General features: G+C 38.0%; 7 protein-coding genes across 8 annotated transcripts; all 7 read right to left on the reverse strand.

Moving 5' to 3' along the window:
* Positions 1–8195: 8195 nt before the first annotated feature.
* Positions 8196–55405, reverse strand: LOC140163602 (methyltransferase-like protein 27). Its single transcript, XM_072186917.1, has 4 exons — positions 55294–55405; positions 10905–11036; positions 8475–8597; positions 8196–8360 (listed from the first exon to the last, which is right to left on the reverse strand). Exons 2-4 carry the CDS (start codon positions 11010–11012, stop codon positions 8196–8198), a joined length of 396 nt encoding a protein of 131 aa, XP_072043018.1. The 5' UTR covers positions 11013–11036; positions 55294–55405.
* LOC140164649 (monocarboxylate transporter 13-like) lies at positions 19084–46874 on the reverse strand. Its single transcript, XM_072187995.1, has 5 exons — positions 46623–46874; positions 25063–25293; positions 22181–22321; positions 20036–20833; positions 19084–19429 (listed from the first exon to the last, which is right to left on the reverse strand). The coding sequence occupies exons 2-5, from the start codon at positions 25226–25228 to the stop codon at positions 19290–19292; spliced, it is 1245 nt and encodes a 414-aa protein (XP_072044096.1). The 5' UTR covers positions 25229–25293; positions 46623–46874; the 3' UTR covers positions 19084–19289.
* Positions 55406–60804: 5399 nt separating the features above from the next.
* Positions 60805–66549, reverse strand: LOC140163603 (mitochondrial ubiquitin ligase activator of NFKB 1-like). Its single transcript, XM_072186918.1, has 4 exons — positions 66531–66549; positions 65300–65487; positions 63574–63782; positions 60805–61582 (listed from the first exon to the last, which is right to left on the reverse strand). The coding sequence occupies exons 1-4, from the start codon at positions 66547–66549 to the stop codon at positions 60805–60807; spliced, it is 1194 nt and encodes a 397-aa protein (XP_072043019.1).
* Positions 66550–73870: 7321 nt separating this feature from the next.
* LOC140164651 (mitochondrial ubiquitin ligase activator of NFKB 1-like) lies at positions 73871–80613 on the reverse strand. The gene is made up of 3 exons (XM_072187996.1): positions 80402–80613; positions 79160–79368; positions 73871–74971 (listed from the first exon to the last, which is right to left on the reverse strand). Exons 1-3 carry the CDS (start codon positions 80450–80452, stop codon positions 74059–74061), a joined length of 1173 nt encoding a protein of 390 aa, XP_072044097.1. The 5' UTR covers positions 80453–80613; the 3' UTR covers positions 73871–74058.
* A 13647-nt stretch (positions 80614–94260) lies between these two features.
* On the reverse strand, positions 94261–102779 carry LOC140164648 (mitochondrial ubiquitin ligase activator of NFKB 1-like). 2 transcript variants are annotated; one of them, XM_072187994.1, is made up of 5 exons: positions 102570–102779; positions 101571–101685; positions 97651–97832; positions 96697–96905; positions 94261–95947 (listed from the first exon to the last, which is right to left on the reverse strand). In XM_072187994.1, exons 2-5 carry the CDS (start codon positions 101587–101589, stop codon positions 95035–95037), a joined length of 1323 nt encoding a protein of 440 aa, XP_072044095.1. In that variant the 5' UTR covers positions 101590–101685; positions 102570–102779; the 3' UTR covers positions 94261–95034. The 2 variants fall into 2 exon arrangements, with proteins under 2 accessions (XP_072044095.1, XP_072044094.1); XM_072187993.1 differs by having other exon boundaries at positions 101571–101690.
* Positions 102780–117053: 14274 nt separating this feature from the next.
* Positions 117054–118007, reverse strand: LOC140163604 (uncharacterized). The gene has a single exon (XM_072186919.1). The coding sequence runs from the start codon at positions 118005–118007 to the stop codon at positions 117054–117056; it is 954 nt and encodes a 317-aa protein (XP_072043020.1).
* Positions 118008–118018: 11 nt separating this feature from the next.
* Positions 118019–119913, reverse strand: LOC140163605 (uncharacterized). Its single transcript, XM_072186920.1, has 2 exons — positions 119698–119913; positions 118019–119650 (listed from the first exon to the last, which is right to left on the reverse strand). The coding sequence occupies exons 1-2, from the start codon at positions 119911–119913 to the stop codon at positions 118019–118021; spliced, it is 1848 nt and encodes a 615-aa protein (XP_072043021.1).
* Between the last annotated feature and the right edge of the window lie 15087 nt (positions 119914–135000).

Consider the following 135000-nt stretch of genomic DNA (forward strand, 5'->3'; position numbering starts at 1 on the left):
ACCCTAGGTCAATCTGTAAAACGGGACCCTAAAACGGGGGACCCCAAAATGTGTGTATATTGGACAATTATATAAGAAGTGCTTACTACTTTCATAAATTACATTTGTAATATTAGTATATCCATGGTGAATATTTTGTCGAGATTTGGAGACTCATCAGTCCTAAAATAGAGTGAAAAAATAGGGGTCCTCGTTTTGGGGTCCCCGTTTTACAGATTACCCTGGGTCAATCTGTAAAACGGGGACCCCAAAACGGGGACCCCTAAAATTTGTCAGAAGCTTTATGGGGTGATTTAGGGGTCCCCCAGTTTGGGGTCCCCGTTTTACAGATTACCCTAGGTCAATCTGTAAAACGGGGACCCTAAAACGGGGACCCCAAAATTTTGTATATTGGACAATTATATAAGAAGTGCTTACTACTTTCATAAATTACATTTGTAATATTAGTATATCCATGGTGAATATTTTGTCGAGATTTGGAGACTCATCAGTCCTAAAATAGAGTGAAAAAATAGGGGTCCCCGTTTTTGGGGTCCCCGTTTTCAGATTACCCTGGGTCAATCTGTAAAACGGGACCCCAAAAACGGGGACCCCTAAAAATTTGTCAGAAGCTTTATGGGTGATTTAAGGGGTCCCCGTTTTGGGGTCCCTGTTTTACAGATTACCCTAGGTCAATCTGTAAAACGGGGACCCCAAAACGGGGACCCCAAAACTGCAGATATTGCACAATTATATAAGAAGTGCTTACTACTTTCATAAATTACATTTGTAATATTAGTATATCCATGGTGAATATTTTGTCGAGATTTGGAGACTCATCAGTCCTAAAATAGAGTGAAAAAATAGGGGTCCCCGTTTTTGGGGTCCCCGTTTTACAAATTACCCTGGGTCAATCTGTAAAACGGGGACCCCAAAAACGGGGACCCCAAAATTTGTCAGAAGCTTTATGGGGTGGTTTTAAGGGGTCCCCGTTTTTGGGGTCCCCGTTTTACAGATTACCCTAGGTCAATCTGTAAAACGGGGACCCTAAAAACGGGGACCCTAAAATGTGTGTATATTGGACAATTATATAAGAAGTGCTTACTACTTTCATAAATTACATTTGTAATATTAGTATATCCATGGTGAATATTTTGTCGAGATTTGGAGACTCATCAGTCCTAAAATAGAGTGAAAAATAGGGTCCTCCGTTTTTGGGGTCCCTGTTTTACAGATTACCCTGGGTCAATCTGTAAAACGGGGACCCCAAAAACGGGGACCCCTAAAAATTTGTCAGAAGCTTTATGGGGTGATTTTAGGGGTCCCCAGTTTTTTGGGGTCCCTGTTTTACAGATTACCCTAGGTCAATCTGTAAAACGGGGACCCTAAAACGGGGACCCCAAAATTTTGTATATTGGACAATTATATAAGAAGTGCTTACTACTTTCATAAATTACATTTGTAATATTAGTATATCCATGGTGAATATTTTGTCGAGATTTGGAGACTCATCAGTCCTAAAATAGAGTGAAAAAAAATAGGGGTCCCCGTTTTGGGGTCCCGTTTTACAGATTACCCTGGGTCAATCTGTAAAACGGGGACCCCAAAAACGGGGACCCCTAAAAATTTGTCAGAAGCTTTATGGGGTGATTTATGGGGTGGTTTTACAGATTACCCTAGGTCAATCTGTAAAACGGGGACCCTAAAAACGGGGACCCCAATATTTTGTATATTGGACAATTATATAAGAAGTGCTTACTACTTTCATAAATTACATTTGTAATATTAGTATATCCATGGTGAATATTTTGTCGAGATTTGGAGACTCATCAGTCCTAAAATAGAGTGAAAAAATAGGGGTCCCCGTTTTTTGGGTCCCCGTTTTACAGATTACCCTGGGTCAATCTGTAAAACGGGGACCCCAAAAACGGGGACCCCCTAGAAATTTGTCAGAAGCTTTATGGGGTGGTTTTAAGGGGTCCCCGTTTTTGGGGTCCCCGTTTTACAGATTACCCTAGGTCAATCTGTAAAACGGGGACCCTAAAACGGGGACCCAAAATTGTGTATATTGGACAATTATATAAGAAGTGCTTACTACTTTCATAAATTACATTTGTAATATTAGTATATCCATGGTGAATATTTTGTCGAGATTTGGAGACTCATCTGTCCTAAAATAGAGTGAAAAAAATAGGGGTCCCCGTTTTTGGGGTCCCCGTTTTACAGATTACCCTGGGTCAATCTGTAAAACGGGGACCCCAAAACGGGGACCCCCAAAAGGACCTTTGTCAGAAGCTTTATGGGGTGATTTAGGGTCCCCGTTTTTGGGGTCCCCGTTTTACAGATTACCCTAGGTCAATCTGTAAAACGGGGGACCCTAAAAACGGGGACCCAAAATTGTGTATATTGGACAATTATATAAGAAGTGCTTACTACTTTCATAAATTACATTTGTAATATTAGTATATCCATGGTGAATATTTTGTCGAGATTTGGAGACTCATCAGTCCTAAAATAGAGTGAAAAAATAGGGTCCCCGTTTTTGGGGTCCCGTTTTACAGATTACCCTGGGTCAATCTGTAAAACGGGGACCCCAAAAACGGGGACCCCCTAAAAATTTGTCAGAAGCTTTATGGGGTGATTTTAAGGGGTCCCCGTTTTTTGGGGTCCCCGTTTTACAGATTACCCTAGGTCAATCTGTAAAACGGGGACCCTAAAAACGGGGACCCCAAAATTGTGTATATTGGACAATTATATAAGAAGTGCTTACTACTTTCATAAATTACATTTGTAATATTAGTATATCCATGGTGAATATTTTGTCGAGATTTGGAGACTCATCAGTCCTAAAATAGAGTGAAAAAATAGGGGTCCCCGTTTTGGGGTCCCGTTTTACAGATTACCCTGGGTCAATCTGTAAAACGGGGACCCTAAAAACGGGGACCCCCTAAAAATTTGTCAGAAGCTTTATGGGGTGATTTTAAAGGGTCCTCGTTTTTGGGGTCCCCGTTTTACAGATTACCCTAGGTCAATCTGTAAAACGGGGACCCTAAAACGGGGACCCCAAAATTTTGTATATTGGACAATTATATAAGAAGTGCTTACTACTTTCATAAATTACATTTGTAATATTAGTATATCCATGGTGAATATTTTGTCGAGATTTGGAGACTCATCAGTCCTAAAATAGAGTGAAAAAATAGGGGTCCCCGTTTTTGGGGTCCCTGTTTTACAGATTACCCTGGGTCAATCTGTAAAACGGGGACCCCAAAACGGGGACCCCTAAAATTTGTCAGAAGCTTTATGGGGTGATTTTAAGGGGTCCCCGTTTTTGGGGTCCCCGTTTTACAGATTACCCTAGGTCAATCTGTAAAACGGGGACCCTAAAAACGGGGACCCCAAAATTGTGTATATTGGACAATTATATAAGAAGTGCTTACTACTTTCATAAATTACATTTGTAATATTAGTATATCCATGGTGAATATTTTGTCGAGATTTGGAGACTCATCAGTCCTAAAATAGAGTGAAAAAATAGGGGTCCCCGTTTTTGGGTCCCCGTTTTACAGATTACCCTGGGTCAATCTGTAAAACGGGGACCCAAAAACGGGGACCCCTAGAAATTTGTCAGAAGCTTTATGGGGTGGTTTTAAGGGTCCCCGTTTTTGGGGTCCCCGTTTTACAGATTACCCTAGGTCAATCTGTAAAACGGGGACCCTAAAAAACGGGGACCCCAAAATTGTGTATATTGGACAATTATATAAGAAGTGCTTACTACTTTCATAAATTACATTTGTAATATTAGTATATCCATGGTGAATATTTTGTCGAGATTTGGAGACTCATCAGTCCTAAAATAGAGTGAAAAAATAGGGTCCCCCGTTTTTGGGGTCCCGTTTTACAGATTACCCTGGGTCAATCTGTAAAACGGGGACCCCTAAAAACGGGGACTAAAAAAATTTGTCAGAAGCTTTATGGGGTGATTTTAGGGGTCCCCGTTTTGGGGTCCCGTTTTACAGATTACCCTAGGTCAATCTGTAAAACGGGGACCCTAAAAACGGGGACCCCAAAATTTTGTATATTGGACAATTATATAAGAAGTGCTTACTACTTTCATAAATTACATTTGTAATAGTAGTATATCCATGGTGAATATTTTGTCGAGATTTGGAGACTCATCAGTCCTAAAATAGAGTGAAAAAAATAGGGTCCCCGTTTTGGGGTCCCCGTTTTACAGATTACCCTGGGTCAATCTGTAAAACGGGGACCCCAAAAACGGGGACCCCTAAAAATTTGTCAGAAGCTTTATGGGGTGATTTTAGGGGTCCCCTTTTTGGGGTCCCCGTTTTACAGATTACCCTAGGTCAATCTGTAAAACGGGGACCCTAAAACGGGGACCCCAAAATTGTGTATATTGGACAATTATATAAGAAGTGCTTACTACTTTCATAAATTACATTTGTAATATTAGTATATCCATGGTGAATATTTTGTCGAGATTTGGAGACTCATCAGTCCTAAAATAGAGTGAAAAAATAGGGGTCCCCGTTTTGGGGTCCCCGTTTTACAGATTACCCTGGGTCAATCTGTAAAACGGGGACCCCAAAAAAGGGGACCCCCTAAAATTTGTCAGAAGCTTTATGGGGTGGTTTAAGGGGTCCCCGTTTTTGGGGTCCCCGTTTTACAGATTACCCTAGGTCAATCTGTAAAACGGGGACCCTAAAACGGGGACCCCAAAATTGTGTATATTGGACAATTATATAAGAAGTGCTTACTACTTTCATAAATTACATTTGTAATATTAGTATATCCATGGTGAATATTTTGTCGAGATTTGGAGACTCATCAGTCCTAAAATAGAGTGAAAAAATAGGGGTCCCCGTTTTTGGGGTCCCCGTTTTACAGATTACCCTGGGTCAATCTGTAAAACGGGGACCCCAAAAACGGGGACCCCCTAAAATTTGTCAGAAGCTTTATGGGGTGATTTTAAGGGGTCCCCGTTTTTGGGGTCCCCGTTTTACAGATTACCCTAGGTCAATCTGTAAAACGGGGACCCTAAAAACGGGGACCCCAAAATTGTGTATATTGGACAATTATATAAGAAGTGCTTACTACTTTCATAAATTACATTTGTAATATTAGTATATCCATGGTGAATATTTTGTCGAGATTTGGAGACTCATCAGTCCTAAAATAGAGTGAAAAAAAAGGGGTCCCCGTTTTTGGGGTCCCCGTTTTACAGATTACCCTGGGTCAATCTGTAAAACGGGGACCCCAAAGTTGAAAAACGGGGACCCCCTAGAAATTTGTCAGAAGCTTTATGGGGTGATTTTAAGGGGTCCCCGTTTTGGGGTCCCCGTTTTACAGATTACCCTAGGTCAATCTGTAAAACGGGGACCCTAAAAACGGGGACCCCAAAATGTGTATATTGGACAATTATATAAGAAGTGCTTACTACTTTCATAAATTACATTTGTAATATTAGTATATCCATGGTGAATATTTTGTCGAGATTTGGAGACTCATCAGTCCTAAAATAGAGTGAAAAATAGGGGTCCCCGTTTTGGGGTCCCCGTTTTACAGATTACCCTGGGTCAATCTGTAAAACGGGGACCCCAAAAAAGGACCCCTAAAATTTGTCAGAAGCTTTATGGGGTGATTTTAAGGGGTCCCCGTTTTGGGGGTCCCCGTTTTACAGATTACCCTAGGTCAATCTGTAAAACGGGGACCCTAAAACGGGGACCCCAAAATTGTGTATATTGGACAATTATATAAGAAGTGCTTACTACTTTCATAAATTACATTTGTAATATTAGTATATCCATGGTGAATATTTTGTCGAGATTTGGAGACTCATCAGTCCTAAAATAGAGTGAAAAATAGGGGTCCCCGTTTTGGGGTCCCCGTTTTACAGATTACCCTGGGTCAATCTGTAAAACGGGGACCCCAAAACGGGGACCCCTAGAAATTTGTCAGAAGCTTTATGGGTGATTTTAGGGGTCCCCGTTTTTGGGGTCCCCGTTTTACAGATTACCCTAGGTCAATCTGTAAAACGGGGACCCTAAAAAAACGGGGACCCCAAAATTGTGTATATTGGACAATTATATAATAAGTGCTTACTACTTTCATAAATTACATTTGTAATATTAGTATATCCATGGTGAATATTTTGTCGAGATTTGGAGACTCATCAGTCCTAAAATAGAGTGAAAAAATAGGGGTCCCCGTTTTTGGGGTCCCCGTTTTACAGATTACCCTGGGTCAATCTGTAAAACGGGGACCCTAAAAACGGGGACCCCCTAGAAATTTGTCAGAAGCTTTATGGGGTGATTTTAAGGGGTCCCCGTTTTTGGGGTCCCCGTTTTACAGATTACCCTAGGTCAATCTGTAAAACGGGGACCCTAAAACGGGGACCCCAAAATTGTGTATATTGGACAATTATATAAGAAGTGCTTACTACTTTCATAAATTACATTTGTAATATTAGTATATCCATGGTGAATATTTTGTCGAGATTTGGAGACTCATCAGTCCTAAAATAGAGTGAAAAATAGGGGTCCCCGTTTTTGGGGTCCCGTTTTACAGATTACCCTGGGTCAATCTGTAAAACGGGGACCCCAAAAACGGGGACCCCTAAAAATTTGTCAGAAGCTTTATGGGGTGATTTTAGGGGTCCCCGTTTTGGGGTCCCCGTTTTACAGATTACCCTAGGTCAATCTGTAAAACGGGGACCCTAAAAAACTGGGACCCCAAAATTGTGTATATTGGACAATTATATAAGAAGTGCTTACTACTTTCATAAATTACATTTGTAATATTAGTATATCCATGGTGAATATTTTGTCGAGATTTGGAGACTCATCAGTCCTAAAATAGAGTGAAAAAATAGGGGTCCCCGTTTTGGGGTCCCCGTTTTACAGATTACCCTGGGTCAATCTGTAAAACGGGGACCCTGAAAAACGGGGACCCCAAACATTTGTCAGAAGCTTTATGGGGTGATTTTAAGGGGTCCCCGTTTTGGGGTCCCCGTTTTACAGATTACCCTAGGTCAATCTGTAAAACAGGGACCCTAAAACGGGGACCCCAAAATTGTGTATATTGGACAATTATATAAGAAGTGCTTACTACTTTCATAAATTACATTTGTAATATTAGTATATCCATGGTGAATATTTTGTCGAGATTTGGAGACTCATCAGTCCTAAAATAGAGTGAAAAAATAGGGGTCCCCGTTTTGGGGTCCCCGTTTTACAGATTACCCTAGGTCAATCTGTAAAACGGGGACCCCAAAAACGGGGACCCCTTAAAATCACCCCAGTAAAGCTTTATGGGGTGATTTCTAGGGGGTCCCCGTTTTCGGGGTCCCCGTTTTTGGGGTCCCCGTTTTCGGGGTCCCCGCTTTATATACTCCCAGCGCAAAGCCTCTTATAGGCACGTCTCTGCCAGGAAAAAAAAACTAACACTCTTCCTTACCAGAACCATATTTGGCACATAAAGTTGCTTGGGTTAAACATGTTAAAAGGATGAAAAAAAAAGCCCACGGTCCACCATTTTTTTCCTGATTCCAAGATGGCGGCCAAAATCCCAAAATGCCACTAAAATCATTAATAACTTTTGTTTACAGTCTTATTTTCACACACTTGGATTTATCAAAACATAATAATGATAAAAATTGGAGCATTTTGGATTTTTAACCACTATGGACAATGAAGGAGAACAACATTTTACATTTGACCTTTATGCCTATGACTCAAGAACTGTACATCGGAGTTTCGGTCAATTCAAATTTGTATCATTCTTGGATATGTTGTTCAGGTGGGTGTTTAGAGTCACTAGCAAACAAAAACATTGGTGTTCCAATTTTGTCTCGGTCAACACATTATTTTACTTAAATTTACTCGAAGCCGCCACGCCGGAGTGAGCCCATTTCGAATAGGGTGGGAAAGTGCTTTGGATGACGAATAGCCCAATTTTTATTTTTGAAATACCTTTTAATCGCATTATCTTGCTAACATTAATTCATGAAATTGAGGGAAGTATCAAAATGTGCAGCACAAATTTTCTAGGCTACTGAATTTACAGATTTTTCATTGCATGCTGATTGATCATGAATCCATCCAGAAATTGCCACATATTTAAGTATGACGATTTTGGTGAGCAGTTTACTAGCTACACTATAATTATCATATTAAGCGCGATCAGATCAAATGACACATTTAGAAGTGAAGAGCATTAGATGACTTACCACATTTAATATCCAAAGGATTTGAACCAATCTTGGAGCAGATCAATGTTTTGTAAATTTGTTTTTCCTCACTGACTTTGATGCTACTCGGTGACATATCAATGGCATCTATGTTAATGAATTGATGCATTTTAAGCTAAATACGGCAAAGAGAAATATAAGATATACAAGTGTAAAAATGCTGCTTCAAACATGTTTTTTTAACCCATTGTTAAATGTTCATTTAATCTATAGAACTTGCAGAACCCACCTGCTCGCCTACCATACCGGTACCAGAACAGAAATCGAGAATTCGGGCATTCTTGTCAGGCAGGTAATCAGCAAGTATACTTGCAGTAACTTGAGGTCCTTGGTAGCCAAATCGTTTGTAGTCCTGAAAAATAAACCAAATATAGTAAATCTCACGCTATGCACTATGCAACATCAGATACCCAAAAGCTCGATTAACAAAAACTCAGCTGTATGGAACGCTACAGCAGCAATAAAACGTCGGGTTTACAAAAACCCTCGAGTTTATGAAAATGACGTCAAGGGCAAATCATGTCGTCAATTAGGAGGACTCCAAGATACTTGACGAAATATTAGTAAGTAAAATCTTACTGGTTTTGCCAAGCACCTGATATATAAACCTGATGAATCTATTCACTGTAATAATATGGGTCTATAATTTTTATACTAGAATCATTCACTGTGAAGTTCCATAAGAATTTGGTCCTCATCTGCATGGTGAGAGTTTTGCTTTGACAAGTTTGTCTTGAAAATTGTTGGCTCTTTTGAAAGCGATGATAAGTGGTTGTAGAAAAATTGTGTTAATTTCCTATCATTATCAAATTCAATGTTATTCCAATATTTCAAAAAAAATATAGGCCCATCAGACGCGCCATACTGCAGTTACTGTCCGTTTTCCTATACACAATACACAGTGCTCTCACCATTGACGCGTGACCCCTACAAATGATGTACGTTGCAAGAATGGGCACTTGCCTAGTTAACATCACTGTGTGAAAAATAACCAGCCAATATGTTAGGTATTCTCCAAACTTCTAGCAAATATATTTCTCTAACATGACCTAAAATTACAGCTAGGTTAGAAGTTCAGAAATAGTCGCACTTTTGTAAAATATGAGTGAGGGCAAGGCATAGCTAGCCAACTCCCCGTGTTAATTGAATGGAGATTTGACCGAAAATATTGGTATCGGACTGCTCACTTCTGAAGGATGCCACAAAAAAACGGTACAAGCTACATCTTAACTATTCTCTGGCAATCATCATGATGAGTGTCTTATATAGTATGCCGAAATTGGGTACTGTAGGTGATTGACAAAGGGTCGCACTTTTCTGATAAATAAGTGACAGTGAACATGAAATATCAGCGCCCATAAACCCAAGTTAGTAGCTAGTTAGTGGAGGCCGTCACGGGACTGATTATTGATTATTGAAGTGCCTTATTAATAGATACGCACGATTTAGGGCAAGAAAAACAAACCGGGACACTTTTGGAGACATCATCATCATCATCATCATCATCATCATCATCATCATCATCATCGACATCATCATCATCATCACTTTCTACATTTTTCTAAACAACATAGGGCCTACCGTTTTAATAAGATTTTTTTCTTGAAATGCATGTAACTATAATTATTGTTTAGAGCGTGATGAAATAAAACATCACGATTTTCATCACAAAACAAATATAATGCATAAGAAATCGTTTGTTTTAGAGCGTGATGATGAAATAAAACATCACGATTTTCATCCCGAAACAAAGTAATACATAAGAAATCAATTTTTCGTGAGTGATGAAATAAAACATCAAAATTGTCATCACGAAACAAAGTAATACATGAGAAATCGTTTGTTTTAAAGCGTGATGAAATAAAACATCACGATTTTCATCACAAAACAAAGTAATAGACCTACAAAAGAAATACATTTTTCGAGAGTGATTAAATAAAACATCACGATTTTCATCACGGAACAAAGTAATACGTAAGACATCGTTTGTTTGATTGCAATCAACCGCGACAGTTCGTCTCACACACATAACAATGCACTGCGATCAAATAGGTTGATGACAACATTTGATTGAATGGACTGCACTGCGCCATGATTACGTGCACCGGTTCAAATCCTTTGTTTGGAGCCAATCAATAATTTCACGTACAGCCTCTATGCAAATTAGAGTTTACACACGCTGCAGCTGGGGTAATCGACCGAAGCTGGTTGCCGTTAGTGATCGAATGCATGAGCTTATTTGCTTTACTGAATCGATTTACTGGATTAATTTCCTGTTAACTGGGTTTAATGCCACAAAGGTCGAATCGCCTTTGCCATGGACCATGACTGCATCATGCCAGAACAGACCCACATTATCTTTGAATACTGAATGATTCTATGGCTTTCAAATGGCTCGATCATCGAAAAATAAGAAACAAAATCAGTGACTAAACATAAGTTTTAAATTGAAAGATATGGGGTTTTGAGTCATCATCATCATCATCATCATCATCATCATCATCATGATCATCATGCATGATCATCATCATTGCCTGCCCATCGAGGTCAATGATCGAATGGGAAAATGCAGGGTCCTTAGGAGACAGAGTACGCATCACCTCCAAAATGGGATTTCCATCCGGGGGTAGATCTATGCCTCCGAATTTAGAAGATTTACCTGGTCATAAGAATCTGCCCATTGATCATATAGAATGCGCAAACCGTCATGGCTACTTGGCAGTCCCTGGTTGTATGTCAATGCAAGTTTGTCATCTTTCATGGCCATGTTGGTGTCTTCTTGCTTCAAAATCTGAAATACACATTATACATTGTCATACTCTATTGCATTCACGACACCCTTGTGTAAATAAATAAAAATCTCCTCCTAAATTATAATAAGAACATGTTGCAAACAATTTTGTCCCCTAACATCAATGCAGAGAATCTTATTAACTGTAATTACTTTTGATCGCATGTCATATATTGGTCCTAAAAAGTGTTACACGCTGTAAAATGTGAGAAAAATCACCAATTCTGATTCAATAGAGAATAACTTTGATTGCGTACAGTAGACTATGCCATAGTCGAATTTTATTAAAAATATGTTATTATTAGTCATGATGAACCCATTTCGTTGAACTCAAAATTATACTGATGTTTATTAAAATTAAAGTATTCAATAGTAAAATGGTCATAAAGAATTAAGAATATCAGATGATTAGTGACAATAAAAGTAATTGAATGCATCATTATCTTGCATAATTATAATGGCTCACTTTAATACTGAACAATTCTGATTTTGGAATCTATCAGTTTATTGATAGCGAACCACGAAAATCCGACTATGGACTTTGAATTTTAAGCAGAACTTTGCCCGGGACTTTGCTCTCTAAAACACACTGTCAAGCATACTTGTTTATCAGTCCATTAACCACAAGTACTAAGCATGGTATAGTACAAGACGCGCTAGATGTTTGATGAGATGAGAGATTAACTTTCGCGTCAACACAAAAGCGCCGCAAATACCACAGATAGTTGTGTACGGTGTAGTTAATGGTAATGGCGCGGGCCCGGAAGATTTAAACCATAGTGAGATATGGGCGACCAATCACAAGGCAGATCCATTTAAAGATGCATTACATCATGGCCAATTTTAGTTATGCCAGATATTGGCCTAACTCTCCATAGAGTCCCGTGTTAAAAATCTTAACCGCAAGGCAAAGTCAGTAGTCCACTTGGGAAGCTAACAAACAGAGGGAGCGCGGTGACTGAAAAGATCAGATACAGATGTGAAAATCTATCAGTTGCACACAAATCAATATAAATCAGAGTTTTATGCAAAATGGGCAAGTGGACTACGGAGAAGTCTATGCGTACAGCGGATGTATATGAGAGTAAATATTATTTTGGAATGCTGACGCTACAAGTATAGGATATATGCCAAAGTCAGCCAAGGTGTTCATGAAAAATGCAGGGTGAAAAAGAGACAGTTCAGTTAAAAAAAAGAACAAAATATTGCTCCCCTCTTATTTTCTACTATGTGAACTTACTTTGGTGGAACCTTTTTAGATGTTATATGAACATTATAGACTTACACAAGGTAACAAGACATATAATTGGTATACCATGGTAAAAAATGACCCACCATAACACCCCTTGACTCACCATGACTCCAAATGACCCACCATAACACCCCTTGATCTACCCTGATGCCCCTTTTCCCACATGGCACCCATTTACCTACCATGATACCCTTTGGTCCACAATGACATCCAATGATCCACCATGACACCCCTTGACCCACCCGTCTTCCCCTTGACCCACAATGACAACCCTTAACCCAACATGGCATCCTTGACCGACTGACCCTCCCAGAAACCCTTATCGTGCATTTGTGAAAATATTGTGAGTAAAACACTCAAGGTGTGAGTGCTCTGTGACATTCACATAAAGGGAAATGCCCTTTTAAAGTTATATAGCGAATACCAAAAATGTGCACATTTTCAAAATTTTAACCGTTTATGCTTACTCCCCTAAATTTGCATTTAATTCCAATTCTCTTTTTTTAGATTTTACCGTTTATCTGCTAAAAACAGCTTTAAAACGAAAATAAATTGCGTTTCATAATTGCAAGGGTCAAATATTAATGATTTGATAACAATCACCCCCTCCCCTGAAAATTTGGGAGTTTCAAGGCACGTGCCGATTAGACCAAATTGCTTCAAATCCAAGAAATCGGATTTTCTCACAATTTTTGACAATTTCTTTAACTTCGAAGGCCTCTGAGAGAATAAACTCGGTCAAACTTACATCTAAAACGCATTAAATCGTCGGCCGTATCACATACTGACGTATTTGCAAAATACGCATTTCGAGAAAATTGAACTTGAAAATCTAGCGATTTTCATTTGCTGCATAATCATGATTAAAATATTATTGTCGATTAAAACCAGTTTAACAGTAATGCAAATATACCATATTTTCAATATAATTCACTTATCACTATCAGAGCATAACTTATTCCGCAAACAATCAATATTAGATCAAATACATCACTATGTGAAAAGGACTAATGTCAATTTCGCCGTTCAAATGACAAATACGTTGCACAAATACGTCAGTATGTGACGCAGTTGTACAAATACGTCAGTATGTGAAAAGGACAAAACAGCAATTTTGCCGTGCAATGACTAGTCTTTGTCAAAGACTGACTCGAGATAGTGTCGGACTCGCGATCAAGGGGGGGGTGAGCCGCGAAGCAATGACTAGTCTTTGTCAAAGACTGACTCGAGATAGTGTCGGACTCGCGATCAAGGGGGGGGTGAGCCGCGAAGCGGCGAGTAATGTGGTTCCCAGTTGATTCTCTCCCTATGAATAATATAGGTACACGGTCTGTTACACAGACTATGCAATGACAGAGTCGCGCAAATACGTATTTAGACTTTCTGATAATATACCAATTCTATAAAGACTAAATGGGTATTAGACGAAATGGTATTGGCAATATAACGTTATGTGCCCCAAAATATTCCATAATATATCAAAAGTTATGTATTTTTCCTTCAAGCAGTAGATGAGAATTACCACAGGGAGTTCTGTGCAACTTATGTTAGCCAGTAGTTGTACAAAAGTTACCATGATTGTGTGAAACTGCGGTTCACGGTTCTTGTGTGTATTGAAGAGACGAAAATACGCAAAAAGAGGTAGTGAAAGCCAATAGTGCTTGATTGTCTTGTCGACTCAAAGAAGTGACAGACGAACAAATCTCATGTAGCTGACTGTCAAGTAGTTCAGATAGCTTGCTCAAGCGATCTTCGATAGAGGAGCATACGGTCAACATAGAATACCATTTGGAGCTGCTATAGGACGGTGAAAACTGAGGTTGAGGTAGATCAGGGATTTCCTTTGGATAGACAAGATCTTGGACATTGCCGGATCTTGGATCAAGAACTGAGACCATCAAACGAATCTCGTCACAGAACGTCAAAATCTCCAGATTTCTTTTGATAATAAACCTAACAAAAGGAAATCTTTGTAATAATTGTAAGTTTAAGGGGGAATAATACCCTGATTTTCATCAGTACCCCTCTTCTTTTTTTTCTTGCAAATTTATGAAGTACATAAATATGTTCATCACCTGAACTTATCAAATATATCTACATACAAAGTGTTTTTAAACCATTTTAGTAAGTCATTTTAGCCCTATATATTTTTGTTTACTGTATCCTAGTAACTCAGATGCGTGTTTCATAACAAACCATAATTTATTCTATTCAACATGTTCAAGTAGGGTACATGAATAGAATACATTAAATCCTTTGTTATATTCTCTATAGAAAATCTAGTGGTGCATGCAAAATTAGTCAATTTCATACTATAATGTGTTGTTAGGAGAAGAAAAGGCTATTAGGTCACCGTATGTCAGGTTATAGGTCAATTCGTTCAGGTCAAATTTAAGCATCAATTTTGAATACACATGTGAGAGTCTGTGATATCATAATGAGGCATAATTTTGATATTCTGTCTTTAACTGGATATATATCGAGAAGTGCAAGGTGGATATACATATATACCAGAGGATGATTTAAGGAAGCCCCATCATGCACTGTAAAAGTGTTATCACCAGCGTTTCAACTGCCACTTTACTTTTCAAATCCCATTGAACTCTGTGCAAAAGATGTTGTTTTAGAATTGCCCGTGTGTCGTTATTACTTGGTCGATTTCAGATCTAAAGTGATGTATGCATGAAGGATAATTCACACCTTTTGTAGATAACATAAAATGTGAAATCGACCAACTTTTTGAAGGTGTTTTTATTGCAAATATATCTGTCCAAATTCAAATTTAACCATGCACGTGTGTATGCAGTGGGTGGGCAGTGGTGTCATGTTCACTCACACAGCTGTGCTAACAGCAAGACTTGCTGGGAAGTGCTTAAATCATCCTCTGCATATATACCTTGGGATGTAAATGGTGAGTACAATTTAGAATGCCTAGTTGAGATGGATTTCACAAATAAATATAAAATAGTTACCAAAATCATAAAAGTTAAGCTTACGGAAAACTACCCAATATGGTGGTATAGGTGACAAGAAATACAATTTTTTTCAACATTGCTGTAGTATGGTTGTGGTAACCTGTTACCTGTGGCTTAATTAAGTTTCAGTGAAATAATGTCGCAAGTTAAAAATACAAAATATAGCTCAACATTGAAAATAGAAGCATTTTAACCAGTTCCTTTTTGATAGTTGTGGAGCACCAAGTTCATGAAGTCATAAAAGAAATCAGGAACCACTTATTCCCATTTTACATATCAACTTTATTTCCTAATGTGTTAGCAACACACATCCAAAATTTTAACGAAATCCGTTGATAGTAATCAAAATGAAGTGAATTTAAATCANCAGTGATGNATCTTNTTTTGGCTTCTACTTTTAAAAGCATGTAAGCTACGTTGATACCGATGCCACCAATAAAACGAGAAGATTTGCCCTTCATTTTGCATACCACTTTGTCAATTTTTTTGTGTAATTTCTTCACAAAATGCAAAAAAAAAAAAAAAAAAATCAATGGGTGTAGTACCCCTTTACTATTGTATGATCTTATATTGTGCTTTGATTGACAACCATACTGCACTAATTAATCAATAATCATTAGAGTTGTTCGATATAAACAATGTGTTTGCGTGTTTGGTATTGTGTTAAGGGGTACTACACCCATGTGGTAATTTGTGACTATTTTTGCATTTTTCTCAAAAAACAATTACACACTGGTAACAAAAGTTATGTATATTATTGGGGCAAGGAATCCAATTACTACACTGAAATTTCAGTGACTCAAGACAAGCGGTTCAGTATTTAAGATAGGAAACGAGGTACATCCTAGCGGTACCTTATTTCTGATCATAAATAACAAACCGCTTGTCTTGGGTCACTGAAATTCCAGTGTAGTAATTGATTCCTTGCCCCTATAATATACATAACTTTTGTTACCACTGTGTTATTAGTTTTTGAGAAAAATGCAAAAATAGACACAAATTTATCGAGGGGTGTAGTACCCCCTTAACTCGGAAGCAGGTAATTTTAGCCTGGGTCACTTTAGTGACCTTAACCATGTTATAGCCTCATTTTAGTCCATTTTAGGCACAACAATGCTCATACAAGAGAACCCTATACAATGGTGTAACAAAATTATATACCATGGAGGCAGAACTTTTTGTATCACCCACTTCTTTTATAACGAGTTCCCGAATTCCGACTTAAAGTCAGGAACTCAGGATCTCGTGATCACGAGTTCCTGACTTAGAGATGACACTGTTTAATAACATAAGCAGTTTGGTTCTTAATTTTATTTATAGCATGCGTTTTTGTATTTTTATCATTTTCCAGTTTCACAACCCATTCCAGCTAAATAAAAACATATTTTAAATGATATTTATAATATGTAGGATTAAATATATAATGTGCGTATATATATAAGTAATATCCCAGCAAACACAAAAACGTTTTAAAAACGTTTTAAATAAGTTATATTTTGGCTTTTGGTTTAGGTAAAAACGTTTTAATAACATTAAAATGTCGGGTTATATAAAGGTCATGATAACGTTCTAAAACGTTTTGTATGAAAACACACTACAACAATATTTTTAAATGTTTTCAAAAATGTTATTGTAAACTATTTTTGCAAACATTTTTGCCAAATATTGTGTCAATACTTAAATAACATTATGTTAAAATATTTGAACCCAGCAAACACAGAAATGTTCTTAAAATGGTTTTTACAAAGCCTTTTAATAACATTTAAATGTCGGGTTATATAAAGGTCATGAAAATGTTTTTAAAACGTTATTGAAAATTTTTTTGGCAAACATTTTTCGCAAAATATTTTTTCAACCCCAAAATAACATTCTGTTTAGAATGCTTTGTATCAAGTTTTCAAGAATGTTTGGAATGTTATTAAAACGTTTTTATACCCTTTATATAACCCGATATTTAAACGTTTTCTGTAAAACATTTTTGTTTGCTGAGCAGTAGATTATCAAAAAATGTTTTTTAAGGTTGTGAAAACGTTTTATACTCGTAATATACCCTTTATATAACCCGACATTTAAACGTTTTTTGACAACCTTTTATAACCTTTTGCGAATGATGTCGAAAACGTTTTGTGTTTGCTGGGATATAATCAAATATTTTGTTAAATATCTACAAAATACATTACAGTGACGCCATAAAAGTACTCGCAGAGCTGACGGCAAAACAAAATATCTATTATGCAAAGAGAAAAAATATTAAACGAAATGATGCAAAGGCAATAAAACAATGGGACTACAACAAGAGAAAACAAATGCCAGACCTCAGCCAAAACCTACAGTGGACAAATGCAGAACGTTAACGCCGTGAATTGACTGCCCTAACACATATTTGCCAAACAATTTTGGATCAGATGGTAGCACTGATAATCATGTACTTGGCGATGACTTTGTTCTTTTAGGCGGATTTTAGAGGCCAGGCGATTATTGACAGCTACATTTACCCTATTTTTGACAAACTCATTCACTCACCCCTCAAATTACAATTCAAACTGTCTGGCATGCCGCAGCAAATAGTGGACTTGTTGACTTTTTGAACGCCATATCACCACGTTCATGTTACCCATGATTTATTTTGAATTAGAGAACAGGGAACCAGCCCTTTAGCTCTTGAGTGCAGCATATCAATTTTTCAACGGTGATCAGTGTAGACCGTGCTGGGCGGCAGTATTATTAGCTAACCCTGTATGCCGATCTCTTTCGCCTACTTATCACGCTAAACACCATTTAAAATTTTGATATACTGCCCTCTAGAGCTAAATGGAGGCTCAGACCTCCCCTGGAAAAGTCACGCCTAGCAAAATCTGCTCTTGTGAATCATGGTAAACAAATAACGCGTGTAGCGCGCGAAACGTCCCACATAAATACTAACATATCAATTTGTAAGCGCTCTTTAGCAAAGTTCATTGAATTTACAACCGTATGACAAAACAGGCGAAAATAGTAAGTTTTGGACAAGATTTGCAATTTAAAGAGAATTGGCCATTGCTCATTCTAATGACGATAGTATATGGACAATACGAGTATAAGTGTTCTTTTTCATTTAATGACATAAAATTTGAACAAAAATATTGTAAGAAACACTTGAGGTTTTGACTTTGAAAACCTACATTTTGGTCAAAAAAATGTGCGTAGAGAGGTAATTTTCAACATATTTACCACATTCGCCTAGCCATAACATTAAATTGCGTTATCTGTTGACCTAATGACGAAAAATGTTTTAGGGGGAAGTGTTAGCTTTCGTTTGATATAAAAAGAATTCTGATTGGATGAAGGGAACACTCGAGGTTTCGACAAAAAACAATCACAGAGGCCCATTATCCAGCTAGAAGCTCCACAGCTCTTACGATGCTATGCACTCAACCGTGTAGTGTAATCAAAGACTGTGTGGAGACAATTGCACTGCTTGCTTGGAAGTTTTTGGACGAAAATGTGTGCTCTGGTGTATCGAGGAAACTGTGCGTAGATGGTTTATAAGAGAATCGTTTTTGTATAGAAAGCTTTCTATGTGTATAGCAATAATGAACATGCATGTTCAAAGCGGTTGAGCAGCTTTAGTATTGCTCAAGAGTCATTGGCTTGACTAACCTAAAGCTAATCAAGCCGGCTTGACTAACCTAAAGCTTGTCAATTAAATTAAGTAACCTGAAGCTAGTCAAACCAAGCCGTTTTGACTAACCTAAAGCTATTCAAGCCAGCTAGACTAACCTAGTCCGGCTAAACCCTAAAGCTAGTCGGCTTGCCTTACAGCTAGAAAGCAGTTGCCTGACTAGTTTATGTTTTCAGTTGAAATACACCTGACTGGAGTTTTTGTTTACGTAATTATTACAACCTTTGGCTTCATAATCGAATGCCTGCCTTATACTGTTATGTGTTTTAGTTTACATAATAACTACTGATTGATTTATTTAGTCGTGTCTTTTCCCTTCTCTCTGGGCCTTCCCTGATCTTATTTTTGTCTTGCTTTCCTCTCTCTCACTTTCCGTCTCCTATCTCTCTATTGCAACCTCTTAGTTCTGGAACGTTGATTAAACTTAAGAGGACTGCAACTAATGCAGAACAGGCCAATGAGAAGAAGGCGATGCTGAAATTCCCGGACAAGTCATATATATAGCCTGCAACAAAGCAAAAACTCGCGTTTAGAACGTTTAAATAAAGTCAGAATTATAATAGGTTAAATACCACTAATTAGCCTATGTATTACACGGGTTTCAATGGGAAAATGGCTAATTTCGGGTGGAATGTTCTCATATTCAGAACTCTCACAGTTAAATGCCACTAATATCAGGTGAAACTATATGATTTAGATGCCTAATGATCAAAATTCAACATAGGTGACCTGAGACTTTTCTTGTTTTAACTCACTGAACCGTAAACACCTTAAAATGACAGCGCGCCCTCGAAGCTGAAAGTTATGGTAGGGCGAATATTTACTAAAACCGAAGCCGTGCGTATGAATTTTGGTACTATTACAACAAAAATGTCATATAATGAGAGAAAATGTACCATTTTGAAGCATCAAACCCTAAAAAGTATTTTTTTGGCTATATAACTTGATCAATTTCAGCGATTTTAATGCAGTCTTTTCAGATGCCATGAAAACAAATAGTTACTCGTCGTATTTCAATGTATCGCCCAGGCCTATTAGTGGTATTTAACCAATAGCAAAATCAGCTAAGAACAATACAAAAGTATGTATGAAAACGTGGGGAAGCGCGCACCTGTCATGGGACCTCCCGCAAATATTCCAAGTCCTTGAAGCACGTGTTGTAATCCAAGGGCGCCACTGTAGAATTCTGGATGGTTTGATGTCAAATCTTTAGTGATCAAAATACAAGCTGCTGGAGGCGTTCCAATAAATATGCCAGCCAGAAACGACAAAAACATCATCATCCAATAGTCTTGTGTAATCGGATAACATGCAAGTACCAAACCACTTCCAATAGAGAGTAAAACGTATTGAAGATACGGAGATGGCCATTGTTGCATAAGAAATAAGGATGATATGCTTCTGCCAGTCAAAGTCCCAATACCTCCAATTGCAGAGAATAAAGATGCGTTGCGTGGTGAAAATCCAATGGAAATAGCGTATGATATAAGAAACAATGTCCAACCAGTATAAGTAAGTCCCCAAAGACAGAATGACAAGAAGTAAACAATTATGATTGGTTCATGCGTTAATGATGCAAAACCTGTGAGATGTGAAAGACCTTTAAGTAAATTTTGCAACTGGGTGCATTTTGCTAATTTGTCATGTGTCTGTTCGGTTTTTGTTTCAGCTTTGGATTGTCTAAAAAGCATTCCGCCGATAGATACATTTAAACAGGACACACCCATCAACATGGATGTCATTCTCCAACCGTATATATCAATTAGTCGTTCCACAATGGGTGGGAATAAAGTCATCCCAACAGCAGATCCTATGTATACCCAAGAAATAGCGGTATCATGTCTCCCATCAGATAATTGGTCACGAATCATACTCGGAATGGAAATTAATGGTAATCCTAGTCCAATACCTAACACAAAAGCAATAAAAAACCAGCAAATGGATAAATAATCGTCATAGGATGTGTCACAAATTTATTTCAAATCAGCGAAATAATTACATGTTTGATGTGGTAGTCTTGTATGAAATATTTAATTGTTCCATCCATTAATGTGCGACCAATATCTCCAATAAAAGTCCCCTTTGCCCTATTACCTGTTTGTTCAAATCCGTTTCTTAAGACCCCAATGATAGATATTATCTGGTAGGTTTACATCCAACGCATAGCCTAATGCTTAACCCTAGAACTATTGAGGCATATTTTGTAATACGGACTACGAAGGAGGGAGGGGGGTTGCAATCCCCCTAATTTTCAATTATATACCAAAATAAGTACAAAAAATCCCCACATAATGTCGCTATGACGTCACAATTTGATGGCGCCCATGCAAATTTAGGAAATTCTGGCTATGTACAAAAGTATAGGCGAAATTGATATTCGGCTAAAAATGAACAGCGAAATGAAAATTGGCACCCATAGTGGGTAGGAGAACATGAAAACTAATATGAGATACTGTATTAAGATCACATATTAAGTATCATGTGAGAGTATACTCTTGTACTCCAGAAGACAGGATCACATATTAAAGTGTGCGACACTATGGAATATAAAAAGCAGGATATGGGTATGTTAAAAATTGAAATGAGGTATGGGGCTGGCTGGGGGTGGCTACGGGGCGTTATCTCAAGGACAATATTGTTCAAGGTTGCGCCGCAGGCTTACAAAGAGACAATATTGTTCAAGGTTGCGCCGCAGGCTTACAAAGAAACAATAGCAATCAAGCTTAAACTTTAAATTAGCACCCGATAGAGGGCAGGGCCTGAAGAATGAGGGAAATTATGGGGTAAATATTTAACGGAATAAACTGCATAATCATATTATTTAGATTTATTCCGTTAAAAATCTTATTTTAACTTATCAAATTACTAGTTTTTATATTCTATGGTGTCAAATATTTAATATGTGATCCTGTCTTCTGGAGTACAAGAGTATACTCTCACATGATACTTAATATGTGATCCTAATACAGTATCTCATATTAGTTTTCATGTTCTCCTACCCACTATGGGTGAAATTGGGGCCTCACCAACACCACCCCCCACCTCTATCGTCATTTTGATTGCAGATCCTAAAATGAGCGCAAAGGATGGATCTACGACTATCTGAGGTTGTTGCGATTTTTTTATGACTCGACTGATAAAAAAGTCTTAAGGGGTGCTACACCCCCCCCCCTCCCTTCGTAGTTTTAGGGTTTAACTATTTTCGTTGTATATTTAAAAAAAATATACAGGTTAATGAAATGCGGTAATTGTTCACCTGATATCAACAACCCAAAGGACAAGAAACCCCAGGAATCTGCAAATCCGACCAACACAAATCCTAAGCTTGCTATCGCACCACTAGACACAGTCACAGCATGTGGGCTAAAACTGTCTGAAATCAAAACCCATACTGGTGCTGAAATAAAAAAAATAAAAAATTCTCGTTTCGGAATATGCAACTTTGTAAATGAATGATGCTGTACTCCAGTATTACGGAATCACAGCACCACGTGCCTAGTATCATATTATACATTTATTAGACCGGCTTCAGATTGAGGTGCCACCTGGAAATTAGGACATTACTGACACAATGTTTTCTCGAGTCCTTATCATGTGTATGAACAGAAAAGTTCAGGTAAACGCTCATATAGGGTGCTCAAATTGTGTTAAAAACCATTCTAATGTATTCAGAAGGATTCAGAAAATGTATAGTTTGACCTATCTAGGACGTACTGTTCTTGAGTTATCGCCGAAAAGGTCAAAGGTCACGTTTTTGGATCTATGGGGGTCAAAAACATCAAAGTGCTCCGATTTTGCCAAAAGAGGTGTCAAATTCTTCGTTTTGATAAAACAATTCAAATAAGGATAGGATATTGCACCATCTAGGATGTTTCGTTACCTAGATAACACAGCAAAATATGTCAAGTACCAATGAGGCCTGTATAGCTAAGAATTTTGTGCAGTCATCAAAAGTTTCAAAAGTCGTAACCATAGGTAGACTTACGCAAACATCCAAATATATCAAAATATTTATTAAGTTTACTATACTACAATTTCAATTAAATGAACACAGCTTTCACAGCTTTCACAGCTGTACACGATCCAACCACGATCGTATATCGCGTATTTCAAACTACAACGTGAACGCAGGACATTAGGATACAATAATTAAAATATTAACCAATCACTAGTGCGTTGGCATGGTTGGATTGACTTCCACGTTACGCACATCGCGTAGTATACGCGACAAATCGTCACGCTATGTCAGGCTGTGTTCATTTAGTTGAAATTTATAGTATAAATTAGTTCAGATAATTGGGTAGAAAGTTAAATTATTTTTACTTCAAAATTGTCTGGATGTTTTAGAAGGATGAGGATGACACTCTTAACATGACAGATGAATAAAATATGTTCTCTGGCAAGCCGTAAATACACCCAGCTGGAGGAGAATCTGGAATGTTTGCCTTAAAAGGTTGATCTTAACTCTGGTGGAATTATGGAAACTTCCGACAGTTTGGGAGGATTTTTTTTCCATAACTAAGCATTTTTGCACCCACAGATGGTTTCATCAAGTCTTTGCCAAGTATGTTACTTTTTAGATTTATTTACCAACTTCATTTCACCCGACTGACAAAAGGGTGTGGGTGTGTGGGGGTGGGGGTGTGTGGGGTGCGCCCAAACTCGCTCCCGGGACAGTTGTGTGTTTTTAATTACACAACCTGAGACTGTACCCTCTGCATCCCCTGTGGCAGAAAAGCTATTGAAAACACATGATGTTTGTGAATGTCCCCGTTTGCCACACAGCCCAAGAAGGGGATGTGGGCAGTGGCGTGCGCAAAGGGGGGGGGGGCAGGGGGCCATGGCCCCCACTCTTGTTGGTTATTCGGGGGATTTGGCGAAAAAACGTTAAAAACGTCCAAATTTGCTCCTAATCAGACTCCATTCGGGGGAACTGAACAACCTAGCCCCACCACTTTCAATGTGCTGCGCACGCCACTAAGTGTGGGGTGGGTGTTAGGGGTGGGGTGTGTAGGAGTGAGTGTGTGGGGGTCCCCGCGGACATTTGCGCGCGCCACTGATATTCTGATACTGATATTCTGGGCCAAGACGATACCTCTGAGAGTCACAAAGATTACCGCACTTAAGGCCCTGTATCCATAGGGCCCTGTATCCATAGGCTGTTCCCTTGTGGCGTGTGCCCTTGTTCCGTGTTCACTTGTTCCCATGTGACCTGCCACACAGACAACGAACCTTTTTTTGCTTAGTGGCCGCTAAGGAAAACAAAGTTTCGTTGTCTGTGTGGCAGGTCACATGGGAACAAGTGAACACGGAACAAGGGCACTCGCCACAAGGGAACAGCCTATGGATACGGGGCCTAAGATGTTCCCTTGTGGCGTGTGCCCTTGTTCCGTGTTCCCTTATTCCCTTGTGATGCGCCACACAGACAATGAACCTTTGTTTTGCTTAGTGGTCGTATCCATAGGTTGTACCCACTGCACATGTGTCCTTGTGTAAGGCACATGTTCCGTGTGACCTGCAGCACAGAGAATGAACATGTTCATTCTTTTGCCGACGCCACAAGAGAACACACGTATTTTGGTGCTGATAGCTATGACTGAATCTGATTTGATTGAGGAGGTGAGGGGATATTCGCTGCTGTGGGACCCCAAAAATAAAGATTACCATGAGATGAGCACCAGCGAGCAAAATAAATGCCATGGCGGCATCCTGCTCATCATCAGTACTTGGGTTCATCATTTAACTTTGAATAAAAAAGGTTGCACTTACACATTTTCGTTTTTTGCTTTACTTAGCATTCTCATCAGCACTTCTTTTCTAATATAATATTAATAGGTATGCAGAATTAATCCCTATCTTTTGTTTCCGTTTCTTCCACCATACCAAATACAATGAAAATATTTTTTGTGTGTGTTATATCTCCCATGAGGGGTGGAGGATGACTAAAATGCACACGCCACAGTGAACATGCAATTGAATGGATACAGGGCGGTACAAGGCCAGGTCACAAGGCCACAACGCCACAAGGGCACACGCCACAAGGGAACAGCGACCTATTTACGTATGTATTTGGTTTGGGTGTGACTTCAAAACGAAATGCAGACTGAGTAATCTCACAAGCACAAAACAATTATATACCTAGCAGTGTTCTGACACCTAATCCGATTCCGCAGGCTGTACCAACATCATACTCCGACAGGTTTAGTTCCCTTGCGAAGAACGGAACAAAGACACCTAATGCCTTGTGAGTCCCAAGCTGGTACATGTAGAAAACAAATCCCCCTAATAGCACCTTCCATTCCATTTCACTCTAGACGTTGTGTTCGCAATTTAGTTGAAACCAATTAATGTATCCGTTGAATGATTATGCTGCGAAAATAAAATCTCAACATGTATGTAAACAGAATTTCAGTACAAAATAGATGGACAATTACTATTATAATACCTGGACTGGCGACACAACTCGTCTATGCCTAGAAAATATTGAAATGAACGGCATTATAGTCAAGTCAAATTATAAAATTACCCATCACTTATTGCAACAAAATCCATTTCACATGCATCTATCTCCCATAAGCTCTAGGAAAGTACAAGTAGCGGAATAGTGCCTAAAACAGTCAAATGGCAAGAAGAATACCGTGCAATTTTTGGGATTAAGGTCCCTTTTTTGTTTTTGAGTACAGAACACTCCAAAGATGAACAAAATACTACTCTGCTCATATCTTTATAGTTAGGGCCCTTTATTTTAAAATGGCGCCCATAAACGTAAACATATGAAGAGATTGGTTCCAAACGGCATTAAGTCCAAAGGCTGCTTTGTGGAATTAGAGCAGTAGAATAGGTATAACAAGTTTTTGGTTATCTTTAAAAAAAATGCAAATCTCTTTAACCTCACACGTGCGAAGAAAAAAACAATAAATATAAAAAGAAATGTTTTGTTTTGTTCCAAAAGGCATTAAGTCTAATGGCAGCCATTTTAAAACCTGACATTGGAGAATTTCGGGGGTCTTTTCTTGCTGAAGTCATTAATGTAGGCTTTGTGGGGAAGCCGATGTGGAGGCATCCTGAAGATATGCCCAGCCCATTTCAAACGTCTCCGGCAGATAACATCATTGATGGAGCTAGTGATGTTGAGACTCTGTCTGATGGATTTGTTGCGGATTTTGTCAAGTAGTGAAACTTCAAGCATTGCCCTGAGGCATCGCATTTCAAAAACATCCAGTCTGTGTCGATCGGATTCACGCAACGCCCAGGATTCTGACCCATAGGTGGCAATAGGGAGGATGAGCGACTGGTAGATCCTTACTTTCAGCGATCTGGTGATGTCATGGTTAGACCAGATGGTACTTTTCAATCTACCAAATGCCCAGGCTGCCAACTTTGTGCGGCGTTTAATATCCTCTTCTACTGAGGGCACACTACTACCCAGAAAGACAAAGTTATTTACTTTGTCAATGGGCATTTAGTTCAGCATGATATCTCTTGGATCGTCAGACATGATCTTGCATTTTGATGGGTTAATTTTCATTCCCCAGCTGCTGCATGCTTTTTCCAATTGGTGTCATCTGCATATCGGATGTTGTTAATGCACATGTCACCCATCTGCACACCTAAGCCTAGATTTTGGATGTCCTTCACGACAAACTCCAGATATAGATTGAAGAGGCATGTTGAGAGAAGACATCCCTGTCTAACACCAACCTTAAGTACAATACTGGTATTTCAACTACATGTAGACTGTCTCAAGAAGTTGGTACAACATTAAGTCACTTGGTTTAAATAAACAGAAACCAACTCGTCGAGGAAAGAAGAAGATACTTTTAAACAACTTTCTAATTATGAGCTGTGTGGATCCATCTGCATCACCTGCAATGATGTCTCATTCCAATGAGCAAACTGTTCAGCAAAAACAACGTGAGCACTCATCAGGTAAACATAGCAACATGAAGTTAGGTCTATGGAATGCCCAGTCTGTCGGCAATAAAGGGGACACAGTAACTGATATAATCTTGAATGGGGACTTGGACTTCTTCTTTCTCACAGAAACCTGGCTCCGTTCTGATGATCGTGTCATCACTGGGCAAATGTGTCCTCCCGGTTACTCATTTTTGGGTGTACCCCGTAACTCTGTCCATCGCGGTGGAGGAACTGCCTGTGTTTTCAAGAGCCAACTGAGTCTCGAACTCTGCGAGGAGAAACTACCTAAAAGTGACACTTTTGAACATTCATTATTCTATATGGAGAACCAGAACCTTTACTTTGTTGTTGTGTATAGATCATCATCTTTAAAGCAAATGCCTCAATATTTTCATGATTTTGAGATATTTCTCAATGCAGTTGACCTCCTTCCTGGACGATCAGTGGTATTGGGTGACTTCAATATCCATATGGACATGCCCAATGAAAGCGACACCAAATCTATGCTTGCTATCCTTGAGTCTCTTAGTTTCGATCAACTTGTTGATGAGCCCACTCATGTTAAGGGACACACTTTGGATTTGGTTATGGTTAAAGAGAATGATCATGTTGTCAAGCCATATGACATCCACCCTGTTCATGTTTCTGATCATTTTTCTCATACTTTGTGACATTGATTTTAAGAAGCAGTCAATTGTCAGAGCCACCAATGTGTACAAAGCGCGTAATTTCCGCAATATTGACCCTGTTGCTTTTGAGGAAGACCTTGTGTTCAAGCTCAATACCACTGATGATTCCATGGATGGGTCACATGTAAACCTTGTCGAGTTCTATAACAAAACCTGTAGCCAAGTACTCATATGCACCTGGCAAAGAAAAAACATGTACCGTTCGCATCAAACCTGAATGGTTTAATCAAACTGTTCAGGATGCGCGACGCTTAAGTAGGCAGAGTGAACGGCGTTGGCGTAAAACAAGGACTGAAGTGGACCGTCAAGCCTATATTGATTCCCAGAGGGAAGCTGCTGCAACCATTGGGAAAGAGAAAGCATCTTTTTATAATGAAAGGCTACTCAATTGTAACACTAAGGACATTGTATAAGACTATAAATGCTCTTTTGAATAAGACCTCACGTGACCTTCCAGATAGTATATAGCTCTCCAGCTACATTAGCTAATAATTTCTGTAAATATTTCATTGGTAAAGTAGAAACAATTCGTGCTGATGTTGATGCTGTCCATGCTACCTCTTCAAACGCCGCTTCTCAATGTTCTCGACAAATTTGAAGCTGTGTCTGAAGAAGAGTTATCAAAAATAATAACGCAATGGACCTCCAAGTCCATATCCATATCGTTCTCCCTATTCTTACCAAGATCGTCAATAACTCCCTCCGTTCTGGCTGATTTCCTGCTGAGCTACGTACGGCTACCATCACGCCTGTGCTAAAAAAGGTGTCCCTTGACAAACAGCAGCTCTCGAACTACCGGCCTCTCTCCAATCTAGCCTTTGTTGGTAAACTGATTGAGAAGGTTGTCTCTGCTCAGGTCACTAAGTATGTCGAGTGCAATAAACTGGCTAAACCTTTGCAGTCAGCGTATCGGGCTGCTCACAGCACCGAGGCAGCACTCCTGACTGTTCATAATACCATTCTCAGAGCTATTGATGACAACAGGGCTGTGTTTGTGGTGTTACTTGACTTGACTGCCGCATTTGATACGGTGGATCACCGTATTCTGTTGCAGCGGTTGAGCCAAGAATTTGGCATCATTGGTGATGCCCATAGAGTGTTCCAGTCCTACCTTGATAATCGCCGTAGTCAGGTCTTTGTGAAGGGATGCTATTCTGATAAGGTTCATCTGCCTTATGGTGTCCCCCAGGGATCGGTCATTGGCCCGATATTGTTCATCTATTACACTCATGCCATCGGGAACACTATTCGTAATCACGGCCTCCAATATCACCTCTATGCTGATGATGTCCAGCTGATTATCATCTTTAATCCTGCCATTCCGGGGGATGCAGCTTGTGCCTTGTTCAAACTTTCCAACTGCATCCATGAGCTACAAGCTTGGCTCACCAGTAACAAGCTCAAGCTCAATATGGCAAAGACTGAGTTTTTTGCTGCTTCTTCTGATTATCACTACATTAATCTCAAACATCTCACCCTTTATTTGGATGGGTTGGAGATCTCTGTATCTTCATCCATAAAGAATCTAGGGGTCATTTTTGACCATGACATGAAGATGTCCAGTTATGTTACACATTTGTCCAAAACTTTGAACTGGCAGATTGGCAATATTTGGAGGATTAGGCGGTTCCTCAGTTTTGATGCGTGTACCAATGCGGTTAGGACTCTTGTCCTGTCCAAAATTAACTACTGCTCCTCCTTGCTTAATGGCATCTCCCAGAAAAACCTCACCCGCCTGCAGCTTCTTCAGAACAAGTGCGCCAGACTCATTTTCAGAGAACCAAAATATACTCCTTCTCCTTTGCTTCATAGTCTGCACTGGCTTCCAGTTGCTAAACGTGTCCAGTTCCGCACTCTCGCCCATGTTTATAAGGTTCTTGCTTCATCTACACCTGAATACCTGTCCTTCATCCTTCACACCCGTCATTCTGGGTACTCATTGCGCTCTACTGCTGCCACTTGCCTTTCCATTCCAAGATCCCACAAGTTGGCTGCTGACAGAGCATTTTCTATCATTGCCCCTGTTCTATGGAATGGCTTGCCTTCCCACACTCGTGACTCTCACAATGTCCAAACATTCAAAAAGATTCTGAAAACACACCTATTCACCTAATGTTTCCTCCCTCTTGCATTTTTCCTTTCCATAGCGCTTTGTTTTTTCATTTAAAGAGCGCTCTCTAAATCTGTGTATTATTATTATATTATTATTATAACTAGGACCAATCGGTGATCTTTCCATTTACCACGACTGAGCATTTGGTTTGCTCATACATTTTTGCAAAGAGGCTCACCAGTTTGGCGTCTACTCCTACTGATCGCAGACATTTCCAAAGGGCCTCCCTCCATATGGTGTCAAATGCTGCTTTGAAGTCTGCAAAGTTCCAGTGTATTGGAATGCGTCTTTCTTTAGCCTTTTCAAAGATTTGGCGTATTGTAAATACCGCATCTGAGGTGCCTCTGGAACTCCTGAACCCACACTGTTCCTCTCTCAGATGATTATCTACAGTCTGTTGAATTCGGTTAAGAACCTACAGAATACTTTTCCCGGGATTGACTGGAGGGTAATAGCTCTGTAGTTAGCTGGGTCCAGTTTGTCGCCCTTTTTGTACACCGGGGTTATTAGACCTTTACTCCAGTCTTCAGGGATTTTTCCTTCAGCCCAGGCAGTGTTGATGATCTTCAACAACATTTGTTGCAACATGGGTCCTCCTGCTTTCAACACTTCTGCTGAGATCTTATCCCAACCACACGCTTTGTTGTTTTTAAGCTTCTTGATGGCCTCTTCAACTTCATCTATTGAAAAGGGCAAACTTGCTGTAGCGGGGTTGACAGGCTCCGGGATGGAGTTAAGTATATTACAGTCTCTGGGGAATTCTGTATTCAGATGTTTACTGAAGTATTCCTCTCAGCACTTCATTACTTCCTCTGGGGCTCTTTTCAGTGAACCATGTTTGTCTTTGGCTGCAGTTTGAACTTTGGTTTTATCACCTGCTAGTTTTGTGACTTTCTTGAAGAGATCATGGCTTATGTTCTTTGCATGGGCTTTTTCCATTTCTTGAACGTCTTTTTCAAGAAGTTCTCTTTTCCACTGCTTCACTTGATATTTGACCACTTTGTTCAGCTTCCGATAGCAGTTCTTGTTTGGAGCTGAGGGGTTGTTTAACATCAAGACTCTGGCTTTTCTTCTCAAGTGGCACATTTTCCTGACTTCTTCAGGCAATCCCTTCACTTGGCGAGCCCTCCTAATACCAACTGATTCTTTAGTAATTCTGTTTGTGGTGTCTCTGAACTTAGCCTACAGGTCTTCTACATCAGTATCCTCCAGTTGAAGCAGGGGTTCAAAAGTACCACCAATCTTGGCTCTGAACTCTTCTGCAATCTGGGGGTTGGTAAGTCTACTGACGTCATAGCTTTTAGGAGTTGTTTTCAGGCGTTTGGTTCTGACTGGTGCTGACACCACTTTAGCGATCACTAGATTGTGATCTGAGCCCACATCGGCTGAGCAGTATGATCGGCAATTCTGGATGGTACTTAGGTTCTCCTGTTGAGTTATGACAAAGTCAATCATATTTCTGTATTTCCCACAAGGTGAAGTCCATGTTACCTTTCTACAGGCTTTATGCTGGAAGTGGGTGTTACAAACTGTCAACTTGTGGAGTATGCAGAATTCCAACAGTTTCTACCCTCTGTTGTTGATCTTACCAATACCATACTTGCCCATTGCGGGGGTCCAAGCTTTACTGTCAGAGCCTATTTTGGCGTTGAAATCCCCCATTCTTATTGACTTTCTGAAGGTGATGTTGTAGCCCATCATAAAATTCATCACTCTCTTCATCACTGTGCGTAGTGGTGGGGGCGTAAACATTAATGATGTTGAGTATTCCATCCTTCATTTTGAACTTTGCTGTTAGGATTCTAGAAGAGACAGATTCATAGCTGACAAGGCATTCAAGAAGTGGCTGTGATATTAGAAGCCCAACACCTTCTCTTCCAATGCCATCTTTCCTACTTGCTAGAAGGATGGTGTATTTATCTTTGTTGATGAGTGTCTCGGATTCTGTCAGGTACTAGGTGTGTTTCGCAGAGTCCACGGATGTCAAGACCAAATCTTCTAACCTCATCAAGGAGGATTTCCCAATGACCGTCTGTCCTACGCGTCCTGACATTCCAGGTTCCTATATTAATACCAGTGGACCGCCTTTTCTTTGTAGGTTCCTCTACAGCAGTCTTTGTTATTGGCTGTTTTGTCTCTATTAGCTTATTTGTCACAGTGCGGCTTCTTGTATTTGAGGCCTGCTCAGCTGTGGCTTTTGTCACATTTTGGCATTTTGTCGACTTCCGGCTACTTACGCTGATCCTTGTTGTCTTCCTTGTTTTTTCCTCTGGCTGTACCTGTGGAGATGGCAACCAATCATCCGGCGGATTCTTAGCACCCAAATGAGCCAAATGAGGACAATTATTATTACCATTGTGGCCTAAAACCAGGCCAAAGGAAGATTTTGTCATGTTGGTATCTCCTCTCAGCAATATGACGCCCAGCTATATCTGCTCCTATGAACATGATGAATTGTGCTGAACAGATTGCGCGAGTAGCGCGAGAAACTGCCGACATTATGGCAATAATGAAGGTAAATTTCGCGCATTAAAATAAAAACACTCTTTCGCTTTTTCAATAATATTCTTATAAATAATAACAGATTCTTCTACATTTCAATCATTTGAGTTTCCTCAGGCCTATACATGCCAGGCTGTGTCCTTGCCCTTTGACTCTCGTCTAGGGTACCAACGAGCACAATTTCCAAATCAAGCCGCTGACCTGCTATTTGTACTAAAATTATTTTACTGGGACATTTGTGCGCGAAGCACGTAAAAATTTCAATTTTAACGTTAAAATGGTTAAAAATTAGAACAATTGTGGCCTCAAACCAGAACATAGGATGAGATGCACATCAATGGCGGCTGAAACATTAACATTTAGGGGGAGGAGCATACTTTGTAACAGTTTTAAAGGGACATTTTCGCGCGAATCGAAGCGCCGAAAATGAAGGTTAAATTTGGAATTTGATGGAGCTTTGCCTGCAAACTTTTGCAATTTTACTTCATTTTGGCCCCGGGGGTCACTCACATTGTGGTCTGTACACCATCCGCGATAATCAACTTTTGAAAAGCATCCTAAACAAGGATTTAACCCTTGGCTGAAACGATACCCTACGATACGCCTGTTTTCATACCCTAAACAGTGAATTCATTCCTTGCATCAAATTTCATACCCTAAATAAGGATTGCTGTGCTATTGTTTTGGCGACTGGTGACTCGTCACTATGGTTATTTTGCTCCGGGATTTTCGGGAAAATTTCAAATTTCCACCACAAATTTCTTTTTACATGCTTTTTGAAGATCATTTCCCCTTTCATATTTATCTTTCGATCTATCCAATTTACATGTACCCTTTCCGCGTATAAGCACATTGCCATTTTGCTACCCTTTTTTCCAATTTGTAATGTTTTTGACACCCTAAACACGATACGCGATTATTATCGCGGATGGTGTACAGGCCACAAATTGTTTGTTTGTTTGTTTGTTTGTTTGTTTGTTTGTTTGTTTTTTGTTTGTTTAACCGGTCGGTCCAAGCGGACACACACTTGGGTCTTGATGGGACCAGGCTCAAGCAAAATGCTTAAGCGAAGTTTTAAATGCTTATATAAGCATGCTGGCCTATATGAAGAGAATAGAAAGGAACAGGATTGAGGAAAAAAAAGCAAAGAAAAGAAAGGCCACTCCCAACAAATCAATTGTACAATTTTGCTCTTAGCCCTTGGGTCGAGAAATAAGAAATTGGGAATACAAAGGCTTAAATTTGCTTCTATTGGGATTTTTAGGGGCACGCACCCGCCGCATTATGATTCAGTGATTCAGATTACTATTTGTGGTTAATTTTGTCCTGGTATTTTGGGCCAGGGAATAACTTTCACCCTCTGGCCCCGGTCGGTACGCCTCTGTACTCGTCCCGATGCATTCCTTACGAAAAATGCAAGGAGATGTGGAGCAAATGTCGGCGTCGCCGGAAAATTTTACCTATAGGCCTTCTGGATGCGTTGTAAGGAAATTTTTGGTTGAATAAAAAGTATTGTTTACTGAAAGGAAAACTAAACTAAATATCATTCTTACTTAATATTATTTGCGATTCAATCCTATCTCGCGGAAGAACAGCATTTCTTGGTTATTTGACTGGGTTGAAACTTGAATGGCAGAAATATTTTAAGCACGGTTTTCTAATTCTCACTGCACGGATTTTTAATCTCACTGCACAAACGTGCCAGGAGGTACGTTAAAATAGCCCCTGCACAATAGCCTACATGCACAAATTAGGCTTACCGGTCGTGGTGGTAGTTGTCGCCGATAAATCACCGTAAGTCTTGATTGCAGTCTCGGCCTCGCACACACTTAAGTGTTATACCCGATAATATGATATACTTCATCATATATTTTCCTACCTTCAAACGTCTCCAATAGATCTTGAAGACCCCAATCCACAAGCTTTGCAGCATTTTTAATAAAGAATAATCAAATTAAAATTTGACCAAAATCGAATATTAAGGGATCGGTCGTTATTTACGACATGGGAAGATTGGAGGATTTCCATATTTTTCTCGACATTTTTTTCGTTCCCCTTATGGCTTCGGAGAAAATTACAGGTTCCCCCACCAATCAGGTAAAAAAATTAATGTTCCTCTCCCCTACTAAAAACAAGTCCTTGGCCTTTTTTGTTTCTGATGTTTTTACCGAATGCTTGACACTTGTACTGGTTCTCACATTAATCAAATTAAAATTTGACCAAAATCGAATATTAAGGGATCGGTCGTTATTTACGACATGGGAAGATTGGAGGATTTCCATATTTTTTCTCGACATTTTTTTTCGTTCCCCCTTATGGCTTCGGAGAAAATTACAGGTTCCCCCACCAATCAGGTAAAAAAATTAATGTTCCTCTCCCCTATTAAAAACAAGTCCTTGGCCTTTTTTGTTTCTGATGTTTTTACCGAATGCTTGACACTTGTACTGGTTCTCACATTATACAGACAGCATTTTACAGCACTGAGGCTATATTAAAAAATCTTTTGTCTCAAAGCTCCCGCGTGCGTTATTTTTTTAGTAAAATCGTGCGAATTGGGTTATTTTAAAGTAACTTTTAACATTGAATTCTTTCATTTCGGATGTAATTTTATCCAGTTTTTTTTTAAACTTCCAAAGAAATTCACTTTGTTTGGCAATTATGATTTTGAATTTCCAAATCATACACATACGCACAAACATCTCCAGTACATTTTATTAGTAATGTTTAAACGCCCAAAACGCATTGCGCATTATACGCATACTATTCAAAATGCGATACGTGTGCGAACACAGTACGCGTATATGACAAACAAGTGTGCTTACGCACAAACATGCGTAGTACATAATTAGCCTCTCGTTATAAAAGGTCGGCAGACCTTGCTCGTCCTTCAACATGTTTGAGGGGAGTATGCCGATTTAATTTGGTTACGTAAGGTATCTTTTCAAAGCAAACACTATGGACCACAAGAGCCTCGTCCAATGGCACAGTCCAATAACCTCAATTACATAATCATAGTGCAAAATTTGACCTCAAGTGGCAGAGTATGAGTTTTTGTACCCAAATCTTCAAAGGTCATTCAATGAATGTACACATGTATTGGGGTATAAGAACTTCCCCTGATAGATGAGAATGTTGTGGATATTAATGAAATGAACTGGGAATTGTTTCATTGTAAAAGTTCTAATGTTGTCCTCGAGAGAGACAGTTATATATGCTTCGCTATGCATCTGTGTGTTAAAACAGGCTACCATTGCAAAATATTATGAAGCGAGAAAAATGTGCGTCTGGTTGTACATAACACGCGGGCAAGACAGGCAAAACAATAATGTAACATTAATGTTTCACATTCCTCACCCCTCCATATCAATGTTTAAGCAAACACTTGACTAAACGTCATTTAATTTGAAGGTTACTACTTGTTTATAAAGAATGCAAATGAAGTGCTCAAACCTAAACATTTTCCTAACACCCCATCCCTCCCCCTTCCCCTCCGAACACGGAGGCTATTCATAAGACCCAAGTCAACATTGTTACGGTGGAGGAGGGGGTCGAATATGGTGCGTGGTCCTCAAGTGTCCCAAGACTAGTTTCCGTACTTTGCGTTTTTTTTACAATTTCCTTTCCGATGGTAATGACATTTTAAAAAAAAATAAAAAAAATTGACAGTGATTCGTCGTCATCATTAACATTATCACCATCATCATCATCATTATCATCACCATCATCACCATAATCATCATCATCACTACCATTGTCAAAGGAATACATTTCTTAAATCACGTTTTAAACTTCGAGCCTAGTTTGCCACCAAAAATATCAACTACCAGATAAGGCTCAAATAAAAATAAAGTGAACTATTTACAGTCCATTTAAAACAAATTTGTTTTAGATAATGATTTGGAAATTCAAAATCATATTTCCAACACAAAGTGAATTTCTTTGAAGTTTAAAAAAAAAGTGGATTTAATTACATCCGAAATGAAAGAATTCGGTGTTTTTTTCTCCTTTTTTTCAACAAAAAGTCGAAAAATTCAAGATATGGGCTGTATTTGTGATTTATTTCTTTAAACAGTAGTACAACAAATTGTATATATGGATATCACAGTATCAAAATGCATAACAGTCACCTTGACAAGCATTTCAAAATTTTGTATTCTAGGTTAAAAGAATAAAAAGGGGTCATCTGATATGGATGGGGGTTGCCCAAAGGGCGGGGGCTGCCCATCCCCCCATGGGTACGGGCCTGGACACATGGATATCCTTGAACATAGCTCATTCACAATGTTTAGGCAAGGAAAAAGAATAATGTGTTTTCCGGGTGAGAAAAAATGGAACAAAGTTGGAAGTTGAAAAAGCTGAGGAAGGGGCACTAAAATATGACAATTGTGTCTTCTGAAGTATAGATAAGGGGTCGTTCGTGGTGGTTCCATGAAAAGCATATACTTCTCCGTAGTCCACTTGCCCATTGTGCATATGACACTCTGGCTATTACATTTAAGCATAGAACTCTGATTTGTATCAATTTGTGTTCATTTATAGATTTCATATCTGATCTGTTTGTTAGCTTCCCAAAATGAACTTACTTTGGATTGCGGTTAACTTGCTTAACACGGTTTTCTATGGATGAGATTGTCTGATTTCTGGCCTACTAAATTTGGCCATGATGTAATTCATCTTTAAATAAACCTGGCTTGTGATTGGTCGCCCAGATCTCGTTATGGTTTAAATCTTCCGGGCACACCATAGGCGTAGATCTGGGGGGATTTATCCCCCAATATTTTGCCAGGGGATGCTCCATACAATCATCCCCCCAATGTTGACGCATGAATATAGGTTTCTGACCAAATTTATCTCACATTTGCCCATTTTAGCCCCAAAAGTGCAAATTTTCGCGCGCTTCGCGCGCATTTATTCAAATTTTGCACCATATTTCATCAGTTTAGCTTCAAAATAGCACAATTTTTCAAAAGGTGCTGGATTCACTATTCTTCAAGAATTTTTTCAACACCATCCCCCCAATGTCAAAAAAAAATCTACGCCACTGGGGCACACGCCATTACCATTAACTATACATCGTACACAACTATCTGTGGAATTTGCGGCGCTTTGTGTTGTTTTTACTCAGGCTTTCGCGAAACTGGTAGATTCTCAGTAAAATCAGAATAATTGTTCAGTATTGAAGTGAGCCATTATAATAATGCCACTAAGATATGTTGCATTCAATAATATAAGCCTACGTATACTTCAACTTTTACTGTCACTAATTAAATAAACTTTTTTTATAACCATTTTGATGTAATAAACTTCAGTACAATTTTGGGTTCCACTGAATGCGTTCATCATGATTAATAACATTTTTTTATTTATCAAAAATCGCCTATGGCATAGTCTATAAAAAAAGCAGGACTTTTTTGGAATGTGCAACCAAAAATAGGCCGCATTCACTGAAAATTTCGTCAAGTTTTGGCCAAAGTTTGCATATTTCAGCTAGCTCAACGATATATTTTAAGAAATGCGCGCGAAGCGCGAGGAAATTTTGAAACTTTATATTAAAAATCATGAAAAAGGGGTCTTTCGTGAAAAAGAACATTTGTGTTCCCCCTTCGGTTAATAATAAAAATTCATGTTCCTCCCTGTCTTTACAGATTTTTTTCGTGTTCCCCCCTCAGCCCCTCCATTCCCCCTTGGCGTATATAATGACCCATCCCTAACACTACTGTTATTAAAACACAAACGTCCCTGGTAAATGGAGCCCTTATTTCAATGTCAAATATTTTCTATAGAATATGTAATAACTGGGATTTATGAATACATTATTTTTTCAAAGGTTTCCATGACTACCGGTACTTGATTCATGAGAAGACACATGAATAATTGTCATAATGATCAAATGACCCGTGAAGAATAAAGTTCATTACACATATTACAGGTAGACTTAGGACTATTAAATTTAGTTACGATGATATAAATATGGAATGACTTCCTCTTCCCATTTTTTGCAGTCATTAAAGTTTCAAAATTCATAACTATACATTTTGGCCAAGGATTATAGACTTTAGTAAACATGGAAACATATGAATTAATTTACATAGTTACACAATTAATAAAGACAAAATAGGAGCAAATTAAATGATTGTAAATGATTTTAATAGTGCACCTCGTAGAGTGTTGCTAATCTTCGAGTATCGAGTTTCGAGTTCGAGTATCGAGTTTCGAGTTGCAATTTTCGAGTATCGAGTTGAAATTTTCGACTATCGAGTTGAAATTTTCGAGTATCGAGTTGAAATTTTCGAGTATCGAGTTGAAATTTTCGAGTATCGAGTTGAAATTTTCGAGTATCGAGTTGAAATTTTCGAGTATCGAGTTGAAATTTTCGAGTATCGAGTTGAAATTTTCGAGTATCGAGTTGAAATTTTCGAGTTTCGAGTTGAAATTTTCGAGTATCGAGTTGAAATTTTCGAGTATCGAGTTGAAATTTTCGAGTATCGAGTTGAAATTTTCGAGTATCGAGTTGAAATTTTCGAGTTTCGAGTTGCAATTTTCGAGTATCGAGTTGTTTGTTTATTTATTTATTTGTTTGTTTATTTATTTGTTTATTTATCTATTTGTTTATTTATCTATTTGTTTATTTATCTATGTGTTTATTTATTTGTTTATTTATTTGTTTGTTTATTTATTTGTTTGTTTATTTATTTGTTTATTTATTTATGTATCTATTTATTTGTTTATTTATTTATTTGTTTATTTATATGTTTAATTATTTATTTGTTTATTTATCTATTTGTTTATTTGTAACTAACAATAATAATTTTAATGCGTTCTGCGCACTTTCTTTGTAAGGGGGGTCATAAAAAATTTCGACCCAAGACAGGGGGGGTCGTAAAATTTTTTGCCCACGATAGGGGGGGCATAAAAAATTGACTCCGGTCACCGACATATTTGGGACCCCCCCTTCCGAAGAAAATGCCAGCCCCCTTACTAAGTCGGGGTCCCAAGTTACTAAGTCGGGGGATAAGTTACTATCTTGGGCCTATAGCAGTATAGTTACTAAGTAGGGCAGGGCCCGACTTGGTAATACAGGGTCCAAGATAGTAACTCGGGGCCCTGATACAGTAACTTAACTAGGGCTTGGAGCCAGAGATATCTGGGCCCAAGATACTAACTCAGGGCTCAAGATAGTAGTCCAGGGCCGCACTTACATGTAGTAACTTGGGGTCCAGAGACTAATAACTCTGGTGGGCCCGAGTTACTATATCACTGGCCCAAGGTTCTTTCTGGGCGCCAAGTTACCAAGTCGTGGCCCAAGTTACTAAGTCGGGGCCCAAGTTACTATCTTGGGACCCTTAAGCTACTATTTTGGGCCCCAAGCTGTGGCCCAAGTTAATATCTTGGTGTCCCAAGGTACTAAGTTTGGGCCCCTAGTTACTATTATCTTGGGGCCTATAGGGCAGGGCCCCGACCCCGGGGCCCCGACTTGGTAGCACGGGGTCCAAGATAGTAACTTGGGGCCCCTGATATAGTAACTTAGTAGTTAATAATTATTGATATGTACGGGTATTAGCACTAAATGCGTGGCAGTAGAGTATGACTGTATAACCTGCATACAGCACAAATCACTATTGGTTTTTTTTAAAACCCAATTGATATTGGGCTATTCCAGAAAATAGATGCACACCCCCTATAGAGGAGTTCGGATATCCAGACTTTTTGTCCACTCGTGACTGTTGGAAATCCAGACTTTTAAAGTGCCCATAGGCAAAAAAAATCCGGCAGAAAAATAGTTTAAAATCAGAAATCCTCAATTTGAGAGTTCATTTTCAACATTTCCGTGATTTTCCCTTCATTTGATTGGATTTCCACGCTATTTCCAGTAACATTGGCAACTGGAATTTTTCAGAAAGCAGACTTGGAAATCCGGACATTTCTTTGATTGAAAATTTACTCCTCTATAGGGGGTGTGCACCTATTTTCTGGAATAGCCCATTGAAGTCAATTCCGGCATGCTGTGTCCACTTTGCTGTGTCTTTAGGTGAATAATATATGCGCCGTCCACAAAATTTGACCAAAATACCAAAATATACACAAGTCATTTACTTACGCCATTTCAGACGCCAGCATGCTGGAAGTTAAAATGACATTACTACAATTGGGTATCTCTGATTAAAAAGTACCGGTGTCAGAACATAAATAGTCCTTGGTAGAAATTGGCCTACTAACAAAGGGGATCTATTCATATTCACAACGACCATTGATTGCAATGTATTCCGTGCTTAGATCTAAATCTTTCAGGGCGGACATTTCATGGGTAGGACATTCAGTCTCATTACACCAGTAAAACGTGTAGTCAAAGGTATAGAGAAAGTGATTGGCTTGAAACATCGACCATAATGTGGAATAAAGTGAAATTTTTACCTTTCAGGTAGTGATTCCACAATGGTGTTGTGTGATGTGCAGTAGTTCAGATACAGAAGGGTTACGTCTGATCTTACGATTGATTGCAATGGCAGAATCCCATAGGAATCAATTGTAAGATCGATCGCAACCCTTTTGAGAATCAGCCCCTGTTACATTTTTTCCTTGCATAGCTTTGCATGTTGTAGCCTAACACAATACGTGATATGTGGAGCTTTAGATGTGTAATGTTTTACTGAACTTAACTTTTATAAAATATGTAAAGTGGAATGTTGCATCTAATCATGGTCTATTAGTACCACTGATCATGCTCCTGAGTTGGAGTAGAAAAAAGTCGGGCAACTGACCCGCGGTTGGGTGAATCACATCTTGCACATGATATAAATTCTAATGTAAGCCCTGGAGGTAACCTTATTTACTGGATGATTTATATTTTAAGTTGATGTTGTTTACGAAAATGTGTTTTTAGTGAATGACTTTAATAAAAGATAATTATTAACTCTAATCTGCTGTGTTTAAGTTATTTCTATTTTTCAATTGTGCCGAAGTTAAACACGTAAAAATGAGCGCAGAGGATGTCCCCAACAGCTAAATGAAAGCAAAGAGTGCTAAAGAAAGGCGTTTTGGGGTCACGAAAATATCCGTTTATAGAGGTAGATAACATTTAACATTTTGCAGATTTTCAAATTTTTAAAACTCGAAGTAGGCTCATTTTAAAGGTTTTCGAGTTTGAAACTCGAAGTATGCCAAAATGACCGATTTTCGAGTTTGAGTTTTCTGATGCAGATTTTCCTTTTCTCTTATCCACGTGCCCTTAATATATATAATGGTGAATGTACATTTAAGTTAACCGTAGTCTAATTCGGCCATTTCTTGTAACCTCTCACGAAGAGGGGATGTTTGCCAACCACCCTCAGATTTTCAAAGTCTGTGGAAATCGTCGTGAGTGGCCTCCACTCCCTTTACCATGTTTACCAAGGGGAAGATTCTTTATAGGCCGTCCCCGTTTTGCATCAACATGAGCGCAAAGGATGTCCCCAGAACCCACAGCTATATAAAAAAGAAAGTATAGGGTGATAAAGCTTAATAAAAGGGTTTTGGGGTTACGGTAAAATCATCCGTTAGGGGGGTCGGATACCATGATACCTCCCATTCGTTTGCCAAGGGTTAATGTAAAACTGATCTGAAGTAGTTTGCCTTGCATTATGATAGGCATGAATGAAACTCGAAAATTGTACATTTGCAGATGTTCGAGTTTAAAACTCGAAGTAATCTCATTTTAAAGGTTTTCGAGTTTGAAACTCGAGTATGCCAAAATGAACGATTTTCGAGTTGGAGTTTTCTGATGCAGATTTGCTTCTTTTCTCGTTATCGACGTGCCCTTAATATAATGGTAACATAAGTTAGCCCTAGTATAATTTATCCATTAGTTGTAACTCTCACGAACATAACTAAGGGGATGGGTGTTTGCCACCCGCCCTCAGAATGTCTATTGAAATCGTCGTGAGTGGCATCCACCCCATTTACCCGAGGGGAGATTAGGCCTACCCGTTTTTGCAACAAAATGAGCGCAAAGGATGTCCCAGGCAAAAGGTAATGGGTGCTAAAGCTAAATAAAAGCGTTTTGGGTTACGGTAAAATCATCCGTTAGGGGGTTGGATACCACGATACCACCCCTGCGTTATAGTGTTAATGTAAAATGATGTGAAGTATAGTAGGTATAAATGAAACTCGAAAATTGAAAATTCTGCAGGTTTTCGAGTTTAAAACTCGAAGTAGGCTCATTTTGCATGTTTTCGAGTTTGAAACTCGAAGTATGCTAAAATGAACGATTTTCGAGTTTGAGTTTTCTGATGTAGATTTTCCGCTTTTCTCGTTATCGACGTGCCCTTTTTTAATGGTAACATATATAATATAAGTTAACCCTAGTCTAATTTAGCCATTATTTGTAACACTCACGATGGAGGGGGGGGCATCCACCCTCAAATTTGAAATGTCTATGGAGGTCGTCGTGAGTGGCATCCATCCCTTTACCCGAGTGGAAGGTTTTGTATAGGCCAACACGTTTGGCATCAAAATGAGCGCAAAGGATGTCCCCAAACCCCACAGCTATATAAAAAGTAAAGGGTGCTAAAGCTTACTAAAAGCGTTTTTGGGTTACGGTAAAATCATCCGTCATGGGGTTGGATATACGATACCACCCCCTGCTTTGGACTAGGGTTAATCTAAAATGATCTGAAGTAGTTTGCCTTACATTATGATGGGTATAATGATACTCGAACATTGAACATTTTGCAGGTTTTCGAGTTTGAAACTCAAAATGCGCTCAAATGAACGAAGTTCGAGTTTAACTTTCCTTTTGCAAATGATACATTTTTCGCACATGCCGTCCTTAATCAAAGTGGTAAACACATATTATTAGGCCAAAGGTTAATCTAGATTGATCTGAAGTATTTTGCCTTTCATATACTGTATACAGTAAATATGGATTTCACTCGAATATTGATCATTTTGCAGGTTTTCGAGTTTTTAACTCGATGTACGCTCATTTTGCAGGTTTTCGAGTTTGTTACTCGAAATGCGTTCAAATGAACGAAGTTCGAGTTTAACTTTCCTGTTGCAAATGATACATTTTTTCGCACACGCGGCCCTTAATCAAAGTGGTAAACACATATTATTAGGCCAAAGGTTAATCTAGATTGATCTGAAGTATTTTGCCTTTCATATATAGTAAATATGGATTTCACTCGAATATTGATCATTTTGTAGGTTTTCGAGTTTCTTACTCGAACTACGCTCTTTTTGCAGGTTTTCGAGTTTGTTACTCGAAATGCGCTCAAATGAACGAAGTTCGAGTTAAACTTTTCTGTTGCAAATGATGCATTTGTCGCACATGCGGCCCTTAATCAAAGTGGTAAACACATATTATTAGGCCAAAGGTTAATCTAGATTGATCTGAAGTATTTTGCCTTTCATATACTGTATACAGTAAATATGGATTTCACTCGAATATTGATCATTTTGCAGGTTTTCGAGTTTGTTACTCGAAGTACGCTCATTTTGCAAGTTTTCGAGTTTGTTACTCGAAATGCGCTCAAATGAACGAAGTTCGAGTTAAACTTTTCTGTTGCAAATGATGCATTTGTCGCACATGCGGCCCTTAATCAAAGTGGTAAACACATATTATTAGGCCAAAGGTTAATCTAGATTGATCTGAAGTATTTTGCCTTTCATATATAGTAAATATGAATTTCACTCGAATATTGATCATTTTGTAGGTTTTCGAGTTTCTAACTCGAACTACGCTCTTTTTGCAGGTTTTCGAGTTTGTTACTCGAAATGCGCTCAAATGAACGAAGTTCGAGTTAAACTTTTCTGTTGCAAATGATGCATTTGTCGCACATGCGGCCCTTAATCAAAGTGGTAAACACATATTATTAGGCCAAAGGTTAATCTAGATTGATCTGAAGTATTTTGCCTTTCATATATAGTAAATATGGATTTCACTCGAATATTGATCATTTTGCAGGTTTTCGAGTTTGTTACTCGAAGTACGCTCATTTTGCAAGTTTTCGAGTTTGTTACTCGAAATGCGCTCAAATGAACGAAGTTCGAGTTAAACTTTTCTGTTGCAAATGATGCATTTGTCGCACATGCGGCCCTTAATCAAAGTGGTAAACACATATTATTAGGCCAAAGGTTAATCTAAATTGATCTGAAGTATTTTGCCTTTCATATATAGTAAATATACCCCCGAGGTTAATACCTATCCACTAGTAGGCCTACCCCTTTTTATGAACAACTAGTGTGCTTTTACCGGGGCTTTTACGAATTCCGTGGAGAACGTAATAACAAATTGGATAGAGAAGGGTTAACCATTTGTGCTTTCTCTTCATGTCGGAGAGGGGACATCCTATAGCCTACTTCAAAAGCAGATTGAAAATTAAAATTTCAACTCGATACTCGAAAATTTCAACTCGATACTCGAAAATTTCAACTCGATACTCGAAAATTTCAACTCGATACTCGAAAATTTCAACTCGATACTCGAAAATTTCAACTCGATACTCGAAAATTTCAACTCGATACTCGAAAATTGCAACTCGAAACTCGAAAATTTCAACTCGAACTCGAAAATTTCAACTCGATACTCGAAAATTGCAACTCGAAACTCGAAAATTTCAACTCGAACTCGAAAATTTCAACTCGATACTCGAAAATTGCAACTCGATACTCGAAAATTTCAACTCGATACTCGAAAATGTCAACTCGATACTCGAAAATTTCAACTCGATACTCGAAAATTTCAACTCGATACTCGAAAATTTCAACTCGAAACTCGAAAATTTCAACTCGATACTCGAAAATGTCAACTCGATACTCGAAAATTTCAACTCGATACTCGAAAATGTCAACTCGATACTCGAAAATTTCAACTCGATACTCGAAAATTTCAACTCGATACTCGAAAATTTCAACTCGAAACTCGAAAATTTCAACTCGATACTCGAAAATGTCAACTCGATACTCGAAAATTTCAACTCGATACTCGAAAATTTCAACTCGATACTCGAAAATTGCAACTCGAAACTCGATACTCGAACTCGAAACTCGATACTCGAAGATTAGCAACACTCCACCTGGTATACCCCTGCTTTAAATGGATGAGGATGACACTCTCATACGTTAACATCATTATCAATCATATAATAAACCAACAACAAAGATTCAAAATTTGTGCCTCTTGTTTCCTGTGTGTTAATAATTACTTCATGTATGAAAATGTTTATCTATATATTTAACAGGCGTCTTTAAATTCATAGTATATTACAGATTAAATATAGACAAGTGAGTCGCAAATGGCCATTTGCCAAATTATTTATGGCGAATTAAAGCATATAATTTTGCGGGCCACTTAGTTGTCTTATTTGCCTAGAAATACTGGAATTTTCGATATTTCACATTTACGTTAGAGGGAGATGAGGGGTTCAGCCTCCTATCAAAAGGACTTTCGTTTATAGGACTTCATCGAAATTTCGGGTTGTTCCCTTAGGGATAAGGCTAATAACGGAGATGTTAAAAGGGCCCCTACTGCTCCTTGCCCTTGGCTTTCGGCAATTTTCTTACTGGATTTTCTAACTTTTCAAAACAATTAGGGGGGCACGTGCCCCCGTGCTCCTATCACGCTACGCCACTATTGTATTTATTCAATTTTAAAAATGCACGTAGTCGCCAATTGACGACCCGCTCTGTGGAGTGCTGTAGCGTTGGTAAATGCCTCCTAACGAGTACCTACATATGGATACATACCATACAACCGAGGACACACCTCCTAACCGAGGATGTTCACGGTTTGATACTATGATCAGGACAACATAAATGATGCAAGAATGGATAGTAAGTTGTCTGATTTGTGTATGTGACGTCCACGGTGTGTCGATTAAAAACGGGTGTGTGAGTCCTCGGTTACATGCGCGTATTTTTTTTGGGGGGGCTTTGGGGCGCGAGCCCTGGGTAAAGCAGGAGGCCGCAAAAAAAAAGGGGCGGCGGAAGAAAAAGGTGGCGACAAAAAGAATTAGTAAAGAAAAAGGATACAAAATTGTGAAAAAGGTACTATACATCAAAATGTGTTGCTTTTAGGGCGCTAGCGCCTATAATCCTATAATCTTTTTTTTTTTTTTGCTCTTCACTTTTTCAAACCACCGAAAAAAAATTGGGTCAACCTTTTCGGGCTGTTGAGGAAGGGGCGGCAAAATATTGAATTTTCTTCAGCCCCCCGGGGTAGGAGCGGCTACGGTACGCCACTGGGTTAGATCTTCCGTTAGGGCATACTTTTCTTGTGAAATCTATAAATGTATAATTTCATATATATTTTAATAGTCATTAATAGGTTAGCATCTTTCATTTAAATCAGAACATGCCAACCTCACAAAGAACATGGTCCAGTAGCGTGGCCAGCAGGGGGCGGGTGTGTGTGTGTGTGTGTGTGGGGGGGGGGGGGTCAGAGTGCCACCTCTGACACAAAATGAAAGAAAAAAACATTCTGTTTTCTCCAAAGAGCATACCTGTGATCCTTTCAGTTTGTTCTACACCTGGATTCTATATTCCGCCCAGTTCTAACAATGTCAAACCCTGACTGTGAGTGTCCTCCAAATTAACAACTGACAGGTTTGTGCCTGTGGTATATTTCCTCGTAAAATTATGTCCTCCTGTATATACCGATTCCCTGTTACTATAGCCTAAACTGCATAGGCTACATTTGAAATCTCGGGTAGCCGGTAAACTAAACAATATGGTGTATCTCCTATTAACCTCTAAACACATCAAGTTATATGGGACCAGAATACAGGTCAAAAATCTAAATAACAAAACAAACAAATACATGACATGATGTGATTTAAGGCCAGTCGAAACGGTGCCTGAGCTAGCAGTGTTTCCTCAAAGACAGATAGAGCCATACTCACTGGGAAAGGTATGGGTTTAATACGTGAGATATCAAAGCTTATTGTAATGGGTACTATGTTCCACCACACACCGACATCGTCTGGCTAATAATTACTAATTGGTACAGCAGAGATACTAAAATAAATACCCGGGATCGATACACGTGAATGTGCTATGCACGATTTGATATACCGGGTTAGAAAATGATGATATAATCTCCCGTAATTTAGATCCTTGCACTTGAACATGTGTGTTGAAAGGATATGATAGTCATTAGCTTGAGTATTGAGAAAGAAGCGTGCGTCTTGAACTCAAAAACTGGCCAAAATTCTGATTTTATATTGCGTTGGTCCTCTATGGACTACAGCGCGTAGGCTATACTCACTCCCGTGGAGGCAGTATAAAAGTCGATGACCAATGACCTCAATGGCGTATACAAGCTTACTCACACACCGAGAGATCAATTACCGTGCTATTGTCAGTAGCCTTAGTCATGTCCCTCGGCTCATTATGCGTCTCAAAGGTCAGAACAAAATGGCCATGCGTGGCTGTGGATTCAACCTACCATGGCGATTTCTGCCGTGAAGATTTCGGGGCGATGACACTGTGCACCATGTGCCTGGGGTAGCAACTTTCGTTTCAGGAACCCAAGGCCAAAACCACCTTATACCCAAATTCACTTCAGAATGCTCAATGCTTCTTTTTTTGTATTAACAACATTATACCAAATCCCATATTTTGCTAGCAAGTGACATGTTGAGTTATAAAAAGTTGGCCTATTTATGTGTTTTCTATGACCTTGTAGAAATAAACTATTATTTAGCAAACTACCAAAACTGGAAAAATATGACCTGAAAAGGCTCCGAATAGCCTTAACATAATACAAACATATTAACCACATTTATTTTTTACTAGAATAGGCTTTCCACGGGTGACTAGGTTGCAACAATAGATTGATACGGGTTCTGAAATCACACGAGTGTTACTTACAGTGTTAATGTCAATGTCTCTATGGGCGAATTTCTCGACGGGTGGCTTAGCAATTGGCTTGTCTAGCCTCAAGGCTTAAGAGGTCGTAAGACTAGGCTTAACTGAAAACGTATTTCACGAAGCACGGCTACCATAGCCTCGAGGCTTCGTTAGCCCGTGGGCCAGGCTTGTAGGATTAGTCCCAGGCTTCAGTAAAATTTGCATTTCTCGAAATCAGTCTTCTGTAGCAGTCTACGCAAGCCTGTTAGACCAGGCTTACAACGGCTTTTCTTGGCCTTGCCTCAGAGCAGGTCTTAGGTCGTAAGCCTTGGTCTATTTCAATTTACAAATTATTTAAATTGTAACGCAAAGTTTATCTTTCATATTTTTGACGGTCTTTCAATTAACATGAGTAAGCAGTCGCGTAACTGGGGGACGGGGGGGGGGGGGCGGGGGAGCTCTTGTCACCCCTCCCCACATGAAAAGGGTAAATTAGGCCTACTTCTGAGAGTTATTAATTAACCGCATATTTGGCCATTTTAACCTTAAAAACTCAATTTTTAAGGTTAAATAAAATGCATTTATCCCACTTTTGTACCATTGGCCTATATGTCACCAACTTTAATAGCTTAAATATGGCATTTGTACCATAATTATATTTCAATTCCACCTCCACCCCCATGTCAAAAAGAAACCTACGCCAATGTTCCGGGGACACATTCCAAGCAGATCTCATAACTCCTCAGACGCACTCCACCACTTACAAACCCAAACAGCATGAACGATGCCTGTCCCTCATTTATTATGTTGGCCCCCGCTTTCCCCCACCCCACCCCCCAAATGAAAATGTCTAGTTACGCCACTGTGGGTAAGTAATTGTTCGATTAAGTTGAACATTTCAGCATTTTATTTTAGTGTTCATTTGAGTTAGTTGAATTTTTTTATGTAGCTGTTGCTATCATCATAAGACCTACTCATTTTGAATGATTTTTTTAACAACGAATATAATTTAAAAAAATTCTTTCATCATCATGATGATCATCATCATGATCATCATCATCATGATCATCATCATGATCATCATCATGATCATCATGATCATCATCATGATCATCATCATCATCATCATCATCATCATCATCATCATCATCATCATCATCATCATTTTCATCATCATCATTTTCATCATCATCATCATCATGAAGACCTATATGATACCACCTGTCCGTATCCAAGCCTTAATAAGTAGGCATATTACAATATTATTTTGGAGTCACGGTTGTTTGATGTATATAGAATTGGCTTCATTATTAAGAAAATGCAAACTATAGATGGCGCTATTTATCATAAATCATATTTCTTGATTTGAGGGGTAGGTAATCAATACTGCCATTTAAACAGATGGAATAGGTGAAACAAGCAACAAAGACATTTTATAAGCATATTTCATCAAAAAATTAAAGGAATTATTTTAATTAAAATCCTGAAAGAGTAATTTCCCGTATCTAAATAGCGCCACCTATCTTGTCAAAAATAGATACATTTTATATCCGAAAAAGCTTTAAAAATGCTGTGAAAGTGAAAAATGTTGTAAATAAGTGGAAATTAAAGTTTAAAATGACTCAACAGCATCTGTATACATTAGTATGATATAGCTTTAAGCTGTTTAAGCCTAAAAATTGATGTTTTGTTTGAAAAACTAATAAATGATCACATCAAACAGCTGTGGAGTGCCTATATTATACCAGGTTGGACATCAATTTAATACAATAAAAGGACAACTTTGGTAAAGATATAGTAAATATTTGACACGAAACAATAATGCATGCAGTATACTATTAAAACTGAATTTAAGGATAAGATGCATATAATATTGCTATATCTTCTACTTAAATAATTATAAATATTGTACCAACAGATAACTTCAGGTGAGATCTGAGAAGACTACTGATATCAGCAGTAGATAGCACGTTGGTTGCTTTCCTTTTTAGGGAATCACAGATTCCGTTCCATTAGGCTTACAGTTTTACCCTTTTTGGGATGCAAAAAAAATCACGAGTATAAAGCATAGACGTATAATTCATACAAGTTGGACTCATAAAAAGCCAAGTGGAAATAAAATAATACATAAAAGACACAAAACAGACACAATATTCTTGCATCAAGTTGTGTATACGGTATAAGCCCAAGCACAAGACCGCGGGTACAGGCTTGTCTTTGCGCCGGGAACATCGCGATAATTAGACGGCAACCTTGTTAGTACGGTAAACCGTGAGGACCGCAGCTTATGTACATCTACCTCCAACAGCCCATACAATTAAGTCGCTGGTTGAAAGGGACGAGGTTGTCAAGCGTTAAGCCTGGAAGGCCACTAAGACTAGGTTGAATTTGCGTTGAAGAAATCCGGCTAGAGTTAAGACTCGGGCTTCGAGAGCGGGCTAGGCTTAGTAGCCTCAAGGCCACCTTAAGACTACGGCTTAATAAGACTCCTGTCGGGAAACTCGCCCTATTAGTCTATGAACACAGCAGCATACGCCATGATATAATAAATAAATAAATAAATGGAGGTTTCCTATATAGCGGATGTATACTTTTCTCACTATTGAACAGGTTAACATCTATCATGGCATAAGTAAATAAATGGGCATTTAGAAACTGGAACCAATTCTAATTTCATTATTTGAGGTGTAAGGATGCTGAAAAATATTGGAAAAGTCAAAATCCAAACAGACAGCGCCATATAGACCTTTTTCTGATGACGTCACCTAATCGATATTGGGGGTCTCAGATGTAAACAAACAACACGTGCATATCCCACGTGCCCATGGTGTGAAAACACCAAATACTGCGTATTTTCTCCTCTGTTTTGTCATCTTTCACTTTAGCTTCCATGAATAACTGTTTAAACGGGAACTGTATACTGGCTACCTTTGTTTCTGCTTGTTTTGATACTACAAAATACAAAAGATACGGAAAAACCGCGATGCTATTTGAAAATTGTTTCACATTTTTGTTTACTTTTTACACCGTGACGAACTAAACGCGTACTGCGAGCTGGCAATCCCGCGCAGGACGCCTATACTGGCGCAAAGTTGATCGCGCGCGCCGGCTCGCTATTCGCGTTTGGGTGCTAATGACTCGAATGCTGCACCAAATCAATTTGACAAATATCAGTTCGTCACTTAAGGTTGGTCTGAACCCTGGAATTATGGAAACTTTCAGGCCTCATAACTTCTAAATTGTTGGTCTAAAGTATATAAAAGTATACATATTTAGAATGGCAAAGACTTGATAAGTTCATCTGTGAGGTCAAATTTGGGCCAAAATGGCACTTTTGGCCCAAAATCCCCAAAATAATGGTTTTTGGCCCACTTCTTTTTCGTGCATCATAACAAAAAAATTCTTGGGCCAAAATGTTTTTCTTTTAAATTTTTAAAAACTAGATCAAAATATCTAGGACCCGTTTTTTCATTTTTTTGAATTTCGACCAATTTCACCAAAAATATTTGAAATTTGTATTTCGGCTGGGTAGTGCATAATTTACATTAAACTGTTCCCTAAACATTGCTTCAGTGAGTTTGTCCGACTTTGTCTCGGCAAAGAACCATACGACCTGAATCCGTTGATCTATAGGAAATTCATCTTCACTTCAACTGTTTTAAAGTAAAGTTTAATATTGTCAATATATCCTAATTATAATCTAAAACAGCAGTCACGCTTACGCTAAGCAATGTAATCCATGAATGTTCATACCTAAATGTAGCGTGCGCAGTGAGTGAACCAACTCTATTGTTCAGGGAAGCACATCATTCATGTTCTTGAACAAAGAACACATGAGCTTGCTTAAATTGTGGGTTTGATACACACATATGTACAGTCGCACAGCAAGGTCAAAGGGTCATCAATAATGCTGTTTTTGGTATCAGAATAATTCTAAAAGATCAATCTATATGAATATGTTCTCCATTTTGGTATGAAGTAGGAAATATTTGAGATATGGCCAATTCACAATGTTAAGTTACTTTTGGGACACGCTGTACTAACCAAAATTAATTAGTGGTAGGCCTTATTTGGCCAAAATTTCGCGCGCCCCGAGCGCAAATGTTTCAAAAATTGCCCGCGTCTAAGATATTCTCGGGCGGGGGGGAGGGGTGTAGGGCGCAAATTTTGTTTCTTGCCCCGGGCGCTACCAACCCTAGTTACGCCACTGTGTCCCACTAGAGACGGGTGACGGGGAAGAAGCATAGACATAGGAAGAAAATGAGAAAAAAGCAGTAGGACAAAGGAAGGACATGGAGATTGAAGGAGAAGAAGGTACTAAGAATGTAAATTGCCCATGTATAAATGATCATTATGTCTATATTCATTGGTGAAAAGCTGTAAAATGACATAATTACGGGGGCTAAGAAAGACGGCATGAACGGGAATTAATAGGCCTATTATCTATTGTGTAGGCAGAAATTTGTCATGTGCAAGAGAAGGCAAAGAACTTCTTAAAACCATTTAGTAACAGCTAGGGACTTGCAGCTAAGAAGCGCACATCGTATTCATACCACACAGCCAGTATCAGCTCCTGCGCCCAAGTTCTCATATAGACGAATCCAACGAGCCAAGTGATGGTCGGAATTCAGTCGGCCATTATTGGGTCTGCACCAAACTGGTGTTGTTACTGCCCAATTGGGTGGATTAAATCCGCTTAAAAATCGATGTTGAATTGTATTGTGTTGTAAACTTTCATCATTCTTTTCTACATGTAACACGGGTGATGGAATGCAGTTTAATATCCACGCCAAGGCCACATCATTTCACATTTTAGGTGGAAATCGTGGAATAGACCTAAGGGGGGACCAGTAATTATGGCTGCCATTGAGGTGTAGGAATGCGTGAAAATGGATACGTCTATAGGTAACCGACACAATTAGCCAGTTAGTTACTTGCCATATAATAATAGACAGAGATAAAAAAAAAAAAAGACTAGTTCGCGTATGACGACAGGGCAAAGGCGCCCCGTGATTGGTTGCCGACCTGCGCAATGCGACATTTTCGGTCTAGTTAGAGGAATTTCAATTTACCTCAAGAACCAGCGGAGACTGCGCAGGGGTTCGAACTCACATCGACACACAGAATCTAACTTGACTGGTATGTTGATATAGCACTTTTATTCATATTAGCGGTATTTGGTAAATGTCCGGAAGTGATCTTTAGATGACCTTTGAGTTGACTTTGTGTACCAGCGAATGTCAGTTAATGTGCAAGTCCCACAATTTGTGGAAGTAGTAGCATTTTAAGCTGAAATCACGTGTTTGATCCCTATGACACTTGTGTGACTTTCGACATGAACAGTGATGCTTATGACCAAGTTTGAAATAATATTGGATGAATTGAGCGTGATACATGAATCTATTGGTCCAACTACAGTTTTGAAAGACTGATATTAATTTATGTATAATAGCCTTTAAAAACAAACAAAATGCGGCTAATGTCTGAGTGGTGAATTAATCGGACAGTTACGTTATGTACAGAGGTATAAGATGCAACTATGCAAGATTCTGAAAACATATACTGATGGTCAAACTCAGCCTTAGCATGAAGGCGCAGTGGGCCTCTTGCCAAAGAAGAAGAAAGAAAGAAGAAATAATCGGTTTCACTCAAGACCGGCTAGGTAAAGAAAAAACCCAGCAAAAACCAAAATGCTTTGCTAAAAAACGAAGAACCAAGCACAAAAAGACTTTTAGCAAACAACTAATCTGGAAGTTTAGAAATATAATATATGTCCACATAAAAAAAAAATTCGCTTTATGTCCGCATGCCTCGGCCTCACTTTCTGGGATCATTTCTTTTAAATTATTTTTGAAATTATTTTATGAAGATGTTAGTACTTTTAAGTCCTGGAATTAAGGGCTCTGATTACAACGTTTGCACAGTATTTTTGTGGGACATGCGAGCACATCAGACATATCGAATTACATTCTGAATACGGAGAATGTCCTTCTGATATCAAATAACTTTGATTTCTTGAAATTCGTGGTATGTACGAATTTTATGACAAATTATTAGAATTTGATATTTTCTAAATTTTAGATATTTAACAATCCTCGAAGTAAACTATATAAATCTCATGATATGTACTTAACGTGTATGTAGCTGGGATGAAAAGCCGACAATCATTTGAAAATTGTGACCTTTTTTATTGAAGATACTTTTTTTTTCAGTGTTTTCGGAAAAATCCATATCTTCAATATGAAAGGTCAACATTTTCATTTGATCGTCGGCTTTTCATCCCAGCTACATACACTTTTTAAAAAGGACATAGCATTAGATTTATAAAGTTTACTTCGAGGACTGTTGAATATAAATTTTTAATCATTTGACAAAAAATGTGTATTATATCACGAATTTAAACAAAAATCGAAATTGCCAATTATTATTAGTAGTAGTAGTAGTAGTAGTAGTAGTAGTAGTAGTAGTAGTAGTAGTAGTAGTAGTAGTAGTAGTAGTAGTAGTAGTAGTAGTAGTAGTAGTAGTAGTAGTAGTAGTAGTAGTAGTAGTAGTAGTAGTAGTAGTAGTAGTAGTAGTAGTAGTAGTAGTACAGTGTATCCCTGGCTAATTCAAATGACCTTCATGCATAATACACGTAGATAAACAGCTGTTGTGATATCTATCCAAACAAGAAATTAATTTATTTGGCCCATCAGTGACCAAATAGAATCAATAATACATACATACAACATATTATATTTATCACTTCTCTTATTATTACATTTTTAAATTTTATTTATAATAATATAAAATACTTGTCATACAAAATCAGTTGAAATTCAATTTATATACTCAGCACAAAGAAGTGAGATAACACATGGCTTAAGTGGGACATGGGACTCGTGGGACGTTGCCCTAGTGGGACATGGCCAAAGTGGAACATGACATAAGAGAGACATGACCTAAGTGGGACATGACCTGCGTGGGACATGGCCAAAGTGGGACATGGCCATAGTGGGACATGGACATAGTGGGACATGGACTTAGCGAGCTTGGACTAACGTGGACTGGACCAAGTGGGATTTGGACCAAATGGGATTGGACCAAGTGAGAATTGCCCTAGTTAAAGAGGTTGTCTCTCGATTTGTTTTGAAAACATCAAAGGGCCGCACTAGCGTGATTGTATTATAATTAAATTTAGAAGGGAGTTATTCTGACCAATGCCTTCAAGCACAAAGCACTAAGTGTAATCGATACAGGTATTTGATTATCATTGAAACATGCAAATACATAATTTAAAAAGAATCAGGATCGATTAAATGCATAGTTTACCAAATTACATACCTGTGATTCTTCAAGTTTGTTCTCAAACCATTAAAAAGTGCTTCCAATACGTGTCTCTGCAATGTATCGTCCCTTTATACATTATGTACACCTGCACCAGCATGGGTCGATTATGAAAAGAAATCGGGAAGGTGCACTCGGTCAGAAATCTAAGTAACAATAGCAACAGATTTCTTACATAAACTGATAGTTGGGCAGATTGGTCTATTATTGATTCCAACTGAGAACATGATGATACAAGCAGCATAATTTGCATATACAATACTTTTGGATCACCGATTATGAGAGAAAACGTTTAGTCAACTGGTTCCCTTTGTGCAATTAAAATGGCAACTCTAAAATATTACTCTGGTAATAAGGTATCAGACAATTTACAAGGAGTGTATACCAATATTGATGCTTGTATCCCTTTGTGGTCGATTGATTCACTACTTCGTGAACTAGTATTACTGAAAGATTTTGTCACAGTTTATTAAGTCCTAACAAATGATTAATCATGGCAATGGCGCCCGGCAATGACCGTGTGCCCAGTCAGGCTCTCATTATGTTTGATAGACTGAAATTTTGCGTAGAACCACAGAAATCTCAAATGGCTGCCCTATGCTAAGAAATTGATGTGGTGGCCAAAATAGCAAGCTTTACTGTAGAAACCTAAGTGGGCCTCTCCACCCCCTCTATGGGCATCTTTGATGGTCGGTCTTACCACCAGGTAAGGTGCTGGGGCAACAATTTTATTACTAAAATAAAATCTACGATTTGCTTAAAGGTGAACCTCATTGAAAATAAAGTTATATATCAATGGAAAGCTTATGATATCAGGATATTAAAAATAATTTTTCCGATTTTTTGATGGCCAATAAAGCTGAAAAATTTAAAAATGAATGAATTTTTGGTCTTTTTAAGGCGCCCAAAAAGCACCCAAATCAATCGTCTTTGACCTTGAGAATGCTCGTGACGTAAGCTCAGGGTTCGCAGTCACGTGATCCTACTCGGAAACACGTAAACAAGACTTGCTTCCTGTACTTTGCAAGCTGCCCGGCAAGTCTGATTTTCACAATGAAGCTTGAAATGAGAAGAATCTTCAAGTTGCTGATTCCTTCTATATATATTAGAAATAATAGAATTATTGTCAACACGAAAATGTTCCGTAAATTGTTGACAAAATCAGTCAGGCTGGCTGGGTATAACTGGGTAATTTAGTTTGAATTTCGCGCTGGGATCAATTCCATGCGCAAATGATTGCTGCTACCGTATACCGTTCATATCATGGACTGAATAAACATGATCGAATAACAAATTAAATAACTTGTTTGTGACATTCCCTATTCTTGATTCATTTTAAAATATCTGTCTAAAAAAAAAAAAAAAATTAATAAAAAAACCGCCGATTTCATCAAATCCAGCCCATAAAGGTTTTCATATTTAGCGCATTGCGGTAATACATTTTCCGGTACATTCTTTCCACACAATCCCCGACACAATCACGATTGAAAGAAACAGATACTTTATTATAAAATAAATACAATTTAGGCTTAGTAGACCGTTATTTGATGGAATTCTGAAATCTGAATAAAATTAAAATATTGTCACTTGTGTCACGATTCTTTTAATGATACTACAATCAGTGTACTGAAAAAGTGAAACATTCATGTTTTATGGATTACCGAACACGATGCGTAAATTGCTGCTTTTATGCTGAAGAAATTACAGGCAGCCGCGCTGATCAAGGTGGGCAAACACAGCGACTCGCTTCGTCTCTCCGGTAGCACAAGTTTGCGCCGTGTTTCAGCAGATTTGATCAATCGTTCCCTTATATTTGGAACATTTACAGGAATAAATTTTGCTAATGAAGTAGCAATAAGTCTGCAAGTACAGTACGTACAGTCGCGGATACGTAACACTCGGCGACTGAGACTCAGTCATAGTCAGTCACTGAGTTCACCCCGCCCCGTATGTATCTACGAGTTCGCCTATCATACATGACCGGTTGTAATGTTAAGAAATAATTAAAAAATCCCGTACATGTACCTTATTCTATTCCTTCATTTTCTCATTGTGATAAGTTCATCTCAACTTGGTGTGACGATCTGAACTGGTATACTAGCAGTTATTTTTTGCAATCTGTTTTCATTCCGGTTCTTCGGCGAATCTTCGCTCTTCGTGCTTTACTGTAATATTCCCTGCATATCGTGGATGGCTTGGCCTATCCCAAATTACCCCGGCCAGCACTTTTCCCATTTTTTAATCCACACACTTTATTCAGGAACTTCATTCTTGATTTGATCATGATGTTTCCTTCATGTTATTCTTATTTTATTGAAGATATTTTTCATGTAAAGTAAGTTGACAATGACTGAGTTCGTGTATTGGCCCGATGCATGCATGCCACAGTAATGCATGGACATTGTGTTTACAATCAAACCCGGAAGTAACTGTGTGTCCCCGTGTTGACGTCATCATCGAAAGCGCCCAATTTGAACGATTTCGTTTTGTAATTTAGGGGGTGCCAATATCCAATCTTTGCATGGAGATTATGTCTATCCTGGTGCGTTAGGCAAATAAAAAATATTCTTTTCTGCTTCCTGGCATCATAAGCTTTCCATTGATATATAACTTTATTTTCAATGAGGTTCACCTTTAAGTTGTTTGGGCGTAGACACGCGTATTTTTTTTATGGCTGCACAATTTTTTAGTTAACGAATATTGAATATACATGTGACATGTATTCTCCACAGCAAATATAAAATTGATATTTATTTACTTTCAAAGTTATAGCAAGTTTTCATCCAACATTTTTGGACAAAGTTTCTTATGGTGTTAAAATGTATCTACTGATCTTTTCATTTTACCGGGCTGGCATTCCTGAAAAGTGACGTGGGCTGAGATATTTGAGAAGAAACATACAGTTTTTGTGATTTTTTATACCTTTTTTACCGAAAATGTCAATTATTAAAACAGCTATAACTTTTAAAGTGAATAAAGTATGTACTTCATATTTGCTGTGGAGAATATATGTCACATGCATATTCAATATTCGTTAACACAAAAAAATATTTTAAAAAAATATCTTTATATTTTGACCAATAATTTGAGGGAAAATGCATTATTTCGGTGATTTTGCATAATTTTGGCAAACGAAAACCTTAACTAGAGCAGATAGACCGATGTGGCCTCTCTACTATATGGCCCAGTGTACGACGGATAAGCCTACACCCTTGTAAGTATGGTACTAATAAATCAAATACTGGAACGTACGTTTCGTTAACACGACGTTTCGTCTGAAACCATCGGACATCATCAGGTGACTGAATTAGGTCGATTGGTCACGTGAGAGACGGCGATCAATGCCGTTCAGTGCCTAGTCCCACGCGTGCGAGAGTTGAAAGCGTATTCCTCCTGTTCTGTTCAGCGACGGGCTTTCGACTCTCTCCCAGACGGCCACGCGCACATCCCTTTTAAACCAGCGTTCCTCCTTGTCCAGAATGATGACGTCTTCCGGATTAAAGGTATGACCCGTGACTTTGTTGTTCTGTGCTTCGTTAGAGCTAGGCCTGCGATGTTGGCCAATCCTAGCTCAAATGGATTATTTTGTTTCTCCGATATAAGAGTCCTTACAGTCCTTTTCCGCACATGAGATATCATAAACGACGTTGCTACGTTTATCCTTCGGAGGTTTGTCTTTGACCTTGACTAATTTGCCGCGGAGGGTGTTTGTGGGCTAAAAAGATGTGTTGATGTCAAACGTCTTTAAGGTCTTCTTTAACCTCTCCGAAAGGCCAGTGACGTAAGGTGTGGTAACGTGTGTTGAGTTACCAACGCACGTTACCATATAAAGCGCGCGTGCGGCCGCGAACATCTAAGGACATCACAGAACTGTTATTGCGCAGTATAGTCCCTCTAGAGGTTGTCGCCCACTTCGGCGGAAGGCGCAACTATTTAGCAAGCCAGAGTCTCGTTCGTTATCGGATAAACGTAGCAACGTCGTTTATGGTATCTCATGTGCGGAAAAGGAGTGTAATGACTCTTATATCGGAGAAACAAAACAATCCCTTAGAACAAGGATTGGCCAACGTCGCAGGCCTTGCTCTATGATGTCTGATGGTTTCGGACGAAACGTCGTGTTAACGAAACGTAAGTTCCAGTATTTGATTTATTTCTGTACTCTTGATTTACCAACTGGATGAATAATCTACTCCAAAGATATTTGGTTCTAATATTTTGTAAATAAGGCCAAGAATTGCTTTTCTCAACATGTTTGTACACCGCTGGTGTACGTGTTTTTAAGAACAAAATAAAGAAACAAATGAAATACAAACTTGGATCTGTTTACTTTCTACTATTTACATGGTCATCTGTGTGAAAATGTTTTCCTTTATTTCTTTTTCTTTATTCACTGCATTGTCTTTTTAAAGACATTCCTTGTTTAATGGTTTATGGAATGATGTGGGCCATATTGATCAAAAACAATCAGTTAAGTGTGATGAGGCTTGTGGATCAACGTCTAGGCGTTGTACCTGTGTGTAGCGCACTATAAATCACTGCGCTTATTTATGTGTCGTATTATTACTAAGGTTATTTATGCAATAAAATATATGAATATCGGGTGTGTATGTATGTATAATGCAATCAATTGAAAAAGAAATGGAAATCATAACACTGTGAAAATTATCATAATTTTTGTGCACATTTATTTTATTCATGGTACATGTACATGCCACAGGTGCAGTGTGAAGAAAACACACACATACACTCGGGTAGGGGTGGTCACGCATAGAAAGCGAGATTTACACATAGTGCAAATCGAGGATAAAAAAGACACATGCATAGACCGCGGTCTTTGTATTTTGACATTAGAAGTGAGGACTATGCCTATATACCCCATATGCACCTCCTCGCTACGTCAGAAGCATCAGAAATGCATGACCCGCTTTGTTTGTTTGTTGGTTTGTTTGTTTCGTTTTTGTTTGTTTTTGTTTTGGTTTTTTGGTTTTGTTTTTTTTTTGCAGCCTCGCTTTGTACCGCGGTTTGCCAAAAATCCTCGGTTTGTTGGTGTTTTGCTAAACACACTTCCTCACTTTGATGGTGCATTCAAACACACAAACACACACACACCCCTAACCGTACGCCTACGCGTATGCCTACAATCAAAGGTTATTGCACAAGATATCCAAGTGAAGCAATTTTACCACGTCCAGGGTTATCACTGTACATGTATATTACTCACTTCTTCAGTTGCAAAGAAAGGAAAAGGTCCCCGTAGAAGATGGAGAACGAGGCAGGCAGGAAATACGGACACATAATTATTACATGTAAACATTTTTCACAATGTAATCTTAGTAGGATTCCGTGCTACGGATCGTCCTGCTAAAAATATCACCAAACGTCTTATTGCTCGTGTAAATGATCAAAGCCCGGGATCAAAGTATGTACACAGATGCAATGTAGTCATACACAGTAAATACACATCTCATGCACACACACCCCTCGCCCATACAAATGTATCAATGCTTTTTACGCATGATAAATTGGCATCACTTGTAGAATTCGTTTCCTACAAATAGGGCATTCATGTGGATTCAATTCTTGAGCACAACCGCGACAAACGCAGACATGACCGCAATCTACAAGTACATAGTCTCGTGGCTCCGACATGCAAACAACACATACATTTGTATCATCTTTCTCCGAACTTTCATCATCTGATAGATGATTCTCTATAGCTTGTACCCGCCAATTGAAAGCATTTCTCATATTTGTGTTAATTTGCCATTGATGTTTAAACCATACATATACGGATGCAAGGGTTAATACTGCAAGCCCGCATACTAAGAGTACCGTAAGGTCCATGATCCAAAAGGCTAGAGCCATTGTAGAAACAATTGAATACCTACCAAACTCTTTCCATTTAGTGATGGAGGCTTTCAGTTCATTAGTAAAATTATCATTTGTAAACGATTTTGTCAAAATGTATACCCGTCCATTGGACGGTGGGTGAAGTGAGACTCCACCGTTACCTAAGATTCGTAACTCTCCTACTCCAGTTAACGTCTTGCCTTCTTCCAGGATAAGTTCTACTTTTTGGTGTCCTTTAGTCTTTGTACCACCACTGAACCAACGTGTCATCCTCTTGAACAACCAATTACTTGTCGGATGAAATTTGTCGTACAAAGTTGTTAGTTCAAGCCCCGATGCTTTCTCTGGGTCGTTGACTCTGATGGATGATTCCCCGTTTGTAAGAATAAATGGCACAGTTTCACTTGCTTTGTGCGTCACACGGTCGGTGTCCACCCTGAATGAATTTTACAAGAGATATTCAATGGTGTTTGAGCATTGCTATTGCATGTGGTTAGCCTCAAATATTCAGTTTACCACCAGTCTTTTACTATACCTTGACATAACACAAACATCTGATTAAAGGTATTGATTTGTATTATATTAAGTATACAGCCTGTCTAAAAAAAGAAAAGCGCCCTCTTTGACAATTAGAAAATACCGTTGTAACATGATGCTTATTTCAACATCAAGGGCGTAGTCTTAGCTCTCAAATGCCGTTTGTTCTATTCAATTTGCTTGTTTCAGTCTCGAGATATGTTTAATTAACAATGAAATCACAACTGTGCCACTTTTACTAGTGAAGAGGGCTGGCTGTACATGTACATCAATGAAAACATCAAGTTTATCAAGAGTTCCTTCGTACACAAGATCCAGGATCTGTGCTTCGTGAAATCAAAAGAATGTATCAATTACAACAATACAAAATTGTTTTTACTGTTTTTGCTGTTTTACCATGATACAGGTATAATGATTTTCTTTTTCCACTTAAAACAGATTAGAAGATAAATAAATATTTCACAATCTGCTGTAAAATTAAATATGTGACCCGTTACAGCAGAAGGTACCTTAAGTCGGGTGCTACATATGTCTTATTTTCTAGTGCCAAGCACATTCTAAACCAATCATTACTCCTATTGTTGAAGCGGATAATAAGCTTGTAACTATAGTCTATAGAAATGTTTGTCATACATCTCCAGTCTTTTTTTTTACTACGGCTAATCCCTGTTTGAAGTGGTAAAAGCATTGTATTGTATTTGTGTAGGTATGTATTAGCCACCCACTAACAATGAGAGGACATTCTTTGACCTCGTTGACTTCGGGATGATTTGAAATGACCGCCACTTCAGATTGTTATGATTGTTTGAAGTTTTTATTCCAACAATGGGGAAAAGAAGACACATGTAGCAGCCGACATAAGGTACCTTTCGCTGTAACGGGTCACATATGTGCATGTCAATGATATTATCATGGTAACTAAATACTGTTCTCTTTGTCACTCATGTAAAAAAAAAAATTGCACACTTAATATATAGCTTAATGAACGCCTATTACCTGTTGGAGCCCTTCGGGGCTCGCGCATTAGACGCATCAACATCAGCTATCATTGATTTACGTGTACAGACCTCTCCCTTAGTAAAAGTGGCACAATTGTGATTTTACCCATATCTCGATATTGAAACAAGCAATTTGAACAGAACAATCGGCATTTGAGAGCTAAGACTGCACCCTTGACGTTGATATAAGCATCATGTCACAACGTTATTTTCTAATTGCCAAAGAGGGCGCTTTTCACTTGCACAATTTTTTAGACAGGCTGTATACTAGTGTATATAGACATATTCCGTTCCACGCATTCCTACACCTCAATGGCAGCCATTGAAAGAGGCCATTCCACGTGAAGTGTGAAATGATGCAGGCTTTGCGGGAATTTTAAATTGTGATCCATAGCCCGTGTGACAAAAGTATGTTGAAAGTTTACAATGCAATACAATATAAGATTGATTTTGAAGCAGTACTTGCCCACCCAATTGAGCAGTTACAACATTAGTTTGTGTGGATAGCCCCCACTAATGGCGGAGTGAATTCTGACCATCGGCTTGGCTTGTCGGATTAGTGTATAATATGGGCTAGAAGATTATCCATTCCAAAACACCCTGCTAAGAAAATTCCTAGAAGTCGATATTACTAGCAAATTATGAACGTCCACGTATTAAATAATTTCAGAACAATAGTTTTAACATTTTTGCATGCACTACTAAATTAAAACTATTATCTAGGTATAAGACAAAATATTTGAACATCTCGTTTGGTTGCCGTAAAAACAAACACGCCACATGTTGAAAACTAGTGAGTACATTGGGTTAAAATAACTTTCTGTCCAATACGCCTACGCCGAGGGAAATAATTATTGTGTCAATACGAATGTTTATTTCTTTTTGTCCTTACCAGATTTTCTTTTGTTTATCCCATGTGCTGGTGTACTCACGACATTCAACCCTTTGCATGACTGCAGTTATACCATCTACATACATACTTCTGATTGGTTGATGGACAGCTTTGACTTGACCTTCGACCCTTGCGTAAGGAATCACATGATTTGCTTCACCAGCAATAATTTTCTTAATGTTAGGTGATAGCTTTAAAATAGGTGCTTTCTGTTTGAATAATAAAAGCGATGCAACTTTATATCAAGCAGATTATTTCGAGGGTTGACAAACAGAAGGCCTTAACTCACAAAGGATTCCTTTGTGAGTTAAGGCCTTCTGTTTGTCAACCCTCGAATTAATTATTTCATCTTATAACATGGTTGCTGGTCACGAACATGATGTCTATTTTACAATCGTTTTCACCCGTCATCATTGACGAACTCGCGAAGAAAACTTAAACATTCTTTCAACCTTCTCTTAGAGCTTTTTATGAAAAAAGTACAGTCACCATGTAATTGAAATGTAGCTTTTTCTTTTCTCAGTTTAGAAATCACATTATTATTTTGTAGGACTTATGCTTAAGGGGTGGCATATGAGCGTTTGGACATGAGAGCACATCAGACATATCGAATTGCATTTTGAATACGAAGAATGTCCTTCTGATATCAAATAATTGTTAAAATTTGCATTACATTTTATGGCAAATGATTGATATTTTTGATAAAACAGTCCACGAAGTAAATTTTATAAATCTAATGATATGTACTTAAAGTGTATGTAGCTGGGATGAAAAGACAACGATCAATTGAACATTTTGACCTTTGTATTGAAGATATGGATTGTTTCCCCAAAACACCAAAAAAATTAGGTCTTTGTAGGAAATAAATGTATATCTGCAACATGAAAGGTCAAAATTTTCAATTAATCGTCGGCTTTTCGTCACAGCTACATACACTTTAAGTACATATCATTTTATAGTGTTTTCTTTTTCAAAAGATTGATTCGAGCAGGTGCATTTCGATCCTGAATGAAAGAAATCTTTATTTACACCCCCATTTAAAGCTATATTGTAACATTTGCTGAGCATGACGCCCTCAATATTTTTCAAAATTTAGTTTTTGTACATGATTATACTCTATTAAACTAACATACCCTGAAAAAATCAAGAATCTAGGTGCTGTGATAGGCTACTGGTTTTGTCACAATCCGAAATTTTGAATAAAACGCAGGAACCGTAATTTTAATATTACGATGGAAATATTAGTCTAATGCGTACGCGATGTTCATAACACAGTACGTACATGGCGTGCGGGACGGTATATACACATCAAAAGGATAGTACCGTAATACAACCGACGGAGTGACACGTATTATTGGCGTTATCTGAGGTAATACTAAAAGCCAATTTTCTTTGCTTTACCTTGGTTGCTCGGCTCAAAATTAAACGGGGACATATCTGATAATAAAAGCTAACATTTTATGGCAAACAAATACTAATCTATTTTGTATGAAAATGTTACAATATGGCTTTAAGATGTAAATCACACTTATGACACTCATAAAGTGTAAATTTCACACTCCAAATGCGGTGTAATGGCCAAAGGTGTCATCTTCTTATACCACTGTGTGTGTTAATTTGACACCTTTGGGTGGCCACCTGCACCTCAAGACTAATTTTAATGGTGCTACTATATGACACTATTTGTTTTCAATGTCGGCATCTAAGCTATGCGTTAAGTATTCACCGTTATATCTTCTAACATGAGTGCACTTCTCGCCATAAGGTACCAGCACGTAATTGCTGTAATAGTTCCAGCAGCGAAAGCAATAAAAAGAAACTCATGTGGTCTGTCACGTCTGTTGTATAGTACAAGCACTTCAAACAACACTCCCATGACCACAGTGGGAAATAGGTACGTCAACCATTTCAAATCTAGGGAGGAAAAGAAAGGAACATTCAAAACTATATTCTTATCACACTGCAGTTACTGTCAGTTTTCCTATACACAATACACAGAGCTCTCACAATTGACGCGTGACCACTACAAGTAGTGTATGCTAAAAGTATAGGCAATTGCCTAGTTAACGTCACTGTGTGAAAAATAACCGGCCAATATTTAAAGTATTCTCTGAAATTCTAGAAAATATAGTTTTCTAACATGTCCTAAATTTTTAGCTAATTTAGGTGTTTGGAAATATTCGCACTTTGGTGTTTTAGTGTATGTTATATGTAATAGGACATTGCCTAGTTAACGTCACTGTGTGAAAAATAACCGGCTAATATTTTAAAGTATTCTCTGAAATTCTAGAAAATATAGTTTTGTAACATGTCCTACATTTTTAGCTAATGTAGGTGTTTGGAAATATTCGCACTTTTGTGTTTTAGGAAGGATATGTAAACGACAGATAACACCAAAAAATATGAAGAAATTATTTCCAAACCGTGTTAAGTCTGCAAACCATTATGCTTCTCATTTTCAAGAACGCTGGTTAACAATAAGCAGACTATTGTCTCATTTCGTAAACAAAAGCTCACACAGTATTGTTACCTTGTGTTCGATTTATAATCGTTCACCCAACTGAAACTATAATACCAGCTCATTGCTCATTGCACAGGTAAAACAGAAACATGTGTAGTGTGGATTTAACCAGAGAAGATCTGATTTAATCAGTTGAGCTGTTTTCAATGAGTGTTATCTTGGTTTAATAGCTTTTAATGGGGTAAAAGTCCTGCAAAGGTCGTGGTGAATTATATTGTAGACATGACTGCATCATGTACTCTTTAAATATTAATCCATGTACTTGAATTGCTCATGTATTATAAAGAACTGATAGCACCAGACAAGACTAAAAAGCCTGTATAAAGATTAAAGAAAAAGAGAATGGTTTTAATTCCAACCAGTGGGTCAGGAGAAAGGATATTCTTAATCCTATCTCAACTATATAGCTACCACTAAGGCGTGCTATCTTTCTTACCTCTTGGAATCCTCGCCATGATGTTGGTCTTTACAGTCTGTTCTTTGAACTTCGGTTCGGATACTCCTCCAATTAGTACCAGCACCAGCAAATAACTCTCTTGTATAAATCGAACAACACTATTCTGAAATAAAATTGATCAATTCTGTATGTTTTCATAGACACTTAGAAAGTTACTTACCACCCTCTATTGTTATACTGGAGTCGATCGTTACATGTTGAAATCAACAACATTTCTGCGTTTCGCCTTTTCGGCGAGCTTTTTGGCGTGGTGCCCGCTTAAAGGCCAGTTGGGTTCTAGCGGGCGAAAGTTCTAGGGCGAAACACCGTAAGCTGTTGTCATTTACAGAATATTGAGATGCAGAAATGGTGACAAAATTTGTCCCACACTGTGATAGGGATCACAATTAAATACAACATACTTTTGGCAAATATGAGCTATTATGATTTGTTGTTAAGCATTTCAATATTAACAATGAAAAAGAGAATATCTTCATTTGGGGGCCCAACAATAATTATGATAACACTGTTCATTTGACCCAATTATGGTAAATCCGGCCCTGCCTACTAAGAACAGGAAAGGATGAATCGGATTAAAGATTAAATAACACTTTCTGTGAATCCTCCATGTTAACAGCTCCCTGTTGTAATGCTATTCAAGGTAGATGTAGAGTGATACAACAGGATAATTACTATAGCGATGGGTCTACAATACGATACCGCTCTTTTCAAAGACACTAATCTTACAGGTGCGAGTAGAACGCAGTATATTGTGACATTTCTATCCCTGTTATTTCATAATCTATGGTGTATGCAGTGGAACAGCGTAACGTCTAGTGTATAGCAATAAATTCAAAAATAGAGACGGCAATTAATCCTGTTACATCGGCGAATTATCCTGTTCACCGCAGAGGTAGTGATGTAATAGGATTAATTAACATAGTAATGTGTCTACACAAACTTCATGGCGGTTTGAATTCCCCACTCAGCATCAACGGAAGCAAGATTCTGTTGTACTATTTGTCCAATTTGTAAGCTATGTTGGACTTTGTTGCTTATCAATATTCATAAAGGTATACAATATCGACATCCAAATATTTGCGAAATTGATTATAACGAATATGTAAAATTTCTATAGAACTACGATCCAGATCTTTATCCAAGTTCTTTGATAATCTATGGTGACAGTAGATTGATGACGTGACTTCTAGTGTAGGGCAATACATTCAAATACATTTGCAATAGCGTAGACACATCACTATGGTAATAATTAATCCTGTTACATTACAGCGAATTGGGCTCAAGTGAGCGAGGAAATCTGCGATAATCGAGTGCACCACTAATTATGTAAAATCCTTACCTTACTTACGGTCGTAATTTCTCGAAACAGGCAAAGTAGCATGATATTAGCTACGTACATAACATACGGTGGTCGTGACTTCCAGTTCTATAAATATCTCAGTTCAACGTCAATATTTGCCTTTGACCTCATCCAAGTTGATAAGGAATAAGTTCTATGACCTTGGTTAATTAATCGTTTGTTTTGGTTTTAAAATATTATAAAGGGTTCAAAAGAAATAACCCCCCCCCCTAAAATTACAAAACATTTCTTTGCATAACTTGGCATACATTTAGTTGATTTGAAAAATTAAAAAACTTATCAATAGAGGAATCTTTTTGCTACCCTCCCAATTTCCTCCTTTTTGAAAATCATTTTTTATTGGTCAAAAATTATCACTTTTTCCAAAAATGATGCTTTCAGAAAAAGTTGCACTTTTCAACATCCTATACATGTAATGTACAAAAACGTTCAATGTGTTCAATGTAAATTGTTAGTTAATTTGTCTTAAATTTTATGTATCCGATTACTCAGTCACCAATGCAATCATCTTTCAGTAGAAAACAATGATTCATTGACATGAATTTTGACATGAATGGGGTTTTCAGTCGGTGTGTCAAAAATGGTAAAATCACTATAGGAGTAGAAATAAGGTTTGCAGTGTAATGTTTATTTCTTTCGTTGGCTAGAAGAGATGAAAAATTTACTTGCAAATTGTAGACAGAAACAGTTCCACAAATCTAGAGCAACGGCTCCCTTGAATAAAGGCGTATATGACAAAGAAGAAATGGCCAACAAAGATTGGAGGCTGGAAGTCAGTATTCAACCAATTAACTGCATGCAACCAATCTCTTGTGGCCACATCATGAGTGTTACATCTTTATCCAAGAAAGCCACCATTTTAAATCAAAATGCAAGATGCTTCAACAGACCCAATACAGGTAAATGTTCACCCTTTTGGTCAAATTTATGCGTGGAGAGCTCATTTCTCCTTCATAGTGATTTTATCATTTTGAAACAACTGCTGATTAAAAACTTCAAAGAAAATATAATTTACGCCGAAATTAAGTTCAACAATTTTTTTTTTGCACTGAATGATGGTTGCATGGGTGCCTGAAGGATCAGAGACAGAAAGGTGAAGGAAAAAAAACTAAGAATTAAATCAACCTTAACATTAACCCTAACACTGACCCATGCTTTTTGGTATCGGAAGTCAGAGAAGATCCGAATTTTTCAAGAAGAAGGAGAATTTTTGACTTGCCCGGCCAGCAATTCCGTGAGCATATCACACTTCGGGTGATTGCGTCATCGCAGACCCTGGGATGCATGCATGTTATGAATTTTTCATCGTGGTATTTTGTGGTTTTTACTGGTGTTAGGGTTAATATCGTGAATGTTTTGTACATAAAGTAGTAAAGTGCAACTTTTTCTGAAAGCATCATTTTTGGAAAATGTGATTATTTTTACCCAAAAATATTGTTTTTGCAAATGAAACAACTTTGGGAGGGTTGAAAAACGATTCCTCTATTGACAGCTTTTGAATTGTTCAAATCAACAAAATATATGTCAAGTTATGCAAAGAAATGTTTTGTAATTTTAGGGGGGGTGTACTTCTTTTGAACCCTTTATTATTTCATACGTTTTCAATTTTCAATGTAATCATTATTTTATAAGGAAAACAACTTCTTTCTTCCTTCTTTCTTTCTTTCTTTCTTTCTATTTTTCTTTCTTTCTTTCTTTCTTTCTTTCTTTCTTTGCCCCATCTAGGATGTTTTGTTATAAGGTCAAAAGAGCTCATCAGGGATTGGCCTCTCATCCGGTGACCTAGGTAACGAAACATTTAAGATGGCAAACTTTTCTTCATTTGAAATGCTTTGTATTAAGAGGAACAATTAGGTTTAAATCGGAGCATTTTTACGATAATTATTGAACCGGTGGCAGTCAAAATTTGACCTTTTACCTTTTTCCTTATAACTCAAGAACCATACGTCACTGGTAGGTCAAACTCTACTTTTTCTGAATCCTTACGACCAGATGAATACTGTAAAGGTGTTTAAAACAAGATTCGAACAATTTTGAAATTTGACCCATGTAACCTTTGACTCCCTCAGCTCCCTGTACAGAATTGATTTAGTTGGCCACCCAAAAGTTATTGCCTTTGACCCATAGAAAACACATAACTTATATAGGCCAACCTTTCATAACACGCCATGTCGCTTCAACTGGCTTGGCTCCCTAGATAATAATAAAATCTTTTGAAACCGGCAAAATAAGCGACCTCGCCTCGCTCCGTCACAGGAGAGTAATTTTGATAGACTAGGAAATCGCAACCTAAACACACAATGACATATTTAAAAACGCATGTTTAAAATACCACCCCCCCACCTTTGTTCCATAACCATTAAGGTATAGGGTATTTTTTTTTTTTTTTTTAGCCCCCGAATGACATGTATTTAATTATGTTTGTACTCACTCAGGTAGCACTGTATGTGAATTTTACATCCAAACTAAGTGCTATTCTTTTTTATGGGCATTTTAGTGTCTAAAATGGCCCAAAATGAGGGTTTTTTAATATTGCCGGCCATTTCTAATCATCACCCCCATAGACTTTACATGTAAAATAAAGAGGCTCTTAAAAATTTAATAGCACTTAGTTCGGATGTAAAATTCACACAAAATGCTTTGATTACAAAGATAATTGAATACTTTTCATTCTGGGGCTATGTGGAATTTTTTTAAATGTATTCCTTGTACAATGACATTTCACAATAAAATGTCCATTGGAAACAAAGGTGCCACCCACACACCCACACACACCAAATATCGAACTACTGAATTGCCCTCCTCTCCAGGTCTCTTCCACTGCAATAAATAAACGGGATTGGTTGCAAATGCACATAAATTTCTGATAATTACGTAATAACACGCATCACACATTTACTAAGATAAAGCAAAGACAAATGCAGTTTTCAGTACACACTGGTGTACTTTAATATATGGTATTTATAAATACTATTTAGGAACAGTGTCGCAGCCATTACACACAATACGTCCAGCAAATGTACCCAGATAAGCATCCACTCCACACAAATGAATAGGAAAACAACATGTCTGTGTTCAGGGATTTTCACAAAAAAATTATTCTTGAAAAGTTACTGAATTTTCGTTTACCCTGTAACTTACATATGTAATAATTTTTTTCAGAATTATACACCAAATTTGGGACGACAAAGGTACTCATGTCAATTGTCTTTCCATATAAAACCATATGGGACGACCAACTAAGGGGCTGTGCAATAATTATGAGCCCTGGGGAGGGTAAAATTGGGGGAGAAATTTTGGCAAGCCGAAAGGGGTGTGCAAGCAATTTGTGGCAAGCCGAGAGGGGGGCAAGCGATTTTGGCACACATTCATGGGGCGCCTTTTAAATAAAACACTCTAAAAAGGCTTAGGAAAACAGTACGGAAATGCTTAAAATGCAAAATTTTCCTGCTCGCTGCGCTCGCAACATGTATCTAGACCATTTAAGGTTTGAAAATTGGGATCCCCAAAATTTGGCATGCACAAGGGGGGGGCAAAGAATTTGTGGCGGGCCGAGAGGGGGCAAGCGATTTTGGCGGGCCGAGATGGGGGGGCAAGCGATTTTTGACGAGCCGTTCGGAAATTCCCCCGGGCTCATAATTATTGCACAGCCCCTAAGCCATATTAATTTGTAAACGCTCTTTAAGCAAAGTCATTGTTCATTTAATTTACAACCGTATGACAAAACAGGAGAAACTATATAGTAACTTTTCGCACAAGATTTGCAATTTAAAGAGAATTGGTCATTGCTCATTGAAATGAAGCTAGTATATGGACAGTATAAGTGTGCTCTTACATTTAATGACATAAAATCTGAAAAATATTGTAAGGATCACTTGAGGTTTTGACTTTTAAAACCTACACTTTGGTCAAAAATTGTGCTTGAATAGGTCGTTTCAACAGATTTACCACATTCGCCTTGCTATAAACATTAAATTGCGTTATCTGTTGACGTAATGGAAAAAAAGGTGTTTTTAGTGGGGGTGTTAGCTTTCGTTCGATATTAAATAAATCTGATTGGATGAAGGGAACACTTGAGGTTTTGACAACCAATCACAGATGCCTATTTTCCACTGGTCACCAGCTAGAAGCTCGTACAGCTCTTATGATGCTATGCACTCAACCGTGTAGTGTAAACAAAGACTGTGTAGAGACAATTCACTGCTTGCTTGGATGTTCTTGGACAAAATTGTGTGCTCTGGTGTATCGAGGTGGAAACTGTGCATAGATAAGATGCGTTTATAAGAGAATCGTTTTGTAGCCAAACCTTTGCATATGGGTTAACTCTCTAACCAGGTCATGATGGCAGCATGCAGTGGTTTCCAAAATAGATTAATAATACCAGTATTAAATACTACATAGCTGTTAACTGGTCAGAAAATTAATGGATTCTCAAAGTTAGATGTCAAAATAATTGAATGTAGTATGTTACATTGGGCTATTCCCATTGAAATCCAAACATCCCCTATAATGGAAGACAAGACTTTACAACCTCTTACACGGTGGTAAACTTGAATATGGATATGGAATTTATAAAAACCGTATTTAATACTAACAGGAATGAAAATATTCTTTTGTATTTAACACGTTATAGTTTTGCAATATTTTAACCCCTTTTTTATTAGGGTGGACTTACTTACCCCACCATATGGGCAAAACTTCCTCCAGCATGTGCGAACCTGCCCCCACTCCCGGGGGGGCACTCACATTTCCCAGCTATACGGGTATGTGCCGCGGCGACGACCCCCTTTTTCAGAGCCGCTGGCCGTTCCTTAGACCCTCTGAAATCATTGTTTGCCCGCTCTGAAGCCCCGCTCTCATCGGCATCTTGAGAGGCGTGTTTTCTGTCCTACTATATATTTCAAGCCCAAAAGCAGACCCAAAAGCTACTTTTGCGAGCCCAAAAACTTCAAAGGGAATTTTCCATTAATTTCTTCCCCATTGAAACACATTGTAAGGAATAAGGTGAACTTTGGGCGGGATTTTGGGCTACTTTTAGTAGTGGCAACACTGGTTGACTGTTTATAAACATTGCAGGCTTTTGCAGCACTGCCGAGTGCCTGCCGACCGCGATGCCTCCAGCTGGTGAACATTTAGCTAGAAATAAATTGAACCCTGGTTTTGGCCTGCGGGTTTAGTTTCCGAGATTTTTGGGATTTTGGTCGGTCAATCAGTTCCCAAGACCCCCCCCCCCTTTTTGACCGGCCGATCAGTTCCCTAGACCCTCCTTTTTGGCTGCCGATCAGTTCCTTAGACCTCAAGTTCGAAACTGGCGGTGGCACCCCCCTAACAACCAAAAAAATTTGAGTGCTCCCCCCCCCCCCGGGCCCCCACTTCGCAAATTTGTTTGTTTGCTTTACTCTGTTGATATTGTAAGGCTTGCCGGCTACGATTTGGGTCGTATGTAGCCAGCCAGGATACAGGGTGTATCAAAATGATTGGCGCCCTTCAGTATCCAGCGAGCATGGCCAAGAAAGCCACATCAAAATGCAGCATAACATCTACCCTATCTGTAGATTTATGTTTAAAAAAGGTCATAAAACTATAAACTCTAGTCATTTCAAGAAGATCTAGTGTTGAATGTGGACTTAGCAAGCATTTTTTTAGACAACAAAGCTGATGGGTACCAATCATTTTGATACAGCCTGTATTGGGCTTTCACATGGGCGAACCAGGTTCCTTCTAACCTTAAAATTGACATCGCTAGGCTAGTCAGAAGACATAGGGAGAACAGTCCCGGTCTTCCCTACTATAAATGACTGTTCAATGGTTAGAAATGGGTTCTCAAAGTTATATGTCAAAATAATTGAATGTAGTATGTTACATTCGGCGATTTCCTTTCAAATCCATACACCCCTATAATAGAAGACGTGGCCTTAATCGCCTACATTTCAAATGGAGGCACACATAAGGGATCGGATAACATGGATCCATATTATAATGAAAGACAGTGATAAAAAGATTAGTTCGCGTCTGAAATTCTGACAACTAGACAGAAAATGCCGCACTGCGCAGGTCGGCAACCAATCACGGCGCGCCTTTGCCCTAACGTCAGACACGATTTAGTCTTTTTATCTCTATCTTTCATTATATGTATCAATGATTAATTTACGCATGATAAATTGGCATTACTTGTAGAATTCGATTCCTACAAATAGGGCATTGATATGGATTCAATTCTTGAGCACAATCGCGACACACGCAGACATGACCACAGTCTACCAGCACACAGTCTCGTGGCTCCGACATGCAAACAACGCACACATTTGTATCATCATCCTCCGAACTCTCCTTCTCTGATGATGATGACGATACCTCGTTTTCATCATCCGATGCATGTTCCTCTATTGTTTGTACCCGCCGATTAAAAGCTTTTCGCTTATTTGCTTTCATTCGCCATTGATACTTAAACCATACATATAAGGATACAAGGAGGATCACTAAAATTACAAGCACGGGAATCATTAAAATTGCAAGCCCGCTGCGGTGACCTTTATTTTCTGAACCACTGATCCAACGTTCAATACTCTGCAACAACGATTCACTTGGCGGATGAAGTTTATCAAAGAGAACACTTGCAGCACCAAAGAGAACACTTACAACCCATAAAAGATGTGAATATGTAGCAAACTTTTTCCATCTAGTGATGGACGATTTCAGTTCGTCAGTAAAATTATGATTTGCAAACGCTGTTGTCAAAATGTATACCCGTCCATCGGACGGTGGGTAAAGTAAGACTTCACCGTTACTTAAGATTCCTAACTCCCCTACCCCCGTTAACGTCTTGCCTTGTTGCAGGATAAGTTCCACATTTTGGTGTCCTTTAGTCTTTAAGCCACTGAACCAACGTATGATACTCTGCAGCAACGATTCACTTGTAGAATGAAATTTATCGTAAAAAGTCGTAAATTCAAGTCCCGATGCCTTCTCTGGATCCTTGACTCTGATGGATGATTCCCCGTTTGTAAGAATGAATGGCACAGTTTTACTTGCTTTTCGGGTCGAATGGTCGGTGTCCACCCTGAATAAATTATATAACAAGAGATATTCAATAGTGTTTGAGCATTGTTAACTTCATTTAACATACCTTAACTTAATCCTCCTGAACATTACCGGAGGCCTGAACTGGAGCGGGCAGGGCGGGCGGAATGCGTAATTTCTTTTTGCAACCATGATGGATCGCAACATCCAAATATGTTATGGTTAGGGTTTAGTAGGGTTCAGGTTTATGGCTGTAATAAGTAAATACGCGGGCGACACATAGGACACTTCTAACCGAGGCATTATGGTTAATCACAAATGAGGGATCAGTTCAGTTTTTACCATACCAGCATCTGACTTAAGGTTAGTAACTATTTTAAACTGTTGCGATTTGGTAGTTCACAGCATCTTGCGATTGGTAGTGAATTTTGGCAAAACGTGCATTGATCCTTTCATAGCAAGCGTGCAGAAGAATTCAAATATCACATATATACTTTTTAGGTCCTGTGGTTCTTGAGTTATGTTGAAAAGAGGGCTGAAACAACATCACCTTTGTAAAACGTACATAACTCGTTAACAACAATAAATCAAGCAAGTTTTCAAAGTACCGTAGAAACCCGTCTATAAGGAATAGAAGCGACTGTGATGATAGCATATTTCACGCTAGCGCCCTCCACAATATTATATCATTATGGAATTTGAGCAAATCATTTACCGACACAAGCAGGTATACAATGTATTATTTTATCTTTATTTCGCATCTCACGAGCATAGCTCACTTGGCAAGGCATAAGACTTTGGTTCTTTAGATCGGAAGATGGTGAGTTCGAGCCTCATCACGGTCACACAAACTTTTATAAACAAAATATTGTTCAAACTTTTCATTTATATTTTCTTGCATTTTCTAAAGACTCCTTTCGTGATCATTTTTTTTTTTTTTTTAGTTTAATTTATTCTATTGTTTTTTTTTTATTGTTTCTTTTTTTTGTCTTTTTTTTTTTGTTTAATTTTATTTTTTCTTTATTTTTCTTTGATTCATATAATATTGGCAGGATAAGGAGAGGAGGGAACTAAAGACCCATTCAGTGATTTGCTCATCCGGACGATCGTAAAAATCATCAAAATTCACCTTTGTCATTGTCATAGATGTGGTAACATAGCCTGCTAGTGGTTCAGCAGAAAACCGTGTGACACATAATATACATTTGGCTACATTTTATTATACGATAAATACGAATTTATTAAACACGGTAACAAATATTCTCTAGCAGATCGGTTATACGATGGAACTGGTAGGCATAGGCCTATTATAAATTCGGGATATTAAATATCTTCCTGACGAGACAGATCTGCGCATGTGGTCAAAGACGATTCCTTACTAGCCACAGACCGTCCGCTGGAATTAGTTGAACATGAACCATTCGCTATGGCTGTTGGTCGGACCTCTCATCTCTCCACATCGATTGTGACCTATAATCCCCGACATTGCCCTTATGAACTCACATCCTCCTGTTTTATTCAATACGCTGGCGAAGTTACGTAATAATCCGATTAACTACCATAGCAATAGGTGAAAACAATTTTTTAATATACCGCGTTATACACTGATACGTTCAGGCGGTACCTCTTCATTGAACCATATCATGCTGCACCTGTAAGATCTTTGAAAAGACCAGTATTGTATTCAATCTATGATTGCAGACATACACAGTACAGGTGATGAGTGTAACCTGCTTGTAGCGCAGCGCGATATGTTCAAAATTGTTTTCACCTATTGCTATGGTAATTAATCCGATTAATTACGCAACTTCACCAGCGTATAATGGCCGAATAAATTCTGACCATCACTTGGCTTGTTGGATTCGTCTATACTACAATTCGCTGTCGAAGTGACGTAATAATCGCAATAACTACCATCAAGCAGATTGCACTAATCACCCGCGTATGTCACCAAACATAGATTGATAATACCACTCTTTTCATAAATACTAATCTTACATGGCGAGTGATTAGCATTTCTTTGACAACTATGGTTTAATGCATAGGTGCCACGTGAACGATGAAGTGCAGGGCTATATATTCGAAATTGTATTCATCAATTGCTATGGTAGTTAATCCGATTAATTACGTCACATCGACAGCGAATAGCCTATAGTATGGGTTCAAGTGGAACAAAAATAGTGTATGTCCATTGCTAGCTATGGTAATTAATCATGTTAGTGTTTACATCACTACTTCGGTGAAGACAAGAGAAATGTGCCTTCTCTACCAACGCCTGTGATATAACAGGTGCAAGCGAAACAAAATTGAATGACCAGAATAGTTTCCTTTGTCAGATGAATTGATTGAAGTTTTTGAAGACACTCTATTCTTGATGGGACAATAGATTCAAATATGGAATAATTATTATTCCTCATCTATTTTTTTTTATTAAAAAAACTGCAATTGTGGCAACAGAACAATATTTATTTTGATTTCATTTCAAGTAGAAACAAAATCGTGCTTAAGCCAAAAACGCACCCTACCTACCATTCCTCAAGAATTGGGATGGCACAAAAGTAGTTACAACACATCTGTCTAACCGTGGGTTTCGCTATTATTTAGAATAAATGCTTTTACTAGTTTCTATAAAACCACAAAATTACTAAAAAAAACTATAAAAAAACTAAAAAACAAAAAAAAAAAAACAAACACCTAAAATTAAAAGTAGAAAGGTAGATTTGAAGAAAGATAAAAGAACATGTCAAAAAGTTAAAATTAAACGAGAATGAAAAAACGGAAGCGGTGCCCGGACCATGCTCTCTTCAGCATGTCTTCAGTTCCAAAGTCTGACGCTCTATCAATTGAGCTATACGATCCTGATATACGAAACAGTCGTTATTATGTCAATACAATTGATTGGTGTTACAACATACTTAGATGGAATGCATAGCCACCCAGTGCCAGTATATAATTTGCTCAAACTCCAAATACAACAAGCAACCAATTTTATTGAGGGCGTTTCTTAGGTATATCCTTGTAGACGGGGTTTTACGGTATTTGATTTGTCAACCCTTTAGATAATGTTTTGTAATAGAAACTGGCTTTGATTATACCTTGTGATAACTCCTGATCCTGACATGTGTGTTACTTTTAAAGCCTTTTTGCATTTCAGCTTTATTCTTATTCAATGGGTGCGTCTTGTAAAGAATTCATGTAATTTGATTGGTTTTCTGGTGTCTAATATCTCACATTCTTAGTCAGTGGGAGTGGTCTATACGTAGACACATAATCTGATTGGACAATCGCATGATTTTGGGTGTCGTCTATCAGGCGGTAGACGACCCCACGTCATCATGAGTGTTGATAACGCGTAACACGCTCATAGAGGTGCGCGTATGTATCGCGCTGGATGCGTAAATGCAGTGCGGAATACTCGCACGCGCTAACAGTACGCGCATCAAAAGATGTGAAGTTGTAAACAAGTTTCGTTCATTTTAGAAAAAGGGGAGTTTTTATGACGCTAACTTAATTTTTGCTTTAAAAAATAGTTTACAATTATTAAAATAATATTTAACTGACTAAGAATGAGAATAAACGATAGGAATTTTTATTTTGCCTATCCTCTACCTATGATAGACGACAGGCAGGTCAATATTTTTATCGTAGTGGATACCGGCTGCGCCGGCATCCACTACTCAAAATATTGGACCTGCCTGTCGTCTATCACACGGTAGAGGATAGGCAAAATAAAAATTCTATCGTTTATTCTCTAAATAGTTGATAGTGATATTAGTCAGGGCGCGCGCCGCCACGCAACGGCGGCACGCGTGTTGCTCCTCAATGATCGCGCGATAATGCGTTCGCGTAATACACGTGCGAGAACTAAGAACGCGATTCGGCGGCTAAGATGTTCGTGATGGTTTCGTTCATTTAAAATAACGGGGATGTCCTCACAAAAGTAACTTTATTTTTTTTTTCTGAAAAAAGGCAGTTTTTCTCGCAAAAATTATATTAAAAATAAAACTGAATAAGTTATTACATTAAAACTGAATAAGTTATCGTAGTGGATACCGGCTGCGCCGGCATCCACTACTCAAAATATTGGCCAGCCCATCCATTATGACACGATATTGGATAGGCAAAAGACAAAATCCTATCTTTTATTCTCTAAATTAATAGCAATGGGTGATATTGAAAACACCTGCGCCAAAAAAGCGTCAGTAGTTGGGTTTTTTTTCGTCCTTACCACTTTTTCTGTTGTCTGTTCCATTTGCTGGTGTACTCACGACATTCCACCCTTTGCATGACTCCAGTTATTCCATCTATGTACATACTTCTGATTGGTTGATGGACAGCCTTGACTTGACCTTCGACCCTTGCGTAAGGAATCACACAATTCGCTTCACCCGTAATGATCTTCTTAAGGTTTGGTGATATCTTCAAAATAGGTGCTTTCTGTTTGAATAATGAACGGAACGTTTATAAAATGCGACACAACTTACAAGCGATATCTACATGCATCGGTGCCTGGTTATAGGATAATTTGTTGCTTTTTTTTTCAAACTCGTGAAGAAATTGAAACATTTTTTTAACCTGCAGTCATCTGCAGGCATATTGTCTAGGTCTGAAATATCGAAGAAACCAGTTTGCTCAGTACAATTGTGACAAAACAACATTTCGCTATTCCATGTACTCGATCGCACGGGCGATCGCTGCGACAATAAAGTTGATTTGGAAACGTTTATCATGTTTACTGGGGGAATACACGTGACGCGCGAGAAATATGTAATGATTTAAATTTTGGTTTATAGCGAGTTTGCATTTAATATGTGTTGGGTCCACAGCTAAAAAAGATAAACAGAACCAGTCCTGGTCGGCTTTGTACATGTACTTTGAGCCATAGGGGCAAGTTGCCAAGATCAAAGCCCAAAAATGGCAATATCGTTAAATGGGTTAACTTTGGGCCGTTGCGCTCGCCCATTTAGGACTATTTAACAGAGCGTAGCCGGAGCGCATGGGGCGGACTGCTCCCTGACAAAAATGAAAGAAAAATGTGGCCATCTGACAAAGATTGAAAGAGAGGGCAAAGGAAAAGGAAAGGGGCGAGGAGCCCTTTTTCCACCAAAATTCACCCCGATTATGGGCCAAAATAGTATAAAATACACAATTGTTGCGCGTTGCGCGAGCACATTGTCACAATAAATCCCTTTTCATCCCGGTCATGGGTAAAAATAGTGTAAAATACAACATTTTTGTGCGCTACGCGCGCACATCGTCCCAAGCCTTTCTGACGCTCCAAGACATGTACAGTCTCTCTAAAAAACAAAACCGGTATATGTATCATGTGATGCAATTGCAATTTTTTCCGTCTGTGCCCCCGAAATTTTATTTTGCCCCCCTTGCCCAAGAAAGCTGGCTACGCCCCTGCTATTTAACCACCAGTGCCTAGATATACGAGCCTATTTAAAGTTATAAGTTCAGTATTCACCGTTATATCTTCTAACTCGAGTATACATCTCGCCATTAGGTATCCACACATAACTGCTGCTATACTTCCAGTGGCGAAAGCAATAAAAAGAAATTCATGTACTCTGGCATGTGTTATGTTGTATAGTTCAACCACTACAACCAATACTACAGTGGATACTAGGTACTTCCGACACTTCGATTCTGTGAGTAAAAGGAAGGAAACAATCAAAGTTACATCATTATTGACGAATTCAACGAGCCAAGTCATGGTCAGGATTTGGTCGGCCATTAGTGGGTCCCCGCATGCACCAAAGAGTGCCCAATTGGGTGGATTAAACCCGCTTAAAATTCGATGTTAGATTCTTTTGTGTATTTGGAAAATTGTCAACATCATTTACTGTACTTGGAATGTATTTTTCTGGCCCAATTAAATTCGCATACATATCACTACCATTTCAAAAAATGCTGTGTGACAACTAATCCAAATTAATTATAAATGCAATTTGAAATTACAAATAGTTGACATAGTAGGCAAATTCGGTAGATGTTAACAGAACAACAGCTGCAGAATATATGCCCACAACATGCAGGGCTGGACACTTTTGCCAAAGAGTTGTTATAAACGGTAAAGGAGTCAAACCTGCATTTTGTATAGGACGGAGTGCCCTTCTCTCTTTCGTCAGCGATTTGGCCAGACTCAGCCATCTCCACCGTGAAATGTTGCTGTAAGGGGTGTGGGGGTGTCGCCACACCTCTTCCACAGCGAGTACGTTCCCTTCCAGCATTTAAGAATGCGGGTACCCACTTATATGATATATACACCTGTGTGGAGAGGAGTAATCGAGATAAAGTGCCTTACCCAAGGGCAACAGTCCCAAGAGCCCTATCCGCAAGCCCACCATGATACTTGCTTTTTACCCCTCATATTTATAGCACAGTTCCCAAATAGCTTCGTGGACACCTAGACCTGAAGATTGGACATGTGTTTTCTTTTTTATTCGTACATGTGCATTTTGATCTTGAATGAAAGGATTCTTTTTTACACCACCATTTAAGATGTAAATCTAACACCTTATGACACTCATAAGGTGTAAATTTTACACTCCAAATGCGGTGTAATGGCCAAAGGTGTTATATTCTTATAACACTATGGGTGTTAATTTGACACTTTTGGGTGGCCACCTGCACCTGAAGACCCATTTTAATGGCGTTTATACTATGACACAATTATTTTCAATGTCGGTATCCAAGTTATGCGTTGAGTATTCACCGTTATATCTTCCAACATGAGTGCATTTCTCGCCATAAGGTACCAGCACGTAATTGCTGTTGTAGTTCCAGCAGCGAAAACAATAAAAAGAATCTCATGTGGTCTGTCACGTCTGTTGTATAGTACAACCACTTCAACCAACACTCCTATGACCACAGTGGAAAATAGGTACGTCAGCCATTTCGATTCTGTGGAGGAAAAGAAAGGAACATTCAAAACTATATTCCTTCTTCTTCTTATTCTTCTTCCAATATAGTACAGTCCGCACATAGCGTATATTCGTACTTTTTCCATGGTGGGTGCAGGAAATTTACAGTGCTGACTACATCTAAGGTGCGATAAAAACTGGAAGTCGTCTAGCGGAGCTGGACGGACTGCACCTGCCCTCTGAAGCATTCCAGGGAGGTGCTGTCAACAAGCTGCTGGGGAAGTGCATTCCAGAGCCTGATTCCATCTGGGAAGAATGAATGTTGGTAAACGGTTGTCCTGGCAAATGGCACATGATATTTCATTGAGTGCCCACGTAGCATCACAGTTGGAACAAGGTAGGACTGTGGAATATCAACAAGTCCGTAAGCAATGCGGTACATCATTTCCACTTTAGCCTGGGCACGCCTTTCCTGTAGGGTTGGCTTTTGAAGCAACTTTCTGAATGTGGGGATTCCAAGTGAGATTTTGGTGGATATTGACGCCCAAGTATTTAGCAGAGTCTGTATGGCCATGAATGTTATATGGTATCTTGTAGATCTTCTTTTGTTGGTGACGTGGAGCACTTGACATTTTTGGGGATGAAACTCCATCAACCAATCTTTCTCCCACTTCTGCAGTTGATCGAGATCATGCTGAAGACCAGCTGCATTTTCCTCCTTCTGGATTTTGCGGTAGAGGATGCAGTCATCTGCAAATAACTTGACCGTGGATTGAGGTGATATAACATCAGGCAAGTCATTGATGAAGAGGAGAAAGAGCAATGGCCCAAGAACGCTGCCTTGTGGGACCCCGGAGTGGACATGAGATGATCTAGATGTGGCTCCATCCAAGATGACTTGCTGAGAGCGATGGTTCAGAAAATCAGCAATCCAGGCATATGTGCTGTCCTCAATGCCATAAAACTTAAGTTTGTGAAGAAGTCTCAAATGTGGAACTCGATCAAATGCCTTCGAGAAATCGAGCAGGATGACGTCAACTTGGTCTCGACTCTCGATGCTCTTTGCCAGATCTTGGATGGTTTGTATAAACTGTGTCGCACATGATCGTCTTTTGCGACAGCCATGCTGGGCATCGTTGAGAATAGTATGCTTATCGAGGTGACGCATGATACTGCTGCAGATGACATGTTCTAGAAGTGTACATGTGACAGATGTCAGCGATATGGGACGGTAGTTTTCAGCTTTGTTCCTGTCACCTTTTTTGAAAACTGGCACAACATTGGCTTTCTTCCAACAATCTTCTGGGATGATCCCTTGGTTGAGAGAAGCTTGGAAGAACAAAGAGATGACGGGAGTAAGCTCGTCTGCCAGCACCTTCAACAGTCTAGTAGGGATCTCGTCTGGTCCACACGCTTTATGGATTTGAAGACCAGCGAGCAGCTTATGGATACCATCAGGATGGATGATGATTGGATCCATGACTGAGTGAGGACTAGATCCTTTGTCTTTTATGGTGGTTTCATCCTCATTCATATTAAATACAGACGACAACTGATCATTCAAAATATTTGCCTTGGTTGCACTATCAGAGTAGCTGATACCGTTGGAAGCTTTCAATGGGGAAACTCCGGCATTGTCACATTTTTTACTGTTAATAAAGCTCCAAAAGCGCTTGGGATTTGAGGAAGATTCTGGAGAGATGATATTAGTCACATAATCATTGTAGGCTTTCTTACAAGCTGATCTGCATGTAGTCTTAAGAACCTTGTATCTCTCAAAATCTTTTGGTTTCTTAGAGTGTCGAGCTTCATTAAAGCTACGCTTCTTCTGCCGAGTGAGTCTTTTAACCTGCTTTGTGATCCAAGGTTGGTTGTATCTTGTAGTGGCAACTTTGGAAGGTACACCTCTATCAAGGATGTTGATATCGGCTGGATGGGACTACTGGTAGTGTACTTGGTAGTAAACTGATTTTGAAAGACAAGGCATTCTTCTTTCATATTGTCAATATTAGCATAAAAATCTTATGTGGCACTGGCTTTCTTCTCTTAGGAGTAACGCTCGATTCCACAAACACTAGCTCATGATCACCCAGTGCTGGTAACGCAGTACATCTGCTAACAAGGGATGGGCGGTTGGTAGAAAATAGGTCAAGCGTATTATCTCTCCTTGTAGGAAATAAAACCATTTGTTCCAGGCCGATGTCAGAGTGCAAGTCCAAGAAACGCTGGTTTAGACTGAGGGGGTACTGATGTCCGTCAATTGTCAGAGTAGTCCAGTTGATGTCCGGGAGATTCAGATCACCACTGATCCATACAACAGCATTGCGAAATTTGGTGGCAATTTCTTCAATCTGGGAGCACATTTTTTCCAAGTACTCAAAATTGTTGTTTGGTGGGCGATATAGTGAACCCACAATGAGAGCAGTGTTTTTGTCAAGGGCGAGTTTCACAAAAATTGACTCAACATCTTCAACAGTTTCTATACGGTCAAAGACATAATCTTTTCGGACGGCAAGTAAAACTCCTCCATATCCATCCTTACGATCTTTACGGATGACTTCATACGATGGTGGAAATATCTCGGAACTATAGACGCTACTGTTAAGCCAGGTCTCTGTGCCAATGATGATGATACTTGGGTCTACAGAGTCAATTAAGTTGCCAAGTTCCGCTTTCTTATTTTTGACACTTTGAAAATTGATGTTGAGAATTTTCATTGGTGCGGATGGCTTGGGCTTGGTCTTTCCCTTATTACTGTGAACAGTAGGAGAGGATGATGACAAAGGTAAACCAGGGCTGCTAACAGAGTTAATACTACTCCGCTCACTGCTACAGGTGCTACTTGTGTCCAAACTAGAGGAAGAATTACTGGTTTCTATTATCGTAGTTGTATCAAACAGGCTCGAGGAGAAGTTAGGCATGCCGCAGTTGACACAATGCCAGGACACATTTTGAAGGCATTCAAAACTCCTGTTTCCATATGCATGCATTCCACATGATACCATTTCTCACAATCATCACATGCAACTCCACGTTGTTTCCAGGAAACAGCACGGTGACAGATTTGGCATGGATATTTCGAAGATCTAGGGCCTGGATTCAGTTCAATGTCAGATGAGTTTGCAATTAGAAGAAGACTCAGGTATAGAAGGGATTGATTTCTGGAATGTTTTTCATTCACCAAAGGTTTATACTTCATGTTTAGAATGTTTACGTGAACTCCATCACATAGATTGTCATTACGTATAGCTGGATCTTGGATAATGTTATACTTGTAAATTCCACATGAACATGCAGAAAGATTCTTGGCAAAGCCGGGGTTGTTGTTAACAGTACATAGGTGAAGCAGGGTGGCACTAGTAATAAGAAATACCACATGGATAATGGATGTATTGGATGGTGCCATTGTCTCTCACAAACCAATGGGCGTCGACCCCATACAGAAACACAGTTGGTAAGCTTAAAACAAGGAACACTCTCACCTCAGATGATGACAGAGGAAGGCTATAGGTAAGAAGCAGTTACTGTTACTTGAGGAAGGCCTTGGATAAGATCCAGAGACAGTACATGAAGACCATCAACATATTTCCCACCACAAGCAAAGCTGTAGAATTCCACAGGCTGATGGTAAGCTTAAATGCAGGGTAGATGAATTCTGCAGGCTGGTCACATAGGAAAAATCAGTTGAAAACTTCAAACTCCAGAATAGTTGGATGACACAAAATTGGCAAATACACATCACAACCCAGGATAATGATGTTATTTCTTCACTTGGGTGATGAAGCAGCATAAAAATATGAAGTTTGAAGGCTACAAAAGGAGTAAATTATCAGAGCTAGCACTGGACATGTCCAGCACCCACACATGCAGTATCACTCTTATCACACTGCAGTTACTGTCCGTTTTCCTATACACAATACACACAGCTCTCACAATTGACGCGTGACCTCTACAAGTAGTGTATGTTAGAAGTATAGGCAATTACCTAGTTAACGTCACTGTGTGAAAAATAACCGGCCAAAATTTAAAGTATTCTCTGAAATTCTAGAAAATATAGTTTTGTAACATGTCCTAAATTTTTAGATAATTTAGGTGTTTGGAAATATTCGCACTTTGGTGTTTTAGTGTATGTTATAGGTAATAGGACATTACCTAGTTAACGTCACTGTGTGAAAAATAACCGGCCAATATTTAAAGTATTCTCTGAAAGTCTAGAAAATATAGTTTTGTAACATGTCCTACATTTTAGCTAATTTAGGTGTTTGGAAATATTCGCACTTTTGTGTTTTAGGAAGGATATGTAAACGACAGATAACACCAAAAAATATGAAGAAATTATTTCCAAACCGTGTTAAGTCTGCAAACCATTATGCTTCTCATTTTCAAGAACGCTGGTTAACAATAAGCAGACTATTGTCTCATTTCGTAAACAAAAGCTCACATAGTATTGTTACTTTGCGTTCGATTTATAATCGTTTACCCAACTGAAACTATAATACCAGCTCATTGCTCATTGCACAGGTAAAACAGAAACATGTGTAGTGTGGATTTAACCAGAGAAGATTTAACCAGAGAATGATTTAATCAGTTGAGCTGTTTTCAATGAGTGTTATCTTGGTTTAATAGCTTTTAATGGGGTTTAAGTCCTGCAAAGGTCGTGGTGAATTATACTGTAGACATGACTGCATCATGTACTCTTTAAATATTAATCCATGTACTTGAATTGCTTCATGTATTATAAAGAACTGATAGCACCAGACAAGACTAAAAAGCCTGTATAAAGATCAAGGAAAAAGAGAATGGTTTTAATTGCAATCAGTGTGTCAGGAGAAAGGATATTCTTAATCCTATCTCAACTATATAGCTACCACTAAGGCGTGCTATCTTTCTTACCTCTTGGAATCCTCGCCATGATGTTGGTCTTTACAGTTTGTTCTTTGAACTTCGGTTCGGATACTCCTCCAATTAGTACCAGCACCAGCAAATAACTCTCTTGTATAAATCGAACAACACTATTCTGAAATAAAATTGATCAATTCTGTATGTTTTCATAGACACTTAGAAAGTTACTTACCACCCTCTATTGTTATACTGGAGTCGATCGTTACATGTTGAAATCAACAACATTTCTGCGTTTCGCCTTTTCGGCGAGCTTTTTGGCGTGGTGCCCGCTTAAAGGCCAGTTGGGTTCTAGCGGGCGAAAGGTCTAGGGCGAAACCCCGTAAGCTGTTGTCATTTACAGAATATTGAGATGCAGAAATGGTGACAAAATTTGACCCACACTGTGATAGGGATCACAATTAAATACAACATACTTTTGGCAAATATGAGCTATTATGATTTGTTGTTAAGCATTTCAATATTAACAATGATAAAGAGAATATCTTCCTTTGGGGCCCAACAATAATTATGATAACACTGTTCATTTGACCCAATTATGGTAAATCCGGCCCTGCCTACTAAGAACAGGAAAGGATGAATCGGATTAAAGATTAAATAACACTTTCTGTGAATCCTCCATGTTAACAGCTCCCTGTTGTAATGCTATTCAAGGTAGATGTAGAGTGATACAACAGGATAATTACTATAGCGATGGGTCTACAATACGATACCGCTTTTTTCAAAGACACTAATCTTACAGGTGCGAGTAGAACGCAGTATATTGTGACATTTCTATCCCTGTTATTTCATAATCTATGGTGTATGCAGTGGAACAGCGTAACGTCTAGTGTATAGCAATAAATTCAAAAATAGAGACGGCAATTAATCCTGTTACATCGGCGAATTATCCTGTTCATAGACTGGCCCCAGCCTCGGTTCGGTTCCATCTCTGGATAATGTAACAATAAATAATTACATAATGCCCTATGAAAAAAAATGCCAAAGTCCTCTACCCCCCTTTATTTTCTTCAATGCCAAAACCCATTCCTCTTCATCCACAAATCGACGCCACTAATTACACCCACCACAGTCAACCATGCAGCAATATAGAAATATACTCGTATTATAAGTGAACGCGAAAGTCCATTGAGCGCTGATTCCGAGACTGGTCCAATCTGTTAGAGATCTCACTTCCAAATTTTCGTTCAACGAAGCACGGTGATTCCGATGTCAATTACGAAAGCCCCGCCCCAGTTTCAATTCAAATATGGTAGCACAAAGCTATGCCGCGGGATGTTACGCAAGATCGGATGGGACACTTGTCAACAACTGAGAGGTATTGAGCTCAAGTGGCACGCGTCTGATAGACCCATGGTACGCGCAATAATAAAAGGCAACCACTCGACTCGGACTTAGGCCTATTGTCCATATTGCGTATATTATCGCGTGCGGTTTGCAAATGTTTGCACATTATTTAGCTAGGGAATCCTTTTCAAATATCCCCGCGCTGCCAAGCTGCGTTGATTGGTCGGATACAATATCGTTGTTTAGTCGCTTACACAAACGTTAATGTAGTGAAAACATGGACGTGGTATATAGAAAGATTGCGTGACTCCAAATCCGTAAAAGTGAACTCCCAGCATTTTGTGGGAACTGGAAGTCAAATTGCTTACAGACTGGGAGGGTCCATGTATTGGGTTGATTTTAATGCTATGTAATCTACATTACCAGTCGTTCTCCATGGACCCGAGGGAGGGTCTATCCTGTTCACCGCAGAGGTAGTGATGTAATAGGATTAATTAACATAGTAATGTGTCTACACAAACTTCATGGCGGTTTGAATTCCCCACTCAGCATCAACGGAAGCAAGATTCTGTTGTACTATTTGTCCAATTTGTAAGCTATGTTGGACTTTGTTGCTTATCAATATTCATAAAGGTATACAATATCGACATCCAAATATTTGCGAAATTGATTATAACGAATATGTAAAATTTCTATAGAACTACGATCCAGATCTTTATCCAAGTTCTTTGATAATCTATGGTGACAGTAGATTGATGACGTGACTTCTAGTGTAGGGCAATACATTCAAATACATTTGCAATAGCGTAGACACATCACTATGGTAATAATTAATCCTGTTACATTACAGCGAATTGGGCTCAAGTGAGCGAGGAAATCTGCGATAATCGAGTGCACCACTAATTATGTAAAATCCTTACCTTACTTACGGTCGTAATTTCGAAACAGGCAAAGTAGCATGATATTAGCTACGTACATAACATACGGTGGTCGTGACTTCCAGTTCTATAAATATCTCAGTTCAACGTCAATATTTGCCTTTGACCTCATCCAAGTTGATAAGGAATAAGTTCTATGACCTTGGTTAATTAATCGTTTGTTTTGGTTTTAAAATATTATAAAGGGTTCAAATAAAATAACCCCCCTAAAATTACAAAACATTTCTTTGCATAACTTGGCATACATTTAGTTGATTTGAAAAATTAAAAAACTTATGAATAGAGGAATCTTTTTGCTACCCTCCCAATTTCCTTTTTTTTTTGCAAATCATTTTTTATTGGTCAAAAATTATCACTTTTTCCAAAAATGATGCTTTCAGAAAAAGTTGCACTTTTCAACATCCTATACATGTAATGTACAAAAACGTTCAATGTGTTCAATGTAAATTGTTAGTTAATTTGTCTTAAATTTTATGTATCCGATTACTCAGTCACCAATGCAATCATCTTTCAGTAGAAAACAATGATTCATTGACATGAATTTTGACATGAATGGGGTTTTCAGTCGGTGTGTCAAAATGGTAAAATCACTATAGGAGTAGAAATAAGGTTTGCAGTGTAATGTTTATTTCTTTCGTTGGCTAGAAGAGATGAAAATTTACTTGCAAATTGTAGACAGAAACAGTTCCACAAATCTAGAGCAACGGCTCCCTTGAATAAAGGCGTATATGACAAAGAAGAAATGGCCAACAAAGATTGGAGGCTGGAAGTCAGTATTCAACCAATTAACTGCATGCAACCAATCTCTTGTGGCCACATCATGAGTGTTACATCTTTATCCAAGAAAGCCACCATTTTAAATCAAAATGCAAGATGCTTCAACAGACCCAATACAGGTAAATGTTCACCCTTTTGGTCAAATTTATGCGTGGAGAGCTCATTTCTCCTTCATAGTGATTTTATCATTTTGAAACAACTGCTGATTAAAAACTTCAAAGAAAATATAATTTACGCCGAAATTAAGTTCAACAATTTTTTTTTTGCACTGAATGATGGTTGCATGGGTGCCTGAAGGATCAGAGACAGAAAGGTGAAGGAAAAAAAAACTAAGAATTAAATCAACCTTAACATTAACCCTAACACTGACCCATGCTTTTTGGTATCGGAAGTCAGAGAAGATCCGAATTTTTCAAGAAGAAGAAGAATTTTTGACTTGCCCGGCCAGCAATTCCGTGAGCATATCACACTTCGGGTGATTGCGTCATCGCAGACCCTGGGATGCATGCATGTTATGAATTTTTCATCGTGGTATTTTGTGGTTTTTACTGGTGTTAGGGTTAATATCGTGAATGTTTTGTACATAAAGTAGTAAAGTGCAACTTTTTCTGAAAGCATCATTTTTGGAAAATGTGATTATTTTTACCCAAAAATATTGTTTTTGCAAATGAAACAACTTTGGGAGGGTTGAAAAACGATTCCTCTATTGACAGCTTTTTGAATTGTTCAAATCAACAAAATATATGTCAAGTTATGCAAAGAAATGTTTTGTAATTTTAGGGGGGGGGGTATTTCTTTTGAACCCTGTATTATTTCATACGTTTTCAATTTTCAATGTAATCATTATTTTATAAGGAAAACAACTTTCTTTCTTTTTTTCTTTCTTTCTTTCTTTCTTTCTTTCTTTGCCCCATCTAGGATGTTTTGTTATAAGGTCAAAAGAGCTCATCAGGGATTGGCCTCTCATCCGGTGACCTAGGTAACGAAACATTTAAGATGGCAAACTTTTCTTCATTTGAAATGCTTTGTATTAAGAGGAACAATTGGGTTTAAATCGGAGCATTTTTACGATAATTATTGAACCGGTGGCAGTCAAAATTTGACCTTTTACCTTTTTCCTTATAACTCAAGAACCATACGTCACTGGTAGGTCAAACTCTACTTTTCTAAATCCTTACGACCAGATGAATACTGCAAAGGTGTTTAAAACAAGATTCGAACAATTTTGAAATTTGACCCATGTAACCTTTGACTCCCTCAGCTCCCTGTACAGAATTGATTTAGTTGGCCACCCAAAAGTTATTGCCTTTGACCCATAGAAAACACATAACTTATATAGTCCAACCTTTCATAACACGCCATGTCGCTTCAACTGGCTTGGCTCCCTAGATAATAATAAAATCTTTTGAAACCGGCAAAATAAGCGACCTCGCCTCGCTCCGTCACAGGAGAGTAATTTTGATAGACTAGGAAATCGCAACCTAAACACACAATGACATATTTAAAAACGCATGTTTAAAATACCACCCCCCCCCCCCACCTTTGTTCCATAACCATTAAGGTATAGGGTATTTTTGTTTTTGCTATAGCCCCGAATGAAATGTATTTAATTATGTTTGTACTCACTCAGGTAGCACTGTATGTGAATTTTACATCCAAACTAAGTGCTATTCTTTTTTATGGGCATTTAGTGTCTAAAATGGCCCAAAATGAGGGTTTTTTAATATTGCCGGCCATTTCTAATCATCACCCCCATAGACTTTACATGTAAAATAAAGAGGCTCTTAAAAATTTAATAGCACTTAGTTCGGATGTAAAATCCACACAAAATGCTTTGATTACAAAGATAATTGAATACTTTTCATTCTGGGGCTATGTGGAATTTTTTTAAATGTATTCCTTGTACAATGACATTTCACAATAAAATGTCCATTGGAAACAAAGGTGCCACCCACACACCCACACACACCAAATATCGAACTACTGAATTACCCTCCTCTCCAGGTCTCTTTCACTGCAATAAATAAACGGGATTGGTTGCAAATGCACATAAATTTCTGATAATTACGTAATAACACGCATCACACATTTACTAAGATAAAGCAAAGACAAATGCAGTTTTCAGTACACACTGGTGTACTTTAATATATGGTATTTATAAATACTATTTAGGAACAGGGGCGCAGCCATTACACACAATACGTCCAGCAAATGTACCCAGATAAGCATCCACTCCACACAAATGAATAGGAAAACAACATGTCTGTGTTCAGGGATTTTCACAAAAAAATTATTCTTGAAAAGTTACTGAATTTTCGTTTACCCTGTAACTTACATATGTAATAATTTTTTTTCAGAATTATACACCAAATTTGGGACGACAAAGGTACTCATGTCAATTGTCTTTCCATATAAAACCATATGGGACGACCAACTAAGGGGCTGTGCAATAATTATGAGCCCTGGGGAGGGTAAAATTGGGGGAGGCAAGAAATTTTTGGCGAGGCAAAAGGGGGGCAAACAATTTTTGGCAAGCCGAGAGGGGGGCAAGCGATTTTGGCACACATTCATGGGGCGCCTTTTAAATAAAACACTCTAAAAAGGCTTAGGAAAACAGTACGGAAATGCTTAAATATGCAAATTGTCCTGCTCGCTGCGCTCGCAACATGTATCTAGACCATTTAAGGTTTGAAAATTGGGATCCCCAAAATTTGGCATGCACAAGGGGGGGGCAAAGAATTTGTGGCGGGCCGAGAGGGGGCAAGCGATTTTGGCGGGCCGAGATGGGGGGCAAGCGATTTTGACGAGCCGTTCGGAAATTCCCCGGGCTCATAATTATTGCACAGCCCTAAGCCATATTAATTTGTAAACGCTCTTTAAGCAAAGTCATTGTTCATTTAATTTACAACCGTATGACAAAACAGGAGAAACTATATAGTAACTTTTCGCACAAGATTTGCAATTTAAAGAGAATTGGTCATTGCTCATTGAAATGAAGCTAGTATATGGACAGTATAAGTGTGCTCTTACATTTAATGACATAAAATCTGAAAAATATTGTAAGGATCACTTGAGGTTTTGACTTTTAAAACCTACACTTTGGTCACAAATTGTGCTTGAATAGGTCGTTTCAACAGATTTACCACATTCGCCTTGCTATAAACATTGAATTGCGTTATCTGTTGACGTAATGGAAAAAAAGGTGTTTTTAGTGGGGGTGTTAGCTTTCGTTCGATATTAAATAAATCTGATTGGATGAAGGGAACACTTGAGGTTTTGACAACCAATCACAGATGCCTATTTTCCACTGGTCACCAGCTAGAAGCTCGTACAGCTCTTATGATGCTATGCACTCAACCGTGTAGTGTAAACAAAGACTGTGTAGAGACAATTCACTGCTTGCTAGGATGTTCTTGGACAAAATTGTGTGCTCTGGTGTATCGAGGTGCAAACTGTGCATAGATAAGATGCGTTTATAAGAGAATCGTTTTGTAGCCAAACCTTTGCATATGGGTTAACTCTCTAACCAGGTCATGATGGCAGCATGCAGTGGTTTCCAAAATAGATTAATAATACCAGTATTTATAAATACTACATAGCTGTTAACTGGTCAGAAAATTAATGGATTCTCAAAGTTAGATGTCAAAATAATTGAATGTAGTATGTTACATTGGGCTATTCACATTGAAATCCAAACATCCACTATAATGGAAGACAAGACTTTACAACCTCTTACACGGTGGTAAACTTGAACATGGATATGGAATTTATAAAAACCGTATTTAATACTAACAGGAATGAAAATATTCTTTTGTATTTAACACGTTATAGTTTTGCAATATTTTAACCCCTTTTTTATTAGGGTGGACTTACTTACCCCACCATATGGGCAAAACTTCCTCCAGCATGTGCGAACCTGCCCCCACTCCGGGGGCACTCACATTTCCCCGCTATACGGGTATGTGCCGCGGCGACGACCCCCTTTTTCAGAGCCGCTGGCCGTTCCTTAGACCCTCTGAAATCATTGTTTGCCCGCTCTGAAGCCCCGCTCTCATCGGCATCTTGAGAGGCGTGTTTTCTGTCCTACTATATATTTCAAGCCCAACAGCATACCCAAAAGCTACTTTTGCGAGCCCAAAAACTTCAAAGGGAATTTTCCATTAATTTCTTCCCCATTGAAACACATTGTAAGGAATAAGGTGAACTTTGGGCGGGATTTTGGGCTACTTTTAGTAGTGGCAACACTGGTTGACTGTTTATAAACATTGCAGGCTTTTGCAGCACTGCCGAGTGCCTGCCGACCGCGATGCCTCCAGCTGGTGAACATTTAGCTAGAAATAAATTGAACCCTGGTTTTGGCCTGCGGGTTTAGTTTCCGAGATTTTTTGGATTTTGGTCGGTCAATCAGTTCCCAAAACCCCCCCCTTTTTTTTGACCGGTCGATCAGTTCCCTAGACCCTCCTTTTTGGCTGCCGATCAGTTCCTTAGACCTCAAGTTCGAAACTGGCGGTGGCACACCTACCAACCAAAAAATTTGAGTGCTCCCCCCGGGCCCCACTTCGCAAATTTGTTTGTTTGCTTTACTCTGTTGATATTGTAAGGCTTGCCGGCTACGATTTGGGTCGTATGTAGCCAGCCAGGATACAGGGTGTATCAAAATGATTGGCGCCCTTCAGTATCCAGCGAGCATGGCCAAGAAAGCCACATCAAAATGCAGCATAACATCTACCCTATCTGTAGATTTATGTTTAAAAAAGGTCATAAAACTATAAACTCTAGTCATTTCAAGAAGATCTAGTGTTGAATGTGGACTTAGCAAGCATTTTTTTAGACAACAAAGCTGATGGGTACCAATCATTTTGATACAGCCTGTATTGGGCTTTCACATGGGCGAACCAGGTTCCTTCTAACCTTAAAATTGACATCGCTAGGCTAGTCAGAGGACATAGGGAGAACAGTCCCGGTCTTCCCTACTATAAATGACTGTTCAATGGTTAGAAATGGGTTCTCAAAGTTATATGTCAAAATAATTGAATGTAGTATGTTACATTCGGCGATTTCCTTTCAAATCCATACACCCCTATAATAGAAGACATGGCCTTAATCGCCTACATTTCAAATGGAGGCACACATTAAGGGATCTGATAACATGGATCCATATTATAATGAAAGACAGTGATAAAAAGATTAGTTCGCGTCTGAAATTCTGACAACTAGACAGAAAATGCCGCACTGCGCAGGTCGGCAACCAATCACGGCGCGCCTTTGCCCTAACGTCAGACACGATTTAGTCTTTTTATCTCTATCTTTCATTATATGTATCAATGATTAATTTACGCATGATAAATTGGCATTACTTGTAGAATTCGATTCCTACAAATAGGGCATTGATATGGATTCAATTCTTGAGCACAATCGCGACACACGCAGACATGACCACAGTCTACCAGCACACAGTCTCGTGGCTCCGACATGCAAACAACGCACACATTTGTATCATCATCCTCCGAACTCTCCTTCTCTGATGATGATGACGATACCTCGTTTTCATCATCCGATGCATGTTCCTCTATTGTTTGTACCCGCCGATTAAAAGCTTTTCGCTTATTTGCTTTCATTCGCCATTGATACTTAAACCATACATATAAGGATACAAGGAGGATCACTAAAATTACAAGCACGGGAATCATTAAAATTGCAAGCCCGCTGCGGTGACCTGTATTTTCTGAACCACTGATCCAACGTTCAATACTCTGCAACAACGATTCACTTGGCGGATGAAGTTTATCAAAGAGAACACTTGCAGCACCAAAGAGAACACTTACAACCCATAAAAGATGTGAATATGTAGCAAACTTTTTCCATCTAGTGATGGACGATTTCAGTTCGTCAGTAAAATTATGATTTGCAAACGCTGTTGTCAAAATGTATACCCGTCCATCGGACGGTGGGTAAAATAAGACTTCACCGTTACTTAAGATTCGTAACTCCCCTACCCCCGTTAACGTCTTGCCTTGTTGCAGGATAAGTTCCACATTTTGGTGTCCTTTAGTCTTTAAGCCACTGAACCAACGTACAATACTCTGCAGCAACGATTCACTTGTAGGATGAAATTTATCGTAAAAAGTCGTAAATTCAAGTCCCGATGCCTTCTCTGGATCCTTTACTCTGATGGATGATCCCCCGTTTGTAAGAATGAATGGCACAGTTTTACTTGCTTTTCGGGTCGAATGGTCGGTGTCCACCCTGAATAAATTATATAACAAGAGATATTCAATAGTGTTTGAGCATTGTTAACTTCATTTAACATACCTTAACTTAATCCTCCTGAACATTACCGGAGGCCTGAACTGGAGCAGGCAGGGCGGGCGGAATGCGTAATTTCTTTTTGCAACCATGATGGATCGCAACATCCAAATATGTTATGGTTAGGGTTTAGTAGGGTTCAGGTTTATGGCTGTAATAAGTAAATACGCGGGCGACACATAGGACACTTCTAACCGAGGCATTATGGTTAATCACAAATGAGGGATCAGTTCAGTTTTTACCATACCAGCATCTGACTTAAGGTTAGTAACTATTTTAAACTGTTTGGTAGTTCACAGCATCTTGCTAATGGTAGTGAACTTTGGCAAAAAGTGCATTGATCCTTTCATAGCAAGCAAGCATTCAAATATCACATATATACTTTTTAGGTCCTGTGGTTCTTGAGTTATGTTGAAAAGAGGGCTGAAACAACATCACCTTTGTAAAACGTACATAACTCATTAACAACAATATATCAAGCAAGTTTTTGATTTGTCAACCCTTAAGATAATGTTTTGTAATAGTAACGGGCTTTTATTATACCTTGTGATAACTCCTGACATGTGTGTTACTTTAAAAGCCTTTTTGCATTTCAGCTTTAATTAATAGCAATGGATGATATTGAAAACATCTGCGCCAAAAAACTTTGTTTTAAAGCGTCAGTAGTTGGGGTTTTTTTTTGTCCTTACCACTTTTTCTGTTGTCTGTTCCATTTGCTGGTGTACTCACGACATTCCACCCTTTGCATGACTCCCGTTATTCCATCTATGTACATACTTCTGATTGGTTGATGGACAGCCTTGACTTGACCTTCGACCCTTGCGTAAGGAATCACGTGATTCGCTTCACCCGTAATGATCTTCTTAAGGTTTGGTGATATCTTCAAAACAGGTGCTTTCTGTTTGAATAATGAACGGAACATTTATAAAAAGCGACACAACTTACAAGCGATATAAATGCATCAAGTCTAGAATATTATTTCCAACTTATGACTTGTTTACTTGGCCCGCAGTGTTGCTGGTCTCGAATATCGGATGTATTTTACAAATGCATGCTAACCTACCGATAAAATATGTTTATTTCTATATAGTACATATACCTATGACATAATATAGGTACCTCTATTGGAATGATATCGGTGCCTATCGGTGATGTTTTTCAGGGGCGCAAGGGGAAGAGTGCTCCCTGACCAAAATGAAAGACAAAGTGCCCCTCTGACAAAATTGAACATCTGGAGGGCAAAGGAAAAGAAAAGGGACATGGAGTCCCATTTCCACCCAATTTCATCCCGATCATGGGCAAAAATATACTTATAAAACACACAATTGTTGCACGCTGTGCGAGCACATTGTCACAATAAAGCCCTTTTCATCCCGATCATGGGTGAAAATAGAAAAATTCTGTGCGCTTCACGCGCACATTGTCCCGAGCCTTTTTTGAAGCTCGAAGACATTGTCTAGTCTCTCTAAAAAACAAAACCGGTATATGTATCATGTGATGCAATTGCAATTTTTTCCGTCTGTGCCCCCGAAATTTTATTTTACCCCCCTGACCAAGAACGTTGGCTACGACGGCGCCCCTGCTATTTAACCACCAGTGCCTAGATATACGAGCGTATTTAAATTTATATGTCCAGTATTCACCGTTATATCTTCTAACTCGAGTATACATCTCGCCATTAGGTATCCACACATAACTGCTGCTATACTTCCAGTGGCGAAAGCAATAAAAAGAAATTCATGTACTCTGGCATGTGTTATGTTGTATAGTTCAACCACTACAACCAATACTACAGTGGATACTAGGTACTTCCGACACTTCGATTCTGTGAGTAAAAGGAAGGAAACAATCAAAGTTACATCATTATTGACGAATTCAACGAGCCAAGTCATGGTCAGGATTTGGTCGGCCATTATTGGGTGCCCGCATGCACCAAAGAGTGCCCAATTGGGTGGATTAAACCCGCTTAAAATTCGATGCTAGATTCTTTTGTGTTGTAAACTGTCATCATTCATTTGTCTACGTGTAACACGGGTGATAGAATGCAGTTTAAAATACCCTTCAAGGCCGCATCATTTCACATTTTAGGTGAGAAAGAGCCGACGGGGACCCAGCTAATGGCTGCCATTGAGGTGTAGGAATGCGTGAAATTGGATTCGTCTATACTCTTCTCTATGAAAAGGTTCATTTATCATGTTTCGTTCAATATTAAGATCTATCAGTCATTCATTTATGATAAACCATATCCTCTATAAGCCTTATTAATTTAGGTTATTATTATTATTATTATTATTATTATTATTATCATTATATTCTTATGTTCTGCCTCCCCCTCCCCCGTACCCTAATTTTTCTTTTATACAACCTCGTTCCTAAATCATATTCACCCATTATTAATGTTATACACATGGGTACCTATAGCATGTATAGTTTTTATGTTATCATAAATGTATCTTATTGCTAATAATTATGCTTTCTATGAAGCATCTTCCATGGTATAATTATTTAGTGATTGTATAATACCTTTGCTTTCTTTTTTGTGTTTGTTTTTCCTTTGAAATTATTGGACTAGGCTTTAAATTGTATATTACATATACCTATTACAATATTGTACTTTTTCTTTCTTTCGTAATTATATTTATATTGTATGATATTTTTTGTAAACCATGGGGTGACACCCAACTCACGCTTTGCGTTCTAGACTGGCATCCTCGTCTCTTTCATAATAATGATATTCCATTCACTTCCTATCATAAATATATTTATTATCAATATTACAATTATTATTATTTTCATTATTATTATTATTATCATTATTATATATTATTATTATGTATATTTGTGAATTTGTATGTTTGAGATGGAACCAAAAATAAATGAATTTGGATCTTATGGCTCACTATACGCTCTTCTGCGGAACTTCTGTTTAAACCGCTTCAATTCACGTCATGGAGCTCTTTCAGTGCCAGCACTGGAGCCGGGCACTAGAGTTTTGGAATCGGATGCCTATTCATATTTGTGCATATGGACTCACTTTTTGCAGTACCAATCAGCTTTGAAGATATTTCTCTCCAATAACGACTTACTGTTAGAACTGTGTAATTTTGCATAATCATTGTGTTATTACGGTTCCAAAAATAGTTAAGGCTTTTAATATTTTAGTCTTTTACGACAGATGCTTCTTAATGCTATATTTTTAAAGTACGTTTGTACATTGGTGTATAAGAATTTAGTTGCTGCATTGTGTACTTTTCTTTAACATCGCCGCGAAGTATCTCCGTAAGGTGATTTAAAATGCTGTGTGTTGTTGTTATTGTAATAGTTGTAGCTTACTTCCATGTCATATTAATGTACAATTTACATTAAGGTATTAGACCAAGTAGGACATGGACCAAGTATATACCAACTGGGAACTGGGATAAGTGGAATTGGACCAAGTGGAATTAGACCAAGTGGCATGACCAAATGATAATACGCACCTTTAGGGTTTCTCTACCGGATGTCGATTTGTACCTAAATTCCTTGTTCTCAACCCTCTCCATCCCCCCAACCACCACCATCACCACCACCACCACCACCACCACCACCACCAAAAAAACGGGTTTTCTACATATGGCGCCCTAGCTAGAGCTGAAATACAGCTAAAGATAATGTATTTTGGATACACTCAGAACTTTAGTCACCAGCTTGTCATGTTTGTTATGCATAGTCGCGCTAAAAGTCGATCGATACATGTTGAAATCAGCGCAATTAGAGATACACCTTTTTGCTATGAAATTAATTTTCTCGGTCAAATATAAAGCAATATTTTTTCCCTTCAATTAAAAACATAGTGCTTGGATATACATTAAAAAAATCCTGGTGTTAAAATTAGCCATGAAATTGTGTCTTTTAGTGTAAGATTTTTTGCTTTTTATAGGCCTTAACTCCGGCAGTGAGCTTTCTTAGCGTTTCAAACTAATATAGTTTGCTAAAGAAAGATATTTCCCACCTCTGTAAGGTACATCTTGTGGGTCTATATATTATAGTTTTGTCAGAATATCCGTTTTGATTTCACCCTTTTTCACTTTTCACTTGCGACTGCCAAGATGTCCAACTTAGTACTTCATTTCTAATATAACCAGCAGAACTAATCGATATTACCATTGTGGCTTGCAAAATCATCCATCCATGGGTACATTCGCGAGTTGATTTTGACAAAATTGGAAGTCGGAATGGTATATAAATATAACATATTATCGTCTTTCTCGTGTGCCCACGGACAAACAAAGTATTTAAATAAATTTAGAAATATGCACAATGTTGTACTAATCCTATATTATAATGTAAGAGATGCATTTGTAGTTGTGTTTTTTGTCTTTTGTCCTGTTTAAAAGCAAAATGAAAAAAAAAAGCAATAAAAAAGTGGGTTAGAAAGTTGGAAAAAATCCTTCGTTGGCGAACTATATTACATTGAAAAAGTTTAAAGGTTGATCAAAAAAAAAGCTCGCAGGCCAAGTTTAAGCCTATCAAAATCGAAAATCTTACACTAAATGACTGAATTTCACGCCTAAGTTTAACACTAGGATTTGAAAAAAATATATAATATCAAGCATTATAGTTTTTATGACATTTACTGAAAAATGTAAATTATTGCTTTTTATTTGGCCGAGAAAATTAATTTTACATTGAAAAGGTGCAACTCAAAATTTTGCTCATTCAACACCAAATTCGATCGTTTGTATTGCCTCATTAAATGACTGAGTGAGCCTTGTAGAACAATAGATATCGGTTGACCAGAGTTCTGCCTGGATAGGGTATCTCGCGCTATTCTCAAAGTACCCGGTCAGGTTTAAGTTGACTCACTTTGTTACAAAAATCTTTATCCCTGACCCATAACTATACTGCGCCAAAAAATTATCCTTACACTTGGACAAATAATCACAATTTCAAAACTGAACCATATTGGGTAATTTTGCACATTGTGACACCACATTGAATCCAATGTGACTTCAAGAAGCAAAGTTACAAGCATTTGATTAGACGAACGTCCAGTTTTGAAAGTGACACACTGGTCTATTCAAAACTCAACGGTCTAGATATCTGGTTTGAGACTGGTGAATGGCTCATTTGTGCGTGCCTTTAATTTAAAACAAAAGGAACAAACGAAAACTGAAACAAAGGCGCTGACAAATAAAATGAAAGTTATGAAAAATACAGAGAAGTAAAAACTGGAATAAAAACTGCTTTAAATAAAGCTTCATTGAAGGAAACTGTGTTACTTTTAAAACTGGAACTTCTTCTATTCAATTGCTTGTAACTTTACTTCTTGATGTCTCATTGGATTCAATGTGGTATCATAATGTGCAGGATTAGATAGTGCATCTATTACTAAAACAAATTTACCATAATATGGTTCAGTTTTGAAATTGTAATTATTTTTCCAAGTGTAAGGTTACTTCCTTGGCGCAGTATATATTTAGAACTCATTTTGTCATTGATATCATGCTTTAAAATATAGCGCTGTTTCGGTTTCAATATAGTCATGTTCTGAAATGGAAACATAATTTGCTATCTTTCTTACCTCTTCGATTCCTCGGCATGATGTTGGTCCTTATAGTCTGCTTATTGGGTGCTCCTCAAGTAAGTACCAGCACCATACCAGCTGATAACGCTCAGGCTTTTTTTTTTGAGCCACACTATTCTGAAATAAAATATTGATAAATCTGTCTCTATGAATAGTCACATTGTTTGGTGTACTATACAGCCGATAAGCACAAGCAATGATTCTTGAATGGCTCATGAATTCAATTCCTGTTAATCACAATCAATTGAGATTTCCATAATACGCCGTGATCGTACGCCTAAAACTATTTCTGTGTGACGGAGAGAAGTCGCTAATTTAGCCAGTTTTTAGTATTTCATATTTTATACAAATAAAGAATTGGAGCAAAGAAAATAAAATTTAAAAAATCTCACAATGAATTCAAATTGCTATTTAAAAAATGCCATTATATGGAATTCTGGCGGCCATTTTGAAAAACGCGCCCTCACCGCTTAACCACGGTCGACATTTTTGCAGACAACCTGATTTCAATTCCCATATGGAAAAACAATTGTCTCCAAACGTGTTGGCTATTTATTTGATTGTTTTATTTAATTTATTTCGCATCTTTTGCTGCCCTCAGCGACCGACCCTAAATCCTGAAAAAAAACAGGGAATTGGATCCGGCCGATCGACACCGTGAGAGAAAAACTTTCCCATTTTTCCCACTGGAGGGCAACACAACAATATCTTTGGCTAATAACCCGGATTGTTTGACTCGTGCACGCAACGTGCAAATTGCACGTAAATGACCACAACATGTGAATGTCGCAATGTATGCCAAAATATAATATCAACCCGGGAAGAATAATCAGTAGTTTATACCAAGCTCATGCTATAAAATCTTTCTAGTCCGTAAAATATTAATATCAAATTATAAATATTAATATCAAATTATTGATTTTAAACGTACTTTGAATCATATCCGGGATTATATCATCTTAATTTAAGCTTGCAAATATTTAGCAGTAAGCTTACCTCAATTACATGTCTGCGATATGCTGGGATGTGTATTCTTTCGCTGAACTGGTGAAGTTGCATGTATGTTCATAATGTTGTGTTCTTACATGGCTGTGTTATGTTACCAGGATATTTCTTACATGTCTATGTAATGTTACCATATGTCTGCATACAGGCAACCAGTCATTCAGCCATTCGCAGTCTCGTGGTGTTCTATAAATAACTCAGTTCAATAGATGCCCGGAATAGATGCCTTTGACCTTATCCATTTTGATAATGAATAAGTTCTTTGACCCTGTTTAAAGAATTGTTTGTTTATTTTGGTATGAAAAATTATCTATACTTTGTAGTGTAATATATTTCAGTATAATAGTTTATAATAATTTTTATTTATTTCATAAATTTAGTAAATTTATTTCATTTAGTTATTAATTTGATTAATTTAATTTATTGAATTTATTTTCATTTATTTTATTAATTCTATAAATTTATTTTCTTTATTTCATTTATTTCATTTCATTTCATTTCATTTCATTTCATTTCATTTCATTTCATTTCATTTCATTTTTGTTTTTATTCTATTTCATTTTATTTTATTTATTTACTTTTCATTTTTTATTTACTTTATTTTATTTTTTTGTTATTTTATCATTAGCTAACTCTTTTATTTATTTAATTGAGTGATTTTTTCAATTATTTGATTTCTTTCTTATTTATTAATTCTTTTATCTTATTATTCACATTTTTATTCTATTTTAGTATTCACTTTTTTATTCTATCGTTTTTTATCAAAAACGACCAAATTTCATGAAAGCCCAGTGAACCATTCTAATTGTTTATTTTTTCGGTTTTTTTTTGTTTATTGGGTTTTTTATTTGTTTTATTTGTTTTATTTATTTCTTTGTTTGTTTGTTTGTTTGTTTGTTTGTTTGTTTGTTTGTTCTATTTTTAATAATTAAATTCTGGATTTAATATTACATTACTCATAATCAAGTCTACAAGTTATGAACCTGTTCAGGTACCTTGTGTATGCATACGGACAATAAGGGATGGTGCAATAATTATGTGCAGGTTGAATGAAGGGTGAAAACAGTCTTTGACATAACTATTACCGTTTGGGTATTACTATTACCCGCGGATATTACACCCTACAGAAGTGTAAAAGAAATGTTCAAATGCGAAATTTCCTGCTCGCTGAGCTCGTATCACATTATTTGCGAATTTAACGCTGTAAATTTGATTTCCCCAAATCTGACATGTGTAAGGGGGGATTGGCACCTCGAAAGGGAGAGCTAGGGAAGGGGTAAAGATTTTAAGGCACAATTTTGTGAATTCACCATCCCAGGAGACGCATCATTCATGACACAACCCGTGATTTATATGTGTTTATATTAGCGTGATAGTTGGTATTATACAGGTTTAGAATTGAACATTCACTAGTAGACAAAAATCTGTGATCGGTTGAAAAAATTTTCTTTTAGGATTTCATTTTAGGTGTTTTTTTTAATTTATTTATTTATTTATTTATTTATTTATTTATTTATTTATTTATTTATTTATTTATTTATTTATTTATTTATTTATTTATTTATTTTTATTTATTTATTATTTATTGTTTTAAAGACATTTTGTGGTTTTAAAGAAACTAGTAAAAGCATTTATTCTAAACAATATCGAAACCCACGGTTAGAGCAGCCATAGGCCTTTAGGAACATATTCTTAGGAGCAGAAGGTACCCAAATTGGTGTTTTATGAACATTGACATTCTTTTGTGGCGAGTGAAATGGTCTTTCAATTCGCGCCGAGTGTCCTTGACAGGCTTGACTATGCTTCAGTGGTCATGAAGGAATTCAAAAAATAACCTCTGCCCCAATAATCCCAAGCTATTGTCTGAAACTGCTCCTCTGCATAAGGAAACGCGGAATAATATTGAATGAAGACTTGTGATGAAATTTTAAAAAAATTGGTATCAATTTGATTACCGGCGATTTTAATAATATTTATCTGTAGCATGTGATTTTATTAGACATGTAAGTCACATATGTTAGATATTGCTTAGTGGTAAGAAAAACTTAAGTGAAAGACAGCTTCATAGTGGTATTCCAGATTTGTCGAGTCAATGAAAGTGTTAGATATTCAATAATTTGCATTTAAGGAACTTTTTTGGAATTCATAAGCCTGTTTTAACATAAATATGTAACATGAGAGACGGCCTTTACAGTGAAACAAGTTATACAAAACTTGATTAATCTGTTGTATTGGTTTCAAATTACCACGGTATCACAACACAGAGCATACCCCGGGGGGGCACTCCAACTTTGGAGGTGACGCGTATGTAGGGCTGTTAAGACCCCCTTTTTCAGCATCGCTGTCACCCAAAGACCCCATATTTTTTTTTACGAACACATGTTCTGTCACCCGAAGACCCCCTATTTTTCCATTTGATCTGTCACCCAAAAACCCTTACAAGTTCAATTTGAACAGCAACTTTCATTTATCATTGATTTTGTTACTTATTTTGAAAAAACAATGAAATTTGAATCCATTTAGAACTAGAAATTCGATTTTCGAGGTTTTTGTGACGCTGTTTCGGCTCTCACCCAAAGATTCCATTTAAAAAAAAGGTCATGTTCCCACCCAATGACCCCATATTTTTTACATTTTGCTCTCACCGAATGCCAAAAATCATGCACTCACCCAATGACCCCATATTATTTACATTTTGCTCTCACCGAATGCCCCTTAGTGCGAAAGCGCCAGCCCTACACCTATATCCATTTCAAATTGATATTTCCGTATGTCTTGTGGTTCTTGAGTTAGGCTAATAATATAGAACGAAAGCTTTTGGTGTTTTTACCATCTTGAGAAAAATCATGCACATGGGGCAGAAATGACACCCGTTATATCAAGCCTTGGGGTCTCCTTTATAGAACCCATAACATTCCTCTTGTTTGTCAGCTTTATTTGTCTCAATATTTAACTCTCTCTACGTGTGTGCCGACTGCAGACGACAAGTTTTGTTTTTTTAACATTCCAAAAATTTCAGAATTTGAGATTTTTATAAACATATTTTGAATCAGCATGAAAAATGCATTAACATGAGTACAAACAAGCCTAGTATTGATTCAGAGATTCTTGAGATAGCTCTTGGTATTTTGAGAAAATATCTTACAACTTTTTATGTTGAAGCCTATGGCTAGCAAGCAGAGCATTAAGTGCAACGACCGCTAAGTCATTACGAGATTTCTCACCTACAAGCTTCTTGTTACAAAAGCGCAAATGCCATTTACTTTGATCATTTAAAAAAATAGCTTTAAAAGGTTGCAGATAAAAGATTTTTGACACTCACGTCAACTGTGTGGATCAAAATAGACAATTAATACAATTAAATCGATAATCACCAGTGAAGCTTTCCTACTTTGCCCTTTTACGATGCGTGAATTAATTATCTCTTTTTTTACCAAAAGCTTTTAGATTTAATGCATTTGAGAAGCACGTGTCTTTGAAACAACCTGAAAATAGGATAAAGTAGTATTTTATAACAACTTGACACAACTTTTCCTTTCTCACATGCCCTGCATGCCCAGAAACGGTATCTTTTAGCAACCCAAGTACTGAGCAGTAGTTGATCAGGGCGTTCTTCTTCATGTAAGAGTGGTGAAATGGAGCTGCATCATCCTGCAGGGATATTTTGTTTTTTAGAAACGATTAATTTTGCTATAAGCTGTTGAATGTGATTGAAATTTCTTGCATCTAGACGTGGCCTAGTTCGGCGTGAAAGTTTATTTCCGTTTTACAGAAATACTCGCGGTCTTTTACACATCTTATGAACATAAGTCTACACTGTAATATGATATTCCGGATTTCCTCTGAATAAGCATTTCATTGGACTTGTGTCATTTTCATGTACTCTATGATTTTCTTCCGTAGGTTTTGTGAAAAATACAACTTTTATAATCTCGTAATCTATTTTTACTTGAACAGCAAAAAGGTGGACATGAACTTCAAACCCTGCAGTCATTCTGAAAATTAACTTGATATTCTAAATGTGGGACTCTACTGATTTTATTTTTTACATAGAGATCTAAAGGCGACCTGGCCGAAATGGCTGGTATAAGCAAACGCAATTTTTTACGTCTCGTTCTTAAGCTCTCTGTCGTTATCATGACACTGTCTTTTAACAACAACACGGTGATGAATGGAATGATCGTTGCAGCTCAGTTGTTGGTCGAACCTTGGGATGTGCCTCTCAATGAAACATACCCATGTTTTGTTGACAATCGGGACGAAACCGGAGGAGTTTTCTTCAAAGGGAGCGTTGATTACACGTGTATCCTTCAAGTAACAGCATCAAAAGGAACCCTGGTTGAGCTACAAATATACGGATATAGTGACTCCACTGAACCAACGTTCCTTTACATTGAACGAAATGGAAACGTTGAAGACTGTATAAATAAGTATGTAGTATTCAATGTACAACCAGAAACGTGTAGTTCAACATTATTCGAGTCAAATTTCACAGTTAATTTGCAAGGTAAGGCAAATCTTTACATTGGCAAGGCACCTGCTAATGATACCTTATTTGGATGCCCGGACGAAGAAAATGTCCAAAATTATCACCATGGTAACAAAGTAAGTAGAAAACGATGTAGTTATGTTAAAGGGTACAACAACAAAGTTATGTGTGATCCACAATTTATCGATAACTGTAAGCTGAGGTTTCCAAAAAATTGTGCAGCTTATCTTGGTACCAGAGAAGTAGTGCATGAAGATTGCGCACATGGTCAAAACATCACTGCTGTGATCACCTACCCTCTTTACACAACCCATTTAGATTTATCAGAAAATGACATTGTGCAAGTGTCTGACAACTTTTTCAAGACTTGAAATATTTAGAGGTATTAAATCTGGAGAATAATCGTCTGTTTTTGCTTAATCCAAACACATTTCGGAGGTTGCCACACTTGGAACAACTGAACCTTCGTAAAAATCAGATAGCAGAACTGGGGTAGAATCATTCCAAGGCTTGTACACTCTCAAAATACTGCGACTTGATTACAATTGGTTAAGCACAGTACCTCGTGAAATATTTCAAGATTTGAAGAAGATGGAACAACTGTTCCTTGATAACAATCATATGTCAGATTTTGAAATGTCTATGCTTCAAGGTATGAACAACCTTAAAGTTTTGCAGCTAAATAACAATTTCGTGAGTACAATACCCGATAACATTGTTCAAGAGTTGAGCGCTGAACATTTCAGTGGTTTAAGTAAACTTAGCGTTCTTTTACTTCGCGGTAACGAATTAAATACCCTACCCATTGGGTTATTTAAAGAGTTGGTAAATTTGAAAACACTGGATCTGCATCAAAATCACATATCAGAACTAAGCACATTAATGCTCCAAGGTTTAAACAATCTCACAATACTGTGGCTTAGTGATAATCTCTTAAGTACATTACCATATGGTATATTTCAAGATATGAGAAATTTGGAAAAACTCTATCTGAATGAAAATCTGATATCAGATCTGGAGGTACAAATATTCCAAGGTATGACAAATCTCAAGACATTGCAGGTAGAGAGAAATGTGTTGAGTGCATTACCCGATGAAATTTTCCAAGATTTGATCAATTTGGAAAAACTTGACCTGCGTTTTAATCAAATAAAAGAGTTGTCTGCCAAAATATTCAGTGGTTTAAATAGACTTAGCGCTCTTTTACTTACAGGTAATGCATTGCGTACATTACCCATTGGGTTATTTCAAGATTTAACCAATTTGGAAACACTATATCTCACTGAAAATCCTATGTCAGACATGAACACACTAATGTTCCAAGGTTTGAAAAATCTAAAATTACTAGACCTTGCTATGACTATATTGAATAAATTATTACCTGATGGGATATTTCAACATTTGATACATTTAGAAAGACTAGTCCTATACAGCAGTCAGATATCAGATCTGGATGCAGGAATGTTCCAAGGCTTGAAAAAACTGAAATACCTCAGCCTGTCCGACAATATAATACGCAAATTACCAAGTGGGATATTTCAACATTTGATACACTTAAAAACTTTAATACTCTGGGATTGTATGATATCAAATCTGGATGTAGGAGATTTTCAAGGTTTGAATAATCTCGAAACACTCAACCTAATTGGTAATTCATTGAGTAAATTACCTGATGGGATATTTCAACGTTTGATAAATTTAACAAGTCTAAATCTCGGCGCTTGTAAGATATCAGATCTGGATTTAGGAATTTTCCGAGGTTTGAAAAATCTCCAAATCCTGCTTCTTCATCAAAATTTATTGAGTACATTACCTCATGGTATATTTCAATATATGAGAAATTTGGAAAAACTCTATCTTGATCAAAATCAGATATCAGATCTGGATGTAGGAATGTTTCAAGGTGCGAACAATCTGAAATTACTATATCTTAATGATAATTTATTGAGTAAATTACCTGGTGGGATATTTCATCATTTGATTAATTTGGAGACATTGGTGCTTTAAAAAAATTATATATCAGATCTGGATGTAGGAATGTTCCAAACTTTGAGGAATCTTAAAACTCTCTGGCTTAATGATAATTTATTAAGTAAATTACCTGGTACAATATTCCATGATTTAACAAATTTCAGAGACCTGCATCTTGAAAACAATCATATATCAGATCTGACAGTAGGAATGTTCCAAGGTTTGAACAATCTCAAATGGATTTCGCTTTCTAATAATTTATTGAGTACAGTACCAGATGGGGTATTTCAATATTTGATCAATTTGAGGAATCTGTATCTTGGTAAAAATCATATATCTGACCTGAACGTAGGAATGTTCCAAGGTTTGAAAAATCTCAAAACCCTTGGGCTTTCCGATAATTTATTGAGTATATTACCAGTTGATATATTTCGATATTTGATTAATTTAGAACAATTGTATCTGCACGGAAATCGAATCTCAGACATTGATGTGATAATGACTCGAAGTATGTCAAACCTTAACAGACTAACCCTTTCTCGTAATGATTTAAGTAGTGTTCCTGATGGGATAGCTAAAGACTGGATACATTTGGAAGAACTGAACCTTAATGGAAATCAAATACCAGAACTTGACCTGCTGACGTTTAAAAGTTTGAAAAATCTTAAAATACTCTCGCTTTCTGAAAATATCTTAAGAACATTACCTGACGGGATATTTAAAAATGTGATCAATTTAAAAAGACTGAACCTCGATGGAAATAAACTATTGCATCTAGACGCGGGAGTTTTCCATGGTATGAAAAATCTCGAAGTGCTTTTACTTCAAAACAATGTCTTGAGTTCAATACCTGATACACTATTTCAGGATCTATTTAAATTGAAGGAACTTTTCTTGGGTGAAAACGAATTTCTTACATTCGATGTAGGTTTATTCTCCAATTTAAGGCACCTTGTCGTGCTGAGAATTAATGGTAGTAAGTTAACTGAATTGCCTGATGATATCTTCAAAAACGTGTCAAATTTGAAGGTACTCTATATTAACTCTAACCAATTACGATTGTTGAACCAAAATGTGATGGAAGGTTTAGGGAAGTTGGAAATTCTTGATATATCAAACAATTATCTGACAAATTTAGATCGTGACATATTTAAAGACACAGTCAGACTAATTCTTGTTGATTTGTCAGCAAATAAATTAAAGGAAATTCCAAACATACAGCACCTGATACGTCTGGAGTCCTTAAATCTGTTAAACAACACGCTAACCAGGATAACTCGCAAATCCTTTTCTTCCCTGTCAAATGTCTTGGAATTGCTTGTTAGTCAACATGAAATATGTAGTTGCTATGTCCCCAGTCATATCAAATGTATTGCCGCAGGAGGTAGATCACCATATCTTACATGTGATAGGTTGCTTTCTGATAGACCGTTGGCAGTGGTAATGTGGCTCATTGGTATTAATGCACTTGGAGGAAATCTCTTTGTGCTAGTTGCCAGAAAGAAAATGTCTCAGAAAAATAAAGTGAATGCAATATTGCTGAGCAATCTTGCCGCATCGGACTTACTTATGGGAATCTATCTAATAATCATCGCTTCCGCTAATTTATATTTCGGTGATTATTTCCCAATGCAATCTCAAACCTGGAGATCTGGCATTACATGCAGAATTGCAGGAGCTTTGGCAATAATATCTAGTGAAGCTTCTGTGTTCTTTGTGACATTGATAAGCATTGACAGATTCATTGCTGTAAGATTTGCTTTTACTACTCACAAATTAGGGAAAACATCTGCCACAATTGTTGTGATTTTGACATGGATTATTTCATTTGCATTAGGCATTGTTCCATCCGCTTTGACAGAAAAAGTTTTTAAATTTTATGACAATTCTCATGTTTGCATTGGTCTACCCCTAACTTTGACAAAAGTATACATGAATGAAGACATTGAAAGAGACATCAATGTGCATTTCAAACTGTATTCCCAGTACTCTTTTAATAGCGAATTCAAGGGTATGACTAATGGCCTCTTTTATTCAACAGCCGTTTTCCTAGGCCTCAACTTTATATGTTACCTGGTAATACTTGGCTGTTATATTGAAATAGTGAGGGCAGTTCGCAAATCCGCCAAGCGATCTGGACGTAGCCTTGAAATGACTGAACAGATCAAGCTTACAACAAAGGTAACAGCCATAGTTGCGACAGACTTCTGCTGTTGGGCTCCGATAATCATCCTCGGGATCTTAGTTCAAACCAGAGTGATTACTCTACCCCCATCTGTATTTGCATGGTGTGTTACAGTTGTGTTACCTATTAATTCTGCCATTAATCCATATCTGTACACCATTGCTGACCTCATTTCTGATTATAGAAAGAAACGGCTATTAAAAACATGTAATGAAGCGTCACCTGTTATCTAATGTAAATGAAAAATTCATGATAAATTAATAGGTCTAATGTGATATTAATAATGAAGCCAAATGCATAGATCAATTATTCACTATTTTATATTTATATGACATCTGCTCAGGTTTTCAGATTGCTTCGAAAGTAATGTATAGGAAGACCATCCGCTATGAAGAAGGTCACTTCGAGACTTACTATCTACAAGATGTTATGGCAGCGCGGATGTGGTCACGAGCGTATTTATAAAATGTATTTATAAATATAGTTGAAGCATATACTGTCCATAGGCCTGCGTGCCAGCATACTATAAGCTTTTAAAGCTTGCTCAATTAACCTAAGGTGAACATTTGAATATTTATACGGTCCATTTGAATGTTCTTAGTTCATTTGACTATTCATAAGGCCCATTTTAAGATTTACCCAACACCATAAAGAAGGATTATTCTAAAGGTACATTTGAATATCCATGCCGTCATAAATGAATATTCATCAGGTACATTTGAATATTCTTAATATTTGAATATTAGAAGGTCACCTCAATATTCAATTCATGTGATCCATTTTAATATTCATAAGGTGTATTTGACTATTCGTAAGGTACATTTTGAATATTCATCAGGTATATTTGACTATTCATGCTGTCATCATTGACTGTTCAAAATGTACAGTTGAATATTCAAAAGGTACATTTGCATATTCATAAGGTATATTGTAATTTCAGAAAAGCTTTCTATACAAGACAGCTTGGATATTGTTTTTGTTCAATAGGAAATGACCGATTTCAATTCAAATACTTTTCAATTACACTTCCTCCTCACCTTCGTTGTTCGGAATGGCTTCCATAATATCAAGTTACCGTCAATATTGTATTCATAAACTAAGCTGCTTTCAAAATTATCAAGATTTATGTAACAATTAGACCTTTACACACTTTACGTACGTGACATTTTGAGTTGTGACTGTGTTTAGTTAGAAAGACAATGTGTTAAGTTAAAAAAATAAGTAAAGTATAATTTTCATCAGAAATATTTGGAATAATTGCCCAGTGGATTTACACTAACAGTAATATTAACTTGCATCTTTGTTTAAAGCTTCATGGGAAAGGATGACTTTTTGAAAAATCACTTATTTTACATAATTGCCATTTTCTCACCGATTCAATGTCAATGTGCTATTTACATGCATTATTTCAATATCTTAAAAACATAAACACTTAGCTTTAGTCCGACACTACAATATGGATATCCACAAGTATTTCCACAAGTATTTCTCTGAAAATAGTCGACAGATCACCCTGAACAATACTGAGTGAATACCATATCTTTCACACAGTATAGATGAGTTGACCTCAATGTTTATCAACAAAGGCAAGGGACCGGTATATCTTTATGATTGAGTGAGCCCCATGCAACCACTACACTGTTTAATAATCTTATTGTGATGTGGCGGGGGTTTTTAAAACACGAGCCCTGAACAAAATATGATGCGCGCGCATACTGCCAGGCAAAAAACAATGGAAATTGTGATGATGCGTGCGCATACTGCCAGGCATTGACGTCAGTTAAGTCAACTCATCTATAGGGCTTTCGAATCTTAATTTTGGCGCTCTCATAAGTCATAAAAGCTGATTGAACTACCGAGATGAAATATCACATTATGATATGTGATCAAACATATTCAATGCAATGTCACAGTGTAATAATGTATTAAGCACCAAAACCAGATAAAATGTTAAGTAAGATGATTTATGTAATACTTGTAAAATAAAACTACACCAATAAACAGTCTGATTGGATTGTACAAATCGGGCCTCAGAAAAAAAAAGGTTTTTTCTTCTAACAGGAGAAGTTCGGTTACTAAAGACAGCTTTGCTGGTTGCAGTCACCTGTTATTATGCCTAGAAGAAATAAGATGTTGACCATCATTTATTTCGCGACTGGACCTGGAAGACTACCGTTAATTTGTGCTCTGATACCGGTTTGTATATTCCCATAACAGAATAAAGAAAGAAAAGCATGACTTTTTTTTTAATTTCCCCTCTATCCTTCTCTGCTGTTGTATTCTATAAGGAGGAGTATCACACATAACACAGTGTACTTTCACTTTGGAATAATTTAAGTCCATTTTGTTTTAAAACTAGAAAGTAATTTCACATTGTGTGGCAAATATGATTTTGAATGTCCCATCCATTATCCATTCAAAAGGAGCACACCCTTCCAAGGCTATATGATTAGGGGTTGGACTAAGGTTAGGAATTGATTTAGGATTAGGGTTTGCCTGTTAAGGGTATGTTAGGGTTAGGGTTGGGATTAGGGTTAGGTTAGGATTAGGGTTAGGATTATAATTACGGTTAGTGTTATGGCCCAGGTTTAGGGTTTAGGGTTATAGGGTACCGTATGGGAGGACTGGGGTCTGCAATTACCTCGGATAAAATACAGTTGTTTTTTTAACAAAAATTGTTGTCAGGGGGGGGGTGTGTGTGTGTGTGTGGGGGGGTTAATATGGCTATGTGAATATAAGCCTGTGATGAAGAATGTGTTCTTTATAGTACAAGGACAAATTGGCTCAATGCCACAGGCTATATGCATACCAATGTACGAGGGTTGGTCAATAATATCCGCAACTATTATTTATCTCCGCTCATGCATGACTTAGATGACTGTTACTTACGATCAATAAAGTTTGTACCTTTGTCTTTCAAAACACATAACAATTAGTATTAGAGTACCTTTGATTACGTAATCTCATTTGCATAAAGTCATTGCCTTATGTACACTGAAAATTGTCAACATTGGCGGTAAAATTTGAACTGTAGTTGAGGAACGTGTAAAAAGAAGAAGCAGAAGTAAGGACCAAAGCAGTTTACAAGCCTTATTTTTGGTATGAGATAATCTAAGTATATTCAATTGATAATTGTGAAAGAAGAAATGTATCCGTCAACTGATAAAGAAAGGGACCGTCTTTGAATTTCACCAAAAAATAGGCCTTAATGACAAACAAAAATTGTGTGAAAATCGTGAGTGTAGGTTACACACCTATTGTGCAATACTATTCCTACTGGAGATGCCTATTTGAACGTTTTCCATAACGCGTCATGTACACATCATAAACACGAACGATAGAATGCTTCTGTAAAGTCTTATTTTGACATTCAATAAAGTTGTACATTTATTGTAACCTTTCCTTACAACATCTTGGTCTTCTTTCTGTGATCATTGATGATCTAAGTTATGTTCTAGATGAGTACAAATACGATATTTGACGGTAGAAAACCGTATCATCACTGCATCTCCGTTACCACGACAGCTTACATGGGCGCAGCCACTTTGCTTTCTCCCAGAAACCATAGCGGCAGTGCAGATGCTGTGACAAACAAGTAGTCTATAAAAAAGGGAATTCTGACGGTAACATCCCGCCCCTCTAATTGGTATGTTCACAGACATACAATTACCAAAAGGCCAAATCTTTACATTGACAAAATCACTTTCAATAGAATGTCTAACATTTGAACGATAACATTTAAAACTTGAAATGTTTTGAACACGTAAACAATTAGTCAACAAACATGTTTAGCTAAATCTGGAAACTTTTCAGAAAAGCAGAACTAAATTTGGATCATGAATCTTCCATGATTTGAAAACATTAACCTGTGATAAACAGATCAAATAAATTTGAAACTCTTGCATGTTTTTGCAAGGAATTGGAGGAGGAACAGTAATTTCCTGATACCAAATCTCCTAACTAACCATTTGCAAATTAACTTTGTTGATTCACAAACAACTATGATGGATTCTTAACTGAAAAGATTATTTATGCACACCTGTGCTAATGATGCTCATTTGCAAAACATAATGGATCTCCATGTAGATCATAAAGTTAAATGTCTGACAGTTCACTTGCATCAATTGTTGCAGTTCGGTCTTAAAACAGCTCTTGAAGAAATCACATGTATGGTCCTTGCATGCATGTTGAATATAATAACACATGAAACTAGAAACATGTCTGCATGACTTCACTTGGAACTCAAAAAGTTTGCTTGAAAATGAATGAGAGGAAATAGCTTGAGAGCTACATTGACTAGACAAAGCAAACATATGAGATTTATCCAATATGATGCCATACACAATGTTGCATGCTTCACTGAAAACCTTTGAATATCTAAAAGCAAGGAATTTTAGCACAATAATATTGCTGAGCACAAGTGCTTACTGGTTACCAAACTTTATCATAGGCCTAGTTCTGATCACAAATCTAAATTACCATCTAAAATGATGGAAGTTTGTCCATTTGAGGCTAGTCATTTTTCTAGTCCTTGAATGTTCTATTTACATATTTGTTCCAACAGCAAAAAAGAAAAAAGGGGTTGCATACACGTTACAATCTACCGTGAGACTAAGAGGTGTATGCACTTTTAGTATTTTGTTGCTGAAAGAGAAAATAAAATAATTGTTAGTGTCATCTGAAATCTTCTGCAATGGTGGCTCAGCTCTATTCATCTGACATGCCGGTGAGATCAATACTATTACTTGAAGAAGATGTAGCTCCCACATTATGATCATTGTCCAACTTGTCACATAATTATTCCCACATAAAGCTCCACTCACTCGATGGCCATGTGAATTTATCATGGGCATGTAATGAAGCCTCTTTGATGTGTAACTTGGCACTGATGAAGTTCAGATGATTGTCTTGCTCTGTTGATACAATATTCTTCATTGCATGGTGGGGATGAGCTTGTTGACAAGTTGATGTGCACTTGGGTAAAATGCTGAGTTGCCAATTGTAGGTTGCCATGGTGCCGCTATTGTCTTACAGCTCTAGAAGTCATGTTGACATGGTGGATGTATGCAGGTGGGACTCTCATACTAATTTGTGTACATACTACCTGTGTAGCTGTGCCATTTACTGTTCAGTCTAGTTGAACTGGTAGAGTATGTGAACGACTATGGTCCTTTCTACTGTCCTAGTTTCTTCTTTCTTCACCAGTAACCCAGGCAGGGAGGTTGCTCAAGGGCCCGAGCCCGAGCCGAGGGTACCCGGTGCCGCACCTTACAACACCGCCCCCAAGACTATGCGGCGCGCGCGAAATGGGAAGGGCTCGTCTCACTGTCCCTTTCACGAACTGCTACATGTCCGGACATGTAGGTTTCGTGCCGCACCCATTACACGTACGTAGAAGTTCTAGTGATTCTTTCTGATATGGTTCACTGACAGCTACACAGTACACATGAAGTTAAACTTTCAATGTTTGGTGTTCTCTATAGTCCCCTGCTACTACAGTTTCTTGGTGCAATAATAGTTTCACTGCAATATATAATTGTCCATTCTTTCAGCCTCCACATTTCAATTGTAAAGGTTCTTATTCTTGATATTTCATTATCTAGTTGTAAACTGCAAATTCCTTCTTGCTTCATTCAGGAATTTTGTTGTCTCAGCTTTCTTTAGTGAAAATATCCTTTTTCACTTTGTTGACTTAGCTGATGGCATAGGCTTCAGGCTAGTTCTCTCTTTCTGTATGGCTTGTATTCAGTCATTTTAGTGTTCACTGCTTGTCACTTCACTCATACTCATCAATGTTGTGAAAATGTATTCAGGATTTGATTTAGTTACTCTAAGATTCTTGTTCCAAGAGTAAACATAACTTGGTCACAGGTCTGTTCAGTACTGAAGACTTGGTCTTTATAGATGCACTTCTGACAAGACCTTGGTTTCCAATATGGACCTGCTGGACTCTGCCCATTAACCATGCGTTTCTTGGGGCATTGTTGTCTACGACTAAGACTACATCGCCTACTTGTAGATTCCTTGTTGGTTGTAACCATTTCTGCCGCTTCTGGAGCATTGGCAAATACTCACGGGTCCATCTCTTCCAAAATACTTCTGTCAAGTATTGGATCTGTCTCCATCGCTTTCTGGCGTAGACGTCTCTTTCATTGAAGCTGCCTGGAGGGAGTGTTACATTGCTTTTCAACAGAAGTAAGCCATTCGGTGTGATGACATTCAGATCCCCTGGATCACTTGACACTCTGGTCAGAGGTCTGCTGTTCATTATGTGTTCAACTTCGCACATGAATGTGTGCAGCTCCTCCTCTCCTCGACAGGTCTTCAAGTATTGCTCTGTTAAGATGGCATTCAGTATTTTTCTCACTGTTCTAATATGCCTCTCCCATACACCTCCATGATGTGAGGCAGCTGGAGGGTTAAAGTTCCAAGTGATTCCTTGGTTTGTAGAGAATCTCTCTATTACCTCCTGGTCTAACTCATGAAGTGCTTGTTCTAACTCTCTTGATGCACCAACCAAGTTAGTGCCGTTATCTGAGTGTATTTGTTTCACTGGTCCTCTTCTACTCATGAAGCGCCTCAGTGTGTTTATACATGAACTTGTGTCCAAGTTGGTCGCTACTTCCAGATGTACTGCGCGACTGGCAAGGCATGTGAATATTACCCCGTAGCGCTTTCTTGTTGTCCTGCCTTGTTTAATCAGGAATGGACCGAAGTAGTCAACACCTGTGTTGGTAAATGGTGGTTCATCTGCCTGTAGGCGGTTGGCTGGCAAGTCTGCCATCTTTTGACTGCTCACAGCTGCTTGCACCTTTCTGCACACACCACACATTTCTTGACCAGATTCTTTACCACAACTCCTGCTTTGATAATCCAATACTTCTGTCTTAATTCAGCCAATACGTGCTCTCTTCCCTGATGCTTGTTGCTTCGATGAACATACTGGATTATCAGTGTTGAGATATGACTATTTTTGGGTAATATGATCGGATGCTTTGCAGCTTCTGTTATTGTGGCATGTCGCAGTCTTCCACCTACTCGCAACAAGCTGTCTTTCGTCATAACTGGATCTAAATTCGCTATGGAAGATCCTTTCTTCACATGGCTGGTGCCAGCTTGTAGGGTCCTGTATTCTGGAAATGTCTGTCTTTGTACGTACTTCAGAATGGCAGTTTCTGCCTTGTACATATCTTCAGTGGTAATCTTTCCACATTCTCTCTTTAGGGTCTCTTTGTCTGCTCCTTTAAGCTTCTTTTGCAGGTACTCCTTGAATTTGGTCCACCAAGCCACTGCTCTCTTCAACTTTACCCAGTCACTGTAATACTGTATCAAGTTGTCTGCAGCTTCTCTCACTTCACTTGCTTGGATTCCGCATACTGTTGTACCTGCTTCTGTTTTCTCATTTTTCCTATCTTCTGTCTCTGTCAAATCTTGATTGACTTCAGGCCAATGTTGTTCAGATTCCCAGAGGAAGGCTGGTCCATTCAACCATTCTGTCTTACCGGTAAGGTCTCCAGCATTCAGTCCGCGTGAAGCATGATCTGCAGGATTTAGCTTTGTGGGGCAATACCGCCACTGCTGGGGATCTGTGCTTTCTCTAATTATGGCAATTCTGTTGGCTACAAATACTGGGTATCTGGATTTCTCATTGTTGATGTACTTCAAGACAGTCTGGCTGTCTGACCAGAATGTAGAGTTACTGATCTCAATGTTAAGCTCTCTTCTTAGGGCGGTTTCTTGTTTTACAGCTAATGTTGCTGCCGTAAGCTCTAACTTCGGGATCGTGTGTGTCTTGAGGGATGTCACACGTGACTTGGCGGTAACAAATGCGCAATGTATTTGCTGATTTTCATTCACATATCTTAAGTATGACACAGTCCCGTAGCCTTCTTGGCTTGCATCAGCGAAGTGATGAAGTTGAGTATCAATCACGTTCCCAAAATCCTTAGGCTTGTAACACCTTTCGATCTTGATCTTCTCTATCTTAGGAAGGTCTTCTAGCCAAGTATTCCACTGCTTCTCTTGCTGTTTGCTTATGTCTTGGTCCCATCCAATCTTGTCTTTGGTAGATGCTTGGAGAATCTGTTTCGCCTTCAGGACGTATGGTGACGTGATTCCTATCGGGTCATATACCCGACTCAACACAGAGAGAACATTCCTTCTGGTTGGTCTTAGGTCGACGTCCTTTACTCCTACCCCTATCTTATCTTCCTCCACGTGCCAAAGAACTCCTAAAGTTCTTTCTGTTGGAAGGGCGTCATGGCTGAGATCGAGCTCCTTCACTTCCTTGGCTCTTTCTTTCACTGGGATCGCTTCGAGTAGCTTTCGGCTATTACTTAGCCACTTCGTCAGGTTGAATCCTGCATTCTTCAACAAGGCTGTGATGTTGCTAGCTATTTCTATTCCTTCTTCTTCAGTGGGAACCGACTTAGGAAGTCGTCAACATAAAAGTCGGTGTTGACTGCTTCTACTACTCTTTTACCATGGTCTTGTTCGTTATCATTGGCTGCTTTCTTTAGCGCGTAGCTGGCAACACTGGGTGAGGATGTAGCTCCGAAGACGTGTACCCTCATTCTGTAGGTTTTAAGGTCTTGCGCTGTGTCTCCATTAGGCCACCATAGATAGCGTAGCATATCACTGTCATCTTGTGGTACTCGTACTTGGTAAAACATTTGTTCCACATCCGCCATCATGGCTATTCTTTCTTCTCTCCAACGAAGCAGAACTCCATACAGGCTGTTCGTCATATCAGGTCCCTGAAGTAATTGTTCATTCAGCGATGTACCTCCAAAGGACACTGGACAGTTGAAAACTACTCTCACTTTTGGCTTGTGCGGATGTTGAACAGCGTGGTGTGGAAGGTACCACACTTTACCATCTCTACGGTTCAAATCTTCCTTTGGAACAGGTTCAGAATAGTTCTATATTCTCTAGTTTGTTCATGAATTCTGTATACTGCTGTTGCAGTTGTTCACTTCTATCCAGGCGTTTCTTCAACTGCTTTGTGAACATGACTGCTTGTGTCTTGTTGTTGGGAAACTGTGGATCATCCTCCTTAAAGGGTAATGGTGCATAGTAATGGCCATCTTCCAACTGTGTCTCTTCCATGATCTTCATGAATCTCCTGTCTTGTGCGATTTTGAGACCCTGACCGTACTTTTCTATTAGCAATTCCTTTGCCCTGGAGTATCCTTCTTGTGGATCTGCATAATGCAGACACCCACCTACCATTGTTTTTGGTATTCCATTGGTGTATTCCCAGAGAAAGTTAAGTCTATCTCTTGGGTCTGCAGTTCTGTCTTCCACTCCAAACTCAAATGATTTCATGAAGGATGGGAATTTCAGTGGGTCACCATCGAACTTCATTATTCTGTGTTCTGGAAGTGAAGCTCTTATTTGTTGTTGAATTAGTAACTGAGTCAGTTCGCTCAGCTGACTGGCGTGATCATCTTGTCTGTTCTGTAACTGGTCTCGCTGTCGCTGACCATAGTCATGTGGATTACCGCTGGCTGTCTGGCCTTGCTGACTATATTCATGTGTCACTTGACTGTTCTGTAACTGGTCTCGCTGTCGCTGACCATAGGCATGTGGATTACCGCTGGCTGACTGGCCTTGCTGACTATAATGTGTCACTTGACTGTTCTGTAACTGGTCTCGCTGTCGCTGACCATAGGCGTGTGGATTATTGCTGGCTGACTGGCCTTGCTGACTATAATGTGTCACTTGACTGTTCTGTAACTGGTCTCGCTGTCGCTGACCATAGGCGTGTGGATTATTGCTGGCTGACTGGCCTTGCTGACTATAATGTGTCACTTGACTGTTCTGTAACTGGTCTCGCTGTCGCTGACCATAGGCGTGTGGATTATTGCCGGCTGACTGGCCTTGCTGACTATAATGTGTGACTTGACTGTTCTGTAACTGTTCTCGCTGTCGCTGACCATAGGCGTGTTGATTACCGCTGGCTGACTGGCCTTGCTGACTATAATGTGTGACTTGACTGTTCTGTAACTGTTCTCGTTGTAGTGGCGTTTGATACATGTATAAACTGCTGTCATTGTCATTAGGCCCATCTTCAGGATGGATATTATCAACTTCAAGCCACTTCTTTATTGACGCAGCCTTGTCTACAGGTTCCACAAGACTGTCTACAGACTGTACTTGGGACATACGCCTGCCATCATGATCTTCACGCATGTCTAACACTTCCATTTTAGCCCTGGCGACTTCCATTTCAGTGTCTATCGCAAGCAATTCCTTTTCATGCTGAATCTCAAGCTCTCGTCGCTCGAGCTCTATTTTTCTTCTCAATGCCTTAGCTCGGCATAGCAATTCAGCCTTTTTTGCAATGGCATTTGAACGCCTGCTGACGGACGTGAACCCACTGGGTGACCTGCTTACTGACGCTGCACTGTATTTATATCCACTCATGATTCTTGTCTTGATTTGAATCTACTTCAATTATTTTAAAGTCAATACACATTTGGCACTGTCGCAGTGGCACTGTTTGCTACAGGACGGTATGGACTCTTTCTTTGGCAGCAAATGTTATTTTATTCTGTCCCCTCATGACATCAGACGTAGCAGTCATAATTTTCTCACAAGCTTATATTCATGTGATTTATTGCATCACAGTGACAACGGATTCTGATTTCTGTTGTACACCTTGAACTTCGTACTTCTATTGGTGCTGTTCTTTGCTTTACGAGTTGAGTTTTAACTATGTAGAGCCAATAGTTTCTAACACTGTCTAGTCTGTGACGTTTCACAAATTATTTTTCACATGATCGATGGATGGAGGGTGGCATGTTTCTGACGTTATTGTAACAGCAGGGTTCCACAACTCAGCTCTGCATAAACTACGGTACGTAAGCTTTAGTCACCAACTGACTGTAGTGACATTGTAATTCATATGCATGCACTCTTTCCACTGTTCATTAACAGCTATTAACGTCTTGGGCGTCCGTTTATCTCACGGATTACTACGGGATTTCCATAGGCCTATTTATAGTTCCACCATAGGCCTGATGTTGAAGTAAACAGCCTATTTGTTAGTACTTCACTCAGTCTAGTCTTTATCGGCTTTTACAGAAACATTGCATTGTTCTTTGAGTTTCGAATTCCTTCGGTAGAATGAGGTTTTCTACTAGAATGTAGGTTACACACCTATTGTGCAATACTATTCCTACTGGAGATGCCTATTTGAACGTTTTCCATAACGCGTCATGTACACATCATAAACACGAACGATAGAATGCTTCTGTAAAGTCTTATTTTGACATTCAATAAAGTTGTACATTTATTGTAACCTTTCCCTACAACATCTTGGTCTTCTTTCTGTGATCATTGATGATCTAAGTTATGTTCTAGATGAGTACAAATACGATATTTGACGGTAGAAAACCGTATCATCACTGCATCTCCGTTACCACGACAGCTTACATGGGCGCAGCCATTTTGCTTTCTCCCAGAAACCATAGCGGCAGTGCAGATGCTGTGACAAACAAGTAGTCTATAAAAAAGGGAATTCTGACGGTAACAGTGAGAAAAGAGCCCACAAGGTAGAAGCGAGAATCCAAATTATCTCCAAAATGAAACAAAAACAAATATGATTATTGGTATGGTATGAGAGATCATAGTCAGGACAATAGAAATTGTTGCAATAAAAATAGAAATATGCGCATGCGTTGATGGTAAGTACCAAAAATGTATGAAAAAAAGAAAATTTCATCAAAAAAGCGCTAAAAATATGACTAATACAAGGTTTGCCGAACAGTAGCTGTGTGCGTGAATTGCTATACTAACTCTAATGCTAAAATTAGACATATCTTTCGAAATTCAAATTTCTTATTCAATCCAGAGCCTCTCTATGGTGTGCTACTTTGATTACAAAAACATGACCTTTTGAAAACAAAGGGTTCATTAAGAAAGAAATGTTTGTAATTTCACCACTGGGACCTCCCTTTTTAATAATCTGTAGATACCCAATCGAACCAGGTACCATTTGTTAAATTTTGTCATCGATTAATCTTTCTATCTCTTGTTATGTAAAGAACAATGGGTGATAAAGTCTACTCAAAATTGGAGACATTCAACATGATCCCTAATCTTTAATAAAACTAGTATAGGTCTAAAAAGCGTACAGCATCATTTCTATGTTACCGGTCTATAAAGTCGCAAAACCGCGCCAGATTCCATACTTTTATTCTCGAGATATTTAGAATTATGTAACAATACTTCAATTTGGCGCGAGATTTTCTTAATTATTTTTCACCATAAATCAGGCAGTGCCCATACGCTATTGTGTTTATGCTAATGTCATTACGTAATCAAATATTCAATATCGCTAATACATATTTGTTTTGAAAGACGAAAGTACAAACTTGTATTTAGCGTAAGTAACAGTCATCCAAGTCATGCATGAGCGGAGATATACCATAGTTGCGGGAACTTATTGACTAGCCCTCGTATTATAGATCTACATATGAGAAATTTTTGGTGGATTTGCTTTTCATTGCAAAATTGCAGTCATTTTAAATTGTCGCAGTTTTTTAAATTGCAACTTTCTACGCACAAAATGACGTTTAATTGACTCGCACCATTACGCGTCTGGTAAAGCCGTGAAATTGTGCCTATATTTAGAAGTTAAATTCATCATGCAGCTATAATGTACACTATCACTATACTTGTCCATGTTATCAAAGATATGGCTATATGCAACTGTCAAATTCCATCCCCCCCCCCCTCATGGCCAGGGTACCAGGGGGAGGGGTGGCTGGGACTTATAACAGGGTTAAATTTCAAAAATGTTAAAACTCCCGGCCAAGTCCCCGACCGACGGGGTACGACACATGGCCGGCCCTATAGGGACAAGATTTGTGTCAATGCCCGTCTGTTATAAACTGCCCGGCAATTTCCGGGTACTCGGCAAGCAGGGGCTGGAGTGGGTCAGGGTTTCAATTGACAGGTGCATTATCAACAGCCTTTTTTTTCACGTGCATGAAATCTATAATCTGAACTACTGAACATACAGGCCTATGTACCCCCTCTCCTCCCCACACAATCATAATTACTCACATCACTAGTATCAATCACAGACATTCAAATTCCATCATGAAATCTAACCGGCTTTCATAGTACACTGATTTTCAAGTTCAAACGCCAGCTCTTCCACGATGCTGAATTCGACCATCATTCATGAGCAAACATAAGGGCGCACATCATTGAAAAGGATGCCAGTCTTTCTCTATAGAAAATGCTGCTTAAAATCATTAAACATTTCTTGATATCTGCCATCTGTGGTACACTTGTAGGATTTAATATTACTAATCATGACCAATCCAAATTTAGCCAAAATTATGCAAATTTCTGCTCATTTTAATGCTTACTTTAAGCCACCTATGGCTTTTTTCTGAGAATAGAAATGAATTTGGTTTGGTGTAATACGCCCGTATGCTAAGTAAAGATTTGTTCCAAGTCTACCATGTTATAATACTGATAATAACAATAAAAAAAAACCTTTTTAGACTGTGACAAGTCTGTCCTAAAACATTGTAGATCAACAATGCATGCATGTTTACACGTATGTGTAACTGTAAGCTTAAAAAAATTTGTGTACTCACTCATGTACTGTATTCACTATAAATCCATTATAACTTGACTTCGACGAAAACATGGAATTGAATCAGGCCTGAGTTAAATATATAGGCCTAGCCTGAGCACCTGACAATGAATGTTCACTTTCAACTTTTATTATTCGCCATTTCTGTTTGATTTGTTTTTCTTGGTGCATACCACTAGAATCCTCTTTGAACTTCATGTTCGGATCGATTGATGATTTTGCCAATGCCGATGGGAAAATTTGGTATCAAAATAAAGCTAATCATTATGTATAATGTTTTCATATTTATCTGTATACCATGCTAACAAACAACTTTTTTGTTTTATTTTGTCACGAAGAAAAACCGTGCGTCGTAGATATGTCAAACTATACTTTTCATGGATCCTTATGACCAGAGGATAACGATGGTGTGGGTTTTGAGCAAGTTTGAGTAACTTTGAACTTGATCACTGTGCAAACGTTCAATGACCTTTTCCCACTAAATATGGGTGCTCTTTAAATGGCTCCATAGTTTATAATGATTAGCTCTATAAGTACTGTATTTTTGCCAAATATGGCAAATTTAACATAATTTGCACAATGGTTACGGGAATCTATTGGACTAAATTTGGGAACTGTTGGTTCATGCTATACAGAAAGAAACGAATGAAAAATAGTAAATAAATTTAAGATATAGCTCTTAACAAATTAAGAACCATTCTTAGTCCGTGGGAGTGGTCTAGTTCGTAGACACATTTCTGATTGGACAATCGCATGATTTCGGGTGTCGTCTATCAGGCCGTAGACGACCCCACGTCATCATGCATCTTGATATTGCGTAACACGCTTGCAGAGGTGCGCGTATGTATCGCGCTGTATGCGTAGACTAGTGCGGAATACGCGAACGCGCTAGCAGTACGCGCAACAGAATACGTGAAGTTGTAAACATGTTTCGTTCATTTTATAATGAGGGGAATTTTTATGACGGTAACTTAGTTTTTGCTTAAAAAAATTGATTATGGTTATTAATATAATATTTAACTGACTAAGAATGAGAATAAACGACAGTACTTTTTATTTTGCCTATCCTCTACCTATGATAGACGACAGGCAGGTCCAATATTTTTAACGTAGTGGATACCGGCTGCGCCGGCATCCACTACTCAAAATATTGCACCCGCCTGGCGTCTATCACCCGGTAGAGGATAGGCAAAATAAAAATTCTATCGTTTATTCTCTAAGTGGCGCCACACGGGGGCACAGGGGAATGCCCCAATCAGAACTCTTGCCCCTGCCCCCCTGCCCCCCCCGTAAAAACCCAAAATTACGAAAATGTCCACTCTTTCAATGAGTTGAACGAAGGACAACCCGTTTTTAAGTGGAAAACACTCTAAAATGAAAGCAGGTACATTTTCTTTAGGCAATGTTCACTCTTTTGAGAGTATACAGACTACTTTTTTAATTATTCTATTAAAATGAAATTTTCCACTCAAAAAGGGGCTGTCCTCCATTTCACTCTTTCACTCCTTCAAATTGAGAGTACCCCCCCCCCCTCCTCGGGATAAGCAGATGTTGAATCGTTAATAATTGTTAATAGTTAAATATCACATTGGTAATTACGACATTTTGATATTTTGACGTTTACTGTGGATACATAATATGACAATCAATATCATTAAAGAACAATTCAAACAAAATAAATGACATTTATTGATAGCGCTGCAGAAATTAATAATCATAAAATATATCTGTGAAAACAGAGACATCTGGTCGTATATTATTTGCATATACCTCTACTTATTAATTTACCGAAAAGGCTGCTTTGAGCCTTTGGGAAATTTGCTAATGGGTTATTTTAACAAATCTGGTGTTTAAGGTGGTATTGGATGCATTTTCTAGAAATTAGGAAATGCTTTGAGCATGTTTTAAACAGATTAATTGAGTAGGGTAAAGTACACTGATCAATATGCCGTTTGTTTGGAGCAAATCGGACATACGGTTTCCATAATACATCAATTTATATGTTCTTTGTATTCTATTGTTTTTGTCAATAATCAATATAGTTAATGAGCTAAAAGGAATGCAAAGGCTCATTAATATGTAATTTTTGCCAATATTTTGCTAAAAATTAATGCATAAATGTTCAGGGTACTTTTATTTTGCATACTTTTGCCCTGAAACTTGGTCAAAGTGTTTCTAATATGTTCTAATGTATTATATGTGACCGTCCACGGCGAATGAGCCGTAAATTCCTGCCCCGGTCAATTTTGTTTTATTTCGTGTTTAAAAAATAAACATCATAAACTTAAAAATGGTATATCATTTGACTTCAAACGATATCCAGAAGCGGGGTTATGGTTTGTTAAACTTTGCTCCTTGTTTCCACATTGTTGGCAGTAAATATCAAACAGTCATAATTGGCGGTCATTTCAAATCATCCCCAAGTCAACGAGGTTTAAGAAAGTTCTCTCATTGTTAATTGTTGGTTATGCATACCTGTACAAAATACAATGCCTGGTAACCCACCACTTGTACAGGATTTAAACAAAGACCAGAGCTATTAAAAGTTCTATAGCCATCTAAGGTAGAAGCTTATTATCCACTTCAACAATAGGATTATTGATTAGTTTTTGACTATCGAAATGAGACGGATGTCGGGCCAGCAAGTTACCGATGAATATGACCTTCGTACACATTTTACACCGTAACTCAGAATACAATTTAGGGAATTTACGGCTCATTTGTGCTGCCGGGTCACATATGAAGCAAATATGCAAATTAGGGGGCGGCTTCATTATATAATACATTAGAACATATTTGAAACACTTTGACCAAGTTTCAAGGCAAAAGTATGCAAAATAAAAGTATCCTGAACATTATGCATGGATTTTTAGCACAATATTGGCAAACATTATATGTTAATGAGCTTCTCCGGTCATTTTAGCTCATTAATTTTATTGATTATTGATCAAAACAATAAGATATAAAGAAAATATAAATTGATATAATATTTTGAAAATCGTATGTCCGATCTGCTTCAAACAAAAGGCAGTGTGCTTTGCTCTACTCAATTAATCTGTTTAAAACATGTTTAGAGCACTTTCATAATGCCTCCAATACCACCTTAATACGGATATTTAAAGTCAATCCTCTTTTTGGTTCTACTTTTTTTTAAACATGGGGACAAAACAGAACAGACCAACAAAATACAAGAGATTCAGAAAATTGAGGTTAAAAAAAACAGAAAAAACAAAAGAATTAGAAAATCTGGTACTATTTTTGAAACAGAGAGGCAAACCAGAGGAGAACAATAACAAAACAAAATATTCAGACAATTGTTTTGTTTTTTATCATTGTCCTATGTTTAGAAAAGAAAATAACATAATCATTTTTTAAACAGGAGCAAAACAAAGACCAATAAAATGTAAAAATGTTTCAGATCAAATTTGATATTATATCTTTAGATTCATGGGCAAAACAAAGACAAACAATAAAACACAAAATGTGACGTGTCATGTCAAAAGGAGACACTTTTGGGCAGGATCGTAAATGGAGAAATAGCCAAAAATCTGCCCGGGGTGATTTGTCTACATTTTGAGTTTGTTGCGAATTTGTGATGTTATTAATGTTAAAAATATTGTCTGATAGTGTCAGACCGGAATATAACTGGCATCTTGTATTTTTTGAGACATTTTTCAAGGTAATTCCAACTCTCAACATTATCAATAATATTTTGAAATGCCGATATCTCAATTTCCAGTTTTATAATACCATACCTTACAAACTCAATATCTTTGCTTAGGAATGTCCGATTTCATTGGGGAACGGCGTTGTGGACCAAATATCAAAATATCTCTATACGTAAGATATGTTAAAACCTCAGAATTGATAACCTGCCCAAAAGTGTCTCCTTTTGACATGACACGTCACAAACACAAATACCAAAAGGTGCAGAAATAGGGTTCATAAAAGAATATTGGGTAGAGAAGCTGTTAAAAATATATTATCAATATATGTATATATATGGTAGTGTCCCGAGTCTTTTTGTTAAACATTGTGCCAAATATTGTGCCAAATATTGTATTTCGGCATGTTATGGGCCCAAAAGTGTCTAAACCAGGCTCCCTGAGCTGAATAGCGGGCATTTTACGGACCTCTCACTGAATGTATCTCTTTTCGAAAGACCTTTTGAATCGCTGTCCTCACACCACGTCATTATGACAGTTGAGTAAAGTTTTGCTCAGATACCGTTTTTAGTCTGCTCAGAGGAAGTAGAGCTGTGATGCTATAGTAATGATTGAATTAATGTGCTTCAAACCCCCGAGGGTACTTACTGAAATAAGTGACTGTTAAGTCATTGTAACCAAGAGACCACTTTTTTAACCAAGAATCTTGAACAAAGTTCTGATAATCTCTCATCAAATGACCACATTTTATCACCAAAATTCACAACTTTGTACGACTTTAATATTGTAAAATTGTGTATCATAATTTTGTCAACCGTGTCTCACAGAAATGCACTCTTTTTGGGTAAAATTGTCCCAAATCTTGCAAAAAGACACACTCTTTGTTTGAAATTTCCTTCTCACGGAAAGACCCGCTTTTATTGACCTTCTCACCCAATGACGCCCTTGTTTGGTGTCAAATCGCTCATCTAAAGACTCCTAAATGTGAACCGGTGTCTGCAAATCCCGTTCACTTCCAAAGTCTAGTGCCTCCGGGCTTTCAACAGCTTCCAGCTCTCTGATTGGATAACAATAATTAATAGCGAATGCTATGTATGGGCAAAGTTGCATTATATTACTACTCGGAGCAAAGAAAATAAACCTTTGCAGTGGGCGTTTTAATTAATTAATAATTGTTTTGTCCAGGAAAAACCGAAAAATCCCCTTGAAAGGCCTTGATGAGCATTACGTCAACGTCAACATCATATACGTATTTAAATCGAGCGCTCTTGCTGTTCCTCACTTAGTCTTTCTGAAATTCTGAATGCAACGTTGCCTGTTGAAAGAACAGCATATTACTTCAGCATCTTCTACTAGATACATTTGATTTCAATTAAATACAAAGCGAAAGATGTATCTGATTCAAGAAGTTGTTTTGGGGATTCTTCTTTGGTGTCACTGCGCTTATTTGAGTGAAGCAACCTGCCATGAAGGTAGGTTTCACAGACAAAGGTATTTAGGCAATAGAAACAAACTAGTTCGATCTTTAGATCGACCATCGATGCTTGGTTGATCCTTATTGTTTATGAAATCAATTCATTGACTGTTGTTAATTATGATAACATATGAATCTTGATCAATACAAATTCAGCATTAATTTTGAGTAAATTGGTTGTTAGTTCATTAATAACAAGCATTGAAGCAGCAGCATCGACAGTCGATCCAAAGATCGAACAAATTTGTTTGTGGTGCCTTATAATGTAATTATTTTAAATTTTGGAGCATTTGCATTTCATCTTCCAGTTGGCCAGGTTAAGCCTCCAGCATACTTTCCTGCCGCTTGCCGCTGCGGCAAGCGGCAGGGCGTTTCAACCAAGCCTTTATTGTGTCCGTTTGTCTGCAATGCGCTTGCGCCACGCCGCTCAGCGGCAAGCGGCAGGGTAGTATGAAACCAGCATTAGTTTTAATCGGTAGACTCCCGTGCATTGGTGTCTGGATATGCAAGTTCGAGCCCCGGTTGATGCCCTGTTTGTTCTCGTGATACATAAGCTAACTTGAAATTCCCTTGCGCTAGGAACTAATTGCATATTGCCGTGGTATGAGAACTAAAGCGAGTTGATCCTGGCTGTGATGACTTATTGTGGTATGTTAGGGTGTGCGTTTTTCATGCATACATGATTATTGCTGATTGTTTATATGGTGTTTTCTTGGGCCATAGTAGTCAGCAAATTCCTGCATTGTGTGGCAATGCTTGTGTAATGCGCGTAGCGTCTTGTAAATCACCGAGCTTTTTTGTTCAACATCTTTGCTAAATCATACTGCCGTTTTTTTGTTTATACAATTATCGTTACGGATTCGCAGAAACAAAACTCATACACCATGTACATTAGGCTGATTCTGAAAATATATAATTTTAATATTTTAACACCCTCTCATTTGTTTATTGTAGTGACAAAATACCGATATAAAATTTCATTACTTTTGAAATGTGCTTCCAGACTATGTCTCAATCTTTAGATATAGATTGTTTAGGCAATAGAAACAAATTAGTTCGATCTTTTGATCGACCATCAATGCTTGGTCGATCATTATTATTTATGAAATCAATTAATAGACTATTGTGATAACATTATGAATATTTGCCTGTATTGATATTGACCAATCTAAATTTAGCATTAATTCTGATTAATTAGTTGCTAGTTCATTAATAACAAGCATCTAAGCAGCATCGACGATCGATCCAAATATCGAACAAATTTTGTTATGGTGCCTTATATCTCTTACGCAATCTGCACACTCGACAAGACATAAACTACGTTGTCAAATGGGTCTTTCAAGTATATATGGGAATTAATTTATGTTTTTAAATTAGCATATTAGGTAAGACCTACACTTTAAAACACCAGTATGCTGCAAAGTTGCCAGATCTATTCCGTAAAAAAATATTCTATAAATCTACGAAAACTACCATAATAAGATGAAAATGTCCATATCGATCCGGAAACGTATCTAAGCAACATTACTGTCAAGTTCTAGAAATTACAGCGGTACATATTTTTATCTTGTATATTATATGATTGAAATGTTGACAAAATCAACTCAAATTTGAATCAATCCACTTGTCATGATACTTTGACAAACTACTGATAAGATATTTTTAATTTTTTTTAACAGCTACAATAACAAGGCAGTGTATGTGAATCCAACTGCAACCCTAATCAAGGATGCAATCCAGATGGTGGATCCGACTCATGTGGGCCATATCAAATCAAACACGATTACTGGGTAGATGGTGGACGCCAAGGAACTAGTAAGAGATATTTAATTTTTGACCTTTCTACCAAACCGGAATAATGATGTTCTTTTTTTTACAGTTAAGATCTTGATCATGTTGATATAGCTGTGCAGAGTAATAAGCCTATAAATCACTAACAACACTTAAAGCCACATTATAACATTTTCATACAAAATAGATTAGCATTTCTTTGCCATAAAATGTTAGTTTTTACTGTCAGATATATATCCCCTTTTACATGTTTTATTTTTGAGCCGAACAACTGCGGCAAAGCAAAGACAATTGGAATTTACTACCAGCGCATATGTCGCCAATACGTACCACTCCTTCGGTCATGTTATGGTACGAACCTTTGTTGTGTATCACCGTCCCGCACGCCGTGTACGTACTGTGTGTTATGAACATCGTGTATGCGTTCGACTAATAATTCCATCGTAATAATAAAACGCCGGTTCCATCGTTTTATTCAAAATCTCGGATTTTTTACAAAAAAGAACCCTCCGCGTCCATGCACACTGCATAACAACAAATACGACCAAATAAGAAATACGTTTGTTTCAGGAGACCGCGTGCGTAACTTCTAAAATTCGCATCTAGCGAATTATTTTTTTTCCGTGGTTTGAAGATTTGCTTTTCTGTTTTACATTCAGAAAAATATACAATTTCGGCCACAATGTGATTTTCACTTTAACAAACAGGGGGGGTTATGTGATTTTATTTTTCCTGATAGGGGGGGTCAGGTGAAATTTAATATTAAATTATTCACTATGATTATGATTCACTACAATATTTACCTCATATTTGGCCATTTTAGCCACAAAAATGTCAATTTTTGCGCGCTTCGCGAGAATTTATTCCTGTACCATATTTTGAGTTTAGCTTCAATATGGCAACATTTTTGTGCGCTTCGCACGCATTTGTGTCATGAACTTATTCTCTCACCAAAAGGTGCTGGACCCGGGGTGCTGGATTCACATAATACTTCAAGAAATTTTTTCCAACCACCTCATGTCAAAAAGAAATCTATGCCACTGTTCATCAGCACATTAGCCATATGGCAGGGTGGCAAGTCAGTCCCCTCCCCATCTCAGTCGACAGATGTATTGTGACAAAACTTATGATTTGCATCTTCCTTTTGGTCTATTTTAGACCCTAAATTAACCCCATTTTGTTAGTATCAAAATGCCAAATTGCGGTCGATCCTTCATGTAATTATTTCGTGTAATCTAATCCGAACTCTAACCCTAATCCTAACCTTAACCCCATAAGCCTAATCTTAATCATAACCCTAATCCTAACCCTAACCCTAATCCTAACCCTAAACTAACCCTAACTCTAACCCTAACCCTAATTTCGTGTAAAATTACATGAAGGAATAACCCAAATTGCTGCGAGCATTTATCTCAGAGAAACCATTCTGTGAGTAGATCTGCAAGACATGCCTTTGTAAATTCTGGTGTTTTTTTTCATCTTGAACTTGAACACGAATCTCAAAAATGATAATTCCATCCATTCTATAATGTAAATCATAAATATGAGTGTTAGGGCAGCTCCTCTGACGCTTGGAAAAAGCATAAAACTTGTATACTGGATCAAAATACTGGGACTAAATTAACCAAAAGTTGTGAAAGCCCTAACGATTTTAGGGCACATATTGTCCTCAATTTTGTTAATTTTAGCTTTTTTTTTCGCGCGCTTCGAGCGCACTTGTCCAAGTAATGTTCTTTTAGTAGCAGATCAGTGGGACGATTTGGAAATTTTGCCCCCTAGACTCCCTGGTCGGTGACTCCGATACATCTCTCATTGAATTTTAGCATTGAAATAGCATATATTCTGGGGACAGCTTGGAAAAAAACTTGGATTACAACTGTGGGGAGAGGGGTGTCTTCTATACGAAGAGCCAGAGGTGGCAATCATGTCGTTGTTGCCATGCCCAGGGGCCATCAAAAGGTAAATCCGGCCATGGTATACCAGCAAAGTGTATTTATCGATGGGTGTGTGTGTGGGGGGGTATGTATTTTTTTTGGCGGCAATAGGGGGTTATGTAATTTTAGATGCTGCTAATAGGGGGTTGTGTAACTTTATGAACTCAATTTTGAAATCCTCCCGGCCCCCCCTCCCCTATAAATAATGAACGGTCCCTAAAACGTCCCTAACTCATAAACAAAAACAAATCAAGCAAGTTTTCAATGTATATGATTTGTAGAATGAACTTTTGCAAAGCATCAAAGTGTAATTTTTCAATAATATATTGATTTAGATAATAAAAATCGATATTTTGGCTGCTTCGTCCAACAATACCGCGTCTACCAAACGCAGAAAATGTAGTTTCATGAACTTGCAACGTTATTTTCACTTGATGTTTTCCTTTCTTTTCCTTCCTTTATTCATAGGCTGGCGTGAATGTGCACAGGATATGACATGTGCTGAAACCACAGTCCGGAGATACATGAATCGATACGCCATTGGCCGCTTTCTCCATCATACCCCGAGTTGCGAAGATTGGGCGCGCATTCACAACGGTGGACCAAGCGGATGGAGCAGTTCGGCTACTGATGGTTACTGGAGCCATGTACAAGCAAAAGGATGCTCTTAAAAATGGCAGAATTAAAAGAAATCTTTAGTATCCAAATGAATACCGTCAGGTTATAATAATTATCTGTAGCATGTAGTTTTATGTAAGTTTTAAGAATTAGGTATAGTTTTACTAAACCAAAATCAAAATTAATGAATAAGAGTTTTCTAAAACGCATCCTTTACATAACTAATTGTTTTTAAAGGCCAAACTCTTTATCAGTGTGCCGTAGCCAGGCTGTTGGAACGGGGGATTATGGTCATTTAAATAAAATTCTGTCCACCGTAAAGTACCACGGGACAGTTCATAAGATAATACAATGGAATAGGTGATAAGTATGGATGGTTGTGGAATCGAACTAGAGACATGTCCCCTTGCCACTTAGACCTGTCCACAAACATGTCTGCCATATCAATTAATATACCATTCCTGTTGAGTTTATTCGTTAGGGTCAATTGCCTATGAATAAAATACGTAATTTTCAAACATTTACATATCATTAAAGTTTAAAAGTGAAAACGGTTAATCTATTTGCAGCCGCAGTGCACGTTAGTAACCATTGGTTACTGGTTCAAGCCTGGGCTCATATACCTCTTCCGAATTATGATATGCCATAGGCTTCGTGTTGTGATCATTTCGATCAGT

Source organism: Amphiura filiformis, chromosome 11 (genome assembly GCF_039555335.1).
Source record: "Amphiura filiformis chromosome 11, Afil_fr2py, whole genome shotgun sequence".
NCBI classification, from domain to species: domain Eukaryota; kingdom Metazoa; phylum Echinodermata; class Ophiuroidea; order Amphilepidida; family Amphiuridae; genus Amphiura; species Amphiura filiformis.

Bases quoted from the DNA above. Each gene is read 5' to 3' on its own strand.
- LOC140164651 (XM_072187996.1), bottom strand. From the start codon at position 80,452: ATGTGTGGATACCTAATGGCGAGATGTATACTCGAGTTAGAAGATATA. The intron at 79,369-80,401 runs GTGAATACTGAA...TTATTCAAACAG, and splicing joins TCGAGTTAGAAGATATAACG to AAAGCACCTATTTTGAAGAT. The intron at 74,972-79,159 runs GTAAGGACGAAA...TAATTTATTCAG, and splicing joins AACAGACAACAGAAAAAGTG to GGTGGACACCGACCATTCGA.
- LOC140163605 (XM_072186920.1), bottom strand. From the start codon at position 119,913: ATGGCGGATGTGGAACAAATGTTTTACCAAGTACGAGTACCACAAGAT. The intron at 119,651-119,697 runs GTAGTAGAAGCA...CGACTTCCTAAG, and splicing joins AACAAGACCATGGTAAAAGA to TCGGTTCCCACTGAAGAAGA.
- LOC140164648 (XM_072187994.1), bottom strand. The intron at 96,906-97,650 runs GTGAATACTGGA...TTATTCAAACAG, and splicing joins TCGAGTTAGAAGATATAACG to AAAGCACCTGTTTTGAAGAT. The intron at 95,948-96,696 runs GTAAGGACAAAA...TAATTTATTCAG, and splicing joins AACAGACAACAGAAAAAGTG to GGTGGACACCGACCATTCGA.
- LOC140163604 (XM_072186919.1), bottom strand. From the start codon at position 118,007: ATGGCAGACTTGCCAGCCAACCGCCTACAGGCAGATGAACCACCATTT.
- LOC140163603 (XM_072186918.1), bottom strand. The intron at 63,783-65,299 runs GTGAATACTTAA...TTATTCAAACAG, and splicing joins TCATGTTAGAAGATATAACG to AAAGCACCTATTTTAAAGCT. The intron at 61,583-63,573 runs GTAAGGACAAAA...AAATTCATTCAG, and splicing joins GATAAACAAAAGAAAATCTG to GGTGGACACCGACCGTGTGA.
- LOC140164649 (XM_072187995.1), bottom strand. From the start codon at position 25,228: ATGGAATGGAAGGTGCTATTAGGGGGATTTGTTTTCTACATGTACCAG. The intron at 20,834-22,180 runs GTGAACAATTAC...CTTTTGTGTTAG, and splicing joins CTTTGGGTTGTTGATATCAG to GTATTGGACTAGGATTACCA. The intron at 19,430-20,035 runs GTGCGCGCTTCC...GCTTTGTTGCAG, and splicing joins TGCGGGAGGTCCCATGACAG to GCTATATATATGACTTGTCC.
- LOC140163602 (XM_072186917.1), bottom strand. From the start codon at position 11,012: ATGGCCATGAAAGATGACAAACTTGCATTGACATACAACCAGGGACTG. The intron at 8,598-10,904 runs GTAAATCTTCTA...TTTATTTTTCAG, and splicing joins GGGCAGATTCTTATGACCAG to GACTACAAACGATTTGGCTA. The intron at 8,361-8,474 runs GTGGGTTCTGCA...TGCCGTATTTAG, and splicing joins CCGGTATGGTAGGCGAGCAG to CTTAAAATGCATCAATTCAT.